The sequence below is a fragment of the Brachionichthys hirsutus genome, chromosome 10 (genome assembly GCF_040956055.1).
Source record: "Brachionichthys hirsutus isolate HB-005 chromosome 10, CSIRO-AGI_Bhir_v1, whole genome shotgun sequence".
NCBI classification, from domain to species: Eukaryota; Metazoa; Chordata; class Actinopteri; order Lophiiformes; family Brachionichthyidae; genus Brachionichthys; species Brachionichthys hirsutus.
In genome coordinates, this window is record NC_090906.1 from 2,779,073 (window position 1) to 2,908,003 (window position 128,931).

General features: G+C 44.4%; 9 protein-coding genes across 10 annotated transcripts; 3 read left to right on the plus strand and 6 right to left on the minus strand.

Annotated features, from left to right (window-relative positions):
• Positions 1-1,085: 1,085 nt before the first annotated feature.
• kcnj15 (potassium inwardly rectifying channel subfamily J member 15) lies at positions 1,086-2,215 on the minus strand. The gene has a single exon (XM_068744303.1). It carries the CDS (start codon positions 2,213-2,215, stop codon positions 1,196-1,198), a length of 1,020 nt encoding a protein of 339 aa, XP_068600404.1. The 3' UTR covers positions 1,086-1,195.
• Positions 2,216-4,892: 2,677 nt separating this feature from the next.
• On the minus strand, positions 4,893-11,119 carry smg8 (SMG8 nonsense mediated mRNA decay factor). The gene is made up of 5 exons (XM_068744872.1): positions 10,493-11,119; positions 8,895-9,801; positions 7,749-7,894; positions 6,138-7,007; positions 4,893-5,909 (listed from the first exon to the last, which is right to left on the minus strand). The coding sequence occupies exons 1-5, from the start codon at positions 11,117-11,119 to the stop codon at positions 5,700-5,702; spliced, it is 2,760 nt and encodes a 919-aa protein (XP_068600973.1). The 3' UTR covers positions 4,893-5,699.
• A 2,497-nt stretch (positions 11,120-13,616) lies between these two features.
• On the plus strand, positions 13,617-34,033 carry ppm1e (protein phosphatase, Mg2+/Mn2+ dependent, 1E). Its single transcript, XM_068744257.1, has 7 exons — positions 13,617-13,798; positions 28,327-28,448; positions 30,608-30,807; positions 31,330-31,518; positions 31,616-31,759; positions 32,851-32,944; positions 33,111-34,033. The coding sequence occupies exons 1-7, from the start codon at positions 13,617-13,619 to the stop codon at positions 34,031-34,033; spliced, it is 1,854 nt and encodes a 617-aa protein (XP_068600358.1).
• Positions 34,034-44,047: 10,014 nt separating this feature from the next.
• Positions 44,048-62,608, minus strand: trim37 (tripartite motif containing 37). Its single transcript, XM_068744311.1, has 24 exons — positions 62,588-62,608; positions 62,132-62,233; positions 61,586-61,626; positions 61,160-61,276; positions 60,312-60,399; positions 60,029-60,151; positions 59,452-59,575; positions 57,891-57,958; positions 56,978-57,102; positions 56,356-56,406; positions 54,120-54,201; positions 53,237-53,313; positions 52,429-52,608; positions 51,486-51,600; positions 51,130-51,333; positions 49,977-50,113; positions 49,785-49,867; positions 48,593-48,805; positions 47,649-47,960; positions 46,768-46,911; positions 45,810-45,990; positions 45,586-45,677; positions 44,822-44,932; positions 44,048-44,211 (listed from the first exon to the last, which is right to left on the minus strand). Exons 1-24 carry the CDS (start codon positions 62,606-62,608, stop codon positions 44,165-44,167), a joined length of 2,838 nt encoding a protein of 945 aa, XP_068600412.1. The 3' UTR covers positions 44,048-44,164.
• Positions 62,609-65,559: 2,951 nt separating this feature from the next.
• Positions 65,560-83,611, plus strand: pou2f3 (POU class 2 homeobox 3). The gene is made up of 13 exons (XM_068744642.1): positions 65,560-65,686; positions 66,003-66,059; positions 72,021-72,049; positions 74,006-74,098; positions 75,765-75,870; positions 76,230-76,318; positions 76,411-76,587; positions 78,411-78,552; positions 79,040-79,173; positions 80,203-80,367; positions 81,433-81,475; positions 81,688-81,802; positions 82,863-83,611. Exons 2-13 carry the CDS (start codon positions 66,011-66,013, stop codon positions 82,903-82,905), a joined length of 1,185 nt encoding a protein of 394 aa, XP_068600743.1. The 5' UTR covers positions 65,560-65,686; positions 66,003-66,010; the 3' UTR covers positions 82,906-83,611.
• A 1,107-nt stretch (positions 83,612-84,718) lies between these two features.
• On the minus strand, positions 84,719-98,324 carry slc37a2 (solute carrier family 37 member 2). Of its 2 annotated transcripts, none has more exons than XM_068744161.1 (18): positions 98,234-98,324; positions 97,246-97,327; positions 96,648-96,738; positions 94,583-94,661; positions 94,372-94,507; positions 93,809-93,885; positions 92,942-93,108; positions 91,854-91,891; positions 91,620-91,733; positions 89,347-89,437; positions 89,166-89,228; positions 88,926-89,011; positions 88,716-88,764; positions 87,921-87,994; positions 87,759-87,837; positions 86,893-86,990; positions 86,690-86,754; positions 84,719-85,947 (listed from the first exon to the last, which is right to left on the minus strand). In XM_068744161.1, exons 1-18 carry the CDS (start codon positions 98,290-98,292, stop codon positions 85,932-85,934), a joined length of 1,464 nt encoding a protein of 487 aa, XP_068600262.1. In that variant the 5' UTR covers positions 98,293-98,324; the 3' UTR covers positions 84,719-85,931. The 2 variants fall into 2 exon arrangements, with proteins under 2 accessions (XP_068600262.1, XP_068600261.1); XM_068744160.1 differs by having other exon boundaries at positions 91,620-91,772.
• A 1,035-nt stretch (positions 98,325-99,359) lies between these two features.
• Positions 99,360-104,975, minus strand: ccdc15 (coiled-coil domain containing 15). Its single transcript, XM_068744974.1, has 8 exons — positions 104,900-104,975; positions 104,344-104,460; positions 104,128-104,220; positions 102,093-102,212; positions 101,909-102,012; positions 101,647-101,820; positions 100,363-100,511; positions 99,360-99,573 (listed from the first exon to the last, which is right to left on the minus strand). The coding sequence occupies exons 2-8, from the start codon at positions 104,446-104,448 to the stop codon at positions 99,524-99,526; spliced, it is 795 nt and encodes a 264-aa protein (XP_068601075.1). The 5' UTR covers positions 104,449-104,460; positions 104,900-104,975; the 3' UTR covers positions 99,360-99,523.
• A 2,120-nt stretch (positions 104,976-107,095) lies between these two features.
• On the minus strand, positions 107,096-112,064 carry psmg1 (proteasome (prosome, macropain) assembly chaperone 1). The gene is made up of 7 exons (XM_068744783.1): positions 111,877-112,064; positions 111,056-111,159; positions 109,875-110,020; positions 109,477-109,539; positions 108,964-109,162; positions 107,859-107,989; positions 107,096-107,250 (listed from the first exon to the last, which is right to left on the minus strand). The coding sequence occupies exons 1-7, from the start codon at positions 111,993-111,995 to the stop codon at positions 107,173-107,175; spliced, it is 840 nt and encodes a 279-aa protein (XP_068600884.1). The 5' UTR covers positions 111,996-112,064; the 3' UTR covers positions 107,096-107,172.
• Positions 112,065-123,022: 10,958 nt separating this feature from the next.
• On the plus strand, positions 123,023-123,415 carry LOC137900195 (uncharacterized protein C11orf87 homolog). The gene has a single exon (XM_068744258.1). It carries the CDS (start codon positions 123,023-123,025, stop codon positions 123,413-123,415), a length of 393 nt encoding a protein of 130 aa, XP_068600359.1.
• Positions 123,416-128,931: the final 5,516 nt, after the last annotated feature.

A 128,931-nucleotide genomic window follows, 5' to 3' on the forward strand; every position in this document is an offset into this window, starting at 1 on the left:
CTAACAAGCACACGCCGGTGGAAAATTATGTTCTTCACCCTTATAAACCAGTTTTATTTCGAATGCTCGAATATCATTGTTGTTATGTTTGTGATTTTGCTTTTTTTTTTTTTTTTTACCAAGGCTGTATCTCATAATGTTTACAGAAATAAGACATATCCAGATTCTTCTTCTTCTGCAACTAAGTACCCAGAAATGTAACGGACTGATCCATGATCCACCCGATCATGCAGCCTGGCAGTCAAGGATCAGACACGTTGGCCTGAAAGGTCAACGCTTGGAGCTGCTCGGCTGCTAGGCGGTGTTGCCGCAACAAAAGCCGGAGACCAACGACAGGGGAGCCGCTGGACGAACCTGTTTTCTCCTTCCAACGGCTTCCCCGTTCATCCTTTCATCCATTCTGTATGAGCACTGGAGCCTACCCTAGCAAGCGTTCTACATTGTATTAAGAACCAAAGCCTCCATATTTAATTAAAGGCTTCCACACAGAATCAGTGAACGGGTGTTTTATTGATCAGGGCTGGTGCTAATGAACACCTTCTGACTCTAAAGGGTGGAGCGTAAATTACCTCACTAGAAATAAGAGTGCAGAAATATTCAAAGGTTTCTGGAAATCAAACATTCACTTTCATCTTTTTCCTCAAAACATATTAGGTTAGCTTAGCTTCATGTTTGCTTAGCTGATAGCACAAATGGAATAATGTTTTTTTTTCTCTAGCTCATAACATCCAGTTTATTCCTTTTATATGAACAAAGTGAGACAAACATAGGAAGATAAGTTAGTTGAGCTTTTTACCCATTTTTAGTGGCAGTGCTATATGCTAAGCTAACAGCAGCTTTATATATACTGCATTGTGCAGACATGAAAGTGGTAAGGATCTAAAATAGCTGAAATAACTGGTGAAACTAAAACCTTGTACTGTGTTTACATTACCAGTAATAAAGAGCATTTAAGCATACTAAATAAAACTTTCACAATTGTGCTTTTTAAACTGGAATGGATGATATTGAACAATTGATTGATACTGATCTTCTAGTCTGCTGGAAACTTTTAGGACCTCTTAAAGAAAACAGGATTAAAATGACTTAACACAATAAAGGTTTGGAGTCGTGGATGATGCGTGAGTCTCGACTGGTACCAACTCACTAGCAGCGGTCCAGCCTGACCCGAAGCAGCAACGATGTGTGTCCTCTTTTACTTCTTATACTCCTCCTCCATCTTTACCTTCTCTCTTTTGTTGCTGAGGAAAGCTGCATCGTTGCTCGCTTGCACCTTGTCAAAATAGTTGAAATCTGCCACGTAGCGCCCCCCGGTGGTGCTGAACAGCACCGGCTTGAACTCGTAACCCCAGAGGATCTCCTGAGGAACGTACGAGGTGCGACTCTGGCACGTGGCGGCGGTCGACTCCATGGTGGCGTTGAGCGTGACCAGCAGCTCGAAGTCACGCGTGAGGAGGTTTTCGGCATTGAGTCCCGCCAATGGGCTGCGATTGTCCAGGATGTGGTAGAAGGTGAGCGGGAGGATGAGAAACGGGCATTCGCCGCTGGAGTCCATGTAGAAGTCCACGGAGCTCTGGTGGACTTGAGTCTTCTCGCCCTCCTCTGTCACATTGGAGTGCAGCAGCTTCCCCGAGAGCTGGCACTGGATCAGGAGACTCTTCCTCATGTTGGCCACTCTCACCATCAGCACCAGTTGGCCCTGGCGCCTGCAGATCACCGCCGACTGGCTGAATTTGATGGTCTCCGCTCGCTTCTTGGGCCGAGCCAGTTTGGCCAGGAACGCGCCGGTGACAAAGATCTCAGCCAGGCCGGTGATGACGAGCTGAGCCACGAGGGTGAAGATAGCCAGAGGACACTCCTCGGAGATGTAGCGAAAGCCGTAGCCAATGGTGGTCTGAGACTCCAGAGAGAACAGGAAGGCTCCGGTGAGGGTCTCCACATTGATTACGCAGCGTGTGTGGTTGGAACTCAGGCCAGACTCAAAATCCCCGTTGCCCATGCCGATGAAGTAAAAGATGACCCCAAAGATGAACCACGTCATGATGAAGGTGGAGGCAAACAGAGTGAGCTTGTAGCGCCACTTCATGTCCACCACGGTGGTCCAGATGTCATGCAGGTACAGCTTGACCATGCCCTCCACGTTGTCGATCCGCACGTTGTTGTGGCCATCCTTGGACACAATCCTCCGCTCGACCTCTGGCTTCCTGGTGACCATGATGCTCCGAGCCGGTTAAGTCGGATGCTTCAGGACAGCGCTGCCAAAAACAGACAAGATCAATACGTCGTCGTTATGTATTCTTAAAGTTTACAGTTCAATCCAGATGACAACACAAGTGTCCTCTAGGTCCCCCGCTGGATCCGGCCATGCAGAAAGCTCTGATTGTACGTGTCCAACTTTTAGATCTGGCTGTCTCCAGGAGATATAAACATCCTATCAACCGCTTTATTGATTAGGTTTCATTTCTGTGTTGCAGTGCTGCAATTTAAACCCAATTTATGAAGAAAAAAACTCGGACACCCTCCAATAAGCCTGCAAGTGTGTCATGTCGCATTTTAAAGATCACCGATCATGAGCAAGAGCCTCAAAAGTTGTTTTTAGACCATAAAAACTGAAACTCACCTTTAAAAGTTGGCTTCAATGGCTGTATCTGAAATAGTGATAAATAAAGTGTTTAAACATTTCTCAAATAGAATGTTGAAACTTCAATAAAGTACTAGTACATAGTACAGAATCTGTGCTAGAGATGCTGCTCATGTACTTCTATTTATACCCATTATGTGAACTTATAAAAAAAAATTGATCTATGATTAGGACAAAAACAGAGGATTCACCGCAATAAGATGCCTCACAATAATCTAAAATAAATAATAAAGAAAAATAATAACATAATATGTATAAAATAAATATCAGAATATTGACTGTCCCACAGACATACAATGTCCATATAATCTGTCTAATCACAGACGTCCTCTTACACAAGGACCAAGCTGAAGGTGAACCTGGCAGTAAACTGCTGACCGACTCCTTTAATTAATCATTGATTCCTGATCAATCTCGGCGTCGTACTCACACCTCGCTTCTCTGCCCGGTCGTCTCAGGAGTGGAATAGTCTCAGGTGTGGAATAGTCTCAGGTGTTGACCTTCACTTTCTCAGGGTCAGTCAACCGGTAAGACAAAGCTTCCAGAGGACGTCCAGCTCAGTGTCTTCTTTCTCCCTTTGTTCCGATTGTGAGCTTTGAACTTTTGGCAGTCGCACCGAGGGCTGAGGAGAAATGAAAGACGAAGCCGAGTCGTATAAACAGCAACGCACCTGTGGGTGGGTTGGCTTTTATGCCTCCACCTCCCCTACCTGCCCACTAGTGGGAACAGCAACACCCAGCCCAGCCCCCCCTCGCTCCTTCTGTGGGTGTTGTTGCTTTACACATGAACCCAGGCGGCCCGCTTCCAGCCCCGGGTCGGCTCCGCTACTGTAACTGGAGATTTATACTGGGAACTGCTCAGTTTCCTGTTTCGACGTACAACAACAACGTGTGCTGTCCTGCGCTGAACATCCTCTGTGACGGCAATATCTGAAGGAGAGGTCAAAGGCTGTGGTAGTAAAAAAAAAAATAAAGGAGAGAGAGAATGAAGAGAAGATGACATTTATTCATGAGAATAAAAGAGAGATGGCGACATGTTTTAGAAAAGGGAAGTTGTCAATATTTGAAAAAATGTGGGGGGGGCCATTTAATGTAAACTTAACAGAAGACAGGGAAGATGACTAAGTTACATATTTTGCTGTAAACCTTTATAATTATAGGAGTTCTTTTTTATTTTCTTAACTGTTTGACAAATTTTAATTCAAGGAATTGCATCTTTGTAGAGGTTAACCTTTTATTTTATTTTGTTTGTTAATATTTTGTGTAGTTGTATTGTTTGTGTTTCCGTGTGTACAGTGTATATGTATTCGTTCTCCGGTATGTGAATTGTAATGCTGGCATACAGTTGCATTAGGTTAATGTATAAAATCAATAAACACATTGCCATAAATAAAAAAAAAGAGAGATGGCAGGATGAAGGTGAAGAGGTTCCAACACTGGCAGGCCTTGAAGTGACGTCCTGTTCAGGCTATCTTCATGCCAGATACACCGATAATAACAAAAGTCGAGGCTTATAATTAACGTGGAACCAGTGAAAGGACGAGGGGATGAGGGGACGAGGGGATGAAGTGGACGTGAGGCGTTCAAATACAGCCGAACGGAAGGGTTGGTGCGTTCAGGCTCTGAGGGAGGCTGAAGGCTTTTATAATGGGCTGAGTGTTTCTCCAAGTCCTGATCGTGAGCTTTGTCATTAACTTGACTGCTGTTGCCGACATTCCTGAGGGTTGCGTGTTCGGAGCTGTGACGTCACTGACACGTTGTCTTCTGTTCATTAGAAATAGAAGCTCGTACTTTCTGGATACATTTGTTTCCAGATATAAAGTTTTCAGCCTGTTTTGTCCATCTTAGCTAAACCAGTGAAGGCTGAAGGTTTGATTTGAGTTATTTTTATGCTCCGAAGTTTCACCCTCCTCCATCTGCCCAAATATTACACATTGATATGGGGTGTGGTCTATCGTCAATATATCACGTGAAGGTTGCAACCCATAATGACTTTAATTATTATTTATTTAAAGTCTTGTGGGTTGGTAAAGAATTTGCTCAACGTTTCAAAATAGAAGATAGAAATAGTATCAATAGAAAGGACATAAAAAGATGTGATCTGAAGTCATGTGACTGAAGTTGGTGTGAAGTGAAGACAAACTTCAAGGGTTGAAAACAGCTTCCTGGAGTCTCATGTAGAAAGGTCCGCAGACAAAAGGGAATCTTTCCTGGTGGCTTGTTTTTATTTCTGACACGACCATCGTGATCATTTTAAAAAGGTTGGTGTTAGCAGCCCTCCACTTCTGGTTTGGATTCACTTTAATTTGCTCGAGACGTAAACCAGCTCAATCATTTTTGTTTTAAATTCGGTTGATTTAGAGATGACACACCAACCCCCTCTAGTGGACGAACAGCATAATGGCTGTCGCTTTAAAAGCTATCCAGAGCGCTTCCCTCTCTCAGGCTGCCTGATCATGAGAAATGATCCATAACACTGAATAAAACCCAATGTGATCAATGCTGGACCTGTGATCAATGCTGAGCCTGTGATCAATGCTGAACCTGTGATCAATGCTGAACCTGTGATACAGAGAGACAACGCGTGACAGAAAAGCATTTCTCCGCTGCATTCAGTGTATTAGGAAACGTGTTCTGATGACATACCGGTACATTTAAAGTCGTCACGTGTCACATTCCTGATGTAATTACAGGTTTATAACACTATTTAAAGTCCTTTTTTTGCCACTTAAAGACATTTTATGTTATTACAGCTGTATTTTCAACTCAATGTAAATTATTACCCAAGTCTGAGAAAATCCCCACTAATGGAAACACATAGGAGTTAAAGTACAGCCGAACACATCTCTAATATAGCGTGCGCAAAAGAATATGCATTAATAAACATCATTCATTTGTCAACCAAAAACGTTAAATCGACGTTAGAATCCAAACGAGGGAATATCCAAAAGGGACATTTCATGAAGATCAATCCTGCAAACATCCGGGACGAGGACAGGTGAAGCTTTGTCCCACAGACCAGACCCTCTCCAGCGCGGTCCAGGAAGGTGACGGATGCGCTACTGCGGCGGGTTAGCAGTGGTGGCCTTCAAGATGCCCCGCAGCACTTTGTAGTTGTTGAGTGGTTGGTTCTCTTTGGGGGGGTAACAGGGCCCACGATCTGTCGAGTAGGAGTAAGGGAAGCGCAGCACCCAGAGACCGTCAGGTGGCAACACTAGATCCGTCTGCTCTGGATGGAAAACTGGGCAGGGAGGGGGGCCAGGCTGCACCTGAACACACCAGACACAGCGTGAAGATTACCGAGAGGTTTACGCTAAATATACTCTCATTACCGCAACTCTTTAAGTACTGCTTCTTAATTCGGATTTGATTTCATCGCTTGCATTTTCGTTCGGAACATGATGTGTGACCTTAAGGGTCCTTAAAATATGTTTTCAAAAAGGCTCCTGAACAGTAAGTCTAGAATGACCAGTGCTGAAAGGCTTTGAAGCGGTTACCTGTGGATTGAGCGTGACCTCCAGCGGGGCGTCGGGCACCGCGATATAGAGGCGAGCCAGCTGGGCATAATGCGGCTTGACGCTGCGGTTCTGGGAGGGGGAGGGGATGTAGAGCGGCATATCGGTGTTCAGCACCCTGGTGGCGGGGTCCTTGGCCCCACCTGGCCCCAGAACCTTCACTATTTTGTCCGGCCCACTGCTAATGAAGCGTCTTCCTCTGCTGTCTTCGTACTCAAAGCCCACAAAGACACGAGCCATGTCGTCCCTCCTTCGACCCCGACCGAGCCCGCCAGCGCTGCCCCGTTTGCCCACCAGGGTCTTGTTGGGGGCCGGCCACGAGGAGTTTGCGTCCAAAGGCTCCGACGCTCCTGCGTCCTCCTCCGACCGGGAGCGAACGACCAAATCCCACGGCAGTAAGAAGGAGGAGCCGGGAAAGAAGCCCGGCGGCTCCAGACCCGTGTGGCAGTTGTAGGACTTGGCTGGGCCCAGTTTGACCAGCGACCAGCTGGAGAACTTGGGAAGCAGCCCCTTGGGGCAGCCAGAGTGCATCATGCCCGGGAGGTACTCCACCGTGGACGGCTGGCGGTCCACGAGGCTCGGCCTCTTCTGCTGCACTTGGGCCTCGGGCCCGTCTCCCTCTCCGTAGGCGCCCAGGCTGTCGGTGGACTGGCCCAGACTCAGAGCCAGGCTGAGGCTGGTGTCTCCGGGGGTGTGGCTCTGGGCGGCGCTTTGCTCCTTCACCCTCTCTTCACCAGAACCCGAGGCCTCGCGCTGAGCTCGGTTGCAGGCCGGCGCCGGGTCAGGCGTGCTGGGCTGGAACACCGGGAACTCGATCCTGTCCAGCTTCCCGCAGCATTTCTCCTCCAGCATCTGTCGGGGAATAAAACGGCCGTGAACCAGAAGAACTGTCACCTTTAAGCAGGACGTTAGTTCTGAGTGTGACTCTTCTAGAATGCAAACAAATAGAAAACCGACTCGGTGATTTTGTAAATATAATCACTTTGATTGATTTAAAAGAAATAAATATCTTCTTTCCCAATCGATAGAGTTTTTTTTCTCTTTTATTCATAAAACTCGGTCAGAAGGATTATTCGCTTCCCCTCCCTTGTTCGTGGGACAAACTCGTGAGGGAATCCTGAAAGACAAGAGACGAAGGTAAGTGTCCCCGTGTGGCCCTCAGAGGAGTTCGGGGACACGCGGTGCCAGTAGGCGTATCCCATTAAATTGGGGATTTGGTCCCGTGTATTTTTGTTGTTTTTTTGTCCCGGAGACAAGACCGATGTCTCACATTGAGACTGGCCGTCCTGATCTCCACAGACGCTCCAGTGGCTCGACTACTAAGGACGAGACTTCCTAATCTCCTGAATATCACAGAGACACAATAGAGAGCTGTCAAACTACAGGAATGTCCCGTATGCTGGGCCGTCCCCCCCCTCCCCTACCCCTCCGCCCAGGTCGATCAGGTTTAAGGGGCACTTGCAGAACCACACTGGTTCTTTGCTGCCACACCTCCTACCAGGTGTCCCAGACATGAGGACGCCTCCTCGTGGGACGCGACCCCAGCTTGAAGAATCCCAAAAGGAGCTCTCTCTTTCTGAAGGACATGCTGACCTGGTAGAAGTCGTGATTGGCGGCCTGAATGTCAAACGGATCTTCCCGCGGCGCCTGCTTCCTGCCACAGTTACAGGAGCTGGTGGAGCGCCCCCTGCTGTTGTGGGTCAGGATGGGTGGGTTCCGGTCCATGTCGGGTTTCTCCCCTGGGAAGATTCAACGTGACATTTCATGCGTCCGTTAGCCGCTTGTATCCCGACTCTTATCGCGTGACTGTGCCGAGTGGCGCCGATGCAGAGCGCCGACCCGCAGCGCGCCGACCCGCAGAGCGCCGACCCGCAGCGCGCCGACCCGCAGAGCGCCGACCCGCAGCGCGCCGACCCGCAGAGCGCCGACCCGCAGAGCGCCGACCCGCAGCGCGCCGACCCGCAGAGCGCCGACCCGCAGCGCGCCGACCCGCAGCGCGCCGACCCGCAGAGCGCCGACCCGCAGCGCGCCGACCCGCAGCGCGCCGACCCGCAGCGCGCCGACCCGCAGAGCGCCGACCCGCAGCGCGCCGACCCGCAGAGCGCCGACCCGCAGCGCGCCGACCCGCAGCGCGCCGACCCGCAGAGCGCCGACCCGCAGCGCGCCGACCCGCAGAGCGCCGACCCGCAGCGCGCCGACCCGCAGCGCGCCGACCCGCAGAGCGCCGACCCGCAGCGCGCCGACCCGCACAGTGCCGACCCGCGGAGCGCCGACCCGCAGAGCGCCGACCCGCAGCGCGCCGACCCGCAGAGCGCCGACCCGCAGCGCGCCGACCCGCAGAGCGCCGACCCGCAGCGCGCCGACCCGCAGAGCGCCGACCCGCAGAGCGCCGACCCGCAGAGCGCCGACCCGCAGAGCGCCGACCCGCAGCGCGCCGACCCGCAGAGCGCCGACCCGCAGAGCGCCGACCCGCAGCGCGCCGACCCGCAGCGCGCCGACCCGCAGAGCGCCGACCCGCAGAGCGCCGACCCGCAGAGCGCCGACCCGCAGCGCGCCGACCCGCAGCGCGCCGACCCGCAGCGCGCCGACCCGCAGAGCGCCGACCCGCAGAGCGCCGACCCGCAGAGCGCCGACCCGCAGCGCGCCGACCCGCAGCGCGCCGACCCGCAGCGCGCCGACCCGCAGCGCGCCGACCCGCAGCGCGCCGACCCGCAGCGCGCCGACCCGCAGCGCGCTCACCTGGCTGGGGCAGCAGATGGAACTTGTGAACACAGTGTTGGTCAGACAGACTTCGCTCCTCACAGAGTTGGTGGCCGTTGCTCCAGAACTTGTAGCAGTCCTCGTGAAGCTGCAGAGCATAGCGCTGGAAGGCCACGCCCCTGGCGTGCTGGCTGTACACCCGCAGGGCCTGGGCGAGCTGGTTTTTGTGTACGGTGGTGGTGTAGTTGTGGGGAAGGTTGGACTGGTACGCGTTGTGGGCCACCGGCAGGGCTTTTTGGCATCTGTTCTCGGAGAACTTTGCGTCAGCGTCGAGGAAACCTTCTAAAACCTTCAGCTGACTTTGCACTTTGTCGGCCAGCTCGGCCATTTCTTCATCTGCGCTGCCGTCCAGAAACTGGTGGAGTCTGGATGCAACCTGGAGCCATTTGGAATAGTTGGGCAGCTCAAAGTGCGAGGGCTGTGGGTTGCGGCCGACGCTGTCGTCGAAGCCTTTCTTGGTCAGGACCAGCTCGATGTGCTGCCAGAGGAACTCCTTCAAGGTGCAGTCCGTCAGCTGCCCGCCGCCCGCCGGCATGCTGCCCGAGTCGCCGTCGAAGCCGGACTGCCGAGCCGCACGTCTGATCTGCTGATATCGCCTCGGCCCCGATACGGGGGGGGTGGAGTCGGGCTCTTTCAAGGCGCACTCGGACCGCAGCTGGCCGAGCAAGGCGCCCACGGGGTCCTCCTCTACCGCCGGCACCATGTACACAAAGGCTTGGTTGGCGGGCACGGTGAACAGACAGTTGCTGCTCTGGTTGGTCAGAACCCTGCTCTTACGGAAGATGCGATAGATTTGGTCCTCCAGGGCGTGTTGCAGCCGCCTCCTGGGAGAGTGCTTCTTGGGCTTGTCGGGGATTCCGCCAGACTCGGAAGTGTTCCCCGGCACCTTCGGAAAAACAAAGACGGCCATTTACAGCTTATAAAACAAGCATAGACAACGATATCTTCAACCAGGTCACGAATACAATTTAACAATTTAGAAAAATATGCTTGATCAGGTCGTTTTTAACTCATTGAGTGCCAGCCATTTTCAGCTCAGCTGTATGCCGAGTGCCCCAGTTTTAGCGTGTTTTTCCGGATTTTCAAATCCCCACAGAATCTACCAAATGAAAGATGAAAGTCTCTTCTTTCATTAGAAAAAGCCGTTGAAGGCAGATTTCAATGTCAGGGTTGGCAGTGAATGTTTGGGTTTCCAATGGCACTCACAGCGTGAAACATTTTTTATTTTTCTTTAACTTTGATGATGAGTTTTTATTTTGGTTGTCAGATCAAGACAAAAAAATACAACTTAAACAAAACCAAATACATATTACAACCAAAAAAAGAAATAGGCAGAAGAATTGCTCTCTAATCTCTAATATTTTAATTTTCACAATGTCAATTAATTTTAAGGTTTTATTTTGTATAAATAAATTGGTTGGTTCAAGATATCCTACATTATTGATTATTCTAATAGCCTTTTTTTTTTTTTGTAATTTTCCTAATGAACCCATAGATGTTTCCTTTCACACCAAGGACAGAAAAGAAAACAGGAAAACAAAAGCCAGATGTATTCCCTCCGGCAGGAAATACTAGACCTTGAGCGAGCCGTTCATCTGGAAGACGAAGAGCAGGCGCGGCGGGCACGGCCGACAGTTCGCCTTCCATTCCTTGGACACCGGGCAGTCTTTGATGGCGGCGCGGAACAGCGGCAGCACCTTCTGTCGCAGCGCGTCCAGGGCTCTGAAGAGCCGGTCGTAGGACACGTCAAACGTCTGGTTCGGGTGGACGAGCAGAAGGACGTGGCACACGGAGAACATGTAGAGCAGGTGGAGGCAGTGCTGTTTGTCGAGGCCTTTCCAGAAGTCGTGGGCGTCGGCGTGGCCGGTACCGGCGCTCAGAGACTGGCATGCGCGGAGCATCTGCCGGCCGTCGCAGACGGAAGACAGCACCAAGTAGAGCACCTGCGTCTCCCGGTGGTAGAACGCCTGGATGCGGCTGTCCTCCGTGTCCTCCGCGTCCTGCGCTCCGCCGAACAGCGAGAAGACGTTCTTATCCGCCACGTCGTTGAGGAGAGACTCCTTCGGGCGTCCGGGCTGCATGTTGCTTTTACCGAAAACACCGACGACACACAAACCGTCGTCCCGGTGAGCGTCCTCCTCCTGGACGTCTGCCTGGAGCAAGTCTGCTATGCTCACAGGGACGGACATCTTTGTTTCCTTCATGTTGAAGTTGGCGGTAGAAAAATAGCGACGCACCTACTTCCGGAGGAGTTTCCGGTTCTGTAAACTAAAATGTCCGACTAGGTACAACGTTTGCGTTACGTTCCCAGTTTGACGTCCCGCACGTAGTCAGTTAATAAGGACTAATATGTGTGCTAATTTTACTATTTTACTACTATGTACTATTTACTAGTGGACATGCTGTAAATTTAAAAATAAGAATACATTTCAAAAAAGCCTAAATTGTAAGATTTATTTTAGCCCTAAATCGGTAAGAAATTACACACAAAAAAGGAAATTGAAGACACTTTTTCCCTTGGTTCTCAGGAGGATATATTATCTGAAAGTATTTATTTTTTTCACAAAATGTTTCATGTTTTGACGCATCTTATGTTTTGCCCTTAACGTCTTGATTTGTAAAGAAACTAATAGCTATATAGTAAATAGGTTCGGATTAACAGATTGGAGGAACAATTCGATTAATTACAAATAAATGCTTGGAAGGAAAGAACAACGCCTGATTCACCAGCATGTCATGAAAACGGTTTCTGTGCCAAGTCTTGATTTGTAATAGAGACTCAAACTTTCAAAACATTGCGGTAGACCCTGTGTCAAGCTGATTAACTGCCTGCACACCACGTTCAAAATTATGTGAATAAATTGTGAGTTAAATGTGAAAATGTAGGAATGGACTGTGTTTACCACTAGAACTACCAAGGCAGTCATTTTGACTGCTTTCAAAATTTGCAATGTCATAACTTGGTTTAAGAAATATTGTTAATAATTATCATTAAGGTCAAATGATAACACCAACCTGTTTTGAATGTTCATAATAGTTAATATTTATCATTGTTAAGGTCAAATGATGACACCAACCGGTTTTGAAAGCAGGATACATTAGTTTTGTTTTTCACAGAGATAATTGTGCAGTTCGAGTTGGCCTTTTGCCATTGCAGAGACGTTATGTTGTGTCTATTGAATAAATAAAACACTCAAACATTATAGTTTTCATTTAGTATCCTGATGGTTTTTTTTTTTTTTTACCTATTCCACCAATTTATTCTTATATTCTATACAAATAATGTCCGAGCAGTCAAAATGATGCAGATTTCTGGTAGACCGAGTGTTAAATACAAACATGCCAAGTTAGACTCTTCAACCCTCACAATCAGTCGCCGTGCTGATAGATTTAATACAGCTTCAAACTCTAAAAGATCATTACGAGTTCACAGCAGTGTTTTCCTTTGTGCCTGAAGAACAGATATATTCTAAACTTTATGATGTGCACTTGATCAGAACATTTCCTTTATGTTCCTCACAAGAAAAATACACCCCATAAAAAAATAAGGAACCAGTCACATTCACACCAATGGGAAATCCAATCCCCGATTCGGTACAGTATTATATTATACGTTTTTGACGTGCAGCTGGAAGGAAACCTCCACACAAAGAGGAACAAGAAGGAGGATTGTGTGTAAGATGCAAAAAAGAAAAACACAGAGTAACTAAGGTTGTCAGAAATATATAAAGATAAACATACAGACACAACAGGTTATAGATTTAAAAAAAAAGACAACAGGCATCAAGAGATTTAAAAACAATTCATTGTGTTTACTTTCGAATTTGCCTGAGTAGTTTATGCTCTATAAAAAGTTATTCTGTTTTAATATAGTCATTATAGCTCAATCTAATCACAGAATAAAAAGATAAACATGCAAAATATAAGCAGAATCATAAACAACATACATTTCACAGAAGGACACAACAATCAGCGCTGATTGCAGCAGAAATCCTTGATGACATCAAAGTGTGGAATCTCACAGACTCAGCTGACCACAAGTGTTTAAGTCCTTATTTATTTACTCCCCTTAATGCGCATTCCTGGTCATGTTGCTCCGGTTATGACATTTCCGCAGGATGCCCTTATCTTCTCAGGGGGGGGGGTTAGATTAGACCAGATCCCAGTATGCGGACAATCTGCCCCATTACCGCCCACAGACAAGCCATTTCCGGAAACATGAGCCCAAAAAGTTATTTTTTTGTGCATTTTTATTTGTGACGCTGTTCCTTTGTTCTGCGCTGCGGACGTCATAAAGCGGGCTCCGCGTCATCGAGCTCTCCAAAAGGACTCAGACGCAGACGTCGCTTTTGCGTGCGCGCTCACGACCTATGGGCCAATGTACAAATCGCTCTCTGACGTCACGGCTCTGACGATCCAAAATCCCTGATAACGCGACGCGCGTTCCCGCTCAGCTCTGAGTGGGGGGGGGGGGGGCTCAGTCCAGCTGTACAGTCGGTGCCGCTCATCCGCTCCGGTCCGCTCATCCGCTGCGCTCCGCTCATCCGCTGCGCTCCGCTCCAAGCCGCTGAGGTGGACTCGCAGCTCTGACGGCCCATCAAGTCCGGTTAGTGCAGCCTCCCGACTCTTCCCTCCCCAGCCCGGCAAACTTCGCTCCTCTGACGGCCGGCGCTGTCTCTGTCTGTCCAGGAATGAGAAATGATGGCCGGCTCTACAGCAGAGGAGAAAACCTTCCGCCGGTTCCTGGAGCTCTTCCTCCGGGAGATGAGGATGCCTCTGCAGGAGAGCGACCCGGTGCCGATGCGCCCTTTGTCGGACCTGCTGACGGAGGACGAGGTGGAGGGGGAAAGCCTCGACCTGTGCCTCCAGCATCTCTACAAATAGTTAAGTTTACACTTTTTTTTAGGGGGGGGGGGTCATTGTCACGCAGTATATTTCTGGGGTCGTATATGAAACGTGTCCGCTTGGAGCGCGCAGACGACCTTCGGTTGTTTACGCGTCAGTGAACTGAGTGAAGCCATGTGGAGGTGCTGCCGGTGACCCCCGCACGGCTGGGGGGCGGGGGGGGGGGTCCAGCACCAACTTTAGACAGCTGTCTCCGGTCAAACATTGTGAAGCCCGAACATGCACGCGGATGCCGCGTCCATGCCGCGTCCCGTTGCGTTCGCGCGTCTCCTGCTTCGTGCCGCGCAGTCTCGGCAGCGGGGGCGGCGCTGGAGGTCCACGGAAGGTGAACCCCTGGATTTGCGTAACAGCGCCGCGTCATCGTGGCGTGGGCGGGGCGTCTTCGTGCAGGCTAAAAATAGCCCCACCGGTTCCGTTATTAGTCTCAACCGTTGGTCGGTGCGCGTTAAAACCCAGGACGGGCTGGAGCGCAGCAGAAGCAGATAATGGAGTCACTCAAACCCGCTGATGACGTCACGCCTTTCCTCCGCATGAAAGCAAGACACCCTGATTCCACGCGTCTCCGTGGAATCTCGCCCTCAAACCTGGATCCTTATTATTAGATTGCTGTTCGAGGAAAACGAGATTTCACTGACGGTGTTTATCTTCTGGATCCAGATCAAGAACAAACAAACACCAGACACCAAACTGAATCAGGGTTCAAACTAGAAAAGCACTCAGAGCGCAGACCTCCCCCAAACAGCTCATTCCCCTCCTAATTGGATTTACACCGTCCACATGTTGATCTGGATCAGCACCAAAAGGTTCTAAATTGTTCTTGGTGTCTTTATACACCAACCATGAAAAGTAAAAGTGAATCAGAGTTGATTTTTTAAACTGATTTTTGAATCCATATTCAATAAATGGGTTTTCAATGTTAAAATGTAATATTTCTTCCTGACCTCACTCTGGATCAGATCCAGCTGAAGTTTGGTAGCTAGATAGAAACCCCACCCCACATGACTGCGTCAAATTCTGTAAACATCGGTCAATAATCAACCGAGACATTGAGGAACAAATTTGGAAGCTCCATTGACTGCAATGTTACCGAAAGTTTCAAACGGATCCATAATCCAGGGATCTCTTCTGGATCCCCAGATCCAGATCATGACTGGATCAGATCAGACTCTGATGGTGCTGTCACCAGATAATCACATCAGTGTCTCATGATAAAAATCTTCATGGCTTTCCCGGTAATCCTGCCGACAGACCAACAACAGCAAGAAGACGGGTCGTTTGGAAGAGAGAGCTCTGCTGCCTGCCCTGGTTTCAAATCCAAAATGGGAGCAGACGCTGTGATGAGGAACACGGTGGACGGACTCATCTAGGGCAAGAGAGACGGTGTGTTCAGGACTGTCACTGCCAGACACTGCACTTTACATAAGGGGGGGGGCATACGTTTGTGACAGGATGGATCACATGTACGTCTGTTCACACGTGTAAACCTGTGGCGCAGAAGCACCATCCAGACTGACTTTGTCACGAAGCCCAGGCTCGATAGGTCGGCGACTACAAGGTCACTGAGCCTTCGGCGCGCACCATCTTGTGCAGTTTACCCTCCCACCCCCCCTCTAATGTGTGCTGGCGGGACTCTGCACGCTCCGGTCCCGTTGGCTGGTGCTGAGGATGGGAACAGATTTAGTTTGATACGTTCATTGTTACGGTTTATATTTCTTTATCCAACATGACTGCTGCACCGCCTGTGGTCAAGCCTCATGGAAGCCATTGCGCTGGCTGGCCCACCAGACAAAAGAAGACAAGCGGGTCCTTTTAAATATTTATTTATTTATTTTTGTTCAAACAGGCAGACCCGTGTGGTACAGACGGCCCAATCTATTTGAATCGTGATCCGTTTCTGCTCTAAAAAGAACCCAAAAAGGCTGCTGTGATTTAAAAATACTCTCCATGAAAGATTTCATCCATTTTTTCCCTCCATTGAACTAGAATCTCCACGAACGATCCCAATTCACTCGGTTTAACCGCAGCATCATGTTAAAGAAACATTTGAGAGATGTCTCCTGATCGTCACAGATGCATCCCTACTGGAGTTGGGTCTGTCAAATGTATGGTACAGCAGGAAATCAGCAACTCTCTGAACAAAGCGCCGAGTTAACAAGATGATGCATCTGACCAGACGTCCAATGAAGAGCTTGTCTGGGATGCCTTTTAATTTGGCACCGATACAGCTAGAGGCTGCTGGTTGAATCTCAGTCTGGTGCATGCTGGGAAGAAAACCTCTCGTGGCCTCAGGGGGTTCACAAAGGAGAACTTCCCACCACAGCTCTCGAAGCAGACCGACGTCTAAGCGTGTGCACGTATTTGTGTGGTGCGCAGCGTCTTACATGGGGGTCGACTTGTAGTTGAGGCACGAGTGTAATGATAGTTGGAGGCAACAGTGATGGTGATTCATCTCAACGTGCCATTAGTTTGTCTCTGGGTTGAACAGCTAATAATAGACTTCTGCAAGAAGAGAGATCCCCTCTGTGTGAGAGAGTGTGTTAAGGGGGGGGGGGGTGCCTGAAGGCGTTTCAGTGTGTGTGTGTGTGTGTGTGTGTGCGTGTGTGTTTAAGATAATGCCAGTTTAATCCATTTTCCTCCAGGCAGCTGGGAGGGACATCTCAGAAAAAGAGGATGGAGTCAACCCCCCCCCGAGCATCGTGAGGCCCATGGGGGGGGGGATTTACCTCCTGGCTTAAATAGAGCTGCTGTGTGAAGAATATAAATATAGATATGTAGTCACAAATCTCAGCTTTAAGTATTTAAAGTATTTCCAAATCTCTCTCGTGTCAAGCAGGAGACGCGGGTGGATGGAGTATTGTAGCAGATCACATGTGATCACTCGTCTGTCAGAAAGTCTCTGTTGCTTTGACTCATCAGGCAGATGGAGACTTGGGGGGGGGGGGGGGGGGGGCAGTGAGATTACACCCCACGGAGCCCAGACACTGCTGCTGGTGGTGGTGGTGGTGGTGGCAGATGATTCTGCTGAGCAGGCTGATGATGTGCTGATGATGGGACGGTGATGGGAGGTGGAGGATGTGCGTAGCAGGTGCATGAAAGAACTGGAAAAAGATAACATGATAGCATGATATGCTAACAGTGAAGGTGTTCATGGAGAGCTGTCATCAGCTGATAAACAGCGTATATCTCAAAGGACATTACAATATTGTCATGACGATTAAAATAATTACGAGCATAAACTGGTCCTCCTGACATGTCGCATGCTAAAGGTCTTGTATTGTTCAAGGTCGACTGTCTTCCTGCTACATGAATGTGTGTGCAGCGGGGCAGTCGTTTGACCCGAGCTTTAAATGTCTCATCAAACCCAAAAGTTCACATGAACAGTGCTGAGAAAGTCCTAATCATCAATCAAGGATAGCCGGTCAGCCGGATCGTCAATATCAGTGAAATCGATGCCTGATTGAAAGCAAGACGAAGAATTTATGTAAATAGTTTAGAAGGTACTGCACAACCTAAAGGTGGTCAAAGAGGAAGGAGGTAATGGTTTAACCGTTTATGGACTCTCAGCAGAGAAGGGAAACTTATTTTTGTTTGTTTAGAACTCCGTAGGGTATAATTATGTTGGTTCTACACCAGGCGGTCTACTGATGAAGACGTGAAGACGTTCACTGTGTAATTACAATGCACCACAACTGGGGATCTGAACAGCACGCCCCCCCCCCCCCCCCCCCCTTCTCTCCCTCTCTTTCTGTCTTTGCCCAAGAATTGAAAACAAAGAGGATTATAGGGACCCCATGACATGACAGAATAGAAACGCTCAACATGGACACAGAGTCCGGTGTGCTGGAGCCTTTCGGCCAGAACCACAACTTTTGGAACAGGCAGAAGGGAAGATGTGTTGACATGAAGTATCAAAGTTTATTATCAGACCACTGAAATGAAATACTGTACTCTATATAAACTATTTATTCAAAAGAAAATGATTTCTGGGGAGTCTGAGATCACTGCCTGCTAGTGACCGACCATACACACACACACACACACACACACACACACACACACACAACCTCTCTAGATATCATTAACAAGGGATGCCTCCTGCAGCTGTAACGATGTAGGGGGGCAGATCCGGCTTCCTGTGTACAGTACACACACACACACACACACACACACACACACAATTGAAGTAAATTGTTGGATTTATTCGGCATCAGACTCCAGACTGTAAACTTGCACCATTGATGACAATGTTAAAGAATCCTCAGATCCAGATCCTAATCTGCATCATCATCATCATCATCAAAATGCAATCAGCCCTGACAAAGCTGGGAACCATTTATGGTGAAAATGTCAGGAGAACCCATCCATTAGTTTTTATGTAATCCTAACAAACCCAAACGAACTAAACCAACCAATCACATCCGCCGTGATTTAATGTCAAATCAGCAACTGGTGCAGTTCATTTTACCTCATTTTATGACCACTGTTATTTAATGTTTTACTCGTTTTCAGACTGTTAATCATTTTCACATTTATATTTCAGTTTAAAAATGTCAAACAAAGTGTTGTTTTAAGGATGCATTGATTTTCCCATCATTCCTCCTACATGTTGAATTCCAGTTTGTTCTGGTCATGAATGGGTGAAACGTTGCTGTGCTGGACTGGTTTGACTGGAATATTGATTCTAATTATAATGCATTGCAGGGCATAAGTAAGCACAGTACTTACTGTCAGTTGGGTGGTTGGTTAGTTTCTCGGCTGGATCCGGATCCGGATGAAGGGGGAGATTTGCTGTCTGCTGAGTGCCGTTCCTTTTCCAATCGTAGCTGTGCAGCTGCACCTTGGTTCAGTTGTAGTGTATAGAACGCTCTTGATTTGTAACCCATGCACATTATGCATGATGTGCGTATAATGTGCATGGCTTTCGGACCATTATTAGCCGTGTCCTCCAGTTCAAGGTCAAGCTGGCTTTGTTTGGAACAGAGCAAACCCCTGGAGGCTTTAATAATGAGGACGTCCCTCGGGTCCCAGAAGTAGGATGTTTCTCAGGAGAGACAAAATGCTGCCCATCAGTAGCATGGACCAACATTAAAGTCCACCTGCCCACACACTCCTGTCACGCCCACACGCTGCTGTATCTTCAATTACTGACCATTTCATCAGCAGCACCACAGATTGGACCAGAGATACGCTTTAACATTAAACTATCATCAGAGCTGTTGAGTACCAAACACATACTGTAGCTGATCAATGATGAAATACAGATTAATAAATGGAAATGAACAAAAATAGAATCATACAGCAATTCATGAGCGATGTGGTTTTTAATATAGTATGGGTAATTAAAAGTATATACCATTAAATGATATAGCTTTATTTCCGTGGTAATAACATCCTTGACAACAAAAATGTGACGGTTTGGCTTGAAATACTTCAGCAGACACCCAACGGAAAGCCTCGGCGCTCCCGCCGGAGATGGAGGAATCAGTCTGTCGCTTTCCCAGCCTCACCTGAGCCTCTGGAACGAGCCACCTGAGCGCTGCTGACGACTTGCTGCACGGAACGCCACTGACAGTCTGATGTCACGACTTCAACATCAGACCGTTGTCATTGTGACGTTAAAATGCTTTTCATATTGGCGGTTTTACCGGTGTTGTCAATGAACACTATGATATTTAAATCTTCCCTCTGATCACAGGCCTAAATACCTGCTGTTTGTGTTTCAAATCACATTTTGAATAAATGTCTCTCATTATTCTGAATATTACTATTTATTAATAATATTAATTGGGCTTATTTGATTTATTATTGATAGTCCCAGGCAGGCTCACGCTGTCTGCTGCTGGCTGATGATCCCCGTCATGAGGGATGGGCTGACTTTCATAAAGCAGCAGTCCAGAGTCATCCTTTGTCTGCAGCGAGCAACTGTTGGAGGATTCTGTGACTCTACAGACGAATCGGTGCCTCCAGAGGTCCCACATGTCCCGTCTCAGAATGAAGTGACCTCCTTTCTGGGTTGAACTAGTTTCAAAGACAATAGATACAGCTCCCATCTCACCCGGTGTCTATTAGACAGCCATCTCTGTGATAGTTGCTGCTCCCTGTGAAGAAGCATTAGTAAGATTTCCATGCCGGAAACCGTAGTCGACTTAATGCACCGCTACAGAAAGTGCGTTTTCTTTTTTTAAGTCCAGGTTTTTCATGCTACCATCTTCCTGTCTGCTGGCTTTTCACTGTTTAATCAGAGCGACATGAAGCCAGGAGATTTGATTTACCCCAGAGATATGCATCCTCCGAGGCCTCTGGGAAGTAACCGCAGCGCTTTCTGGAGCAGCTGTTTGAGCCCGAGGTCGGCCTCAGCGTCTCCTCACAGGACTTTATCTTTTTACTTCCAGGCGCCTTATCAGAGGAAAATGTCTAATAGTGAGTTCAGAACAGGTTCTGACCGTGTCGTGAGATGGACCAGTGCTTCATTAGCACCTTGTTCTTTTCATTGATACCACGTCTTTCCTTCTGTGTGTCTGAGCTCTGGTCTGGGCTGTCCCAGCATGTGAAATTAGGTGCAGCAGTAATCCTTTAATTAGAGTGTCTCTCTGGGATTACTGCATAGTGCAGTCTGAGATACTGCCCTCCACCGCTGGAAGAACTCCATCCTGATGTGCTGGATTTACATGGATCCTATTTCGATGCTGCATACATAACACAGCTGAAGTTTGGGCGGGCCTGCTGGTTTTGTTTAGAGTTTATTTCATCTTTTAAATAGGCGGCTGAATACTTAGTTATCGAACACCGAGCAGTGATCGTTCTACATTGGCTTCTATACGTGGCTGTTAATATCAACCGTGAAACAAGTGGCTCCAAACTACTTCAGCTCGTACAAGCGGAACACACCTGAATATCTAAACAGCAGCTGAGGTGTATTGTGGGTAATTCAGCGCAAAATTTTGACAAAGAAAGCGGCGATATCTCTTTTATATATATAAATAAATGGAGGAGTGTAATGATCTACCACCTTAAAGCGTGGTGAAGGCATTTAGCCCCCAAAACCTAAAAACTATCATTTGCATTGTTTTGGACGCTTGTCAGATGTGCAGTGGTAAAGCGTTCCAAAGTTTGGGAGCAGCAACAGAAAACGCTCGACCCCCTCGGAGCTTTCGCCTCGATTTTGGCACCTCCAGCAGCAGCTGATCAGCTGACCTGAGGTGGCGAGCGGGAGCATAGGGATGAAGAAGCTCAGAGAGGTAGGCGGGGGCAAGACCAGTTAAAGATTGAAACACAAGAAACATAATCTTAAAATGAATTCTAAAGTGCACAGGTAGCCAGTGAAGTGAGGCCAGAATAGGAGTTATGTGGTCCCTCTTACCAGCTCCGGTCAAAAGAAGAGCAGCAGCAGTGTGTATTAACTGGAGGCGTGCGAAGGAGGACCGGCTGACTCCAAAATAAAGTGCATTACAGTAATCCAGCCTAGATGTGGTGAAGGCATGGATTACCAACCCAAAGTGCTCCTGTGGCTAAGGCTTCACCTTAGCCAAATACCTTAAAAGAAAAAAGATGGACTTTACCACTGCACTAATTTGACGATCTAGATTAAAATCACTGTCCATTTTAAAACCCAAATTTGACACTGTTGGCTTCACATATTGTGCCAAGGGGCCCAAATCAATAAGGGGGGGACCAAAAGCCACTGGGACCAAACATCAGCACTTCCGTTTTCCTTTCATTGAAACTTAAGTTTAGAGTCATCCAGTCATCCAATCCGGACAGACCAGGAACTGTTTAATGGAAAAGCATTTTTTTTAAATGGTGCATATAAAAGGAAATGCCATGTTTTCTTAAAATGGCAGTAGATACAAAATAAAGAGTAGAGGTCCTAAAATTGAGTCCTGTGGAACCCCATGAGACAACGGTGCAGTGGAGGATCCATAACCATCAAGGCTAACACACATAGTTCTATCTGCCAGATGTGATTTAAACCATGCCAGAGCATTTCCTCAAAGATCCACTAGTTTCTGCAGCCGAGACACTGAAATGTTGTGGTCCACTATGTCAAAGGTCGCGGTCAAATCCAACAGAACAACAATCATATATACGCCAGAGTCATTAGCAGGTAGAATATCATTAGCCTCACGGCTTGAGTCAGCAGTCTCGTCTTCGTCTCCTCAGTATTAGTTACTCACGGTTCCTGCCCAGCTTTGATCTTAATAGGTATTTTTCTTAACTGCAAAACCTTCATCACCCTTTAATTTGTCTTAAACGATATTGGGAAATGTTAAATGAGAGGAAGACAGGCTGATTTACGTTAAACCACTTCCATTCAATGATAGTCGGGCCAAAGAGTAAAGCTGTGATCAATGGAGCTTGGCTTTAGAATGTCTCCTGGTAAAGGCACATTGAATTGTTAATTTAGAAGGCAATGAGCAGGCCATGCTAACGCGGTAATATAACGGTTACGATAAATAATGAACCTTCCATCGGTCTTAAAGAACTGACAGCTATTGTAATGTACGGTACACAATAAGTTACACACTCCCATTGCGCTCAAGTCAAGGCATTCCCCGCATACACGCTGGGAGTGTGCTGGGAAACATACTTGAAAGTCCATTAGTAACGTTCAGATGGACTCCCATAAAATATTTTAAAGTCTCGAAGCCAAACTTGCAAATGTAGACATGCGTGAAAATTCGAACAGGACTAGGACGTGTAGTCTGGGTAAGCAGCATGCAGAAAATCTGGGAACAACTGCTACGTAAATTAATCAAAAAGGGAGTCGGTATTCTCTGCCTTGATGAACTGGAGACATGTTGCCGGAAGACGCTGGGAACGCCGGGATGGCGCTGCCTGAGACATTTGTAATATCAAACGGTGCCTGTTAAATCATTTGTACGACGTGCCCCGTGGCTCTGGAACAGAAATGTAAATGTCATCAGAGTTGTTTTATCTGTAGCCCAGGTTTGGAGCGGAGCATGCTGAAGCAGGCGAAGTTTTCCCATCTGTCTTTGAAGACTGAGGCGTTCCCGGGTCTATTTCTTCTCCCTGTGGACTGGCTCATGGGTTGGGCGACTATGACGTAAAGCATGGCGAAGCACCAGCATTTCCTGCAGCAGTTCACTCTCATGCCTCTAAAACAGGCGCCTTAATTCATGTCAGCTCTGGAGAGGCCCCATTTTTGGAAGTGCAGTGACCTTCAAAAGTGTTCAGTGTCCTCCTTCTCCTCCTCCAGCGTTATGGAGAATCACTTCAGCGGTCTGCCAGAGCTTTTCCAGGCTGACGCTACCGCCGCCGCCGCCGCCGACAGGCTGCGTTTTTCACACAAGGTGCCCATAATTCAAATGGTGAGTCATATGCTTGTGGCAGATGACGTGAGTGCAAAGCAGTTCAGCTCACATTATAGGCCACTATCCTGCAGTACCTGCCTGCCCTTCAAAGATGCACGTTTAGGTCACATGACCCCCCCCCAAGCTTTCATCCAGAGAGTAATTCATTTATGAGCATCTGGAAAAAGTGACACACACCTGTGTCCATCATTCCTTCATTCGTTAGCACCGACACGAACAACACCAAGGTCAAAAATTCTTGTGTTGCGTTCAGGATGATTTCAAGTTTACTTCATTCAAGTTCAATATATTTCCGGCTCCAGCATTTGTTAATGTAAATGGTAAGAAGTTCTAACTTTTGTTCCACATTGAAACGCGGACAGAGACGGTGGCTAGCTGGGGCATCACGGAGAAACGCCGATGTGTTCCATGCAAGTTTAGGGAATCCTCAGAGGCGCGTTGCTGAAGTCGCGGCGATCCGATCGCTAAAAGGGGTAGACGTAGAAAGCTGGTCTCTGTCGTGCATCTCACTCTTCTTTTAAACCGCAGAGACGACACGAGGACAAATTAAATTGCCATGGTGAGATTAAATTTACAGGATTATTATTATTAATGAGTATTCACGTTCAGGGACAGATTAAATTGGGTTGTTTAATCCGGTCAAGATGCAGCAACACGTCCCCCCGCGTGTCGTTGTTCACCCAGACAGCGCTACTGTGAGTTGAAGGAGGCTCTGGAGACGGTTCAGGTCAGGACAGGCTCCGGCGCCCCCACAGGCCCTCCACCAATCCACCAGTGGCCCAGCTGCTAGATTACATAACTCCGCCTCCAGCACTGGACCATGCTCGACAAACTCGGAGGGAAACACGAGCAAGTCGCTCGGTCTTCACCTGCGCGCCTGAGCTGGAAGCTGCAAACTGACTACCGTCGGCTCCAACGACACGCAACAGACACACGTTCATGTGAAATGCATGACACATGCAGAGCTCTACGCCTCGTCTCCTTCTGCGCGTCGCCTCTCCAGTCATGCTGCCCAAACAATAGTCCCGGCTGCGCTCCAGGTTAATGAAGCATGTTTGTCCGTAATCAATGCATTTTAAGAGCACAACACAAGTATTTCTTCTTTGAAGTTGGGATTGGTCTCAGAGGAAGTCCAAAAAGCATTTCATGTTATTCCTTGAATGTTTGAACCCTTGTGTTGACGATGATTTCTGTTCCTTTGCGTTGTACTTTCATCCTGCTAACCCTTTCGTGTTAAGTGCCATTTTGTTAATCCATAGAACCGCCAGGTTTGCTCTCGTACCAGCTTCTTGTTGAGCGAAGTGACGGCTCCAGTTTCTAATTTTATGTCCGATTAGACGTGCCTCTCCGCATGGCGTGTGGACCGAGGAGACAAATGAATCCGTCAAGCGTTTGAAAGCCATCCGAAGGGAGGAGCGGCAGGAAAAGTGGTTTGATTTAAGGGCTGCTGCTGCTCGGTGTGTTATGTAATCTTGCTGAGTTTACATAACAGCAGCATTTAGAAGCACACACATTCACATGATCTTTTGTCCCAGATTTGGTAAAATGCATGAAAATGCATCGTTGGAAATGGGCAGAGGATTTTTCTGCATCTCATTAGAAGCGTGGAAGCTCTCACCTCTGCTAACCTCGGAATCTTCTCCACAGTAAAGTGGATGCTTGCTCTTTCGCTTTGGCAACAGGACGACTGACACCGCTCACTGTCAGTCACTTGCTTCAGTGTTGCTATGGAAACAACCTTGTTGCACCACTCCGGGGCTAATTCTGTAGAAAAGAAGGAGCTTGTAGAACGCAGTGGGGGGAAAGACAAACAAAAATATAGCTGCATGCATGAGTCATCTGCTAACACATACACTCAGAGCTCGGCAATTTTATCAGTGCGAGCAGCCTGGCAGAGCTCCTGAACGCAGCACAGGACAAAGGCAAGCCGACTGACCAACAGTAATCACCTCTGACTCAGACTGTCGCTATATCTAGTCCAAATGTTATCAGCCGTGGAGGCGGTGGCAGCCAGAGGAATCTAAATCTGGGCATGGGTGGGGGATTACGTGCTGCGAGTTAGAGGCAAAACAGAAACAATCGACTGAAGTCTGTATTCACGCAAATAAACCAACGGGTCCGATTCTCCAGTGGGATGCTGCAGGTCTCTGCTTCTTTTACTGGGAAGTGAATACTTTAGGTTTTAGGCCAGTTTGTCGCTGAGAAAGGGAGCTAGTTAAAGTGACATTAAATGGTGATAATGGCTGCTGCAGTCCTGAGCAGCAGCTTCCTTCGTGTCTTTACAGCAACAGCATGGCCACAGTCAATAGTGTGATGAACGTGGAATCATGACTTCAAACTTAACACTATTTATATTACACAAGGGATCAGGAAGCGTCTGGAGCACCACAGATTGGTTTAAGCATTTAGCTTTGTGATTTCATACCAATAAAGTCTCAGTTAAAATTCCAGTATCAAGTCAGCCTTTTAGTGATTTTCTTTCAGATGACAAATCCCATTTGAACGAGCCTTTAGGGTGCTTTGCAGAGCTTTCAGAGGCTCCTTAAGTCTTTTTTTTTTTGTGGAATTTAAAGAGGAATCGTAACAGAAAGTGCAGTGCCAGTTCAAATGCTGCTTTACTTGGACCTCTGAAGTCTCCTTTGATTTCTTTATTGGACCAAATCAAATCTGTGCAATCTGACCAGGATGCTCGGTATGAACAAAAGTTAACCAAGGTTAAACAGTCATGGGACACGCCTACATGAACACCTGTATGCCAGCCCAAACTAAAGCAGCAGCATCGGGATGATAGATTTGTGTTGAGAGCTGATCCTCTGAACTACGGCAGACTCGTTTTGTGTGAAGGTGTGCTTGTGTCCTCATTATATATAAAAAAAAAACAGAACCAGAAATTTGGTAAAGTTGGACTGTGGATTTCTGACCTGAAGATCGTCGGACTGCAGCAACACTTTCTGAACTATCATCTCGTCGTGTTGTCGCCGCTTGATGTTGTGACCGGGATTAAGCTCCCCTTTAATCCTCCTCCGCTGCACACGACCTCACTGTGTCCTCGCACTCAGTGATTGGTGCACTGCACGTTCTCCTGCATAACCTGCAGCCAATCAGAGCTCATGAGCTCAGCATCCTCCCCCCACAGTGGTGGAAGGAGTGAATGAGGAAAATGTTTCTGTCAGTGGAGGATGAAGGAGGACACAAACCCAAACACTGACAGCCCCCCCCCCCCCCCCAACCCATTACCTCTTGATCGCCATCTACTCCTTTCTCTTCCTTCACTTCCTCTCTTATCTGTCGCACACTCTCCCTTTTCATCCATCTATATTACAGCACTGGGTGTATTGCAGTAAATCAAGGCAATGCATCTGCACATAGCAGAGATGCTGCAGCCATAAATTCTGATTCTGATAAGATGATATATTAAATATAACACTGGTTCTCATTTCACCTCATCAAATGTTCCTGAGGAGAGATTTTCAAATCCCGCTCCAGTGTCAGTGGCCCGCCACGTAATGACCCGTCGACCCGCCCACGGAACTTTAAATCTGTTGCCCAGCATCAGTGGGGATAGGCTCCAGCCCCTTCCAGAACCTGCAACAGATCAATGGTTGCAAAAATAGACGATAACCCAATATAAAGGCACTCAGTGGATCTTTCCACTTTTAAACTACACCACACATCAAAGACAGAAAAGCGAGGCAGTAGTCTGGTTTTAGCTTTCATACAGATATAAGACCCGGAAAAAAACCCAGCTTGTGCTGACGTTCATTCATCAGGAATGTCAGCCTTGTTAATCAAACCCAGAGTTCTGGAAGCAGCTGACTCACGCCATGATTGTCATCTGTGAATGAAGTTGGCACATATAAGAAATCAGTCATTTCTGCATCATGGGATGGGATGTTTCTTCATTAAAAAAAAAAAACACTTCTCAAACTAAGCATTGAAGTTTTTGTCTTGCAACAAGGAAAAACAATTCGGAGTTTGGGATTGCATTTTCCACATTGATCTGATTCTGTGTCAGGAAAGAAATGAGTGCTTGTCTTTTTAACACGTCTCAGTATTTGTACAATGAGCATATATGCAATTTACTTGCATGAAGGAACCCTGCTGTGTAATGCAATAGCATGTATAGGAGCAGAGTGAACCAAATGATATCTACAGAGATAACACCTGAATTATTGGTTGTCGCTTTTGATCAGAGCAGCAAACGCAAAGACGGTGCTGGATATTTGATTGCAGGACAAGAACAGCTGACAGAAAAGCAAAGGCTATCATCATCTTTCTCTTCACCTCGTCACCCTTCTTCTTTTGAATGAGTCCTGGGTTTGCTGTTGGACAAATTTCGGAAGGTTGGACAATTCTGGGATGGTTCACTTTTGTACCAACAACTCAGGGGGCTGATGGGCTCAGCGGTGATGACAAAACGGGGGATCTGAGCCGATGCTGGCTCTCTGAGTCATACCCACTCGATTATATGGTACCTTTTTTCTTTGCCGTTGATTAAGAACTATTGTCACTTAAGTTCTATTTTTGAACTTAGAATTTGAGTGCGAGGAGCGGATGCAAAATGTTACCATGGTTACTGGCAAATGGAAAGAGCATAATTTCCATTCGCCTTCCCGGTCTGACCCGATGGCAGCTAATCCTGTACTTCAGCGGAATGTCTCGGTATCAACTCGTGCTTTGCCATCTCCTGGGGATTTCGGTGATCTCTCATCACTGAGCTTTTCTTGACTGAAAATATTTCTTGAGTATTTGTCAGAGATATTTATGGATTAAAAACTTGCCAGCTGTGTAAGTCCTTTCAGAATCAGCTCCATTTGTGTTATTGATTAACATGAAATTTGTACATGATAAAAGTCATCAGACAGCACGGACTCTGTGTGCATGTTAGCATTCCGATTGCAGCAACTGCCATAAGCTGTCGTCAGCTGATTATATCTCTCATATCAGTGCCTCAGTCTGTTCAATACTGGGAAAGGAAACTACATCCGTTAGGCTCCAAAAACAGAAACACTATTAGCTAGCTGCTCCAGCCACCGTGCTGATGTTGTGGATTTACTGTATACATATGTACCTCCTCATTTTACTACCGGTAATAGTTGGCGTTAAATGACTGGTATCTCTGATCTGTAACGTTGATCCTGACCCGTCTGGGACTTTGGCGTCTGTCCCTGCAGTAACTGTCCCTGCTCTCTGGCTGCAGCTCTGGCCAGAGCTACAACAGACAGCATCCTGCAGACGGACCTATCCATCCACCACCTGTACAAGACCGTAGAGGACGGAGCTGACCCCTTACCACGTGAGTCCCCATGTCTGTCTGTCTGCCCATCCATCCAGCCAGCCAGAGTAAGTCTCTCACTCACCTCATAGCAGGGCTTTGTCCCACTTCTCCAGTGTAAATCTGTAGGTGGTGTTTGACCACTGGGGGCGCCACTACTAGATTCTCCATACAGCTATGAGGTGGGATTGATGGCAGCCACAATATTATCGTTCAAATGATCGTTTAGTTCAATTCATATAGATGTAAAAAAAAAAAAGGTCATTAAAGAAACTACAAACTATATTCAGCAATCTTTCAAAACTGCAGTTATTATATTAAATATTGATCATAATGTTTTCTGGTGCCTTTGCATTGGCAGACCGGGGTGGTGTCTTCAGACTATAGGGCGATCACACTCTCAGCTTCCCCGGTAAAGTCTATTCAGGGGTACTGGAGAGGAGGGTCTGCCAGATAGTCGAACCTCGGATTCAGGAGGAGCAATGTGGTTTTCTTTCTGGCCGTGGAACTGTGGACCAGCTCTACACCCTCGGGGTCTTGTTCACGAGTGAGGGATGGATGGAGCGGGAGATCGACAGACGGATCGGTGCAGCGTCTGAAGTAATCTCTGCACAGATCCGTCACGGTGAAGAGGGAGCTGAGCTGAAAGGCGAAGCTCTCCATTTACCGGTTGGTCTTCGTTCCGGCCCTCACCTGTGGTCACGAGCTTTGGGTAGTGACCGAAAGAACAAGATGGCGGGTACAAGCGGCTGAAATGAGCTTCCTCCGTAGGGTGGCTGGCCGCCCCCTTAGAGATAGGTTGAGAAGCTCCGTCATCCGGGAGGAGCTCGGAGTCGAGCCGCTGCTCCTCCGCGTTGAGATGAAATAAATATCATCTAAATCTATCATCCTAAATTTAGGATGCGTACCTGGTGAGGTGTTCAGGGCACATCCCACCGGTAGGAGACCACCCCCCCCCCCCTCCCCCCAAAAGAGCTCAAAGAAGTGGCCGGGGAGAGGGAAGTCTGGGCTTCCACTGTGGACAGTAATCACCAATCACTGTTGGAGGAGGGCAGGGTAGAAACTACAGTTTTCCAGAGGTTTTCTGATCAATGCTGATAATTTTGTTCTAGGATTTAGTATTTGTGATTGGTTATCAGTAACATCTCAGTAGGAACCAGTGGCCTGAGGATTTTCTCGACTCTGGGCTCTCAAACCGCGTGTTGCATAACGGTCGATCACAACCTGTCTGCTGTTGCTTCGCTGCACTTTGTTCATGTGCTCGTATTTTTCAGGGTATTATGGGTAGTCTTTGATGCAGAGTGGAAGGAGCTGAGCAGTCAGCCCACTAAGTGAAGCCTTTATACTGGAGCACTTTCTGATGTGCACGTAGGTGAGGGTGAAGGGAGGAAATGGGACTGGTCTCTCTTGCTCTGTCTCTCTCTGTGATGCGTCTGTCTCTTCTGAGAGAGGATGTTGGCAAAGGCAGCATGGATTATTATACCTGAAGCCAGATTTCTAGGTCAAGCGCATGCACACACTGGGTTAGTACATAGAGCTGAAGCCATAACGCTACTCCCAGGCTAACCTTTGTTCCAATCGTGTCTGTCACTCAGTGGAGGCTCTAAACATCGAAACAATTACAGACAAAACAGATCCCTGGGGGTCAAAGTTTCACTGAAGATTTGGGACTTCTCAAGAGTAACACAGCCGAAGACTCTTAGCCTAATTTAATTTCAAAATGTCTCGAAACAGCGTCATCTAGCTGCCCAGTTGACAAATACTTCATTGGAGTCGAGAGGACACAATGAAAAGGATGACACATTTATTGAAGTCACCTTAAGTTATTTGGTGTGCTCATAAGAGTCAAACTTTCAAATCAGCAGTGATTAGTTTCTTCCAAGGGTTTCTCCTTTGGGGCAGAGAGCAGAAGGGAAAGAAATAGAATAAGATTTAAAGCAGAAACTATATTCTCTTACTCTGTTACAGGGAAACTCTATTCTCTTAGTCTGTTACAATGAAACTCTATTCTCTTAGTCTGTTACAGGTAGAACTCTGTATTCCCACACAGGAAGGCCCCGGGTCTGTGCTTAATGACAGAACCTTGTTTCTGTGAGAGACAGCACTCACCACTGGAACGCCATGTCTTCCTCCAACACCTTTCTGTTGGCACTAATAGTTTATGTTTGTGTGTCTGTTAGAGATGGAGTCTGTAAAGCTGGCCCGGCTGGTGTTTAATAGCCTGTTTGAGATGTGCTGCCTCTGGCTGAAGGAGCTTCCCTTCTGCCGTCGCCCTCAGCCGTACTACGAAACCTCCATCCACGCCATTAAGAACATGAGGCGCAAGATGGAGGACAAGCACGTCATCATCCCCGACTTCAACACGCTGTTCAACATTCAGGTAGGTGCAACCTCCACACCACATGCATAGGCAGGTCAGAGGACCATTATCTGGGCTAGCAAATACGACAAAACTTTATCTATTGTTACTAAAAATCCTCCAAAACTGTAAAAGCTACACCAAAAATATACATATTTCAAATGTTTAGGATTTCTGTGGCAAAAAACAACAACATGCTTAGCTTGTATAACGTCACTTTAAATCACAATCCAATTAAAGTTAAAGAGTGTTCATATTGAAGTAATATAATATGAGGATATAAATCCTTTAGAAGAACATTGTAGCTCATCAATGCATGCCCTAATTAGGCAGGAAAGTGCTTATTCTCATCGATAATTAAAGACCCTCCTGTTTGTTGTGAATTCGTACCTGGGTATTCATGCATGAAAGCCAATGAACTAGAATGCTATTTAAAAAATTCCTTTGTATGATTTGTTATTCAGCATCCTTGGAGTTATTCAGAAACTTCATGACTCGTCATGATATTTGCATGATTAAAGGGGCCATGTGACTGTTTCTCAGGATCAGGAGGAGCAGGCTTACTTTGCTGTGTTTGATGGTCACGGTGGAGTCGACGCCGCCATTTACGCTTCCAACCACCTGCATGTCAACTTAGTTCATCAGGAATCCTTCAGCCAGGACCCAAGCGAGGCGCTCTGCAGAGCTTTCAAAGTCACTGATGAAGGCTTTGTGAAGAAGGCCTCACGGGAGGTAAAGATATCTGCAAACACCTTCACGAATATATCGCCCAACTTTGTTAAGTGCTCGCCTGTATGTTAAATAAAGTGGGCTTGCATGTGTTTGGCAGCACTTACGTTGCGGTACAACAGGTGTGGTGACGTTCCTGCGCGGTCGGACGTTGTACGTAGCTTGGCTGGGAGATTCCCAGGTCATTCTCGTCAGGAAGGGGCAGGTGGTGGAGCTGATGAAGCCACATAAACCAGACCGAGAGGTAAATCCCCTGCACCCACACCCCTGTCCTAACATCACCGGTCAGAAGTCTGTCCCCTCCACTGTGTACATGCTTTGACAGAGATGTGTTTAGGCCTTCTGTTTGGGTTCACAGCGGCGTGCTGGCATTGTCAAACATCATGATCAGCATTCTTTACTACTTTATTCATACTTTATCTTCCTATGAGCGGTTGCCAGGCAACCAGTAGTTCAACCAGGAATAGTTGATGTACTGGTCAAATGGCAAATTGACTTTAGTGTGTGTAAACGAGTGTTAATTGGTGACGTTCAGGTGCTGATAGACACAGAAGGGGGGGGGGGGGGGGTGTCTCTCTTAGTCTGTAGGATTTCTACTTAGCTCAGAAGGAGGAATTTATATTTGTACATATAACTTTGCAGTGCAACATGGATCAATTATATAATGACACCGCTGAAAGTAACTTTATATTACTTATATTACTACCAAGGATGTTTTCAATTTCTTTGTTGTTTGATTGGTAGGTTTGTCAGTAGAATTACACAAAAACACAGATTTCCATGAGCTTGAAGCAGGAGGACAGATCTGGATAAATGAGAACATCAATGATTTCTTTTTCAATTTCAAGATAAGGTGATATTTTCCGCCTCTTATTTTACATCTTGTATATTAAAATTTTATTTGTTCACTCGGAACCATGCATGGATAATGATGCAATCAAATCATCTCACCTTTAGCCACTTATCCGCTGTAGCCTATCCCAGTTGACTATGGCGAGGGGCGGGGCACATCCCGAAGGAGCCCCCAGCTCATCACAGGGCTGCACACAAAGACAAACAACCGCTCATGCACACACTCACACACCACACTCACTTATGTTTCAGTTCCTTAAAAAAAAAGTTCTCGTCAAACACCTGTGTGATGTATTATTTTTCAAACCGCTGCAAGAAGGAACTAAATGACAGCTCATCCATCATTGTGTGTTTTTCAAAGAATGCATAGTTCTGTCAGTCATGCTGTGTCTATAAAGATGGATTGTGTGAATGCCACCTCAGGGAATCGCTGCAGGTGTCGTGTGACACTCCAAAGCTAATGCGCTTCTTGATTGTCTGCAGGACGAGAAGCAGAGGATCGAGGCTCTCGGAGGCTGCGTCATCTGGTTTGGCACATGGAGGGTTAACGGCAGTCTGTCCGTATCCAGAGCAATAGGTAGCTGTCAGCTGATGCTAATTACAATCATTATAAATATACTCAATACATTGGATTGCATTGTGCTCGATTGCTTTGACACAAATGTACTTGGGGTAGAAATTGAAGAGAACTTTTGCTGAAATGAGCCGATCTTAAAAGAACATCCTGTTACCTGTGTCGACAGGTGACTCGGCGCATAAGCCCTACATCTGTGGCGATGCAGACCACCATATCTTGCCATTTGACGGTTCAGAAGACTACCTGGTCCTGGCCTGTGATGGCTTCTGGGATACAGTGAGTCCAGATGAGGCGGTGCGAGTGGTCAGCGACCACCTGCTGGAGAACAGTGGAGACACAACCATGGTAGCCCACAAGCTGGTGGCCTCAGCCCGCGATGCGGGGTCGAGTGATAATATTACTGTTATTGTGGTCTTTCTGCGGGACCCACGCTCCCCACCACCAAATAGCACAGAGGACGACGAGGAGGGTGTGGCGGAAGGAGAAGTTGAGGGGGAAGGGGTGGCGGAGGAAGAACAGGAAGAGGAGGAGGCAGAAGATGAGACAGTCAGGGTAGAGCGTGATGGCGGCGAAGGGGGTAGCACGGTGGACATCGGCGGTAAGCGTCGCGGAGGGTGGCCCCTGCAGCAGTGCTCAGCTCCCGCCGACATCGGCTACGAAGACCGAACGGACTCCTTCACGGACAGAACTAGCCTTAGCCTGCTGGGGCCCTCGCTGGAGGGCCGCCTCTCTCTGACCCGGAGCCTGTGGCAGCCCCGCTCCAACTTTAGCCCCGACCTCTTTGAGGCCACCCGCTTTTATCAAAAAGAACGCCGCCTGAGGCGTCGGCCCTCTGTCCCTGTTCAGGAGCCCAGCATCTCTCGCTTCACGGACCCACTGTGGCTGCAGACGGCCGCGCTGTTAGGCCAGGTGGGGAGACCAAGCCACAGGCTAGGCTGCGGCGGGCGCCGGTGCAGAAGGCGGCCAGGCACATCCAAGCAGCGGCTAGGCTTGTTGCCCTCCGGCCCTTTGCTGCCCCACGTGGAGCGCTACACCAGTCAGGGGCCTGGAGTCGCAGTGCCTCATCTGCCCCACGATGCGACCATCTGAAGAGGAGACCCGAACCTAAACCTGTCCTTCATTATTCTGCTCCTTGTCCTCCAGCCCGCCCCCACCTCGGCCTTCAATAGCACATCTTTCTCTGATAGTCGGTATCGTGGCTCCAGCAGTTGTTCCGTGATTGTTGAGGAGTGGCCATCTCATCTTAGACTGAGCCGTCTCAAATAGAACGCGTGCCCCCCCGACCACCCCCATCAGTTAGCATTAAACTCATGTGTTCAGACTGAACGTCAAATGAAGATGGTTCCTGGTTGTTAAGGTAAATGTAAGATGGATCTTATGAAGCGAGCTGTATTATGGTATGCTTTGATGAGCCGCTGTTGCTTGACTTGTGTGCCTGGTCCGCTCCACACTCTCAGCAGCATCTGTGGAGAGAAATGCATTTTACTCTGAAAACAACAGCGTTGTAACGTTTAGCTTCGTACGGAGTTAGAAACATCAAGAGTGAGGTGGGTACTTGAACTTCCCACCTTGTGTACCGGCCGTATTTGCATATCGAGTGGTTTTAGCAGCTTTTTGATGATTGTCCAAATTAGTTTTGGGTCTTGCTTACATTGATTAGCTTCCTTCCGGATTCAGCATCATTAGGTTGACAAATGACTTAATTACATGTTGTATTCTATGCTTGTAAGATTATATGAGCTGAATTTACCGGCCATGCTAGTTCAATTGGATGTCCTCTAGTAAGTTAATGGATCCTTCCCCAAACTTTGGACACAAGGCTCTTTCTGACGCTCATCATTTGTAGCTGTGCAGTAGCATCAGGGTTCCCCTTCATTGGAACTAATTTAACTAGGCCACATATTTAGAAAGGTTCCTACGGCCATGCCCTCGCACTGCTGGGTATCTCAGAAAACGGAGATATTTTTCTATGGTTTGGCCCATCATCCACACGAAACCGCAGATTTCTATCATGAAAACGACGGTTTCTAAAAACTCCGGCCAAAGTGAATACTTTTGAAAACTCTGTGTGTGTGTGTGTGTGTGGACCCCTGCAACCGGGACGTTACTGCCTGTGACCTCAACTGCTCCGACGTCACACGTGTGGCCTGCGTTTCCATTCAGAAACAGCATGGAGGCCTTCAAAACGGTTGTTGTTAACAACTGTCCAGCCGCTTATTGCTCATCTGTTTGACTTTATATTCCAAAACTACATTTAGGAGCAATTCTGCCTCCTTGTCGGTCCACACGAGGTCATGTGGATTAAAAAAAAAACTAAGCGGTGGGGGAGGAATATTCGGTTTAAAAACAACACAAACAGCTACTGGCCTAAGTTAATATATATATTTCAAAGTATGTATCTACTCACGCTGTTTGTTTCGTACAAGAACAGCTGAAGAGAACAATCCAACAGTGTTTTCCACCCAAATACGAAAGAGTGTTCCTCTGCAGCCTCTCATGGTCCAACCATTAATGGCCAGCATTTCCAGTTCTTCCTAGAGTCCCTTTAACTTGTAACCTGATGCAGACATCAGCTTCTAGCAGCATTCCTGGGGAATCTTAGCCCATTCCTCACAGACAAAGGCCTCCAGCTCTGGAACTTTTTACATCCTGCCGCCATCTGCTTCAGAGCCCACCGTAGTGGGGTTAAGTTCAGCAAGAAAAAAGGGATGCTTGTCAATAAGGGCAGGAACACATTCTGCAGAGGGTGTTAATAAAGGTAAAACTTTTATTTAATTTAAGTAGGATTTATTTTGTTTTTTTATCTGTAGCATTGAGTAAACCTAATATACAATATGGCGATTGAACAATTATGTGTATCTTCTAAGGAGAAAACACGTAGCAGTCAGATGAGTCGGCTTCATCCTTTGTCCTTCCTTTACCAGATTTTCTGTCTGGTGTGGTTGCAGTTTGAGATGACGCGTCACTTTTACCTTGCTGTCGAGATCGTTGAGCGACCCAGCATTAATTTAAGGTCCGACAGCCCAGTGTGCCTCGGCATAAGCCTTTCCCCTCAATCCTGCTCGAAGAACCTCATTCATAGAGAACCAGATGTCTCTGGATCTCTGCCGTTGGTCTTTTTCCTACGACTAAGCCATTATCCAGTGACAATTAATCTACAGATAAAAGCACTTAATGCAGGATTATCAAAGATTAGCAGTCCGTACCTGAATGAATGCAACAAGCAGTCCAGAATTCCAGATGGGGATGCACCCACTGGATATTATCTTTTGGGTTTGTTTGTTTGTTTTTTTTAATGGTGGGAGGTTGTATTTAAAAGTATTTTAGACATAGTTGTTGCAAGTATTCTTGAAGATGTGTTTATATTATTTTAATAAAAATGATTGCTACTTGCACACCAATTAAAAATGGGCCCAGACAGTTGAAAGCTGCAGAGCACATGCCTTCGTTATCTCACAAAGACCTACTTCCTTCTCACACATATCCTCTATTTACTAAATCCACCTTATCATCATCATCATCATCACAATGAGTCTGACTCGTACTTCCTGTCATACATGACTCTGTGCCACTTAAAGACTCCAACATTTTGGGAAGTCTGATGAATTGCTTTCTAACCAAGAGGTAGATGAGATAGGATTAGACTCATTAGCTTAGCTTAGCATTAAGTTGGACACAGGGCAGGAGGCTAGCCTGACTCCGTCTAAAGGTTAAACACCTAGAAAAGCACTCCGAGCACAGACCTCCGCCAAGCGGCTCATTCCCCTCATAACTGGATTTACACCGTCCAGATGTTGATCTGGATCATCATCAAAAGGTTCTAAATTGTTATTGGTGTATTTATACACCAACCATGAAAAGTGAATCAGAGTTGATGTGTATTTTAAACTGATTTTTGAATGCGTAAATGAGGTTTTAAAGGTTGCCGACCACAACGGACGTGTAAAGTGAGAAGTTTGTCTGCTAACTGCGAATAGATTCAATAACATTTCCTTTCGCGGCTTCGTTTATCATTTTGCCCCAGTATTTTCAGAATCCCTGCTTTATTAGACATTTTCCCTTATTTAAATATTTCCCCGTACTAATTTCCACAGTACGCCGTACTGGTCAAAAATCCTATTTTCCTGTACGAAAATATGGGGAAACCGTATTAGTTGACAGGTATGGGTTCCCACCTATAAACATCGGTCAATAATCAAACGGGATATTGTGAAACACATTTTAAAGCAGTTCGCTAAGATAACTAGCTGGTGGTTGTAAGGCAGCTTCAAATTTAGAATACAGACGTGATAGTTGTATCAAACTTTAAATGAAGCGTGTGAATGAGCATCGCTCCTGAAGCCCCCTTCCAGGTTCACACAGACAATCTGTGTGTGTGTGTGTGTGTGTGCTTCACAGCAAACATCCCATCATCCCAGTCCAGCTGCGAGTCTCATCCACACGCTGATCATTGGACGTCCGATCAATGGACTGTCCCTCTCTTCCGCGTAAATGCTGATGGTAATCTTTCCCCTGGCAAACAATAGATATATTCAATCTGAGTCTTTACGCCACCGTCCGTAAGACTGCACTCACGCCTATCGTCTGAAGACAGGCATCAAAGCTAGACTACCATTTGCATTCATTGGTTTCATATATCAGACAACAAATATGGTAATCCGCTGTGTTCCTATTTACTCTATTCATATTAACCAACTAACGAGCACCTATATGTATACACATCAAATAACAATCCTATTACTGATGTAATATATGTAATGGCAGCCATACCCAGCTAAACTCATGGGACCGATCTGCAGAAAATACTGCTTTAAATAATAAGTGACTTTGTTTTTAAATATGCACAATATAGCATTATCATTATGTAACCACGCACAATGACTACTATCCAATTATACTGCTCACTTACTGTGAAACGATGACATCATAGGTAAACCCCGTCCCGTGTACCCAAGGGTTATGATGTTTAACCAACAGTGTCCCCGTTCCTTTTAGCAAACTTAAACTTCAAGAAGCTACATTTTTATTTATTTATGATAACTAACTCTTTTATAAGCGCGCCGCTGCCGTGCCGTCCATCGTGCACACATGGAGTGTGAGATGTTGGACATTGAAGAGACGCAGCTTGCTGATTCCATTTAGGGCAGAGATGACAACTGTCGCTAGCACATTTTATTGTGGGTTGCTGGGTAATCAGCGTTAGCTTTAGGAGTCAGAGATGATTTATGAACATCAGTCCTGAGGAAATAGTGCAAAAAGACAGAAGTTCCAAGCGAAAAGTTACTGACTGGAAAACGATGCAAATGTTTGTAGGTCACGCTTACCCAAACAAACAATCACTGATTAATCAGCAATGTCATTGATTCTTCTGAACTCCATCTTGTGCTTTTGGGGTCTGGAAAAGTAAAGCAAACACTACTAATAAACTACAGCCTCATGGACACAGTCAGAAAATTATTCCGTTTTACTACTACTGCTGTACTTTCGGCTTGTCCATCAAAGTCTGGTCTCTCTGACCTTGTCTCCAAAACGTCTCACCTTCACTGTCCCTCTTATTGTCTCGTTTCTAATCCGACCCAACCTGGTCACTCCCAAGGAGAACCTCAGCATCTTCATCTCCTCCACTTCTAGCTCCGCCTCCTGTCTCTAAGCCGTCCACCACTGTCTTGTAGACCTTTGCCCTCACCCTCGCCGACTCTCTTATCACATCAATTATTCTCTTCTATTCCCACAATATTTTAGCATTTGTAATCCTATTTGTAGTTTATGCAGTCCAGATGTCAGGATGTTAGTAATGACCAGGCTCTGCTAACCCCCCCCCCAGAGAGGTGGATAATAGCCACTGGTTGTGTCCTTGACAGAGACGCCATCATGTCACCCTTGCTTGAGTCACCCTTGCTCTTGAATGGGGCTCGTTTGGGTGACTCTATTGAAAGCATCCTGCGGACCCACCAGTCGGTATAACGCATCGCGCCATCCGTGGAGCAGAATGTACCTCAGAGACGGTGATGCGCTGTTCTTATCTGGGAGAATGCTCCTTCCAGGGGGTCTATCTACGAGGAATGTACTGTCCACAAAACAAAGCCACTGGATCCCTGTGGGGAAGCATCACCAGAAGCGCCGCTTGAGATCCCAATAGGATGGGACACATTAGAAAATATTAGATTTCACACTCGTTTTAAGCATTCACTTAGACATGGATGCATATATATATATATTTATTTATTTTTGGAGTACTGATTATGTGCTGCGCAAGTGTTGGAGGAGTGTACATAAAATACTGTGTTGTAAAACGGTGGTTTGAATCCATGCTCCTCAAAGCCAGACTGTTGGGTCCCGTATTGATTAAACATAGTCAAGTCTTTGGAACTTTGGATGTTATGAACCCCGTTTCTGCTCAAGTGCATAAAGGAACAGCAAATCACAAATCATTAAAGCTTTCCTGGGGGGGGGGGGGGGGGTTAATCTGGGGCAAATGCATTAAGAAATCTTAACTATCAGCTTAAAATACATCAGTTTAATGTTTTATCTGGACTTCATGTTTTGCCAATCAGAGTCTGATTGGGTTGTCAGTCTGACTTTGCAGGCGTCGGATGATTCCCGTGGTGGGATTCGAGCTGAGGAACACGGGAGAGAACGGAGCGGCTCTGTGGACGGAGTCTTTAGATGAGATCCGTCAGGACAGGAAACAGAAGTGAAGCAGAGCTTTCACACCGAGGTGGTTTTTCAGTCTTGTTATAATGACAGTTGTTTTTATGCATTCATGTGGAATCTGTCGCGCTATAAATTGTGAAAGCGATGCAAACACTCTTTATAGAGGGCATGCATTCATGTCAGTGTCGTTCTTTCTGAAGCATCCTGTGACGTGGCTACGAAACTCAGAGATAAACTATTATTTCATTCAATTAAAGGTGGTTGGTGGAGACGCAAGAGGCACGGACAGCATGTTTGACAGTTCCCCTCGATCACATTGGAGGACAGGGAAGTTTTTTTGGTTTTTTTTAATTGACGACACTCTAGACCCCTTTGGTCACACAGATCCAGCTTCTAATTTCTATCCTACACCATTAAAACAGGTTTATTACTCTGAGCCCCTCGATAAATGTCATCAAGGAGGATTTGCTGATCACAAAATGCTCGGCCACAGCGCCATATCTTGCTGCAAGCATTTGCACATTAAATTGCACAGCAGTGTTCTGGGTTTCCTTGGCATTTGGCATGGGCCAGTGATGCTGCCAACTCAGTAGGTGTAACCACGGTGACGTCAGCGTACCCTCTGCTCCAAAAGTTACTTGCCAGCATGTTCCATCCACACAGCGCTGACTGTGGGTCAACTCTACCACAAAAGATAGCGCTGAGGCTAATTGAAAAGAAAAATAACATACGCTGTGGAAGAATCCCAGAATCTGGTGCCGGAATGAGCAGAAAAAACTATCATTCATCCTAAGAGGAATCAGAATTTTCTTCTGCAAATTTCACGTCTACCTATCCAATCGTGTTCAATAAATGTGGGGCCGGTGGATCAAATCGAATTCATTCATGTTTTCAGCGACATGCTAATGTGCTGCTGCTTCTTGTGCTCTGTCATTATAACAAGACTTCTGACAGCAAAGATGCATCCTCGTTATAACGGTTTAATAAATTTGTTGTTGTATTTTTGTGAATGCGGCGCCTCTGGACCGGAGCGCCTGTGCAGTGCAGTAGTAGTCCCCCCCCCCCCACCGTGAATCACTGTCGACTTGTTCAACTCACCCAAGTCGTTTCACGGCAGGCCTTCGTCGTCGGTGAGGATGGAGAGGCCGGCCGTTAGAGCTCAGAATGGTCGCTTTCACCAAAACGTTATAAAAGACTTTGTGTTATTTATCATATTTCAGTTTGGTAGAAGTCGTCACAGTATGAGCAATAAAACGTTTCATTAGTTCTTTTGTGACCCCCCCATCACTGTTTGCACTACAGGTGCGTTGAGTGGGATGTTTTCCATCCCAGCTCCTGTAATCACCGGCTATAGCCCCCCCCCATGAATCTGCACCGTGTCTCTGTACACACGAAGCTTTTTTCTTTTTCTCCGTAAGCAATAATGCCGTCGTATTGAAAGCCTCTTCGAGGGTTTGTCTTCTGCTGAAGGACGCAACCTCATAGCAGTTCTGTCAGCCATACTTGAAGGGTCCAGAGCATGCATCAGTTTAACGTTCCCTTGTCCACCACATCCGACCTCCCTCGGTTCAGATTCTGAAGCCAGGCTGGTCCTTTGTGGGGAAGTGAATGTGAGGCTTTCTTCTTTAAAAAGGGTTTTGAGATAAAGGAGGCAGGACATTTCAGTTGCAGCGGCATCCTTCAGCAGTTTGTGTACATTTGAAAGGGGCTGAGCTCCACCTGGGTCCTATTTAAATTTAGGCTCAGGTGCATGGGGGGGGGTTCACCAAGGGCTGTGATTGGTCCTAATCAGCAGCACTGTCCGTCCTTCTTGTCCACAGCTTAGAAGACAAACCCTATGATTGACTCTTTAACAAGCAGGTTAGGTTCAAAAAGAAAAAAAACAAAACTGTAAACACACATTGTACCTGTATTATCTGTGTTCTGGTAGTATATAAATAAGTGTATTGTAACTGGTGACTAATTATCATGTATATAAAGATTCTATGAAGTCCGCTGACGTGTCCGCTCCTCTTTACAACTGATTTATAACCAGGATTCCACCTCGACACACGCTCCAGAGTGAGGCTTTCCGTTGGGACGGGCTGCTGTTACATAAACAGCTTTACAGACGTGAACAGTCCTCCACATTCGGTCTATAAAAAGACCCGACAGCTCACTCGTAATCTGGCTGGATTCTCTCCATTCCGGCAGTTTGGGCTTCAACAAAAAAAAAAACGGCGATGAAATCCTGGAGTCAGGAGGAACACGGCGATCCCGCCTCAAACTTTCATCCAATGGATCTACAGGCGCCACCGGCCAAGAATGGTCTCTAAATACAAAACCTCTTAATCTAGAGACATCTAGATCTGGACACATGGATGGAGGAGAAAAGCAGCCTCCACCAGCACCTCCATTTGTGGATACCTGGAAGGAGACACTCCTTTAGACCCAGATCCCTGCCTCTCCCATCAAATGTCCCAGGAACCTGCGAGACCAACCAAAAAACAAGGGACCGGGTAATACTGACACGAACTCCCTCAACCAAGTACTGAGAGAAGTAATCGTGTGAATGAAGAATGAGCTAGAGGAAAGGTTTTCAGACCCCCCCCCCAGTAATTGGCTAAATGAACCTGTTTCTGCAGACAGTGGAATTTCCTCACAAACGAATAGTTTCATTGTGGGATGCTTTAGATCCATCTTTTTTTTTTTTTTTTTTTTAAACCTGCCTTCTGTGCATCCCTAAGAGTTGAATCAGCTCTGGAGAATGTTACTCCTAATACTCTACAGTAATCTAATTTTGTTTTATACTCAATAGAGAATCACCGAACAGCTAAATCCACTTAAGTCTGTTGTAGTGTGTGGCTGTATTTTAGTGTTATATATAAAGCATACATAAATGTAATTAATACTGATATAAGCTTTTCATGAACTCATTTAAATGTACACTTATTGAATCTTCCATCAAGCTGTACACAAATCTCTTCCTGCGACAGCAGGAACAGCTGTTAAAAGGAATATAAGAAATTAAGCAGCTCACTCGTGAGCTGAAGGTGTTGGGTGAAAGACATCAGACCGTGGTTATTCTAAGATTTATAGAACAATTTATTTATTATAGAAGAAAATGCACTCAATGCAGTTCACAGTTGCATCCTGGGAAATTAAAATAAAAGCTGCTCTGACGTGACGAGCACAAACGGGATAAACGGCCTCCATCACAGACAAGCCTTTAAACCCAGCCATGCACCACGGGACACGTACACAACATATACAGTATTTAGCATGTAAACCATCGACGTTCAGGCTGTACAATAAAGACCAGCCGGCAGTTAACAGAAGAGGAAACGCCGAGGTCGCTCGAAACGGCAGACGTTTCTCCTCAGCAGCTTGGACCCGAGCCCATGTGACGACTGTCAGCAACGTGCAGCGGTCTTGAACACAACGCGACTCAAGCAGTGATCCAACCTTACGTTACGCGCGTTTGAAATATTTGCCGTCATAAGAAAAACTTTCTCATGTAGGAAATTATCGTTTTTCTTTGTTCCTCAGCCGAATTTTTCTAACGGAATTCTTGGAGCTCAACAAGCTTGATTGGATTCATCAGCACTCATTATGATAAACATTTATTTTTTAATCCAGTTTCCCATATGTGAACATTTTTAGTCATTTACTGTGACATTTAAATGGGTAAGATATTCAATCAGCTGGGCGCAACAAATGAGAAATCTAAGAAGAAATGGCAAATTCACCCAAAATCTCAAGAGCATTGAGAGCAGCAGGCTGCTAATCGTTGTAATTTAGCGACACGTGACCTCTGCTGTCCAGACAGGAAATGTACGAAACTCAGCAGGAATCTACGCGTGGAATACAAGTTCACCTGAAATAAAAGGGCAGCCGTGATGTAACGAGGTGCCTTACTACCAAAAAGAAACATTTGAGACGTGAATAAAAGTTGTTTCTGGCACCGCTGCTGGGATCGGAGAGACGGGGTCAAACGAGTCGACTACGTGGATAGTAAAGCCCACGTAGGTTGAGTCAGACATAAACGCCGTTATGAAACACTAAACTCTTATAGACGGGCTACCGCGCATCAAAGTCTCTCCTCAGGCTCATGCAAACTTGTAGGAGATGTGTCAGTTTCACAAAAACATTTTACACACTGCGAAATAAATGTGTGCTGGAAGTCATGAAAACTAACAGCTGCGGCGGCCATGCTTTCCTCCGATGTGTCAATTTCAAGAAGAGGAATAGTGTAAGTTCCTCGCTGCTGCAGTCTCCATCAGCAAGAAAACAAGAAAGCCTCAAGCTGAACAGATCAGAAGGGACTGACGGGTCCATTAATGCTATGCTAATGTTTCCTTAAAGTGAACATCGCCACCCCCAATAACTGGATATCTTTATCAGAAGTCCTGTCATGGCCCACTTATATTCAGGATGACCTTGAGGAATCCAGATCAGCAGGTGAGCTTGGGTCTTCATTTCCCCCTCATGCGTAACGGGACGTTTCTTCTCGACAGATCTGTGCTAGCGGTCGCAGTCTCCAGGCATTGTTGCATCGGTGATGAAGCTTCCGGGTCTCAAAGGGAATCATCTGTCAGCAGGCAGACTCGTGTCATCAGACAGAAGCTGCTCGCCTGTAGGAAGAGCAGCAGCGGTTAACTCCTCCATTACCTTCCTGAGCTAGAAACCAAGCAGGCACACATCCCTTCAGGTGGGAGGAACACAAAAACACAATTCTTACATTCCCACCAAACACACCTCAGACACTGCCTTTTCAGCGCAAGGGTCAGATCAATATCTGAGAATTAAAAATTAGTGGCTGTCTCAGATGAAAACATTGAAATGCGATCAATGACTAACATCAAAGAGGAATATTTGTTTTTAAGTCTTAGGTAGCTAGCATTAGCTGGATGGCTAGGAAGGTAATATTTCTGTCACCTGACATAGGGAAGGAAAGTTCCTTACTAAGATGAATTCTATAAGTATAGCTGGGAACGAGCCAGCATGTTTTCTCCTCTTACTCTTGAATTACAGATTAAACATTCTAGATTTCAGTGAGCACAAAGATGGTTTGGTGAATTTTAGTAATTCTCTCTGATGTGTTTGTTCTGGATTTCTGCTGATGGGGTCCGGTTGCTTTGATGACAGCTGGTGTTTCAACATAGCAACAACAACATGTGATTCTGGCTCTCAGCAGGTGAAGGACCGTTCTGCTTCTGCAGTGGACGTCCTGCGTGTCGCTACCTGAGCAGGGAGGAGTCTGGTTGTCGTAGCCAGAGTTGCTGCTCTGCAGGGCCTCATCCTCGGTGTCGCTGTCGCTGCTTGTTGCTGCCACAAGCACAGAGGGCGACTGATCTATGAATGAATGAATGAATGAATGAATGAGTGCTTTTAGTCAGTTAAATACAAAACACACATAAAGGATATACGATTGACACAATTATTACAAGACCCTCACTTGGCATTTCAAGTTGGAGGATAAAATGGAATTAAGGACAATCTAAAAAAGAAATTAATTTTGTTTACAGTTAAATTAAAGTGATGAGACCCGATTCAGCTTTTTAAAAATATCCTGAGTGGACATTTTGTCTTAGGGAATAAAATATATGAAAGAAACGAGCTCCTGAGCAAGATCAGCATCCTTGACATTTCGTGTCGAAAGGTCACGAGGCCTGCCTAGAGACGAGTTCAGTCAGAAGGTCACCATGACAACCCACCAGCACCTCCAAAGCTTCATCTGGAGGAAAAACTAAGTAAAAGCAGAAGTTTTCTTTTATGAAGGATAGATTTTGTGCTGTAAATGGACCCGAAACTTTACTAGGAAACGGTGAATTGACACGTTTCCTTCGGTTTATGTTATGTGAAACCTTTACGCTGATTCAGCTCCCCCCCCCCCATATCATTCATTATGCTAAGCCTGTGATTTTTCTTTGTCATTGCTTCATCATTGCTGAATCAAACATTAAAACAGACTTCAACTCCCGGGCGGTGGCAGCAGAGGAACAGACCTTCATTAGACTGCAACTGTGCAGAGAATCCCTCCTGAAATGGCTGATGGGAGTTTCCTGAGGCCTCAGATTCACACTCCAACATGGCTACACTGTGGAAGAAAGAAAGGCGGAGGCACAGTGAGAGACAGGAAGAAGGACAAGAAGGGTGTGTGCTGCTGCTGCTTGAGCATCACAATGATCGGCTGCAGCTAACAGCGACACAATCAGACCTCAGCACGGACCCGAGGGTCCTACTGCCACAGTTCTTGCTAGCAGTCATGTAGCTGGGGCCTCCCAAGGTGAAGATATCATCGCTGCATCCCGGAGCTCCAGACGACGGCTGCTCGGAGGTGGAGACCTGCTCTGACGAGGAGCTGCTGAGAGACTCAAGGGTGCCCTGGGTTCCGTCTGTCTTCACCAGTCCTGAAGCAGAGACGGACAAGAGACAAGCGCAAAGTCAGGACAAGAACCTGTGGGTGTGGAAGTCCACTGGACTGATCAAACACATACCAACGTGGTATATCCACACACAGAGCTTCAGCAAGCGTGGTGGAGGACGCAACATTCACCATATTCTTTGTGGATATTTTACATACAGGATTTTGACCCCAGACAGACACGGGAGACAATGAACATAAAAGATTGGACAATGTTTAACAGACAAGAAGCAAGTACTCGACGAGGGAAATCAAACCAGAACAATTCTGTACATTCAGACAAAATTAGCCACGGATTAAGTCATCTTTACGTCAATGGAAACGTTAATACCAAATATTTGGATGAGCAAAATGACCTCAGACATAACTTGATAATGTCACCAAAAATAAAAAGCATATTTTGATTTTGTCAGAATCCAAGTGGATATTTCGTTAGAAAGTATTAATATTCAGGTCGAGCAGAAGATTTTATGAGAGCTTTTGTAGCTGCTCTGCTCGTACTAACAAGCTGTAGACAACCTGCCCATGAATAAGCAGCAGGCAGACAACAAGCTGAAGGTGTACACAGTGAAGCCACTGGCAGCTAAAGGTCTGACGTTACAGGAAATTATTGGACAAGTAACAACATGAACAATACCAGCTGGTAACAGGCAACCGAGGGTGGAATTATCTCTAAAATGCATTCGCAACTCTTCCTGCTGTTAATTAATGTACACTTTAGAATTAGATGATGACATAAAGGAAGCGATGTAAAGCTGCAGACCCTCTGCACCTCCGAGGCCCTCTTTGGGATGAAGGCTGAGCTCCGCGTCTGCTCCTCTCGGGTCCTTGTTCGTCTTGCCTGAACTCCTCCTGTTGACGGCCAGGGAGCCGCTGCTGTCCAGGACAGGAGACAGAGATTTCCTGACTGCACACAGAGAACAAAATATAAGCAAGTAATTCTCTTATCCTGTTTTTATTATTGTGGTATCTTAATTGTATCATTACACAAAACTGGAGCATTATGTGTTACCACCGGCTGCTATGAGAGACAAGCGAGAACTAAACCAGCCTGAGTCACGTGAACCGTCTCATCGCGGTTCGGGCTCCTGAGATAACTCTGGGTCAAGTCATGATGAAAGTAATAATCAGTAGAATTTTAAATCCAAGTAAAAAAAACAGACAAGGTGCTCTAGGTCAGTCTGCAAAGTCACCAAAGGATAATTTCAGCACATCCTCATAAAATGATAATACTGAAAATGGTTAAAAAAAGATTTTTACTAAGTGCTTTCTTCTATTCTAAATCATTATTGTAGGTTGGTTTGAGCCACAAAAGCAATAACATCATCATTCATTTGATGAGTGAATGAGGAATGAGGGGAAAAAAACACATTTATTTGGGAACTGCCCATTACCTCGTTTCAACAACGCTTTGGTGTTAAATTAGCCGTCCTGACAAATAGCTGAAGCTTCGACTCGACTGAAACAGAACTTGGTTCATGCGACGTCTTCTGAGATGTTCCACGAGCAACACTTGGTTGAACGCCTGTACAACTCTCCTTAAAGAAACCCATCAACTCCTCCGTCTTGGTCCTTTATCTTCTCTTAAACTGTTTGTGCTCAGACGGCAGCTTAGAACTCTTAGCGTTAGTGTCGTGGACTCACCGAGGCGGCAGGGCCTGGACCGGGCTGCAGCTGCTCTCCCCAGCAGGTCCAGCTCACCAGCAGGCTTACGGCAAGCTGACGACTCTGAATCAGCGTGGTGCGAGGGTACCTCCTCCACGCTGTAGACCCCCGACGGGCCAGGCCTGGTTTCTCCAGACACCCGTGCCTCCATCATTTGGCTCTTCACATCAGACATCTTGCTGCGGACCTCCGCCATCTGGGCCTTCAGGCGGATCAGAACCCCCGAGTCCGGAGCCGATCGTCGCACCGCTTGAGGCCGTCGCTCTCGCTCTTTTCTAGCGTGAGGATGAGCTGGAATTGGAGAGAGAGAGAAAATTAATAATTAAGAACCGGTGACTCAACATTAGCATGCACCGTTAACATCCACGCATGTTTGCTTTATGCTCTAGCGCCACCCGTTGATGAGTGGATGGGTACACAGCATTTAGTAAGGTTTGGTCAAAAACTCAAATAGCAGGGCACCTTTGATATTTCTTCTCATTTTGTTTCTCGGATGCGTCTGATTTTGGCTTCGTTGCTGCTGGACGCCTTTTTGTACCAGACTTTATACTAAAAGCAGCCCCGTCTGTCTCTGCGGCTGCTTTAGATTTAGCAACATTTAACATGAGAAAAAGCACACAAACAAATCTTGATGTTGTCACTCATTGGAGAAAAATAAAACTCCCAAATGTTTGTTGTTGATTGAAAAAACTAAAAGGTCAGCATACGGGATTAAAGGATAACCTGTCAGCTAGTGTCAACGTACACTGGCAGTCACAGTAACAATGCTGGCGTCGTGTTAACAACCGGTGGCCTTCTCACTATACACAAAGGCCATGGTTATAAACTGGGAACCAATGAAATCGATCCTTTAGTGACTGAATTTGACCTCAATAACGTTGCATATTCTGAGCGGCGTCGGTGTGTTTGAAGTTTGAACGGACCTTGGCTGTGCAGAAGTGACACGGGAGGCCGAGGCTGGAGCCCCCACAAAGACTCGACGCTGCTCCGCTCCTTCAGGTCGAGCAGCTGAATCAGGACGACCGGGTCGATCTCCAGGAGGCTGTTGTTGCCTGGACCGACGGCACCGGCAACGTTGACACTGCGACCAACCGTAGCGCTGCGCTGCGAGGAGCGTACACTGGAGCTCAACCCACCTGCGTATCAGACAGTTCAAGATTCCATGAGGCTCGTGGTGGAACCGATCGAAATTTCACGCATGCTTTCATTTTAAGTTTACTTGCCTTTACATTCTCAAAGTTATTTGAACTTGGGAGAGACAGAATTATTTTGTTCCTTGTTTAAGTCCAGTCAACATTTCCTTTCACATAAACCTGTCTAAACAGGACTGACTTCAATAAACACCACAAGCAATATATTCATTAGATCAGAGGGTACCCTGGGCAGAATACTGCTTTATCTGGCTTTAAAAGGCCAATTGATGTCCAAGTGGTGTTGACCTTCTAGATAAAAAATGTTTATCATATTATTTTGTGAAAAATGAGCGTGAAAAATGTCAGAAAACATTCAGGAGAATTCAGGAGGCATTCCTGAGAAATGGCATTTAGAATTATAAAATGGACAGGTAGAGACAACCTGGCAACATAAAGCCTAAAGCGGCACATAGGCATCAAAACACAAGAACAGCGGGAGCCAAAAATGTGCAGAGCTTGGCTCTAGCACGGAACCAAGTGAAGACACACAACCCACACACATCCAGAGTGTTAGCATGTACCAACAGTGACTCACCCTCTTCATGCCTTTCAACGCACCAGGAGCTGCTCTGAGACCCACTATGTACCCACTATAGTCTGCCGGGGTAGCTGAGGCCTCCTTACGGGCAAACGTAAAGAGCTGTTGCCTTTTTTTGGTCTGGATATCTTTGTGTCTGAAGTAACTCCTCAGCTTAGTGCAGAGAAATAAATGCATCAGCAGCTGCATTCCACACTAAGGGCAGGAGTTCTTGTCTTTACGCCTGTAGTGGCCCCACGGTGGCCCTCGTCATTGATATTCATTGGTGGCAGGTGTTACAAGACGTGCACATACTTCTAAAAGATGGAAGCAATGAAAGCTGCTTCCACTCGACTGGGATAACAATTACCAGCAGTCGGATTTACACCAGTATAGAGAGAATACCTGTGGCTCCAGCGAAGTCATCCGGAACCTCCCCCTCCTCCGTCTCGAGGTTCCCAATGAAGTCGACATCATTCTCTCCAGACCTGTGAAAAGGAACGCAAACGGTAAAGCAACAAACAACAGCCGAGAATCCGGAGCCTCCAAGTTCCATTCTTGATAAGTTCGGGTACTTTAAAATGAAACGCTGCTCACATAGTCTCCTCGTCGATGTCGTTCTCCTCCGTGTTGCTTGTGGCTGTGGAGCTACCCGAGGTGCTGCTGCCGTCCAGAGGGTTCACCTCCTCCTCCTCCGTCAGACAGTCCACCTCCAAGTCGCCATCTGACAGCTCCTGATCAACACAGCGGCGCCATAATCACACAAAGCCCGAGACACTGATTTAAGAAGTCACCGTCTGACTTGGAACATGTTTCCTTGATTAACTTGGAGGGAGAGGCTGCAGCATTGATGAGTCTTCAACACAGGCAGATCCAGCACAGGTGAAACTAAGAATTACAACTCAGACGAGCACGAGTTTCAAGTGCGAGCAATATTACGTCAATATTTTTTATAATTTGCTGTGGGCCAATTAAAAATGAACCCCCAGGCCAACTGCACTTAGAGGATCTGTTGCCGACTTGTTGGTGCCAGATAACACACAGTACACTTTCACGGATCTAAAACGCCAGGTCAACAGGTCAGGGCAGTTTCAGGTGGGAATTAAATCGTATTAGACGTTTTGAACCCTTCATTGCTCGTTAATGAAGCTAATCAGCTGGAGATAAACCCGTGTTTTAGACGTTTTGAACCCTTCATTGCTCGTTAATGAAGCTAATCAGCTGGAGATAAACCCGTGTTTTAAGTCTGACTCCTGGTTTGTCTGTTAAGTTTTTTTTCCCTTCCTCCTCAGTTGGACTTTCCCATTAGTGAACAAGCTCCCCAAAGTTTGTTTTTAATTTAATTTTCGCTAGTTTACAGCCATTTTTTGTAATTATCACAGGAGGCAAAAATTCTGTAGTTTTTCAAAATAAAACACCTCTTAGACGCTAATAATCGATACAATGGAAATTGTATACATTAGTTATTGTTTCTGTGCGGCCCGGTAACAAATGCCTCACGGACCGGTTGGGGACCGCGTTAAAAATTACGGGATGAATGATTCAGTCCGACGGTGGTACAGTGCGTGTGTGAGGCATTTGTCTTCAGTGCGTGTGTTCTCTTATCATGCACCGATTCGCTTTTAGATGAACAGGCAGTGACTTCCCACAACTCCAGGCTCGACGGTTGACTCAAAGGGCAGCTAGTGCCAACGGTACAAGACACACCGCAGAAACACCCTCAGTCTGAGGAGGTTTATTCCCGACTTACGTTAGAATCATCATGCTGGGTCCTCTCTTCGTCACCTTTTTTAGCGTTGCTCAGGGTGGTGTGGATGTCTTCGTCGCTCTTCACCGAGTGAGGGTCCCTCTCAGAGACTGTGGTGCCGGCAGACGGCGTCATGTCAGGGGGTGACGAGCTGGATAAAGTCTCTAACAGCGACGTTTGATGGCGAAACAGCTCGATGGCCAACCTCTGAAATCATCAGAATCGTTTGAGGGTAAAAGTAGAACACATGAACCGAACTGGTCCAGGCAGCATCCGACTTCATTAAGCGACATCCGACCCGTCAAATAGATTTGGACGAGTTTAGAAAGACGATAGCTCAAAAGCACACAAACATTTACCTCTTTGAGGTTGTTGATCTGCTGGATGTAGACGCTTTCGGCCGACTCCAGCTGGCTGATGTACCAATACTGATCTCTGCACTTCTGGAAAAACGTAGGCGAGCGAACCTGGTAGCTGCGCAACACAGACACGCACACAAACTATATTACCACTACCCAAATACAGCAGAAGTAGAAAAAAAATGAATCATAAGGCATCTTAGCCCATTCCTCATGGACAAAGGGCATAAAGCTGTGACGTCTACAACGGTTGGTAAACTGTTTTAACATCTGATTTGTAAATCCGTGACATGCTGGAGGTTAACATACATACACTCTGACTTCAAGCATTCACTCGCCTGCCTTCACACGGATATGAACTCAAGTGTGTATCCGTGTGAAGGCAGGCGAGTGAATGCTTGAAGTCACAGATTTACAAATCATCCCATCCTTAAACCACTTTAATGTGATGTCGGCTCACCTTTTGCAGTTATAACAGCCTGAGCTCTTCTAGGAAGGAGCATTAAGAGTTCCTTTCATGGAACTCGAAGCTGAGCTCACACACACACACACACCCACACCATAATTCCCCCCCCCCCCCCCCCCCCCCCCACCAAATTTAGCACAATCTAGTCAGAAAAGTTCCGTTCTCCTGGCAACCGCAAAACCCAGACTCATCCATCAGATTGCCAGACAGAGAAGGATGATTCAGAGAAGGATGATCCCGCCAAACAACACGCCCCTCCATTGGCGGCCTGTTTCACTGCGCTGCTCTGCATTCAACGCTTTGTTCTCTTGAGTCGAGGCAGTTCCTGTCTCTTTGGGTCTCGTACCCAATCACAGATCGTCCTGCTATCATACTCCATTATTCTCTAGTTGTAGTTGCTGATGTCGGAACGCAGCGCTAATAGCCTAAATATGTGTGTGTGTGTGTGTGTGTGTGTGTGTGTGTGTGTGAGCCTACCGGAGGACCAGCGTGTCCGTCTGCATGTTCAGGTAGCCCTCACTTGCCAGAAGGTCCAGCCTGAAGAAGCGGTTGTAGCCCCAGCATTCACCGACCTCAAAGTCAGAGGCAAACTCCCGAATGATATTCTTGGTCGGGTCACTGGAGGCCTGATGGACCATCTCCACCCGGTACTCATACCTACACAGAACAAGGACGCCATAAACCTCCAGTGAAACACGAAGAAATGAAAAGAGGGAAATATCCAGGAGTTTCTCGGCTTTTTCCATATCGTCACGTTTTCCAACTGAAGCCATCACAGATGTTGTGAAATACTCTGCCCTCCTGACTCTCCTCATACGTTTCTTCTTCTAAATGTCATCTTGGACAGAGGCCGACATGCCTCGTCTTCAATGAGGACGACAATGTTTTATTTTCCGCTAATTTCCTAAAAGTATCAAACATTTCCTCTCCAAAATCACTCAAATAATTTTACATTCATCTTTTAAATGCTCAATGTGCACAGCTGCCACTATATTTTGAACATACGTTAATCCAGCAGGGGTTACTAGTGAAACGGCTTTCGTGGGTTAGTTCACAGTCAGGGAAGTGTTTATTTTTAACAGGAATCAATGAAAGACTGACTTCAAGTACAGTACAGTACGTTGTTCTAGTAGCCATGGAATATCTACGGTGCTCATAATGTACACGATTGGAAAACGGAAGGACTGTAAACCCCACCATTAAAAGATATCAAAAACGGACAAATTAAGTTTATCACAGATTCAAACTAAAATAGCGCTTGCAGAAAAAGAAGGGAGATTCATACTTTGAAGTTTCTGGTAGTCCAGCAGACAGTTCCAAGAAGACAGACAGGTAGTTTCCACGGACCACTCCATTACCATCCTTAGAAAACACATTACAAGACCGATTAATACACGCGCAGCTTTTTGGAAGCTTATAAGACCGTGTGACACACTTTTCCAGAACTAATCAGGCGTCGCCATCGTCACCAGGGAATCCAACAGCCGTCACCAACAAACAGCAGTGGCCTAATAGCCTCTGCTTGCGGCGTGGCTGCACTTATGCATGTCTATAACCTGATTAGAATGTCAGCAAGGCCGTTTGCAGAGAATATTCCATGTCCTAGTTCTACAGTACTGCAAAACAAGGATAGAGAAAATAGTGGCTGAATATGTAGTATTCAAATATTTGTATAGTATTTATGCGTGTGCTCCACGACCCACTGAACAACAAGCTACGGTCTTTCAGCATAGCCACAAACAGTATTCATACCATCACCAGAAAATGCAATGGTTTGCAAGTTCATTATTTCTAGGACTTTTCAGATTATACAGCAAACCGTTTGGGGTTTTAGAATTTGATATGTTAATACATTTGACCTTCTTTAGGACATGCAGAATGATACATGGGTATTTGCACCGTAATGCCTTTCAAACATCCCACGTCAGCAAAATCCTTGTTGTCCTTGCTTTGCCAGCAATGGGGGCCTTCCAGTCCCGCTGACACAATGTGCAACGTCAGACATTTTTTAACTTGAACATCAAAGTCACGTGTTAGACAAGAGACTATCAACGCTGGAATGGGACAAGTGAAGTACGACCAAAAGATGCACCCTACTGCGTAGGCTCGAGCTCATGCGAACAATGCAGCAAGGCCATAAAGGAGAACATCAATGGAAGGGAGCTCACTGGGTAGACTTTCAGCCTCCAGCAGAGTCCCAGTGTCTGCAGAGGGGGGCTGTAGACTGGGTCAGCACGCTGCCTCAGGGTACTGTGGACACACAAAAACACACTCGCGTCAAAGCTTGAGGACAACCCCAGGCTGCTTTATCGGGATGTGTCTTTATGCTTTTCACTTTCAACTAAATGGTGGCAACAATAGATACGGCCATCAAACGCTCCTCCTTTGATGCGTTACCGTTTGGGGCACTGCTGGGACCCGCCAGGTTAAGTTACATTTAATAAACAAACATCCCTTAACTGTATTTAGAGGGTCATAGAATTCATTCCAACAAATTAAAATCCAAAGTTTAGTTTTTAAATTAGAATTTCTCTTAATGATCTTGTTTGATCTGCTAAAAGACAGAGTTTAAACCTGATCCCTACAATGGGAGCCTATCAGCTTGTGCTGAACAAGCCCAAACGCAATGACATCCAATCAATGGCCACTTCAGGGTGTCACTGACTATTCCATCCCCGGCAACTCGGGCACAAAAAGCCCAACGCATAAAAGGATTTTATAAGAAGGAAATACAGAAGCAGTTAAATTAGAGATTAAAAATTAGATTAACACAATTAAAAAACACATGCGCTAAATAGGATTGTAATTAATTAATCGCAATTAATGCCATAATTTGACACCCCTAGAAAAAATACCGTATTTTTCATAGAGCCTTCCATTGAACCTACATTCACAATCAGTCAATATAAAAGTGATCGTTGAGATTCTGAACAATATTAAGGTTTCCCTCTCTTAATGAAATACCAAGTAGTCATAAAATGTTTTAATGTGAATAACTGGATGTTAGAAAAAAAACATATGTTTGTAGTTTCTCGTGTATTCATTCATTATATATGCTCATTCATCATTTTAATATCAAGAACCGTGTTGATTTTAATGAATCTTCTTGCAATTAATTAACTTATAGAACAGAAGTTGCAGAGAAAAACAGGAAAGGACAGGTGCAAAGCTGAACGGATGAAGGGTATTACTCAGTTCAAGGCCATTGGGCTGGAATTCCTCCAAAGCTGGCCGGGGATGGTTCCGAGACAACCACAGCCTCGGTGGGGGGGACGTCTCGTAGCGAGGGCAGGGCTTAGCAGCGTTTATTGCAGCCCAATCTAAGGACACACGCTCCATCGTCCCGTCTGCTCCCATAAAGAGGAATCATTTTGCCTTAAGGCCTGGAATAAAACGAACTTAGAGCCACGTTTAGCGATTGGGATTTAACATGACCACATGTTCATGGGCATGAGGGTTTTTTTTAGACTTCAAAATTAGAATGACGCCGTTTTTAAGTCAATTTTAAATGTAATTGTCTTCCTTATATTGGAATACTGAACTTATTAAAACAAAAGTCAGACGCAAGAAGACAACGCTTTGCACCGAGAAGCAAGCTCCAGTCCACGAACACACAAATTACTTAGTAAATTAAACTATTTCTATTTTAGTGGAATACAGCTGACTTTCTCTCCTCTCTTGCGAGAGGACAACGGGCTTGCCAGCATAGTCCATGAGGCCACGAATGCTACATGCTGCAGATGAATGTCACCTGCTGCAACGGCTGAAACGGCTTGTGCTGCGATGGCAGCCCAAGTAAATGCGGCTGCTTTTGACTCCCCTGTAGGACTAACTAAAGGCATTTAGATGAGCACTGCAATACGAAGAAGACAGCCAGATGTCAGCTGCACCGCTCATTGCCCAAGTGAAGCCTATAATTAATCACTGTAAATAAATCAGGATTTTTGCTGATAATGGTTTTAGTTTAGTTGTTATACGCCTCCAACTGGGACCTGAGTGTAATTTTCATTCTTTTCATACGAGTGTTTGAGTGACAATAAAGTGTCTTGATTCTTGTATCCGCTAGCACTTAGCTGTTGTGCAAGGTGCACCAGGTTCTTAGATATGTTCTTTACTTTTCCTCTCCTCCTCCCAGGAACATCACCCACTCTATCCAAGACCTCCTAATTCACAAATCAAGCCCACCTCTTCACGGTCATTATAATAACAAGCAGATAACCATATAATTGGGGGGGGGGGGGGGGGGTGATTGACACCAAATAAAACAGACAAATGCAAAGTCAACACAAACTTACAAAAAAAAAAAAAAGTGTCCACTTAATTAAAATCAATTAAATGTAACAATGTGTACCAGGAAACAATACGGAGGTCATTTTGGACTAAACGTAACCAAAAAGGATTTACCTGAAGTTGACCAGAACAAACGTGCTGGAGTCGTAGGCAGGAACCAGCTCACTGACGGCAGAGGAAGGATTATCAGATCTCGTCTCCATCATCAGTAGACAAACACGCAAGCGTGAACGCTCAAAGCGACATTTGTTCCATTGCCCCGTAGATAAATGTAAAGGGATGCAGGAAGGACACTCCTTAATGAAATGAATTAATCTATTTATGTTCTAGTTAGTATGTTAAAATTAATATATACATCCTAATTCATCCCATTTTGGGGTGTAAACATTCAACTGACAACAACACAGATGATGTAAATATGCTACTCGCTCACACTATATTTTTACAAGCTCCAGAATCCAAAGACTCATCAGAAAGGTTTTTGCAGTTTAAAATCTTGTGTTTGAATAATCAGTCAATGGATCAATGAATGAAGCAACATCCAGATATTTATTCCCTGTTCCTCTTCTGTTCAGAATACCAGTACTTTATTAATCGCAAAGGGAAATCTTATTTATCTTTGGCCTTGGGCACAATCAACACAAACTATTTTCAGATTTTCCAAGGAAGAATTTACTAATACAGTGAATATAATCGATGAAATGCGGGCCCGATCAAACCCGACTGAGTAGATTACCTGGTAAAGTCTGGAGGGACCGGCGTGGTGACGAAGGATTGCATCGGTTTCCGGTGGACCTGCTGGAACATGAGCAGGATCTCGGGGCTCTTGGAGATCAGTTCGCTCTTACTGCATGAATGAAGCTGGTCAACAGACAAACGCATTCAATAGTAGCAGGCTGGGGCTACCAACGCAGTTTTGGTCAGGAATACTCATGTGGCTCTCATTCACTGAAGAAGATTTGCACCAATAAACTATTCAGGACAAAGTAACTTCTATTTTGTAGTGGTTTAAAATATCCCAGTGGACAGATCAATACTTCCACATTTCATGGAAGAAAGGAAATACAGCTGTGTTTGGGAAAACAGTCAAATCTCCTCCTATCAAAGACACCGGCATCTGTGGCGTTAGGCAGGGTGGGGTTAGATTCAGTGGCCCCCCACCCACAGAGAGCGTGTGTGTGTGTGTGGGGGGGGGGGGGGGGTTGTCTGTTTTACAACTGGACTCCAGAAAAATGCCAATTTTAGAACGAAAATTAGCTCTCAGATCCGGATTGTGATCCGGATCAATGCCATTCTCGGGGAGGACCGAGCCACGGACAGAACCTTGCTTGTGTAAAGATTTCAAGTCAATTGGGTTACTAGTTTTTGAGTTATGCGCGCATACAGACAAACAAACAGACCCAATGGCAATACCTTCACCTCCCCTTCGGCGAGGGTAACAAGCCAACTCCCCAGACGCGTCAGAAGTTAACAGGAGAGCGTTTTAGGACACAAACTCATGTTGCAATTACTACTAAAATACAATAACTTTGTATACCTTCCAATTAATTGCAATCCAACAAAACAGCATACCATAAAACACAAATCAAAGCGTTTCTACGTCATTAACACAGCGCAGCTAAAGGAATGGAGGATTTGGGCCGACCAACCTGATGCTCTACTTCCTGAATGAGAGACTCCAGCAACTCGGTTTCCTGGGTCAAGGACGTCTTCTGGCCTGGTGGGGGGGAACACATTTCTATTTTAAGCGTGCTTGTGCTGAATGTCAGCCCAGACGGATGGTGCTGTGTGACTGGTTGGGTGTGTGTGTGTGTGTGTGTGTGTTGTGTGTAGGCGCTTAAAACCTCCATCCACTCAGTGTGAATGAATATTTAATATGCATCTAACCACAGCTATAAAAAGATGCCTAGTCTCACTGGGGTCTGCGTATGTTGCTAGGCTGGGGATTCCGTGCCAGTTGTCCAGTCTGATGGTTCTGGATAGTCCAAGAACCGGAGGTGACCGACGCTTCCAAATTTATGGAACGCCTTAACCCAGGGGTGGGCAAACTTTTTGACTCGCGGGCCACAATAGGTTCTAAAATTTGACAGAGGGGCCGGACCAAGAACAGATGGATGGAGTATTTGTGTGAACTAATATAAATGACACATGAAAGCTATCGCATTAAAGGATTTGGCCTTTTACAAGCAGCATTACAGGGAAAAGGTCAAATAAATGAGGTTTAATTATAATACAATTTTATTTAATGATATAATTTGGATAAGGTTGGCGGGCCGCATTAAAAAGACCAACGGGCCGCATATGGCCCCCGGGCCTGGGTTTGCCCATGTCTGCCTTAACCTTTGCAGTTAAAAAATACTCAAGACAGTTGAAGTCTCAACTGAAGTCCCACCTTTCTTCACTGGCTCGGGTTCATCACACACACGATGCATCCACATTTTGTTTTGCCCATATGCTCTGTATTCATGGTTCCCTCATCACTTTGACCAATTGAATGAGAGTAAAGCTGCATCAAAAGAAGCCTTTTCACGCACGGAATACAACCGATGCCAACCTCGCCATTCAGACAGAGGTGACTTTTACACTGATGCCCATTTGGCTATTGATGAAAACAGACAAGGCAAGCGTTGTAATTTTTCTTAAATTGCTCTTAATAGTTTAACGAATGAGGATTTATTCTTTAATCATACTGTCAACTTAGCGAATCAAAGAGTAGGAATACAAGAAACCTCAAATTCCGTATGTGAAGTAATTCAAGTGCAGTCCTGAGGGTCTACAGTTCATTTTAAAGGAAATGAGGCTGCAATTTTGGTTGTGGTTTATCATTTTAATTTTCAAGCATAACCTTCCCGTAGTTGAAAGTGTTACTGAATTAGGTCTAACCACAGTTCAAATTGCCTGAGACCAACATGTAAAACATGCACCGTATCTCTGCAATGACTGAAGCTACAGATTCAAAGCAAGAGTATGCTTTTCATTGTTCAGACAAAAACATAATTCTGTATGCTGAAACAAGATTTGTTGAAAGCGTATATGAGAACATTTAGACTGCAGATAAATACAGGCGACCAGCGTACAAACCTCCAACCGTGGCAGAACCTGACGCCTGAACGAACCCAGCACTGCATGGAGCGTGCTCTTGAACTTTTTGGAAATGTCTTTTGAAACAACTGCAGTTGTAAAAGGGGGTGTCGTTCAGGGGGGTCTTACCCATGAGAGTGATGAGTTTGTTCTTCAGCTGGTTGTCCAGGCGGGCGATCATCATTTCCACAGCGTTTCGGATCTCTCTCACCCTCTCGTCCTTCGCTCCCCTGACAGCCTCCACATTCCTTCCCTGACCCACGGACATGACATGAACAGCAAGGCCCATTTCAAAACGCCACCTGGCAGATTTTAGTTAGACTGAAACGCCAGCAGTTGGTTCCATCTAGTGGAGGTCAGCAGGACTCTGTATTCTTGATATTTCTATGCTGAAGTCAGGCGGTGGACAAATGACTGCTTAACTCCCGCACTAAAACCAGTTTGTTGTTCTTTATATGTGACCATTATAGTCATGAAGCTTTGGAGATGACGATCCTGGAGGTTTCATATCAGTTTTACATTTCCTTTTGTGTGTGTGTGTGTGTGTGTGTGTAGAATACAAGGGTAAAGATGAAAATGATAATTCCGGTGTCACTCCAGTAAAAAGGTTTCTGCCTCTGGAAAAAGGTCAGCACACCTAAAAAGCATCCTGGCTGTGTTTAGTAGGTCTCGGCATTTCTTTAGGAAAGCAAAACACAGTTCTCACCACTTCCTGGACCAGACTGATAAGCTCCATGAGGCGGCGGCGAAGCTTAGCAACCTCCTCCCTCACTTTGGTCACATGCTGCTCGAAGATCTCTACCAGAGGCTTGAAGGTGTGACCGCCATGCTGGAAGCAACAATAACACCCATCACTCACGTGTTTCACGTATCACCATTTTTTTTTTTTACATGAGTCATTTGAGGCAAAAGTAAAAGAGCAGCTGCAGCTTAGTTTTATTCACTGTTTTACATGCCAACTGTAATCTGAGGAGAATATGAAACATTACCATTCCACCCCACAGGGCGCACTGGTGACAGATGCATTTCTTACAGGTCCAACAGAACACACTCAGCTTCTCGTGATGGGTTTCACATCTAAAAAAGGATCATCCAATGATAGAACACCAACAGGTCATCCAGAAACACACAGGAAAATTTGCTTCCAGTCACACAAATAGCACCGCTACTAGTAAACTCAAACCGTTAATGGGGATCGACCATAAAGTTGATCATAACTGTGGGCAAACTTCTTTAAACTGTGACGTGCACACCTGCAGGGCAGGGCTCCTAAAGAGCGTGAATTATGTCATGAGGTCTGTGAGGCGGTACGATAGCTCAAACCCAGGTGAGCACGGTTCGATGGATGAACGCCAGCCCAAAGGGTGGAAACCTCTATAAACGCCATCATTCAATATGCTGGATCTTTATACTGTTCCCACACGGTGACTGTAAATTCATCGGTTTCACGACGACATGAAAGAACACGGTGAACAACAGAAGGACATGGAGGCGAAGCAGGTCTGGACCTGATCGCATGAAGTCTGTTGAATCTCCAGTACATTGTGGCCTAAAGCTGTTTCCATCAACCTACTCAAACCAAGGAATTATACCGTGTTGAGGCGCTGGTGAACTGGAGAAGACACAGCCCGGTGTAACTGTCATTAGCGCAGGTATTCAGACTTCAATGATAAAACCGGTAACGCTAAGGCACAAGTTTGAATACGGTTAGTGGCAGCTTAAATGTGAGTCACACAGCCCCGGGATACAACAGTTTGAAATGTCAGGAAATCTCCTCATTAATGAAAACACAGGTGGGGAACAAGAGGACGGCAGGGGAGGAGCAGGAGGTCCTCACCTGTCTTTCTCATTTTCATCGTGCTTGGTCAGGCTGCAGAGCTGCAGGCTGTCCAGCTGCTGGGTGACCTCCTCCGCCCAGCGACAGTTGACCAGCTCCCTCAGCTGGAGTGCTGCTCTGTGAGTTACCAATAAACACAGCTACAGGTCACACACATATTAATCCCACATGTCACACACTAAAACATAGTAAACATTTCCCTGAAGCCAAACAGGAAGGAGTTATTTAATTTGCCTCTGCTGCATTTGTAAAAAAACATAATAAAGGTCTTCAAAAAAAGATTAAATAAATAAATGTTAAAAATTGGCAAAAATATCAACGATCGCTTCTCCAATATATTCTCTGAGCGCACAAAAAGTTTTGTGAAATCTAAAATGGTTTTATTTCTTGTAAACCTCAATGAAGGAAAATGTTTTGAGCACTTACCGACAGTGTGGACACTGAGCCCGCTGCTCCGTCAGCCACCGCTGTCAAACAACAGACTCCAGTTACTACAGATAAACTACAGATAAAGCACCAGGCAAAAATCAATGGCACCGAACTAGACTTGAATATGCGTCCTTGGATTATTTAACTAGCAAGCTGCACAATAGAGACGAAGTATTTCACAGAATTTGGGACCCCTTCATGACATACATTGGTCTGGACATTTCCACCAGCTTTCTTAGAGGCATGATCTAAATTCAAGACAGTCCCATACGGACTTGCGTGTTTCCCATTGGTCGTTATAAGAAGCCGAAATGTTCTGTTCTGTTCTGTTTTTTGTTGTTTTTCCTTCTTTTTTATTTTTATTTTCTATACTGAGAAAATGGCAATAAACATAATTTTGAAAAAAAAAAAAAGTGACAACTTCAAACACTGCTTTGATTTATCTTTGGCTCCTACCTCACATTATAAAAACAGACTATCCAAACACATAATGAGGCAGATTGGGTTCATCTTCTGGCCCATGCCTGTTGGAAGCAGACTTACTCGTATGCAGCTAAAGCAGCAGAGTTTGGAGCAGTGTGGGCAGAGACGAGCATCCCTCAGTTTCTCCATGCAGATGAAGCAGCGGAACACCTCGGCTATGCTCTGCAGGACAGGATAAAGACGACTCGGATCAGTCGGACTCACACGAAAGCCACAGAAATCACTTCGATGAAAGCCGCTAGCAAAAGCGAAACCCACAGACATCACAGAGTTTATTTCAAAGCTGCTTATCTGTATTACATATAATAAAGATCCAATTGAGTGCCGACCTGCAAAATATGTTTATGATATCAAGATAATGTGTCTCAAGCCAATTTTATGACGGAATGGAACTAAACCTAACTAATCTAGTTACCGGTATACTGTTCAGGTCCTCAGTGACTCCTCCTGGCCACCATACGGTCAGCTTGAACTACTACCGTCAGGAAGTCGACGCAGACGGCGTGTGATACATACCTCAACACTTTGTTCATCCATTTCAGCCAGTTTCAGTTCTTCGTTTCAGGAAGAAATCAAAGAAGTTGTAGCCAGTCGTCTTAAATGAAAAGAAACAGTTTGTTAAAAAAAACAACCCTGTATATATATATATATTGTGAAGGAAGAGAGATCCAAAACAATACAAATACGGATGGCCGCTTACAGGCTGAACTAAGTTTTGGGGTTTTCTTTTTTAACTGGTGCTTTTCTTGAGGGGGCAGGAGTTCAGTCCATCGGACTTGGCTTGGGGATTGGAGGGTGCCAGTTCAAGGACAACAGACTGGAGTATGGACTGGTAGAGGTGCCAGTCCACTTCCTGGACACTGCCAAGGTTCCCTTGAAGCAAGGCACTGAACCCCTAAGCTGCTCCAAGACAGAACAATGACTTTTGCTGCATTGTCATGTGATCAAGTTCACATCATGTAGCCATATTCACATTCACTGAGGGAAATGACTGCCTAGCTATCTAAATATATTATATATGTTTTACACCAATTCTAAAATATGTGAGCACCTGTTCTTTAATTTTAAATAACTTCCTCCTGCTGTGATTCTTAAGTATGCTCCACATAAATAACTGTTTGGCTGCCAAACATTTGAGTTAGCAAGGTGCTGGACAAATCAAGCTATTGGTTACATTAAAAACAAAAAAAATTAAGATGCTTAGAGATATGGTCGACAACTCATAGTCTGGCCTAAAAGAGCTAAAGCACAGCTTTAACTCCTTCGTGAGAAAACCAGCATTAAAACTTCAAAATGCGGGTTTTCGTCTCAAAAGCTTCCGTCGTCGCAGTTTAATGACATTTGAATCAGCATTGTCAGGCTCGTCAACAAGCTAGCGAGCTAGCCTCGCAGGTTGGCTAACGTACCTTCACAGAGGCTCAGCCTCGCCTGTCACTCCTGATAACACGACGACTAGGAAAACGACCCCCTCCATCGGCTCTCTCAGCGGCCAGCGGGCGATCTTTGGCCGGTTTTCAGCTACCAGCACACCGAGGCGTCGCCGTGCGAAGACAGAAGGTTTCTCTCAGCTTCCGAAAGGATGATGAAGGCTTCCTTTGAAGATGTAGCGGTAGCGCCCGCTCTGTAGCTGTCTGTCCCCTAGCAATCACCAATCAGATGCTTTCATTTCTTCTTTTCTTGATTTTATTGTTTCGCGTTAGTCAAGCAGCTTAATGTTGAATACCACCACCTACTGGACGGTCCGTGAACTCACTGATGACCTACTGCAAGCACAACGGGACAAACTAAACGAATAGAACAGATAATCGGATAAAATAATTTAATGATAGATTAAAAAAGAAAATTGTCACCCACAACTGTTTACCAAACGTTTATTCCAAATATCCTTTAGAAAGGCCAAGGGGACTTGATGGTGGAATGAGGAAGTGCAGGAGGTATAGGCAAAGGAGAAATGGTATATATTCTGAGAGATGTGGAAAGGTTGGAGTGCAAGCAAGCATGTCACAATGTGGCAAAGGCAGATGATGAGTTCTACAAAAGGTCAGACATTAAGGAATAAGAAAAGGACTCCGTTGGCTGGGAAGGATGTACAGTACCGTAATATCCGGACTACAAGACACTACTTTTTTCACATGCTTTGAATCCAGCAGTTTATAGATAGGCGCGGCCTATATAAAGGTTTTCTTTTTTTTATTTAGTGGGTGAAGTTTATAATGAGGTGTGCTTAATAGTGCGGAAATCACGGTAGATTAGGGTGTTGAAAAATATAGATGGGAATGATTAGTGAGGAGAGTGTGTTGAGAAGGAGAAAGGAACAATAGGAACAGACGCACAAGGGGGGAGAGAGAGAGAGAGAGAGAGAGGAGCAGAGGCAGTGGAAGTTGTGGATCTGGAAGTGAGCCTGTTAGTAAGGATGAAGTTAAAAAAGCATTGAAGAAGATGAAGAAGGCTGTTGGTCCATATACGACTTACCTGTGGAAGTACATTTCTAATAGATTTTCAAAATGGGAATCAAAATGTACAACCAGGGAAAATGAAACTTTTGATGCCACAATCAAGTCAGGCATTTCTCTTGACATTTTGTCAAGCCAAGTCATGCCAGTATATAAAATAGCAGATAAAAGATTATAATAATACTCATGTCAGGTCAAGTATTCAAGAGGAAACATTACAATATTGACAGTTCAAAAGGTAAGATAACCCTGACCCGAATTTAGCCAAAATGATGAAGTCTGAGGAAAAGACAGGAGGCGGAGCTAGAAGTGGCGATGAAGATGCTGAGGTTCTCCTTGGGAGTGATCAGGTTGGATAGGATTAGAAATAAGACAATAAGAGGGACAGTGAAGGTTAGACGTTTTGGAGACAAGGTCAGAGAGGACAGACTTTGATGGTTTGGACATGTCCAGAGGAGAGACAGGGACTATATCGGTAGAAGGATGCTGAGGATGGAACTGCCAGGGAACAGGGCTAGAGGACGACCCAGGAGAAGATACATGGACGTAGTGAGGGAGGACATGAGAGTGGCTGGTGTTGGGGAGGACGATGCAAAGGACAGGGTGAAGTGGAGAACATTTGATTTGCTGTAGCGACCCCTCATGGGACAAGATGAAAGAAACAGAAGATGACGTATTACTAGTCCAGATTCTGGCATTGAAATTTACATTTTAATTTGAATTCATAATTTGAATTCATAATTTGAATTCAAATCAGCAAGAAAATTGTTGACAAAATGCTCCTCCTGGCATTCACCAGCATGCACTGTGCCATCCCAGGTAACAATCTAAAGCACTCCATGGATGATTCCTTTCAGCCATTTTAAAAGAGCACGCACACACACACACACACACACTCACACACGCACGCACACGCTCACACGCTTTAATTTGCAGCAACCCCATTGTTGTTTTATGCAAACAGTCTGAACCTGGATAGGACACACTGAGGCATATGCAAATAAGCCCATCAGGCAGTGCAGGGTGTGCTGCAGCGGGGAACGTTTCTCCACTTAGGAAAATGCTGATGAGCAGAAGTGGATTTCAAAAACTTTTAATTGCAATACAAGCTTAGTTTTGAGTAATCAAAGGGACAGACAGGAGCTTGGAGCGGCACTGTTTGGTGAGTCGCTCTTCATACAGGATAACAGATGACTTTTGTTTTTGTTCATATAAAAAAACAGCTGTTATTAGGAGTTTGCATGTTGTGCGCTTGCTTCATTTGGAGACGATGACAGCCCTTTATGGGAGTATCTACCTTGCTTATGAATATCATAACCAGGGATCATACAGGGGAGCGCAGTTTTGCGTGGTGGTGTGTGAATGGGAGGGCACATTAGAATAAACTCAAGATAATTTTCCTGGGTGGCCTGAGCGCTTCATTGTCCTGGTTAAAGTTACAATCCTGTAGGAAAATCAGCTGTAACTTATCATTCCAGGTATTAAGATGAGCGCAGACACAGTGGAGCAGTCAGACGCCCGAGATGAACAGGCAGGTAAGGATAATCCACCTTCCGTGCATGTAAACACCGCTCATTCATGTCAACGAGAAGCGTGACTTGGGGGGTGGGGGGGAAGCGCCCTGCCGTTCTGCTCGGGTCGGTCACTGCTCAATGGATCATTTCGTTTTCTCTCTCAAGTTATATTCGAATTCTTAATTTTCCACAAGGCGCATATTGTGTTTTCGTAAAATATGTAAAATATTTGCAGGAAGTCATTGGGTTATAGAACTGCCTGGATTTCAGTCAGAGGATTTGTGTTGAGCGCAAAACATTTTTAATCCTGTCTTGTGTTAACTTTAGAACCCACTGAATTTTTGGTTCTAGATTTTACCGTTTTCAGTCATTTACTTTCTCACATTGGATTTATTTGTTTGTTTGTTTTACTGTGTTTATGTACAACTGTCCCGCAGCAGCTCCATCCAACCCAAGGTCTTAAATGACCGGTTAATCAACAAAGCAAAATGTTCCTCATTGGATGCCTGATGCTACGAATAAAAGCTAAACAAGCAGCATTTTGACCTGCTCCTATTTTGTGGGTAGCTGCGTGCGTGTGTGTGTCTGTGTGTGTGTGTGTGTGTGTGTGTGTTGTGGCAGTTGGCTGCTATACCAGGATGCACCTGGGGCTGTTTGCTGAATAATGCTGGCTGCCCGGGGCCTGAGAACGCCAGCCAGTCACCAAACAAAACCAGGAAGCAGCAACAGAAAATGTGGAACTTTTCTTTAGACAATAGTTAATAGCTGTTGGAGAGAAGTGAATTACTCTCTTCACGGATGAGCTGAATGTCTTTCTGTCAGACTAGGATCGGTGTTCATTCTGTATGTGATGCAGATGTGCGGCCGTCCCTGTGCGGTCAGGCTGAATTAAAGCCTTATGTCGGTCTTGTCAGGTTTATGTATGCAGATTAGTTCACTGTTTATTCAAGTTTTAAGAGATCTGTCTGTCATTTCTACCTCCTTTCCGATACAAGGCAGTTTAGTCTGCGGGGCTCTCAGCAATATTTCTTTGAAATAATTTGCTTGAGTTTAATTGTTATTTTGGACAGACCACATCCGCTTCTAGATTGACATGCATTTGATTGTTCATGATAACTGACACTTTCTCTGAAAATAAACTTTACCGCTGATCTTTTTTTCCATTTTAATTTTTCCTTGCTTAACTAAAAAAATAAAAGCCCCCATGCAGGCATACATCTCAGAGTCTGATGTAAACAAATAAAAACAAGTCTATCTGCATGATGAGAAACCACTGGAGCTAAGTGCTACATATTGCTAAGGGTTTGAAATCAAATAGAAGAATAACCTGCAGCATTTCTTCAGGATTATCTGCGCCTGCTCAGTTGGTGCAGCTCTATTCTTCATGCTCTGAGGTTAATTACAAGCATATTTTATAATATATGATTTATTGGGTCTGTGGGGGCTGGGGTCAATGGCAGCAGGGCTTGGTGGTGGCTGGGGTTGACGGGCCGCAGGCTCGTTAGAGGCTTGACTTACATTTACATTGTACCATCCTGAACAAGAGGACGTGTGTAGTATTTTAGCTGTTTTAATATTTTAGAGGAAACTTTGCGTATTCATTCATTAAAGACATACAGTAAATTGAATGATTAGTTACCTAGTGAGTAAAAAGACTGTGTTGCTTTGCGGAGTGTCAGTCAGTCACACATATGACAAATGCTCATTGATGCAGTTCTTTGTAAAAACGTTTTTGAGAATGAACTTCTTCTTTTTTTTTTAAATCTAGTGTAGCTTTGAGCTGGCCTTGTTAGCTTGTGAATCTGAAGACAACGCAGTCAAACCGCCGAAGATCAGCATCTCACTTCAATTTAGTCCTGCACCAAAAGGTTCTAAATTGTTCTTGGTGTCTTTATACACCAACCATGAAAAGTAAAAGTGAATCAGAGTAGATGTGTGTTTGGAACATATTTTTGAATCCGTAAATGGGGTTGTCGATGTGTTTTTTTTTTGTAATTAAAGTTTTTTTTTATCAAACATATGGCACAGTTTAGCAGTGGAAGATCAGATTACAAAGTCACAGATTGGTTTGGAATTCCTGGTTCCAAAATAAATAAGTACATAAATAAATGAATAAAACTATGAATGGAAAGAAAAATGCAAAGTAGCAGACACATCAAGCAGCAATCATTATACTTACTATACATAGGCCCTTCAATAAAAGTTTTATAATCGACCTACTAGTGAGAGGTCAGGTGGGCTATGAAGCGATCCCAACATCCCAGAACCGCGAGTCACATGCCCCCTATTCTTATCAACATAATCTCATATGATGCTGTTTCACCCATAGAAGCTTTCAACTCATTAAGCGTCGGGATAGAGCAGGGGTCAGGAACCTATGGCTCGGGAGCCAGATGTGGCTCTTTTGATGGCTGCATCTGGCTCGCAGACAAATCTTTAATTATAAAAAAAATGTTTTTGTTACACTCATTTGCGCAAAAATGGCGACTAGAAAGCCGGTTCGCTATGAGGCAGCGATCAGAAGAAGTCCGATCATACATATTGTATGGCTCTCACGGAGTTACATTTAAAAATATGTGGTGTTCATGAGATGTACAAATGTGCCCACCTCTTTCTTGCATTTCCGACACTCATTCGTCCTCTGAGAAGACGACAGGGTGTAGAATTTCATATTGAATGAACTTAACTCTACTGTCTTAATATATTCACCATTATCAATTATAATTTGTGTCCATGTGTCTTTGTCTATCTGACAGTCAAGGTCTCTCTGCCAAATTATCCTCAAATTATTACAAGAGCTGCTGGTTAAATATGCTGAATTAGTATAGAATGCTGAGGCTTTGTGTTTGAGTGAGCATTGAAGATAGTCAACTATTGGATTATTTGTTCCGATGGTCTGAAACTTCATTAAGCAGTGTCTAATCTGCAGATATTCCCTTTCACATTGTATTCCTGGGATAATTCAGTAAATCACTTTATTGTTCCATCTTTATAGAGATTGCTTATTGTGTGTATACCATTGTCAAACTATCTTTTCCAAAATATAGTCCCCCCCCCCCATATTTTTCCCTCTGGGTTTAACCAAAGTGAGGCATATTTCTGTATGCGATGAGAGATCTTGTCAATCTTATGAACCTGTGCCTGTCTCCTTGAGTGTTTAATAATTGGGTTAATATCTCCATGGTTATCATTTGACCGCTTGGGTTCACATCCGTAGGATGGAATGGCATGACGATAGGGGGTGGGGGGGTTAGAATCGCAGTTGAAAAGAGGCGGAAATGCTTCTGCTAATGTGTTGCCGACCACAACAAAAGTGTAAAGTGAGAAGTTTATCTGCTAACTGCAAATAGATTCGATAACATTTCCTTTCGCGGCTTTGTTTATCATTTATTTACCTGCCTTGTTTTTTATTTTCACATATTTCCCCGTACTAATTTCCACAGTACACCGTTCATCTTAAAAATCTGATTTTTCCCATATTAGTTGACAGGTATGCTGAGTGGTAGCATCATGAATAGTTTTGGTTTTTCAATGTTAAAATTAAATATTTTTAATGACTCCATTCTGGATCCGATCAAGATGAGATTCGGTGGTGAGATAGAAGCCCCCACCCTACATGATCGTGTCAAATTCCATTAATATTGGGCAATAATCAACCGACATATTAAGGAAGCTCCATTGACTGCAATGTTACCAAAAGTTTCAAACTGAATCAGAATCCAGAATCTCTTCTGGATTGTCACCAAAATGTAATCATCTGTTCATGGTAACATTCCCAACATTTCAAGAAATTTTTATCAAGATCCGTCCAGAACCTTTTGAGTTATCTTGCTAACGGACGGTCGGACGGACAGACAAATGCTGGCGATTACATAGCCTCCGTCTCGGTGGTTCAAACCAGAAAAATGGGAACATTACGGAAAGTAACTAGTGGTTGAGGTGCAAAATAAAAGCTGCTCTCAAATGAACATTGCAAACATTTATCTTGATGAGAAATGTCTTACTGCTTGTTGCTTTGTGTTTTTAAAGTTTAAATGTATAGTTATCCGAGGACCTAATCCAGTCTAAGAGCTCCTCTGTGGAATAGCGCTGCATTTCTGAAGCTTTTGCATGTCAGCCTTTGATGGAATTTAATCATCAATAAGAAAACATGGCCTGGAACCGCAAACATCCCGTTTCTGAATTCAGCTCATGCTAATGTTGTATCATTTCCCGTTGGCAGAAAAATCTAAAAGTGTAAGAAGATGCAACGTCATAAAGAGTTGAGCCTGACCACGGGCGTGGAAACGGCTTCTGTGGATGATTTCAGGACAACTCAAGTTGTTCCCAGACCCATTACAATGATTGGCCCTGTCCTGCATCGTGTGGGTTTGCGTGTGCAGAACCCGGGCTTCTTGCGCTCAGAGCTGATTTGCATGATTTGGTCATTTTCATACTGGAAGTTTGGTCGTGAAGCTGGTTGTGCTGGGGGGCAGTGGGTAGGGGTGGTGTATAATTGTGTGTGTGTGTGTGTGTGTGTGTGTGTTGGGGGGGGGGTTATAAGTGTATTTGCATGCATTGTGTGTTTCCAGCAGCTCATCGCTTCTCTAGCTCACACACAAAGTCCCAAAGGCCCCATTTGACATTCAAATGATGGGAGCTTATCCAGCACACCTATCGCCACGTCCCCTATGCTCTCTTTAACACGCATGTGTTAGCTTCAGAATATTCTCTGTCACATAGTAATAATCTATGCCTTTATATTAATTTACGAAAACAGGACACCTTTTCAGAGTGGAGATCATTTACAGGGAAATGTTGCAGGTTATTCATAATTTATGCAGTAATTTGCAATTTGGGTTCATAAGTAAACTTATTCAATCATGTTTTTAGCACTTCTGAGACCTTGCTGTACCAAGAACTATTTTAAATGTTAAAGAAGCAGACATCTTACTCACGCTCCTCGTTCCTCACGCCCTGATTATTGCAGCAGACAGGACACCTCAGAGTGGAAAGAACTCATGTGTAATTATAATACACCTCTTTTACCTATTTTAAATCTTTTATTCTTTACTCGTTGAACTTTTCCCTTACGATGAAATGTCTTTTTTCCTGATCAAAGTCACGGCTCCTGAAGACCTGGATGATATTTATACTTCTGACTGTTTTAAACCATGCTTGAACTTCAGTGCAGTTTTTCTGTCTGTTCTTTTAAATAATTTAAAACATAGTATTGTAGCGAGCGAAGAACCACACCGGAATCAAGCTTGTGTCAACAAGTGCCTTTATTGCGACACAGGACAACTTGACTGCACGTGGATGTCGCGCTGGGGTCTTTTTAACGCAACACCCCTCTCACTCATGGTGCTAACAGCACAACCCAGTCACTCCCATGGTGCATTGCGCCTCACGTGATCTCGCGCGATCGCTACAGTATTATCAGAATATTGTATTTTTTGTGCTGTGTTTTTCCTATTCTATGTACTTAATTGATTTATTTGGAAAATTTATTTCTCGTCATTTAATTAAAATAGTTCAATAACAGTAATAATTTAGTGATTTTACTATTGTTGTTGCTGTTATTTTGTTTATCTATCCACTCATCTGTTTCTGCTTTTTTTATGTTTCTTTGTAGCGATTTACATTTTTTCAGGTTATCTCAGAAACAAGTGATCTTACATACATGTTAGATACCTTCACTTGGAGTACTGTGTCTTATTCAGAAAAACATTAAGTAAAAACAACAAAAACAAAAAAATATATATAATTTTATTTTACAGTCACATGAAATTTACTGTTCTGAATTGGTCTACTGGGCATTAAATGGAGAACAGATATCATATAAGAAAAACACAATGATAAAATTACATTACATTCGGTACATTGGTAGCTGACACTGAATGCTAATCTTTATTGAGTTTTAAATTTGACATTGTTGAATGTCATCATGAGACATTTTACAACATTTTAATAATCAATCTCTTTCTCTTCTCCAACAAATAGAGCATAACGGGATCCACTTCATTCGACAGGTAAAAAAAAATGCTGTCTATTCTATTCTATTCTATTCTATTCTATTCTATTCTATTCTGATGTTCTATGAATTATTTTATTTTACTTCCTGTGGGTTTTATGAATTAGCATTGCGGTTGGTTTTTTTTAGAATGATGTAAACATTGCCAAAAATTCTAAGACACAGTTGATGAAACATCTTTTTAGGCCAAACGATCGAACTCACTTCTCAATGTAATTTGCATAAATTATTTTATGATCCACATTGATTTGCCATCCTTCTTGATCAGACGTGTGTTGAACCCATCTGGCTTATCAGTACAAGGATGTCAAAGAATAGCGGTCTCACCAATAATCCTTAAAGGCAAAACACTGTGTCCCCTTGATCTATTTCTGACCTGCTGTCCTGCGACTCTCACCATTGATGAAATAAACCGACTATCACAACGAGAGTTAATTAAGTGAAGCCCTAAATCCAAACTATTAATCTAACCGTTCAAGATAAAAATTTTAGGGAGCAATATATATATATATTTTTAAAGTTCAACCCCCTCCCTCGCTCTCCTCACTTTGTGACCGACCTTTTCACCAAGTTTCATAAAAATTCTGGAGGCTGTATAATATACAGCCTCCAGAATTTTTCAACATAAATTTATGTGGAATCCTATAGAAAGACGGAACAAACCAGCACCAGCTAAAACCTGACCTTATTAGACAGTGGTAAACATTTATTTTGCTCTGTATTTTTGCGTAAACAGCTTGTCACCGTTATTCTCACCAAATGTCACTCAGACAGGACGAAGTAAAAAATAATTGTTGATGGAAAATCTTAACAGGATAAAGATTTGCTCGCCTTTGGCTTGAGACCCCTGTGAAGACTTTGGCCAGAGAGTCGAGCACCTTCTTTGGTTTTGGTGCATTTGAGCAGTTTGACCTTTTACTGAGGTGAGCATGTCTGACTCACCCTTGTGCACAATTTGAACTGAGTCAACAGTTATTATATAATTAAGGTGAATGCCAAAACACCTTGAAATCTAGAAAAGATTGTTAAAAAAAAGATTGGATCTATCCATTTAAATGGATCCGGATCAAAGTTGGGTTTGTTTTCCCCCGACTCGTGCCCCATCCTTCCGTCATGGAACTCCTTGTTCTGTCATGTATAAAACAACAGATGAATCAACACTGGTGAGGTGGAGGGAATGAGGGTTGGAGAGCTCAGTAGCTCTGTGAACGTGTCACAGCACAGTATACGTGGGACTGATGGCTGAAAACCACTGTGGTCACGATCATCACCAACGACACGTGTCGGTTCAACAATATGGCTCATTATTCATTTTTAATACCGATAATTAACAGTGCAGCTCCATGAAACAGAAGAATATGAAATATCTGGCTTTGGTTACGAAAACAATAATTATTCACGTCATTTATTTTTTTTCGGGTTGGCTTTCTTTCGTCTTCATGCAACCGGTGATGAGAAGGATTTGAATATCACAAGACTCTCTATGTCTTTTGTCACAATAACGAAACCCATTTAGAGCATGGAATATAAATATCCTGGAGCCATGTGAATGGTACTGAACCTTTACAAGGGACACAAGTTTCAACTGAATTTTAGATGACTAACATCCTCGGGGATAAACTACCTGCTCTCCTCACAGATGTCAACAAAGAGTGCCATGTCTTCAGAATTTCCTCAAATAGTTTCCAGTTATTTGGATACTTCTCCAAACATTGTTTTTGGCAAGGGAGGACTCGTTTTCTCAGCGCTCGCGTTTTCAGGAAGCTGCATTTCTTTCAAGGGCTGGGAGGTGGTGTGTGAGGGTATTTGAATACCGGCTTGCCCAAGGGGAAGGAGATAGTCTGTCACTCTGTGCGTCACTTCTACTGACCAAAGTCGAGAACCTGATCCTTTTTATTATTCAATACATTCATGAAAAATAACGAGTTCATACAGTCTGCTCGTACTCTCTCAGATAAAGACAGAGGATATCAACAACTCAGTCTCCACACTGAGGACATGTCACCTGACACAGAGCTCTCAGATGCCGGGAGGTCAGCTGACTGGGGTAAGACACGCTCTTCATCACTATTGTATTTAAACATGCTGTCTGAGTGGGCCCATCGCATGGCCTCCTTTAAGATTATACCATTACTCTATATGCAATATATCTATATATGTTCTCTTATTATTTCATTTTTAAGAACGTAACACAAGTGCGTTCTTACTACATTTATTGATTTTAGAAAATAATCCGAATTCAACTAAAGAACAGGGCCAGACTGCGCTGTAAAACCTTCCATGGTTTTTAAAACATTTGTTTTGAGTGCACGTTTTGCTTGTTGCTGATCATTCCATGTTTTCTTAATGTCATTTTCAAACATAAATCCTGCTGACCATGGATGTATTTTTTTTGTATAATTTTATTTTTTTTAATCACAGGGCAACATCGTGCCACATTTTGAGCACTGATGCTAACATTCAGTATGTAACTAGGCTATTTTAGGCTTAGGGCATTATTGCTGCTTTAGTTACTGTTGTCTTTACACTTTACCTCAGAAATTAATTAATATTATATTAAATAGCTGTAGCCTGAAGGTTCTTCTGGTAAAACTAGGAAAAACGCTCAGAAAACAAACAAGCAAACAAAAACAACAGCAAACAAACCTCCAAGCAGCTCATTCCCCTCAAAACTGGATTTACATCGTCCACATGGTGATCTGGATCATCATCAAAAGGTGATAAATAGTTCTTGGTATCTTAAGTCAAAGTGAATTGGAGTTGATGTGCAGACCTCCAAATGTGTACCAAAGGACAGAGTATGAATACATCTATTTAGTTACATTTACGCCACTGAGAAAAACTAAAAAAAAAAAAAGAAAATGCATTTAGCAGCCAGTCAAAAATAAAGTGGCTCAGTATGTAGAAAGTTCTAAACCATACATTTAGAGCTGAAGCAGTCAATGATTATATAAAAGAATAATTGATTTATTGACTGAGAAACTTGTTCTATTTTATTTTTTTACTTTAATCAATTGTCAAAGTTAAAGTAAATAAGCAATTAACTTTTCACATTGTGAACCTTAACTGTATAGAGAAGCTCAGTGGTTTGTTCAGCAGCTTTATGTTGTTTGTCTGCACCTGTTCTCTCTCTCTCTATCACTCTCTCCCCCTCTCTCTATTTCGGTCTCTCCTCCTGTCTGTCATTGTCTCTCTGTCACTCCCTCTTTCTCAACCAACCGGTCAAGTCAGATGGCCGTCCACTATGAGTCTTGGGTTCTGTTCAAGGTTTCTGCCTGGTAAAGGGACATTTCTCCTTGCCTCTGTCTCCAAAGTGCTTGCTTTTGTGGGTCAAGTTGGGTTCTGTCTTTCCCTGCAGGTCTTTCCTGCTTTACACCTGTAAAGTGCCTTGAGATAACTTTCCGTTATGATGAATAAAAAGGAATTGAATTGAAATTGATTTAACTGTTCTCTAAAGCTTTGGGATGTTTAATGTATGACCATTCACTTAAAAAAATCTATATCAACTGATTGCAATTAAATACGGAGGAATTTACTAACAATAATAATTATTGCAGAAATATAAACATCAACAGCATTAAAAAAATATCATATAAAGTACAGGAAGCTCATTATTTGTCCTGATGCTGGGTTTTCATTTACATCAACGTTACATTTAGGTCAAGACAAAATTGTGTTTGTTTTGTTTGTTTGTTTGTTTGTTTGTTCTCCAGGAGCTCACTTCTCTTCACACCATGCAGCAGCTGGTTCTGATGCCTCCTTCTCACCTGTCCTCTCCATCCCCCTTCCTGCTCTCCCAGAGCCCCACAAGCCAACAAGGTCAGAGGACTTTCATATCGTCAGCGGTTAACGACTCCAGCTAAGCCTTTCTGCAGTGCAGAGTTCGTAGCTTTCTTTGAGAGAACAGTCTGACATGTTGGAAAAATGCTAAATCAGATGATTTCTTGCAGCCAGTTAAATGAAATATATATATAAGAAAAGGAATTGAAAAACTCTTACCAAGAAGAATGTAGTGTTGTGCAGTGAAATCATTGTTGTTCTACGGGTGCTTTCATTATCCACTCTTGGTGACATAGGGATGCCTTATGTCACCGAGGTGACATTTGACATCTGCTCCTTGACAAACAGTCGTGCCAGCAGCTTGTCACAAAAAGAACACTTGCTGTTTTCCTCTGCAGCCATTCTGCAGCAGAACCTGCTCTCGCTCCCTAGCCAGAGTCAAACCAGTCTCCTCCAGCACCAGCCTGGATTGGCTCTGACTCCGCAGGTAGACCGCCACCTCGCGTCCATATATAAATGTCACCAGAATGGAGCATGCACCAAAGATGTCATTTTGCTTTCATGTCTAACTTGGTTCAGGCGATGAGTCGCTCTGGTCTGGCAGGACCTTCTATGGAGACCCACATGGACATGTCCCACCTGCAGATGCCCAAACACATGTCGGTACCGCCACAAGAAGAACCCAGTGATCTGGAAGACCTGGAGCAGTTTGCAAAAGCATTCAAACAAAGACGCATCAAACTCGGCTTTACACAGGTCATTTACTCTGCGTGTTTTTTTTTGCTGCTGTCGGTCGGTTTGTCTGTTTGATAACAGGTTTACTCAGAATGTTCAGAATGGATTTTGATGACATCTGGTGACATTTTGGTGAGGTGAGTTGTGACTCAAGGCAGAATTCATTAGATTTTGATTGTGATCACCGCGTGAATACACAATCTTTTTAAATGGTTCTCTTAGGGATAAGGGTACCGGTAATTAATTATCATATAATTATTTCTAATTTCATGGATAATGAGCAAAATGGCACACATCAAAGTGCACATCAAAGTCTAACTTGGTTCAAAGTAATGATCAGAATCTAGTGATCAAGAAGGTTTAAATTTGTAGGGCTCATAAAAACAGATCCTAATGATCCAGACTGACCTGAGATCAGATCAGGGCTGAAACTGATTTAGTCAGGAGTTAATTTAACTTCTAAAGTTCTTGGTTCTGGATTCTGAAGAAAACCTTCATCAGTGAAATCTAGATTTTCTAGAATAGCTATCAGAATAATAATGAGACCAAGGATCCAGATTCTCGAGGCAGGTTTTCAAGGAATCACATGATGGGGGGTGTCAGCGCTATCAGGGACTGTGGGGGCTTGAGTGACTGTCTGCTAGATGAAAGTTATAACTCCTCTGTTTTCCTTTAAAGATATAAAACGAGTCAATTGCTTTCATTAGGTTTTATCTAAATAAATAAAAAAATAAAGCATTTCATATAATCTGACTGAATATTTGGCACATTTTCAATCTGTCTGATTGTATTAAGTAAGATACAGTAATTGAATAATGAAACTGGATTTTAATTTAATAATAAAACATGATAGTATTTTTAAACTAGAAAAGCACTCAGACCTCCGCCAAGTAGCTCATTCTCCTCATGATTAGATTTACACCGTCCACATGGTGATCTGGATCATCATCAAAAGGTTCTGAATTGTTCTTGGTAATTTTATACACCAACCATGAAACATAAAAGTGAATCGGAGTTGATGTGTTTTTACCCTCGCCGAAGAGGAGGCGAGGGTATTGCAATTGGGTGCGTTTGTTTGTCTGTTTGTCTGTCTGTCTGTCTGTCTGTTTGTTTGCTTGATTGTCTGTCCGAGCGCATAACTCAAAAACTATTAACCCAATCGACTTGAGATCTTTACACAAGCAAGGTTCTGTCCGTGGCTCGGTCATCCCCGAGAATGGCGTTGATCCGGATCTGGATCCAGATTCTAGAATTATTTTTACATCTGGAATTGTGCCTGTGCTGTAAACTGCCACTTTAAGAGGGAGGGACACGAATGGCATGATGGGAAAAAGAGTCCAGAAGGTGTCTTATAGTACGTTCCGGAGCAGCAAGCTAGAGCAGGTTTGGCCCCTCTGATCCGGAAGCCTTGTTTACTGTCTCACAAGATCCAATAGTCTCTTGGAGGCGAGGGTCTGCAATCTCTGATTGTCGTTTTCTAGTTTCATTCTGAAGATCTCTTCATAGTTTCCATTTAATTCTCAGACTAAAATAGTGTTAATACCTCATGAAATGTAAGTGTGAAATAGGGCTGCATGAAACTGGAAAAAAAATTGACATTACTTTTGTATCAGGTAGTAAAAGGTTTTAGTAGGACACGAGAGTTAATTTACCTCAGGCTCACTTGACCTTGCATGTCCTGCAAAACTAAACTAAAAATAACAAACTTAATCATGGTCTACCTCGGGCAAATTTGATCAACTGAGACCTGGGACAGGTTATTCTTTTTGAATTTATAATTGTACTTTTGCATGAGAGGTTGTCAGAGTTCATGTTTTCGTGTGTCTTTGTGTGTTGCATCACAGGGTGACGTGGGCCTCGCAATGGGAAAACTGTACGGGAATGATTTCAGCCAGACAACAATCTCCCGCTTTGAGGCCCTTAACCTCAGCTTCAAAAATATGTGCAAGCTCAAACCTCTGCTGGAGAAATGGCTGAGTGACGCAGGTGGGCTACACCTCATACCGAGCTCCTTAAAGAGCATCAAGAACTTCATCTGGTTCCTTGTACTCATCATCCACAATTACTGTAGGTGTAGCATCTCATCCTCTGTTAAGGTGTTGAAGATGCATGAACATGACTCATATGATGCCCCTATCAGGCAAAAGGAGTGTAACGCCTCATAATAGTGCTTTTAACCTTTCACTATTCAAACTGAAGACTCTGGGAAGCAGCGGAGTCTCTGAAGGAGGATTAAAACATTTGATGTTTTTATTATTATTATTTTTACCTTTACTTAACCAGGTAGGTCAGTTGAGAACCAGTTCTCATTTACAACGACGTCCTGGCTGAACATCAGCCATAGAGACTAATAAATTGATATGCTATGGTCAGTTATTCCCCTCAGAATGAAATTGCTAATGGAACTCGTGTGTGTTTAAATGTGATAATGAATAATATGAGGATATCCATGTTCTGTCTATTAATACTTTAGAGAACTCACCCTCTGACTCCATGACCAATCCTGCCTCTCTGCCGCCGTTGATTGAGGGCTACGGACGCAAAAGAAAAAAGAGGACAAGCATCGAAACAAACATCAAGTTGACCCTGGAGAAGCGATTCCTTGATGTGAGTGTAAAACTGAGTTATAATTAATAATTTGTAAAAAATGCTGTACCTTTATTATACATTTTTAAATTGGCAATATTATTCAAAATCTTCACGCTCAGAGAAAAGTTAGATCCAACTCATAATCCAGATCTGTAAAATTAGAATGCAGTCATCATTTAAAATCAGTAACTAGTGCCACTATGCGTAGAAAGGATTATGAAATTATGAAAATATTAAATTTTCCAAATTGTATTTATTTATTAGAAACATCAATGTTTTTCAACCTTTGTACTTTTTACTTTTCTTTTTGTACCTATGTATATCTTTACATGGGATTCTCTGACAAAAAATATTTGGTAAAACTTTTATTTAGTTATTACTTTCAACTATAACCTGGTTTATGTCCAATGCCAAGAAGTAAATGTTAGCATTATAGACTAATATAATGAGTTAGGTAAATATTACCTTCTGACAGCGTCATGTTTTTATTAGCATCTTGTTCATGTTAGCATAACAAGATTAGCAGCAATACCTCAAAATACCCCAGGGCCAAGACTAGAGGGCCACATTGCCGAACAAAATAAGTCACAATACATTCATTCATTTTCCGCTGAATTGTGTGATTAGTGCGAATTTTAAAAAAAGCTACCATTTTAATATAGTATTCAGAAGTATTAGTATTTAATATCAAACGCTGTTTCTCTTCCATGTATTCGTTTTCAAGCCATTTGTAGGGCAACCTCTTTGTGGATGATTTCTAAATGGGTTTTATGTTAACCATTGTTAAAAATGAATCGCATTTTCCTGTTTGTTTGAATATTCTTTGACTATAATGTCGTACAGCTGGTTGTATAATGAGCTACATTCCAAAGACGCAGTTGTTATACGAATTCGTGTTAAAAACAAAACCCCCATTGACCAACAACTTGGCCGACAATTTACGTGGTCAAATTTCTTTTTATATTTGCATACGTATAGGCCATTTATACTGTATGTATTCACTCAACTCAGCTGAGGAGGAAATCCTAAACAGATGTTCTTTTTCAGAACCCCAAGCCTAACTCTGAGGAGATAACGATGATCTCAGAGCAGCTGTCCATGGAGAAAGAGGTCGTCCGAGTTTGGTTCTGTAATCGGCGACAAAAGGAGAAAAGGATCTACTGCCCGGTGGCGAGTTTATCGGTCAAATCTCACTCCTTCAATTCCAGATTGGTCAGCTATTAAATATATCATATGTGTCTCTTTTAGCCATGAAGAATAGCGTTCTTCTTTTGAATTGTGACTTCCAAACCTGGTGTCAGCATGTCATCAGCATAGCTCGCCATACAAACATGAAGAATGGGTAACCAGTCAACAAACCACCACCGCGAAATCGCTCGGATTTTAACTCGTGTTTCTGTCTGGGAAGCATATTTTCTGACATCAGAAGCTTCCAGCTGGTTTTAGTTTCATTCTTGAGATAGCCATCGTTCACCAGAAACAGTTATGGTCAATGGAAACTGTTGTGTGTACAATAAACAAGAGATGACAGTTTTTTTACTTTCAAGGTATTTGTAGGTGTAGTTTTGAACAGTGGACAAAGACAAGACAAGCTAATCAACAAGCTAATTTGTTGGGGGGGGGGGGGGGGGGGGGTGCAAAAGTTATATAATTCAATTTCTAAGCTGTGGTGGCTTGGATATTACGTTTTATCATGTCAAGACGGACAGAAAAAAGGCCACAATTCAATGTATTTATTTATTAACCCCAGGGGCCCCTATTTGACAGATCTGATACACTATCTGATCTTGCATATTTAAAAAAAACTATGACTAAAATAGCCATGCATTGTGGAATCATCGTGAATGTGTGTTTCTATCATGTGAAATTGAACAAGAACAATGTGTTCCTCTTTCTCAGTGAACTCGCTTGCAGCTCGGTGAACAGCAGCTTCACCCCAGCGCTAGCCTAATGCTAACCACCTGACTCCAGATTTACACTTAGCACACAGACCTGTGGATTCAGAGGGAGCTGTTCCTTTAAGATAGCCTTTAGGAGAAAATTAAAAATCCAGCTTAAGCAGTTCTTCAAAGTGACATTCAGGGAGTCGTGCTCTCACATGAACAGACCTTCAGCGCTCGATAAATTGAGGTTGATCTTTGCTGACACTGGCACACCTTTTCCCCTGGAGCAACAGTTGTTTGAGCTGCATCACCGTTCTCAAAAGTGTTGTGATACTGTCACATATGGAGATGAGCCGCTTTGTCTTTATCTTCGCCCATTGTCACACCGTTTCAGGCCTCAGCATCCAGACCATACAGCCCTCTGGCTTCAGGCGGAGGCAAGTACTGTTCGCTGCATTCATAAATCAGCAACGATGTGCTCTGTGTCATGTGATCAATATTACTCTGATAGACAAATACATCTATGTAATAATGCATTAGTATTAGTTGTAGTGTTGTATGCATGGTTCCAGTTGCATGTCGGTGAGGGCTTTGTCGGTCTCTGCTTGTGTGAGTATATTCAATCAGTGTTTTGACCTTTACCTTCCAGTTTCGTCAAATTCGTCTCCAAACAGCATGAGCCGTGAAGCTTCCCCCAACGGTTTGTCAGCTGCCCCCGCCTCTTTAACGTCTCAGATCAACCCAGCTTCCTATAACACAGCGGGGTAAGGAGCAGCACACTGTTTCAACATCATAGACACCAGATCAGAGTAATGCGGAAACTTCATCTCATGTGCTACATATGGATTTTTATTGTGTTTTCTGCATATATTATTTACCATACTTATAAAAAAATAATTCAGTAGTTACATTATTTAGTTAAATGTGCTGATGTCCTTCTTAGGCCTGTCTAGTATTACCAGAGTGTATGTGGGAGAACTGAGGGCCGTGAGAACAGGCCCTCTGTAGCCCAGACCAATGGCAGCATGAGTTATTGCACATTAAATGCCGACACAGCAGCATTGTCATCTCGTGACATTTCAAGCAACCGTCCAACATATGCATTAATCCCTTACCTTCCCCGTCACAGGGCCGATCTTCTTTCCTCCTGCTGTTTGCCCAGTTTGAAGACAGCTTTTGTTGTCCTCTTTGGGTTAACTGCTATCTGACTTGTTTTTTTTTTTTTAAATGACCTAGTTTTGGATAGCAAGAAACAATAAAATAAACCAAAACCCGCCCCCTTCACCCTTCGGCTAATTTATTTTGCACATGATGAAATAAAATAGTTTAATGTTCAGAACATTATTGTTGGCTCGGGTTAAACCCGGGGTCAGCGCGTTAGAAGCTCCCAGTTCCGGACAAGAAACAGTTCGACATCCCGACAACAAACTGCCACTTTTACAGTTTGCTTTTCGTTGACTCATCAAAATAGATTTAGAATGGCTGATAGGAAGGCTATTTTGGCATGTGACGGGACAAGGCGAGGTCGTTAAGATAATAACCAGGAAATATGCATGTTGTGTTTGTTATTTGTCGAGAGTTAGATGACAATTTGCCACGTTCATGTCTGCAGGTTAAAAACAAGCTGCAAACTGAAAAGCTTAGCTTAGCATAAAGCAGAGGGAAACGGCTCACTAAATCGACCTCTGAAGCCAAATCACTATTTTTTAAAACATTTTTGGAACCTGTCCTGTTTCGCTCCGTTGAATGAAATGGACTTTTCTGTTGCATGCCTTTTCCTTTGCCTCAGTGGGTAACACCTTTATCCTCTCCATGACCTTTCAGGTCCTGGTACCGCACATGGAATCATGCCGCATATCATCACTAGGAACCATGAACTGTGTCACTCAATGCTTTCGATTTCTTTGGACGACGGATGCATATTGAAGACGTGAAAGCAGGAACACGACGGCCCTGTTGTGAACGGGCGTTAAAAAACTTCAAGCAAAATGGACCCACAAGACAAAACAACGGCAGTAGAAGAGGCGAACAAAACACCGCAGCGCTGTTAACAACGCCGTGTCAACAGCCTCCAGCTGTTCTGTTCTCTGTTCATGTGACTCTTTAGTCTGCAAAGGAGAAGAACACAGGAAAAACTGATGCAATGTTCACGCTGATATTTATGCTTATGTCCAGGATTTATAACTGAAAAAAACTCAAATAGTCTATCTGAATGTTGAAGGATTCAGGTCCTGATTCACTAAGCCAAGCTGTCCCTACTTTATACTGTGATGTTTTTATTCTATGCTTCGTTGTTCATAGTTAGCGTTGCGTTAGGAGGGTGACGCTACATTGTCTCAATGCAGACGCAGTCGAAGCGAAAGGATTCAATCGAATCTTTTCATTTTCCTCCTCTGAGATACGTTTCATTCACCCGAGGGTTTGTTTGCCATCTGCCTGAACATCAGCTCGTGTTTCTTTACCAGTTTGACTTCTTTCCTTTGAATGTTCCCTGATTAAAGTTGCTAGCATTGATAGGAATGATTGCAAAAAATATATAAAAATAAAAAAAATACTAAAATATGATGTAATAAAATGGAATCATGATGCACATTGAAGGCCCTGTCAGAACATTTTGTTTCCAAACTGTATCGGTTATTTTACTCAAGAGAACTCTAGATTTGTGGTTCTGTGCTGGACTGAAGTGGATTATAGACAGGCCGTCCAGTCGGGTTCACTGTTGTTGATTTAGTCCTTCATTTACGAGACTGCTTATTCCGTTTCCGGGACTTCGAGCCTATCCTGGAAGTCAACGGGCGAGAGGCGGGGCACACCCTGGACAAGCTGCCAGTTCATCGCAGGATCATTCACATGCACACACACACCCACACAGTGATGTTTAGCATAACCAATTCCCCTAATTTGCTTGGGAGGAAGTCAGAGAACCCGGAGAGAACCCACGCAGACACGGCGAGAACATGCAAACTCCTCACAGAAAGGCCGCAAGTCGGATTCGAACCTGTGACCTTCTTGCTGTGAAGTAAACGCTGTACCACCGTGAATTAGTGTTATACCAAGAGAGAGAAAAGGTTGGCTGTGGCTCAGTTGGTAGAGTGGGTCGTCAGTAAATCGGTGGTTCGAATCCCAGGTCTGACTGTCAAAGTGTCCTTGGGCAGGTCACTGAACTGAAATTGCTGCCAGATTGCTGCACACTCACCTTGCATGGGTGAGTGTGCATGTAAAGCGTTTTGAGCCACCGTGAAGGTGGAAAAAGCGCTATGCAAGTGCAGTCCATTTACCATTTCCCCCAAATCACACATATAGACACGGGTAGTGGCAAAAAGGAAACTGGTGTGTTTTAATGTCCAGATAAATCACGTAAAAGCTCCTAAAACCAACTGGATAAGATTTATAGAGATGACTCTAAATATGCATGAAAAATACTAAAATAATAACTACATTTTTTGCATGCCAGTAGAATCGGATATTAATGGTCTCTTGCTTCTGAGAAGGAGTAGGTGGGAACAGAGCGCCACCTGCTGGTGTGTCTTTTAACTGACGTCATCAAGCAGTGGGCGGGTTCTGGCCTCCTGCTGGGCTTGTCAGCTGAGAGGCAATCAGATTCTCTTCTGAAGACTTGCTGCTGCTGGGCCATTTTGGTTTCTGCTGTAATTTGTTTAGTTCAGTAGGACCTCTCATTTCGTAAACCCTTTGAAGAAATGCATTTCGCTTTGAACTTTTGTTGCAGGTTTTATTTTACAGCACTATATTGCAGCGGTACCAACGTTACTTATCCATCAATTCAAACAATTCACAACAGCAACGAGATACAAAACTCCTCAGAGGAAGTGGAACCTGTGCTATACAACCCGAAAAGACAGGGAACGACGGCGTCTACATGCATTGCATCTTATTTACCACCCTGAAGCAGAGCGTGGATGTAATGCCTGTCACAGGTTTTCATTTAGTCATATTGATTCCATGGAAATGCAATGCAGGGGGAAATACAAAGAAAGCAAAGGCCTGCTTTAAAAACACTTTGTTTCTCCTCCTTTTCTGGCACTCAAATGGTCTCCACAAAAAACAAGCATTAATACATAACTTTTCTTAAGGCTTTAATCAGACACGAAAGCACCATTTATTAAAAGATATGTCACCCTGTGCATGTTTAATGTGTAATTATTTTTAGGATTTTTAGTTTTAAGAAAATATAAGAACATTTACATCCATCCATCCTCTCGTAGACAATCTCAAATGTTTTGTCTACTAGAAAATGGATACAAGTATGGATGTATATGTATATATATATATATATATATATATATTGTGTTGTTTCTAGTCTTACTATATACATTAGATATTTACATAATAACCTTTCTTTGATATTGATCCATGACAAGCGTACAGCTTTGATTTTCATTTCTGATTTAAGTCAAAGAGAGGGACTTTTACTCCCTCTGTCCGGAAGACGCAACGACAAAAAGTGAAGCAGGACAGTAAAGATCCCCCATCATAGATCCACACTCTTCCAACAATTAAACACCACTGGAAATATCACACTGGTAGCTGCAGTACCAGAGAAATCATTTCCCTGAAGGATGCCATAACCATGGTAACAGAGACAGAGAGAATTAAGTAAATACGCAGCATGTACGTCTTTAATGATAAAAGAATAGAAAGGATATTAAAACAGGCATGCTAAGATTCATAGAATAGTCATAGAAATGTGTCTATGAAGGTATATTTCTCTGTTAATCAAGAAAAAGAAGGCTTTAATCATCATGTTAGTGCCTAAAATCCTCCAGCGACGGCTTCCTCCCTGTTCAGCATGTACGGTACGAGGTCGTCCGGTCTGCGGTGAGGCCCAGTTGTTTCTCCTCTTTCATGTGTGTGATTCCCAAGTTCACGCTTGCTTCAGAATTCTGTAAAGCTGGTATAAAAATAATGAATAAAAGGTTACAGTTGGTTTGAGGATAAAACTAATTAGACAGAGATGATACAATTCTTGTTCACTGTCTTTGTTTATTTCTTCTTTAGCGTTAAATGTTAGCGTACTGTAGACCAAGGTTTCCCAAAGTAGGGGTCACGACCACAACAGTGATTTCCAGAAAACAGATAATGGTTCAAATTAAGGTAATAAATAAATAAATAATGCTTGTAATAAAAGTGTATTGACTTTTCTATGTTTAAGACGTATTAAATAAAAATACGGTTGATAAGCTGTTGTGTTTCTCAGTGTTGTTGTTTGGATGTGTTTAGATAAACCCATTAGTGTGTGCGCGTGTGTGTCTGATGTTTGTGTTCGACCCCCTCTGGAGTATTTTGGGAGCCATATAAACAATATATGCTGTAACAGCCCTGACTAGAGGAAAGCAAGTCTTTACCCGCTCATCCTGAATGATTCAGCCGCACAAGCACACAACACTCGTTTCTATTTCAAGGCAAATGATTTCTGGTTGAATCATGAGTTGAAAATCAAATGGAAACAAAATGAAACCAAAGAGACATAACATCACTTCATGAACTTGAGACGAGCAGACAGAAGGCCAGCTGCTTCTAGTATGCTGAGCTAAGCTAAGCTAAACCTCCTGTTATCAGCTCCGTATGAAAATAGAAGAGCGATACTCATGTGATCACATGAAACCCAGAGGTTAACGGTCGATGACACTCACCCGCTACTTCGCTGGGCGAGGCCACACCAACCCTGAGCTTCTTTATAAACAAGCCTGGACAAAAACTGAAAGGCAAAAAACAAAAAAAAAACAAAAAGGGTTGTTACAAGATCATCAGTCAGGATAAGATAATCAGCCGACACACACCTGCACTGAGCAACACAACAAAAGACAGCGTGAAAACTTAAGACGGAGTGTGTTACCAGGCAGGCCAAGATATCAGCGGAGATGAGCATGTAGAAGACGTTGTCCCATCCGGTGGGGGAGATCAGCCCGGCCAGCAGGGGGCCCAACGCGGCACCTACAGGAACAGCGTCAGGACACACACGGCGTCAGGACACACACAGCGTCAGGTCACACACAGCGTCAGGACACACACGGCGTCAGGTCACACACGGCATCAGGACACACACGGCGTCAGGACACACACGGCGTCAGGACACACACGGTGTCAGGACACACACGGCATCAGGACACACACGGCATCAGGTCACACACGGCATCAGGACACACACGGTATCAGGACACACACGGCGTCAGGACACACACGGCGTCAGGACACACACGGCGTCAGGACACACACGGCATCAGGTCACACACGGCGTCAGGACACACACGGCGTCAGGACACACACGGCATCAGGACACACACGGCATCAGGACACACACACGGTATCAGGACACACACAGCATCAGGACACACACGGTATCAGGACACACACAGCATCAGGTCACACAAAGCGTCAGGAGACACACACGGCGTCGGGACACACACATTCTTTCTTGATGAGAAAGATGGGTCTTGGTCTAATTTAGATGTAATAATTTGATCAATTCTATTTATATTATATATATAAATATTATATTATATCACCATCAGACCTGCGCTATACCAGGTACCGGTACTTCTAACATCACGCTTGTTGCAGTTCTGTTTGAAGCTACATGTTAGAATGAGGGTACGCAAAACGAGATGCTAAAATGTTAACGCCCAACATCAGGGTTGGTTCGAGTGTTGTAGTATCAGAAATATAAAAACATCATGGCGATGATGAGGCTCCATTACAAACCTATTGAACCTGTGCCATCGATGATCGCTGTCACCGTCGACAACGCCCTGGAGTTCCCTCTGAGGCTCTCGTGCGTTCCCTGTCGGAAGCAGAGAGGGCGTGTTTTAACAGACGGGACAGGCGCCGCACACAGCGGGCCTCCCATGATGCTTCGGTCCTCACCAGGTCAGCAGACACAGCCGTGGTGATGAGGGCGTACGGGCCGTTGACCAGGCCTCCACACAGCAGCAGCATCCCTGCATGAACACAAACGCAGACGGATTATCTCCGACGACCGACCCGTTGTGACCGGATATATTTCACGCGGAACTGATGTCATTTATTTATTTATACACAAAGTTTTGAGACTTCGTTTCCAGTAACTGTCCCGACTCCCGACTCACAGAGTGTCTTTACTTTCGCAGCCTCTTCCGGTGAAGTGAAATATGGGTATGTGCATGGTGAAGGGCTTCACTCTCGACCCGCTGAACTATTACAGCCAGGGCTTCTTTTCTCCAGTGTGCTAAAATGACTGACCGTGTACTTTGACTTCAAGTCAGCTGCCTGCGAATGTGGCGTTTGTGCTCGTGTCAACCGAGCTGCTTTGCATGCAGCTCCGTCACGGTCATTGAACTCCACATATTCAGTAGAGCCCGACTCTGAAGGCAGCACGCAGACATTAAACCACAGCCAAAGTAAAGCAAGTACTTTCCAGACTATAAGTCGCACTTCTTTTTCATAGCTTGGCTGGTCCTGAGATTTACACTCATGTACGACTTATTTATGGGTTTTGTTCTTCTTTGTAACGCATTCATTGACTAATGCGACTTATACTCCAGAGCGACATATACAGTAGTCCGAAAAATACGGTAAACACGAAGATAATGATCCAACTCCAAACGTGGGTTCAGGTTCAGCCAGAATTAAGTAAAGCAAAAAAAAATTCAGGACAACAAGGAATGCAGAAAGCAGTCTTACCAATTGTCGTACCGATGCTCCGCTGTCCGATGTAGTTATAGAGGAACAACTAGAAAGTAAATAAAGGAAACAATCACCAGGCGTCTCTCCCTATTTCATCCAGACCATAGATATCTACGCTTCATCCTACTGGTTCCCAGTGAACTCCCGTAGGAGTCGACTCTTCACGACTGTTGTATTGAACTAAGGAGATTTATGCGGGACCCTCACCATTGGAGCAGCAACCAGCAACATGGCGCAGCAAGTCGTGGCCCTCCCACCGGTGTAGTCAGACACCAGGCCCGCCGTGATGCCTCCTGTGGACACAAAGCAGCTTCAGCCTCATCTTCAGTGATTAAAAGCAAACGAGATCCGGGGCTCAAACTGGCTCTGCAATGCTGCTGTTAGCCATTCAGCTAAATGGTGATTAAAAACAGGCTGCTTGCATTCTGATCACGGCTCAAGGCTTACCTACGATTCCTCCGACATCAAACAGCGTTGACATGTCTCCTGCCTCTTTCGCCTCAAAATGTGCTGCCAATTGAGGAATAAAAAGGTTTAGTGAAATAAGTGAGGTTTTTGATCTTTAGATTATTAATATTAGATTCAAAGGATGTGCAGAGATGAGCTCCACTTGTGCGTTGGGACTGACCGACGTTGGAGATGTAGAGAGGAAGCCAGTACAGGAAGGTGTAGCTAACTAGCTTGGCAAACAGCAGACAGAGCGAGAACTCCATGACTCCCTGTGAGACACAAACAGCATGAACACAACCAGAAGAAGGTATCTCGTCAACACACAGCCAGGAAACCCGGACAGATCAAACCATTCGGATTTAAAATCGTCCTTGGTGGAAGCGTGAGGACCGAAAACAATCCCTTCATAATGTCCGACCTCAGCCGTCTTGTTTACAGCCGCTTTATTATATGGGTCATGAGTGTTGCTGGAGCCTATCCCACCTGACTATGGGTGAGAGGCGCAGTACACCCTACAAGAGGCGCCAGCCTGTCACGAGGCCACACAAAAGACAAAAACGGCCAGTTGTGGAGTGATCAGTTCCATGTTTTAGGAGGTAGAAGCCGGAGACGACGCACGCACACACGGGCAGAACGTACAAGCGCCACATAGAAAGAAATCAAACCAAGAACCTTTTTGCTGTGAGGCAACTGCGCTACGCACTGTGCCACCCCCTTTAAAACAGTCTTATATAATGTGAATAGATGTTGTTTGATCATTTAAGCAATGGGCCTGACTAGCAATGATTGCTATTCTAAAATAAAATTACTAAATTCCACGGTCAGATTTGATTGTTGATTGCAATGCGTATTTTCAGGAATAAAATAATCTGAAGTGCAGATATCGTTAACTGCATCATTGTGGCCACAGTGTCATCATAGCCATGACATTCATATTATTTTGGGACATGTTTTCCTAATTGCCCAATTATTTCGGATAATCTGAAATTAAATTACGACTTGTTATAAAAGAAACTGCCGATATCCTAATGGTTACGAGTCTGAATACAGTTTTTTTGTTCTCATGAGAATTAATGTCTGAAATGCAATTCAAAATAGCTGAAATGACACTTTCACTAGTAACAGTTACACAGCAACACGTCAATTATTATTTCACTTTGTCAGAATTTAATTTCAAGTATCTACATTTAAATTTATGATATCTGTAAAAATGGATTCATTGTTGACATCAACCATCAACCTGACGAGAATGGAGTTCGTGTCATGTAACATGTCAGAATTGAATTACAGATAAGTGCAACTGAGTCTACCATTGAATAACGATCAATGGTAGACCTGATTTACAGACACCATTCCAGCATATCTTGAACTAAAATTGCACAGGGAAGCAATTGTCTCTGTTAACCGGCCAGCTGTGTGTTACAGCTATGATAAACAGAGGAATATGGTCACGTAGAAGGATTGTTTATTGTGTGTTTACTATACTATGATATTATTATTATATAGATCTATTATCTCACTCTAGAAATGTGTGGTCTCTCCCATAGAATGCATTATATATTTGCTGTCTTACTCTGATTAACTTCACCTAGGAGGTTCTGTTTTTGACAGTGTTTGTCTGTCAACAGGATTAGGAAAAAACTGCCAGATGGATCTTGATGAAAAAAAAATCTGAATATGGGTCTTGGTCTAACTTAGATCGTATTAAATTTTGAGAGCGAGCCGGATGCCCGTCTGGATACAAAAATGAATCATAAAGGGGTCCGACATGCACTATCATGCAAAATGTCTTCTGGACCTGATCCAGAATGAGGTCAGGAAAAAATATATTACATTTTAACATTAAAAATTCAATTTATGTATTCAGGAATCAGTTAAAAATACACATAAACTCTGATTCACTTTTACGTTTGATGGTTGGTGTATAAAAGATACCAACAATCGAGAACCTTCTGATGATCTAGATCACCATGTGGATGGTGTAAATCTATTAGGAAGGGAATGAGCTGCTTGGCGGAGGTCTGTGCTCCCTGTGCTTTTCTAGGCATTAGTAGTTCAATAGTTTATTTTTATCTGATAACATTACATTTCAAAATGTTTTTGTTTTGAAGAAAAATTACAATAATCATTCAATAACGTGTTATTCATGGTGCCAACACCAGAGGGGGCCAACAGCATTTCCAAATTCTAGACACGGGCAGTCATTTTTTTTTACGCTCAGATCCATCCGTCTTCTATAAGTGCTCATCTTTTCAAGGGTCGATCCTAGCTGATCAGCTATTGGTTGAGAGGCAGTGGACCCTCTGAGAAAGTTCGGAAGCTATTGTGGCAAATTAGAATATATTAAAAAAAAATATCCGAGGGTAAAACTTTAAAAATTAAATACTGTCCCAATAATTCACCTGCTAAATTTCAACAAAAAGAAAAAAGTATTTGACGAATTCTGCTTACGGGTATACAGAGAGCTCCACAGAAGCTGATGGCCTTGGTGTTCTCCTCCGCGACCGCCACCGTCTCATGGATGACGTCGCCGTTCATCAGCGATGAGTCGACGTTGGTCGAGTTCTGCAAAAGAGGCTCCCTCTCACCTTTTTCCTGACCATGCTAACAAGAATAACCCGCATTACTCTGAGCTGTCGCGATACAGAGAACCTCGGGAGATGAATGTTTCTGTTTGGAACTCACGTGATGCTGAGGGGGGGTGCAGTTCACGTCTTCAGGTTCTGGAGAAGAGAGAGAGAAGAGGCGGAACTAAGACTATGAACAGCCACTGAGGATGGAAAAGCATCGTTCAGGGTCAAAAAGGAACATGATACGAGAGATAAGAGCTAATACACAGCAGGGGTCGGCACTGTGAAGGTGTGGCGTGTAGGACATCGGGTGTGCGGCGGCATATTGACCATACTGAGCTGCCCGTTTCAGCACCGAGTAATACAAATGTCAGAAAACGTTTCTGTCCGTGACGCCAGCCTGTCCTCCGCCCACTTTCAGGTTATCTTTGTGTTCTCTAGTTGTGACTGTGTAATTTTATTTTTTTTGTAACTCCAGCATGCCGACCTCGTTTTCCCTTTTTGTGGCTGTGAATTTTAGTTTTATTGCCGACGACTTATTAAATGAACTGCAGACGGATTCTCTTACCTCCGTCTGTGCATTTCGGGGTTCACACCTTTTGAGTTGGTCACTGTCACGTTGGGCTTGAGTGCATTATAAAGTGGCACCCGTAGTTTAAAAGGTTGCCGGCCCCTGATCTACAGCATGTAAACATGACTCGCTTTCCATATGGTCTTTGTGTTAAACGTGTCTCAAAGCCAACTCTGGACTGAAATCATTCATTCATCTTCTCGTAGACGAACTCAGTCGTCACGGGTTACGGGTGTTGCTGGAGCTCACCACCACACGATAGACAAACACACACGCACACACACACACACACACACACACGCTCACACTCACACCTGAGGACAATTTGCTTTGACCAGTTCAGCCTCTCTCGTGTAAATGCAATTAATTATGTGGGAGTTTTAAACTGAATAAATTACTGACATAAGTAAATAATCAAATAAGACTTTCATCTTTGCGAGGGTTAAAGTTCCACGCTCCGCGTTTTGTTTACCAGTGTTGTTTCAGCACGTGAACCGTCCGACCCTTAGAAGGGGAACTGCTCGGGTTCATGGATTATGTAGGTCAGGTAGGCTCAGACATCGTGTTGCTGTGAAAGGCATCCAGATTCTGAGCTCAGGGAATTGGAGCGTCCCTGATAAGGAATAACTCACTTTCAACAAGGAAGAAGAAGCACAGAATCCCGGTGGAGGCGATGATGACTCCGGGGACGATGAAGGACAATCCCCAGGCTGAGGAGACGAAGACTCCGGCGATGAGGGAGCCCAGGATGTTTCCAACTGAGGTGTGCGAGTTCCACACGCCCATGATGAAGCCACGCCTGATGAATGAAACACGAGGATGTGAGTGATATGCCGGTGGCTTCCTGCTAACACCAGCCCCAGCTTCAGGAACCAGCTTCAGGAACCAGCTTCAGGAACCAGCTTCAGTCCTTTCTGACGACGAGATTTAAATTCAAATTCAATCTCATGCCTGCGTGCGCAATATGGAGCCTATAGCTTAGCATAAACACAGCAGGAGCTTCAGCTCAAATACGCAAATGTATGATGATTGCATTTCTGTCACGTGATGAAGCGTGATGAAGAGTGATGAAGAGTGATGAAGAGTGAGAGGTGTTGGTGGAAATGAAATGGATGGAGGCAGCTTAGCTGTTCCTCCTGCAGGAATAAGGCATGTCCCGAATGTTGAACTATTTCTCTACAGATCGACAAATGACATAAAAAAAAAAAAACAATAATACAAATGTATGTCAGAACTAAAGCATTTTGCCTTTATATCGATCGGCTCCAGGTAAACAGACTGTAATAACCCGGTTATTACAGCGTGCATAAACGTGTGCAGCCTGATCTATCGGCCCACAGTCTGTGTGATGCGTTTGCTGTTCTCTTTAACAGGTTCTTTCTGCCCGACTTGTCGGGACAGATAGATTCAGGATGTGGCTGAGCTGTCTATGGCGCAAACACATGAGTCAGCTGGTCACGTTATTCCGCACAGTCAGCAAGGAAGCACGCTCCACTCACTTCCCCTTCCCAAACCAGTTTCCAACGCAAGCCACCACTGATGGCCAACCGGTGGTCTGCACCAGCCCATTCATGACCTGCAGGAAGAAGCAGAGAGAGAGAGAGAGGGAGAACCCGATCTGTGTTAGTTTACTGCAGAGACAGCTTTTATACTGTACGGTGGGCATTTGGCAGGAATGTTAACCCTGCTGTCACTCCTGTTAGGGAAATAAGATCTGTATACAAATGCTTTCTCAGGGGAGCTGTGTGTTTGATGTCTGGTCCATCCACCCTTCACCGCTGTTACATGTCTGGACCGGAGAAGGCAAGCGGAAAGATGACGACAGGAGTAGAGAACACGATAACTCCACACTGAACCGCAGCAGCCCTGCTGTTAGGATTCCTCCAGGTTCTGCACCAATAAACGACAGTTCTGTCTGTGTGTGTGCGCAGCGACAGGCCTGGAGGTGCTGCAGGTGCCGCTTTACACTCTGAATCGTCTCCTGCCTCTCTTACACCTTAGAATAATCCTTTTACGTGTGCTATAATACTGTGTTACGGTACATGATGTCGTGTTCCTTTACCTGGATGAAGGCGTAGTACCCCAATGAATGGATGTTCCAGTAGAAGCCCAGGCCGAAAAGACACGTGAACATTCCACTCATCAACATCCCAACGCTCAGGTAGTAGCGCAGAGGCAAGCGCTCGCCAAAGATCCCGCTGTGAACACAAGAGGCGATGATGCAACCAGCTATAAAACGAAGGCCAGGCAACGACTGTTAGCAGCGCGCGGACCTGATATACATGCCGATGGCATAGGCAACCAGGAAGGAGTTGTCCAAGGCTCCAAACAGCGAGTGGTAGTTGTCCTGGTCTAGACAGACAACACAGGGTTAGTATGTGACGTATGAGGAGGGTAAACACACAGGCAATAAATAGTATTTATAAAGTAAGAGACACCAAAATTGAAGCATCAAGTTATTTTACATAGGATATTTACAGTTCCCTTGTGACACTCAGCTATTGATTAATAATGAGCTACAAATATATCAATATTTGAAATCTCTGAATGTACCAAAAGTAACAAAGGAACAGAATCAGGCTCCGACAGCAGATGTAACGGCTGTGGGAATAAACAAAGCGATTTTAAGTTTAAAGGCAGGCAATTGGCTGGGGGCCAATTGGCACGGTTCAAATTTCGACTTGTGGACTACGATTGAGGTCGTCGATGTGCATGTGTGTATGTAGGAATGTGTGTGTGTGCGTAGATTTTAAAATAAAAGTGCATCTTTTACAACTGAAGATGGACAAGAGACAGAAAAATAAAAATAGAAATAAAAAAAAACACCTTAAGAAGTCGTCTCTTCCTGTAGTTTGTTAAAGAGGATACGAAACGGCGAACTCATACCTGAACGTTTTCTTTAGAAACATGCATTATCAAAAAGCAGTAAAGTTATCAGCTCAAACATTAACTGACTTTGTACTCACTTAGTTTAGTTGCATTTGGGAAAAATCTATTTTTATTCAAATCTAATAACATACACGATATGCTGGCCGACCCTTTAAGGGCGGAGGTGTAGCATGAGACCGAAGCAGGGGGGAGGATGACAGCAGCATGCAGCTCGTTCAGAAGATCCAATGGAATCGACTCTGGATTATCCTAACAGGAGTCTAACGACAGGTTGCGTTTAAACATTTAACTCAGCTCCTCGTACAAAATGTCAAAGTCTGATAGCGACACCCAGGAAAGTTGAGTGGGTTTATGTAAATGAAATCCTTCTCTCTGTGATCTGCGTGTGTAAAGAAAAGTGAGTTATACAATCAACAAAGGATAATGATGCAAATGGTGGCTCTAATAATTTCTTAGAGCTCCAAGCTGTTGATGTCCTCTGGCTACTGGATGAAAAGACTCAGAGTCCAGACCTCCTCCAAGCAGCTCATTCCCCTCCTAATTAGATCTACACCGTCCACACGGTGATCTGGATCATCATCAAAAGGTTCTAAATTGTTCTCTTCATGAAAAATAAAAGTGAATCGGAGTTGATGTGTATTTGTAACTGTTTTTTTTTTTTTTTACTTTTAATAACACAAAACATTCCTTGACATATCAGCAGTATTTTCTGCAAAAGCTTATCATTCAAGAGGATATTCTGAAAAAGAGGACGAAAATGATGACCCTAAAAAATACAGGAGCCCGTCTCTTTATGTCCTTGTCCTTATTTAGCCGTAGAACTGCGGCGATCTCTTCCATGCAGTTTACGGATTTCAGTCTTTGGATCCACTGTTCCCATAAATGAGGTTTTCAATGTTAAAATGTTAAAAAGATTTCTTAATGTCATTCTGGATCTGATCCGGATGACATTTTGACACTCCAAAACCTTCTAACCAAATGGTCCTGCGGATCGGATCTGATCAGCCGATCCAGTCCAGGGTCCAAAAGACCTTTGCTTCCAGAGGCTTCAGTTCAAACAGGGATCGGCGATTTAAACTCGCTAACACAACCCGCAGGCGTCATAAGGCCACACCTGGAGCTGAATCAAAAGCACTATTATGGGATGTCACAGTCATTGTAGGCATAAGCGGTTTGTCTGTTTGTCTGATGGGGGCAAGCGAGTCTTCAGGTTCACTCGACTCAAGGTGTGAACGGTGGCGAAACCTTCCAGGGAGACTTGTTAAAGACTTGGGAGCACATTGTAAATCGTTCATGTGCTTGGATTTATGATATTTCTTTATTTATTTGTAGATTTTTTCGTTTGATTTACTTGCTTCATTAAAATGCCGATGACCAAAGGGGTCCCTGGTTGGCGCTCCTGTAACCATAGGCCAGCCATCACGCCAGGGGGAAGAGCGGAGGGCTTACCGAAGGGAGCCCAGTCGCACCAGGTGGCGTTGTCGGTTACGTTGAGGCCTGCAGGCTGGATGACGGTGGAGCAGTTCCTGTGCAGCCGATTCTAATGGCCAGGGAAGAGTGCAAAGAGATGCAGGTGAAGCCACGACGTTAACAGTCAGTGCAGCTCGACTCAGCGGTTATAAAGCCCACGTAACCGTGTTATTGTGCAGGGCTTGCGTGAACTTCATGGAATGAGGGTTTTGAGCTAGAATAGAACAAGATAATAAAATGGGGATTCATAGATAAGGAGCTCAGTGCAAACATTCTGCAGAGCCTGATGAACCTGCTCGAGTGTCGCGTTATGCCTCCGGGACAGTCTAATGTTTTTCATTTGAGAAATATCCACAAATAATAAAAGAAAAAGCGACATTGGCGTCTCATTTCTTCCATGTCGTCCTCTGTGGACTCTAGAAGACACGCTTTATCGCGCGTTTATCACTCTGTAGTCTGTCCTTGCAGGCTAATTCGATAACAGCAACGCGAACTCCAATGACCGTTCTGGTTAGGGCTCCTGTCAGACCTGTGCAAACTGGAAAAAGCTAAAAAAGGAGATAAGTGCTGCCGTCACCTTGACGATGCTGATAGGCTTCCGCGACAGATGGTAGGCCGTGTAGAACAAGAAGGTCAGCAAAAGAGTGAAACTGCGATACCTGCAAAATACAGAGGAAAGACAACAGGGATGAGACGCGGGGAAGATCTGTTGGCTTTGTGCGAGGTGAACCCCCGGGATTGATGCAGAACTCGTCAGAATACAGACACAAACTATTATGTGATCTGTGCCCTGATTTGTAAAATGTATTATTTATGCTGCATGGATGACACAGACGCCAGCATGAAGACAAGACTTTTTTATTTTATTTCATTTTTTTTTAAATCTACTATCTCTAATAAATGGAAATGTAAACGCTTCAACTAGTTCAGGTAGGTAGATTAGATTTAATGCAGGCAGTGTAACTAGTAAAACACATTAGTATTCGTGTTTTCACACTAAACGACTGAGGATAACACGCTCATAATAAAGCTTTGGTTCTTTTAGATTAAATTACCGCAATCAATGGTGATAACTAACTAATCAATTAATCATTCAGGTGATCAGATGGACAGAAGCAAATGTAAGAATGTAAGGGGAAAACCGAGGTGGTAACGTAGTTATAACAGAGTGTTATAACAAAGATGAGTTACTCATAACCAACCCACGGTGTTATAACAAAGATGAGTTACTCATAACCAACCCACTGTGTTATAACAAAGATGAGTTACTCATAACCAACCCACTGTGTTATAACAAAGATGAGTTACTCATAACCAACCCACGGTGTTATAACAAAGATGAGTTACTCATAACCAACCCACTGTGTTCACAATATTAAAGTCAAGATAGTGCGCGGCGATCGAGTCAATGATTCACGGCAGGGAGATAAGCCCGACACACACGCACGCACACACACGCGCACACACACACACACACACACCAGTTCTGTCCTAGTCACGAGTCACTCCCGGGCCGGACGGGAGGAAACCCGAAGTGGAAACTCCCCACAGTGGGTAAAACTTACCAACCGTCCCGAGAAAAAGCCCTGATCAGCCGAATCCCGGGCGCCAGGCTCGGCTTCATTGTGCGTGAGAGTCCGTCGAGCCCCACGGAGAACGGTCAGATCTCGCTTCCAGACATGTCCTCGCAGTGTGAACGGCGGATCGTTATTATTAAGTTATTACACTTGAACAAGCGGAGCAGCGAGCGAGAGGGGGAGGGGGGGGGGGACGCAGGCAAACCGGGTTTCCTGGTGTAAACAAACCGTCAGCCGAGACTCTGGGTGCTAAAAGAAGGGAACGACAGCCACGCAGTGTCCTGCTGGGGGGTCCGAGCCGTGGGAGTCCTGCAGCTCTCCATGCCGTCCTGTCCGGGTGCGTTTATAAGGTCCCTGGGAGAGGAGGAGGAAAGGCGGCCTGCCTCCAACCAGAACAACACGGCGGAATTATTATTAGCGCCGGAGGATATTCCACATAAACTTCCACGCGGAGCGTCCGGGCAACCACGTGACAGACGCCGCCGACGTCACGGCGGCGGACGGAAACAGCCGAGGCCGGATTATCCGACAGTTCCTGAACGCCTCGCACGAACAGGGACCCCCTGCGACGTGGGGGCGACGTTACAGCCACAACCGGACACACACACACACACACACACACACACACACACGATTTAATAACATCAACAATAAGCTTCAATTTAAATTAAAGCCTCTGACGTCATCTTTAGAGAGGAGACGTGGAAGCCCACTGAGCGGTGTGAAACACTCCCAGAGATAATCTCCCATTATTCCAGATGGAAACATCACGCCTGCCAGAGATTACTCCTCGGAACTTCAATCCTCTCTCGCTCTCTCTCTCTAACTGGATGTTGGACATCCGATTGATCATCACACAGGCAGCCCTACTTTAGACATGCTACATGTCTTACTTATCCTGTAAAAGGAGGCTGGACCCAATTTGAACTCTATTTAATGCACAAATTGGACATTTCTCAACAGTTTTCTAGCGTTTATTCAGTTAGCTGCCACTTTGCTTAGGCAAAAGCAGTAAAAATAAATACAAATAAAAAATAGCAAATGTCAATAAAGCTTTTAAATGATGCACGCAACCCCCCCCCCCCCCCCCCACCTCTCTTGAACGAATGAGATGACTCTGATAGCAATCATCTCATCTGATACCTCACTTTATTTTTCTAAACCGCTGGGCCCTTCCTCTCAAGGCAAGCGGCATGTCCACCCCAGACGATGTCCACCCCAGACGATGTCCACTCTGTCCACTCTGTCCACCCCGGACGATGTCCGGTTCATCCTCCTTTACTGCAAACCCAAACTCATCACAGTTGAACGCAGGGCTTTGGCGTATTCTGTGGGAGAGAGATTCGTCTGTCAGCGTCGTTTTGAACGCTTCTTTGCAGGTCCATGAGGGCCGCATCCCATCCAGGCTCTGAAGACATGTTACCCCCCCCCTCTGGGCTTCTACAGTTCAAACGAGTTCAGGTATTTTAAAAGTCTCTTGAACTTGTTAACACAACTGTGGGTGCAACGGTCACACCTTGACAGACGAGTCAAAATAAATATTATCTGATGTTTCAGTTGTTTTGTACCACGGGGCATCGTGTGGTCACTAGCATCATCAGCACGCATCATCACGCTGGACTCGGGTGTGAACGCTGGTGCCACGGACACCGAGCCTGCGGTGAATGTGGGGTCACCGGGTCCAGCTGGGGGTGGAGCTACACAAACACGTTACCGCGTCTCGTTCTTCTAAAGCTCAGGGGGGGCAGAAACGGAGACAGTCATCACAACTCTCTCCAGGTCAACCCCCCCCCCCCCTTCTTTTTTTTTCTCCACCATTGTACATATTATGTGTATTTAATTTGTTATTTTGCATCTGTGGAGTAATTTATTTTTATTTTATTGTTATTGTTAAACGTCGATGATTTATGTACGAAGGACTTTCAACGGAAACAAGACCGCAAGAGCTTTTTTGAAATGCTCCTCTTAGACAGGATGTTTGACTGTACTTGTACTGTAATACATGCTACTGTTTGACTGTACTTGTACTGCTCTAACATTCCATCTAATAAATGTATTCATCGGCGGCGGTGGCGTGATCGGTGCTGAAGCGGATGACAGGCGCGTGTCATGATCACCTCTGGGGTTGTTGTGGAACACGCAGTTGTTGGCACAGGTGTCGGGGTGGGAGTCCCAGAAAGAGGAGGCGCAGTAGCAGAGAGGAGGGGGCTCCAGCTTCTCCTGCGACAGCCGCTCCTTCATCTGTGCTCTCAGCGCCTCCACGAACCTGCAGGGATACAGTCGGGCTGTTTTGCTTTTGAGGGAGCGTCATTGACTCATCATAAATATCAGCAGTTCTCCTGAGATGAGCGGACTGACCGGTAAAACCGCTTCACACACGGACACGGATTACAACCCGGCGGGGGCGTTACCGTCAGCGGGATTATGGAAAAACTGCTGGATGGATGTTGGTGAATAAAATCCGAAGAGGATTGGACCCCATTAAATGTTGACAGTGATCCGGTTGCCCGTCTGGATACAAGAATCAGTCATAAAGGGGTCCGATATGAACCATCATGCAAAATGTCCTCTGGATCTGATCCAGAATGAGGTCAGGAACAAATATGACATTTGAACTCTGATTCACTTTTACTTTTAATGGCTGGTGTGTAAAGATAGCAAGAACAATATAGAACCTTTTGGATGATGATCCAGATTCACCATGTGGACGGTGTAAATCCAATTATGAGGGGAACGAGCTGCTTGACAATGTGCGGTACAATGACTGCACGGCTTCTCGCACTCGATGAGACTCAGAGTTTCACTCTCGCAGTCTCAAGACTGGAAACATTGATGGCCTTATTTTATAAATCTTTTATCGAGTCCATTTTAACCTTCTGTTTTTGATTCATGTTCCATGTCGTCCTGTACTTTGCGATTGTGCTACCGTTGTTGTTGACCTCTGCTGCAAACTACATTTACCCCTGAGGGACAATAAAGCTCTGAACTGAATTGAACTGATTCGAAAAAAAACACATTCTACGAAAAGCACTTCCAACCAAAAGGCAAGAAAAAAGTTCACGCACGGTCTGAAGTACTTATTGGTACATCTAAAAAGACACCTATTCCATGTACCGGTACACTCACACAAACCGGCTGCTACCGTTCCGTTCGTTTCGGTACACGCAGCGACGGAACAGATGCCACTCGGGCCGTTTACGGCAGCGTGTACCGAAACGAATGGAAACTGTCCTTTTCTGATTGGTCGAGATAATTCCCGCAGAGCTGGCGACACACATCATTTTTTTGATTAGGGCTGTACATTTCAGAACAACTAGCTTTGGCCTCATGCGAGGCTCATGTGAAGCCGCTGGATAAATCGCCCTTGTGGTTGCGCTTTGGCGAATGAACCCATGAGTTACCTCACTCCTACTTTCCCTTTCTCCTCGCTTTTCTTCCTCTGCAGCTCTGCGACCATCTCCTCCCCCTCCAGCTGCAGTCGCTCCAGAATCAGCATCTCCCTCTCCGCCAGCTGATGGACTCGCTCAAGCCGTCTCTCGTCCTGCAGACGAATCTGCTCCTTCTCCGCTTTGATTCTCCAGTGAAGACATTCGAGAGGAGAAGCTCACTTGCCAGCATTAGTACAAAGAGTTAAGCTGAGGCGTCATTTTCTACTGCAGTTACCGAGACGACCGCTGCAGGTGTTTCCTGCGCTGGTTGTTCTCCTTCACCCGCTCCCTCTCTACGTTCATGCACCGACGCCGGTGCATCAGGAACTGAGCCTGATGCTGCAGAGAGTTATCCGAACGTTAGGTCTGGCAGGTGTTTGAACAGTGAAGTCAAGCGTTTGGGGACGCATCCGGTCTACCTGTCTTTTCGCTTCGCCTGGGTCGGTCAGAGGCCACAGGACCCGCGGGACGCCGAGGTTCGACTGGGGACCGGGTTCAGGAAGGGATTTGTCAGACTCCCGTAGCATCGGTCCGCTAAACTGAAAGAGTCAGAGACAGTGTTCCGGTTACAATCACGGATGTGACTCAGCGGCTTCTCGCCGATCACGTTTTAGAAAGAACTATAGAACTGATCTCAAACGCATTCACTTCCTTGAACAATGACGAGTGTAAATAATACACCGATTTACAATGCATGAAACCAGGCACCGGCTGCAGGTTATGATTGTTCCCTTCCAGCTAAAGCGGACAGACGTAGCGAATCACAAGGTGTCATGAACCTCGCTCTGTTCCATCTTGTCATCAGACATGCGGTAAATGAATCATCAACGCTTCTTTTAACGCTGATAACAGCTCGACGGCATGCGAGCCGTTTAAAGGTCGGAGGACTGCTGGGTTTATCGGGTCTACGCCCTCCGCTCGACGCGGCTCTAAATGTTTTTCAGATTTTGCCCCGTGTCCCTCCTCTCTCTCGACTACCATCAACGTCTGGGTCTATCCGGGCTTCTATGATCTGATGAAGGGTCCTTGGGCCATAAACACGTGTTTCAAATCAACAACAAATCCCCATCATAGAGCATCTGTCTGACGTGGAACAGATTCCTCATCTACTGGAAGTTTGGAAGTAGTATTCATGGAACCAGGTAGCGACTTTTTACTACCTAGAAGGCACCAGACGAGCTTCAGCCTACGTGACAAATCATAAAACCTGTCAAAGTTAGAGAAATCTGCATCTCGGGGTCTCGTATCTCACATCGCTTTACGCAAATGTGCTTCGGCCATGTCCCGTTAGCAACTAGCAGTTTCCTTTCTTTTAACCGAGGATGAGCACAATTACACACCAGTTGTGTGTATCGGAGGTCGACTGTGTCATTACTCCGCAGATATCGATGTCGTTTGTCGACTTGGGTGGATTCCTAGTTGGTTGGGTTTCTAGCAAACTAGAAAGACCAAGATGCAAAGCAGCATTTGTTAGGCCTAAAGCGCTAGCAGCATGAATACGAATCACGCTGCAACACTCGAGTACAAAGCAGCTTTGCTTTGCTACTACAATACACAATTAGCACACACACCCGACTCTTCCGTTTCCGTTTGAAAGTCTTCATTGACACGGATTTAACTCTGAAACCGCTGCTGGAATGCCTCCTGTAAAACGTATTGACTTGCAAAAACACATTTGAAGTCTACCTACGCTCCCATTTACTGGCTCAGAGGCAGCATTTGCCGAGTCGAGCGCGACACCCAGCGGAAGCCGTTTGGTGCCGGTTCCACTCGGACTGAAACAAGAGTTGGGAAAGTTTGACTGTGGGCCAAAACAAAGTGTCTCCATTTATTCAGGACACATCTGCCATTAACATCCAAGTAATCTCTTCTCATGTACTGCATTACATTCCCGCTTGATGCACCACGCAACGAGAATACAATTATTCTCTGTAGCAACGCTGCCTGACATGGGACAAACAATAATAAAACTAGAAAGACAATCAGAGATTGCAGACCCTCGCCTCCAAAAGACTATTGGATCTTGTGAGACAGTAAACAGGGCTTCCGGATCAGAGGGGCCAAACCTGCTCTAGCTTGCTGCTCAGGAACGTACTACAAGACACCTTCTGGACTCTTTTTCCCATCATGCCATTCGTGTCCCTCCCTCTTAAAGTGACACTCCCACGTTACAGCATAGGCACAATTCCAGATGTAATAAAAATAATTCTAGAATTTGGATCCAGATCAACGCCATTCTCGGGGAGGACCGAGCCACGGACAGAACCTTGCTTGTGTAAAAATTATTATGTTATACGCACGGACAGACAGACAAACAAACCGACAAACGAACCAAATTGCAATACCCTCGCCTCCCCTTCGGCGAGGGTAACAAATGTCTGCCTGGATCCAAAGAAAAAAGCAGCTACAACATAACAAAGGCGCTGCACTGCTGCATTGTGGGTATTCATCAACCTTCTGCTGAACAAGGGGGCATCCGTGCTGACTGCTTAAATGGTGATCATCTTCCTCTTCTGGCTCCGTCCTCAGCATGTGAGATCCAGAATTCTGGTGATGCAGAGGAATTGTTGTTTTTAATTATTATTATCACACCCCCCGTGAGCAAGAACATACAATTATAGAAGCCGGGGCTTTGAGAAAGAGGAACTGATGTGAAACGCCGACACTCACGTGTCTGGCCGGAGAGAAGTTCCAATTGCGTCCAGGAAGGTCGGCCTTCGTTCCGTCTGGTTGGATCATCTGACAGGCGGCCAGTCTGAGTCTGACCTGCCTCATCCCTTCCCTGGACTGGAAATACATGGAAATAAATCCTCTTCCAGATTCATCACAGTCATATTTTCATGCACTATTTTGTTACTAAATCGCTTGCATGTTGAGCAACTGGTGTCATTCTAAAGGCGAGTCCGTCTGGGTCAGTGTGCACTTTGAATCCCCCCAGCAAACACCAGATCAATACAAATACAGAATGTTTAATGCTGATACTGTGTGTGATTTAAAACATTAAAACAAATAAACCAAGAACAGAAAATAATGTCAGACACCTCTGAAGCCCGATACGTGCGGAGCTGGACATTTTGCAGATAGCGCCAAATAACGATGTGATATTTGACAAAATCAAATATCACAAACAATACTTTTCACAAATGTACACACAAGAAACTAAACAAAAGATATATCACATCAAATACACTTGACTAAAACTTCTGATTATTGATAACCTCCTGACCTCGGGAGAGGCTGCGTGCCGTGCAGCGCCTGAAGGGACCGGCTTCTCCCCGTCCCGCTCAGGGTTGGGCCTCGCCTGATGCGGCTGGAGTGGAATCCTGCCGTGAGGTTTCACCTGTACAGAAACACACATCAGTCCGGCAGGGGACAACAGCAGAAAGGTCACCTAGCGGCACGTCAAACAATCGGTCACTTCATTGAATAGAGGGTGAAAACTAACCCTAACCCTAACCTCAGTGAAAACATACATTTTAAAAATGCTTCACCGTTGGGTGCCGTCTCCTCTTGCTGGTTTGAGCTTGGTGTGCCACACGATGGCGGACATCATCGTGAAAACGCTGAAGGTTCTCTTCATCCTCCCTCCTCTTCACTGCTTGGATTTCCTCAGTCAATGAGGCGAGAGTCTAAATGAAGACAAGGGAAGGCTGGTTAAAGCACGTTAGAGCCAATCAGGTCTCCATATTCACTGGACAGTGCCGGATAATATAGAACAGATTTGTATTTGTACCATACAGAATGTAACATTTTAACGTATACACACACATACACATGTATTTGTATATACATGTATATACAATATATACATATATACACATAGGCTATCGGCAAAATTAATTTCAAGTCATAAATATGTCATATAATTTGCTATATTAGCGATGCGTCCTTGTTAGTCGCCTACGTTTGGTTATTGCATTGTGAGTGAAACAAAAATGTATATTTTGTGTGTATGACTTTTATATATGTGATTGTGAGGGATTAAACAAAGAGGACAAAAACTTCCTCAACACCAATGACGGTCTCCAAGGAGCCCGTCAAGTCACGCTGCTTCCGTAGCTAGGAGGAGTTAGCTAAGCTTAGCTGCCAAACTCACACACGGGTGCTCCGAGAAATCTTCACCGCCCTCCACCCAAATTCCCACCGCCGCCACAGCCTGGTTCCTCCCGGCCAACACGTTGCTAGCTCTGCAGGGCATGTGCTTCTGACTCCGGCTGCCTGAAGCAGTGTGCCGGTCCTTTGACAACATTACAAGCCAGCTAGCAGGCCCGGCCTTTGGCTAATTCAGGATGATGCTAACTCACAGGCCGAGTTCTCGCCATGGTACTCAGTTACTGGGTTAAAATTACAACGGTTTTGTCCCAAGGTGCTTCTTACGTTGATATACAGTTTCACGACAAAAATAAATAGATTAAAAACAACAACAAAACAATGAAAACGAAAAGTCTGTACTCCGAAAGGGATTCGGTAACTTTGGCGATTTGAGTTTCGCTCAATCTCGACCTTCGTCTTCTTTGGGTTTATTATCCTCGGCGTATTGCTGCCCCCTCGTGGACAGGAGGAGAAGTTGAGAAACTTCATGTCAGAAACGCAGGAATGTATTAAATCAGCTGACCTATTTATTCATTCATTCATTCATCCATTCCCTCCGCCAAGGCGTAGGATATGTAATCGAAATGTATCTGTCTGTCTGTCTGTTATTGATAACCCAAAAAGGTCTGGACGGATCTTGATTAAATCAAATCTGAAAATGGCTCTTGCTATAACTTGGATCGCACTAAATTTTGAGAGCGATTTGGATACCCGCTAGATAAAAAAAACTAAAATAAATTAATCTGGATTTTCTCATTTAAAGATAAACCATCTCTCATGGTTGCTTTATTTAAAAAAATCCTATCTTGTCAATATGTATTCAATTCACTCACCAAAAATCACAGTTATGAAGGGGTCCAATATACACTATCATGCAAAATATCTTTTGGATCTGATCCAGAATGAAGTCAGAAAAAAATATTACATTTTAACATTGAAAACTCATTTATGGATTCAAAAATCAGTTAAAAATCAACTCCAATTCACTTTTACTTTTCATGGTTGGTGTATAAAGATACCAAGAACAATCTAGAACCTCTTGAGAATTTGGAATTTGCACACAGTCCAGACCCAGGGTCTCACAGAGCACAGCCAATATTTTGATTTAATTTATTTATCGCATATTTAAATACATTTCTGTCATCTTTGTTAATTTTAAACTCAATGCTGCACTAAAGAAGTGACTGACAACTATATAATTGTGTGCCTGCCAGTCGAGATGCAAACTTACAACATGAACTATGAAGAATTAAAACAGTGGTCATAGCCTCCGGTCAGACTGGGGAGAGTGCGTGTCTGTTCAGCTCGCCAAATAATTAAAACAAAGCTATTTCAATGTAATGTCTTTATTAAAATCACATTTTACCACAGGAAAAAAAGGATTAATTTGCAGTGCAGAGAAACATTTCAGATATAAAGATTGCTCTGAATGTTGGCGGTTCTGACAAATTTGTGGAGGACGTCTGCGCTCGGAGAAGGGTCCAACTGTGGAGAGAAAAAGGGAAACGCTTGAGATGCAGTGAACAAAGGGTCCTTCTCACTTTCTTTTGCCAACACATGAACCTATGAGCACGGGAACAGACTCTATTATGACCGACCTGCCTTCATCTTATAAATCTATAGGATCAATAAGTTATCCTGGAACAGCAACACAGAATGAGGGGAAACTCTCAATGGGGTGCAATTAAAGGTCTAACTTCGTACCATCCAACCCCCCCCCCCCCCCCAGCACACTGCTCGCCGCTGTTAGCGCTGCCGTCTGTCGAAGTTAATCTCATAATAAAACCACATTTTAGATTACAGTAATACTGTATATAATTTATTATATCATTATGTGTGTGTCTGTATAGCAACTAAAAACGCTTTGTTCCATTGCTACTAGCTTTGATTCGAGTGTTTTTAGACGGTCGGAACGGATTAAATTGTGTTCAGTTATTCTATATGGGGAAAAATAGATTTGAGTGATTTGAGTTACGAGCTCGGTCCAGGAACGACTCGCACTCGTATGTCAAAGTATTACTGCATAACTGAACACTCGCTCTCATCCAATCAGATGGTCAATAGTCCCCTGAGATATAAACAGAAGCGCTTACCAGTACAGCGACTCCAAGCCTGGTTAGTGCAGGCTTGTAGGTCGCTATGGTGACAGAGTCTGGGCCAATGACATCACTGTAACACTGGTAAACAATGGCGGGGATACGGTGGATTTCACAGTGGCTCATTACTGGTAACACAGAGAGGAAGAATGCACGGTTCATCAGATTGAATGAAGACAGAGTGGCATGCAACGGGACGCCCTGACAGTCCGTCGTGCTTCTCTGGATTCTCAGCACCTTCAAACACACACTGGCACTAAAACGACCCAATCACGATGCGAGACGGCGTTTCTCAGTGCGTGGAGGGGAGCTTAATGGAGCTGAGCTGGCAGACGCTTCGGTTTCATCCTGCTTAAATGCATCGACGTTCAGTGTTCAAGGACACAGCAGGACAAGAAGAGAATCTATCATGGGGGCCCTTTTAAATGTTTGCATCCAGGTAAAAATCATTTCTCTTTGTCTCGTTACTGAAGGAGAAACTGTTGCCATCCAGCTGCAGCAATCACAAAGACAAGGAAATCTTCAGTCTGTGTTCTGTTGAAAAACTAGAGAGGCTCGTCTGAAGATGCTTCATGCCGTCGTCTCTGCCTGCATCAGAAACGTGAAGGAGGAAACTCGTGCAGCCCGTCGCTCTTCAGTGAATTGTATCTGGAACTTTTGGCAGGAAAGGTCCAATGCCAGCCTGGAATTCTAGCGATTTATCTATTGTTTAGTGGATAAAACACATTTGTTGAAGATCTGGTATCAGTAATTGTGTCTGACCTTCATGTACATGTTTTTTTTTTTCTTTCATTAAAACAATTCCAAGTTGTTTTTTAATCCAGAGTTTGTGGTCTCCATTTGTCAAATCATTTCTATTGGCTTCATTGCCTGGTTTTCTAGCTTGTCACCACACATAGTGCAGAGCGGACTTGGTGCACGAGTCACCTGTAGATTAACCCACATTTTAAAGTACGACTCCTTGTTTGTTAAAAGACAAAATAAAACTCCCCTCAGACCCTAATAATCAATACAATGGAAATGACATTATTTACTGTATTTATTCTTTCTGGTAACAAATGCCTGACGTTACGGGCACCTCTGAGCCGCACCAGAGTCGTACCTGCAGCCGGAAGTCCAGTAACTATGTTGGGCTGCTCCAGCGAGCAGCAGACGGGCTGACCGCTGTAATCTCTGCTGTGGAGGCATCGCAGGAAGGGGGCGGGGCTACAGCTCAGCGAGTCGGCCGTCTTGTACTCGGCCACTGAGCTGTCCGACAGCACCGTAACATTGAGCCCTCTGTGCTGCAGACAGTCGAAGACCTGCAGGAGGCAGAGAAACACAGTGAAGCCAAAGCACCGTCACCTTTAACCTAAATCTTTGTTTTCGCTGCTGAAAGACAATTACGCAAGAAGAGGAAGAAGTGGTTGAAGTTTTACACTCCACTGAACAAACAACTAGACTTCCAGAGTCGGATCTAAATTGTTTTATCATCATTACAAAAGGATTTTGAGCTGCTTTATGTCCGAACACAGCCCAATGGACGGTCGTCTGCGGAAGCTCTCCGTTTTCTCTGCATTGAATTAAAATAATTTCTAATCCCGCTGGTATTGTGCTTTTTTTTTTTAAAAAGTACCTTTTCCGTCCACTGGAAAAGTTGGTCCTCTGAAATGTGGCAGGTCACCTGGCATATCAGGACCTTTAGTGAAAGGAACACAGGAGAGTTGAAGCCGACATCACGAAACTAAACGGTTGCCCGGTTCCTCGCCGGTCGAAGCTGTTGGAAAAAAGCTCAGAGGAAATCTGGTAGGAAGGTGGGAGACTACAAGGTCAAATGGAAGGACATGCTTTGGTCTTATGAGACAGTAGAAGTTATGTTTGGAGAACACCAAACACTGCACTTCACCACATACACCTCGACGTCTGGGAATGGATCAGTTGACCACTAGATGTCACTAGAGCTTACACACAGAATCTCTCATTCACATTGCTTAAATGGACCGTGCGAGAACGTGGACGCAAGCTGCCACTCACTGACGGGTTGTCCTCCTGCCTGTAAAGAACGCAGGCGGACTCGTCGCCGGTTCTCCCACTTGGAGCTCGGCTCCTCTCGTTCCACACCGACGCACGGCCCACTGCCTCCCAGGCGGCATAGCTGAGGACGTACACGGAGAGAAACCCTGTGGAGACGGAACCACAGCTCACACGGAGCAGGAGATCTTATCTTCAAGCTTCATTTAATTACGTTCAGCAATGGGACCAGAGAGGGTCCCACCAGAGATGGTCCCCCCCCTCGGACAAGATGCCAGTTCGCCTCTACTTAATGTTTCGGGCGGTGGGAGGAAGTTTGACCACCTGGAGGGAACTCACGCAGACGCCGCTGGAGAAATGGATTTGAACCAGGGAACCTCCCGAGCTGCGAGTCGGCGCTGTGACCCGCTACGTCATCATGCTAACCCAGAACTAACGCCTTATTATCAATGAATGCGTTAACGGAGGAGATCTGCCAACAAGGCATGAGCATCAGCGCCGACACTGCGTATCACCACAGGGAAGAAAATTCACGTGAGAAATCCTAACTCTTAAGGGAATGATTCCTCTCTGCAAGAAAAGTATTTCATAATTACTAAAAACTAGAAATCCTTTACCAGAAAGAAGAATACACTCGCGCTATTCCCGTCAGAGGAAAAGTACTTTCAAGAGTAATACTGGCAAATACATTTAGTCTTTTGTAGGACAGAAATCTCCTTCCTCTCTGTAGTTCAGTGTCTGTGCTGCAAACCGATTATATTAACATATTACCAAACATTCATCTGGCATGTACGGACGGGGTTCCTCCCACCTCCAGAAATATCCAGCAGGACTAACTGGACTGCGAGCGAGGACGCTGACGACTTGTCCAGGGTGTCCACTTCCCAGTCACAGTCAGATGGGGAGGCCCGTGCCCCTTCAATAAATATGTTTCTCCCTTAATTCCATCGCCGCCAGGGATCAGACATTTCGGACAGCGGTTCAGATATCAGGAAGACGCGACGGATGTGGGCGTGATGCAAGCGCAACGTCCGGGTCTCACGTCTGCACAAACCGAATTCCACACGGCCGAGGCCAAAACGTCCAACGAGACGGGATCGGAGAAGCTCCGGTGAAGACAATCTAGGGAGTCGGTGCTCCCGCCGCCAGCAGGACACACACGCAAGCCAATGGCAGCCACTCACTGGAAGCATTGGGTCCCACCGCCAGGATGAAGTCTGAACACTCCAACTTGTTTCCAGACTTCAGCGTCTCAGAGACTTCAGGGCTCCAGTGCAGATGAACCTCCCTGACGGACAGCGGTGAGGGCGAGAGAATAATGAGCAGACGGAAACAGGCCAGAAGAACACGCTTGAGGTTTGTGTGGATTTCAACACGCAGGGATGCAGGCGTCGCTAGTGGAGCTATTTTTATATTTTTATTAGATTGGATCTTTCGGTCTGACTTTTATTACCGACTCAACCTTTGTCTAATAATATTTAATCAATGTGGCCAAAAAGACAGAACATCCTCCATTGGATTGCCAATGTACATTTATAAGAGTAATGTATTTAGGATCACCTTTAGTGTATTCAATGTACTTTAATTCTGTACTCCAATGAAGCTAATTTAAGGATGGATAATAATCATTAGTAGTGCAGGTCACACCTCCAGTGCCCCCATTCACCCAGACTCACTGCATTGTAACTGGTGCATTGGAATTCCACTGGGTTTTTACCATTTAAAATCTGTAACATGGAATGAGCAACATGAATGACTGTGGTGGCATGTTTAGGTTTAAACCTAATCCTGTGGCATTATTCTGCGAAGTGTTGAGGCCCCCTGATTGATAAATGGGTTTGGTAAATAAAATGATTCGAAATTGAGAGGAACATTCTCACATACAATGTCAAGTGTGTAGAATAATTTCGTCACTGCAGTCGACGTTTTAATCGACTATAATCTTTCCACGCGTTCTGACACTCCGCTCGCCTTCATGCTAGGCTAGCTGACTAATGCTATTTACCGCTTTTCCTCGAGTTCCCTGCGGATTTGTTCATCTTCTTCGTTTTCGCTTAAGTCCTCGTCCTCTTCCTCCACCGCCCGGGAAAACACCGACAGAACTTCACCGAAAAACGTCGCCATCACTGACGGAAACGCAGATTAACACGAAAGTTCAGTTTGGGTTTTATCTGCGCGGCCATGACAGACCGACGTCACTTCCGCCGACATCAGCCCTTCATAATAAAACTCCCAGACGAGTTGGGCTTGAGTCGGGAAGTGTAGGGTCACTTGTTCAAGTCCCGTCCCAGACAAAATGTAGAGTATGGGCTGGTGGCTGGAGAGCACTGCCGAGGTTCCCATCATTTCTGACCCCATCTTTTACACTGGTATCACATTAGGTATTATATGAGCAGGGACAAAGTTCACAGCAGTGGATGACAACGTACTTTATCATGCATATGGACCTGACATGAACCTATGAGCACATTCACCCTGATACTATAGAAACTCCTTCATCTGAGCCATTCAAATGCACAGAGAAGTGCAACATTATAGTGTCCCTGTCAGAAGCCGATGGACTTCTGCCTGAGCTGCTAACTTAAATCAATGAAGGATGTAAGGCTCCCCACTGGATTCACATGCGGTGTGGTTACACTTGACTGATGATCAACATAAGATTGACAAGATAGAAGATCAATTGCACACACACTATTTGCACATTTGGTCGGTTGCACCTACATTTTCAAGATTCAAGATTCAAGATACTTTATTATCATTATGCGAACATAATAAAATTGTGTGAAGGCCCACGGCTTTGCACATACACCTGTCCATACACATTCTAGTTAGTCTACGTTTTATCCACTTGTATTTTATTTTGCACATTTTATTTTCCTGTACTATTATTATTATTATTATTTATTTGTATTTATTTGTACTTTTATTTTTCTTCTATTATCCAATCCTGGCATTCCTCGTGGGCAGCAAAGTAAGAATTTCATTTTACATGGAACTCATTTTTACTTCTGTGCATATGACATTAAACACTTTGAATCCTTGAAGATTGTTGACATGCTATTTTTGGCTGGGAGCCAGTCAGAGGTAAACTTGACACACACTTCCACCCTCCTATAAGACGAACATGGGTAAATCATCTTTTTACAATACTGCCACCCAAGGGTGGAGCTGTTTGACTCCTGCCCTCAAAACATGCACCTCTTTGGCCTCATTCAAAACGGCCCTAAAAATACATCTTTCAGGGGGGCAGAAACGGAGATAGTCATCACAACTCTCTCCGGATCAATCCCCCCCCCCCCCCTTTTTTTTTAGTCCACCTACGTTGCACTTATTAAGTGTCTTTGTAATGTATTGTTATTTTGCATCAAGTTAGTAATTTAATATTAGTCTTATTTGTATTGTTAAATGTCGATGATTTATGTACTAAGGACTTTCAACAGAAACAACACCGCAAGGGCTTTATTGAAATGCTCCTCTTAGACAGGATGTTTGACTGTACTTGTACTGTAATACATGCTACTGTTTGACTGTACTTGTATTCTAACATTCTATCTAATAAATATATTCATCATCTTCATCAGCTTTTCATGCATAATTAACAGGAGTGGAAGAAAGCATACAATCGTTTAAGGAGGCTGGCATTTCATCTCTTGTTTGGACTGCTAGCCGGAAATATGAGCCAAGTCGCGTTGAGGCAAATTGGCTTCAAGTTGACTACAGAATATCCATCCAGCCTATTGTGTTGTATAATGCATTTCCCTGCAAGCTGTGCCGCAGGAGATGAGGGACAAACAGAAATGTGATGACATAGCACGGCCGTAAAAATATTTCATTGTCACCGGAAAATATCTCATGTTGGAACGACAAATTGGAGAGCGGTGGAAAGCCTGGAGTGGAATAGAGATTACCAGTGCAATGCAATAACGAAGCAGGAGCCCATAAAATAACAGCAGAAGGGGTTCCTGTCACAAAAGGGAGCAACATGCTAGGAGGACGCTTCAGGCTGCCGTTAATATAATTGATGGTAGGAGGAGAAATGAGAGTGTGTTCAGCAACAGGACCAACCTATTCCTGACCATTAAAACACAGGACAGGACAGTATGAGGGCATCCAGAATGAGCCTGTCAGTGTCTTGGCCCAGCAGCAGCTGAGCATGGTGATAATCACTCGCTCCATCGTTCTGTCCGTCCTACACCTGGGTCAAGAGCAACAGATCGCTCCTGCCGGCCAGATTGCCATTCTGGTTCGTAGAGACATTTTAATGGACTGTGGCGCCATTACAAAAAAAAAAGGCAGCCTCCCTTTCGTCCACCTCCTCTTCTCATTTTCACCCCAACAAATGTACAGTGTATATTATTTCTTTTCAAGATACGCAAAGGTAAGCATTTTTATATACAGTATTCTTTGGAATTGCACAACAGGGGCTAAAAGTAATCCTGCAAGTCACAACACAACTTAACACAGCTAGCAGCATCACACTAAGCATCGGCATGGAGGTGCATGTAGTCCATAGCGGTTAAAAAATGTTTCTGTACACTCTTCCAGCCACTCGGTCCTTCCTCTCCGTGCGTGCTCATACTGAAAGATGCCGTTATCAAAATATGTGGCTGATCCTGCACGCTTTAAACCCTGAGACAGAGGCCGGTCCCCCCCCCCCCTCAGGACACCCAGGCATAAGCTGAGTGATGTCATTTATGCGGCTCACTGCAGCGAGGACAGTCCAGACAAAACAACCACTCTATAACTGATGGCACCTCAAGACAAGCCCGTCTTCACAAGGACAAGGGCCATTCGTTCAGAGACGTGGCGTCTTTGCCGAGGGTTAGGGCTTTAGAGAGGGGTTAAAGAAGCCGTCTGCTTCAAACTGGAGCAGACATCCCCCCAACAGAGGAGGACGCCTTCGCCATCAGCTGTCTTCCACATGCAACAGAGATTTGGATTCCCTCCAAAGGAAGCTGAAACCTCGTCTACATGACCGTTGGGTGTAAACCACACAGCCATCATCCAAACGACTGCCAGGTGACCAACCTCCCAGGCCTGGGAGACTACGGCCCATAGGTGAAACGTATATGGCTCTAATATTGACCTATTGACCCTAACCCCTCCCACTAGGTTAAACATCATGGACCTTCCCAAAACCCGGTGAGAACTGAAGAACGTCTTCAAGCTTTTCCTATAAGTTCAGTTGACTTCATTCAACACGTCTGCGGTGACCTGGATGACAGAGACGTTTAAAATATACAGTAGAAAAGATTTCAGTTCTGAGGTCCAGATGAGGACTGATTCAAAACTTGTCTTTCTAAGCCTTTGTAAACGTGAAATATCAATATATGATTAGATTTACCGGTACTCAGCAAAACTCTCGCCCTTCTGGAACTCATCTTTACTATGATGGGGTGCCATACAGCAAACATATGTTGTTGTTGTTGTTGTTTTTATCTCATATGGTGTAATGAAGTCCGACTACCATATTTGTCTACGAGATAAGAGTCAGAAATTCTTTACATTCTATATGCAGACGCACAAAAAAAAAAACTGTAGTTACATGAGACCTTTCAATGTTCAACAAAACCCGTTTCAAGAGGGAGCCTCTCGAGAATTCTTACACAATGCAGCTTATTCGTCAGACCACCTACTCAAAGTCACTCCAAGGGGCAATTTATATCGTTCATTCCAGCTGAGCTGCACTGCTGTGGATTGTGGGAGGAAAGTGGAGCGCCTGGAGGAAAGCCTTTACGTAGACACACAGGGAACATGCCAACCCCCACAAGGAGAAGATCAGTTGCTTAGGAACAGAATTGTTCACCAACTGTGGGTGTGATCACTTCTGAGAGTGGTGTGGGATTAATCATATGAACTTGTAAATGCTGGCAGGGCCCTGACGGTGCTGTCAAAGAGCCTGGAGGCAGGTGGAAAGGTGAATTACTGATGATGTGCCACCAGATGACTGACAAAAAGTTTCGTTTCTGATGTTGTCTATGAAAAGGTGAGTTTTTCCATAGAATATACATAACAGGCACGAATGTGGGTGTTTTCCAGTTGGGAATAGCGTGGTGTTTTTGGTGGCGCACACACACTGAGCCGTCATTTAAACTACGTTTTAATCAACTGGAGCTGAATAAACCAACCCAGCACGTCTGTTTGGCCACAAACGATCGCTATGTACTCGCCGCTTTTTAGAACCAGACATTTTCATGTGGCCTCGCGCCAAGAAATTAGATAAATGTCTCTTGGCTCATGTCCTCTTTCAGGTGAAGTTTTCACTAAACAATTTTCTGAATTTATGGCTTTGGGCTCACTAAACAGATTGGAGTGAATTTGATATAGAATTGCTTTTGGTTTTTATATATCTTTAAAAAAATGGTAATCAATGTTTAAAACATTGCATGTATAAATATCTCATTATCACCATGTGCTTGGCAATAAAAAAGATTGGAACCAAAACTGTATTTTATTTTATATTAGTTGACAAAAAAATTATATACATTATAATCTCCAAATATCTGTTGTTTTATCGTAAACTCCTTTATCTCATATACAGCAGGAATGTACACAAGTTCGTGCACGAGCATAAATGCTTTGAAGACAGGCATCATAATTTAAGTAAAACATGACGATTATGTATTACACACAACTCCTATGATATCTGGTATGCTGTGATTTCTTGTATAAATTACATGCTGTGTGTAAATGTACACAGGAAGACACAGTATATCTGTAGTGCTTTTTGTAAATGGATAAAAGAATGGAAGAATGATTGTTATAAACGTGTGTTTGCATGAAATTCAGTGTTGAATTTCATGCAAAACAAAAAGCTGGCGGACAGGTGTGTGTAGAGAGGTGTGTGTGTGTGTGTGTGTGTGTGTGTGTGTGTGTGTGTGTGTGTGTGTGAAAGGAATTAGCCAGAGTGATGCCTGACATCAAGAGCTGTGTAATCAACACCTCCCATGCAGGCTTGGTTAACCCTTCTTCCTAGTGCTGGGACTGTTGGTTGAAATCTTTATTAGTAACTCTAATTATTTCTCCTGCTCAGGCTGAATTTGAAGAGATTTTCTTGGAGACCTGAATGGAAGAGGTGGGAGTGTGAAAAGGTAATTTTATCTAATGTTGAAGACTAAGAATGTTCCATCTCTACAGGCGGCTGGCCCGATTACAGGACTCCGTGGCTAACGATAGCCCCTCTCGTCCCTGCTGCTGCAGCCATTGAATGAAGAACAAACACAAGCTGAGTGACTGACTGCATTTAGAATGCAAAAAGACAAAAATCCTTACGTGATAAATGTACATACCTTTCCACGAACTAGTACTTGGTGACAGGGTTATCATTGAGAAGGAGAAAGAAATCAATTTGTGGAAGACATTTCCTCTCCTCGTGCAACTCATTTATTGTTTACTGTCAGGCTCAAAGGCAAAGGTGGACTGCATCTCTTTGTGTATGTGTTTGAGCGTGCGCACACTGTGTGTGTGTGTGCGCGCATGGTGCATGCATGAGTGGATATAAGCAGCTTTCGTCCAATTGATTAGAAATTGTGCTGACAGAGACTTGCAGTGAAAGCAATGGTGTGTGCGTGAAAGGAATATCAAGAGGAATTCTCCTGCCTGGAGATGGCCTGCAGCTTTAAAGATATCAGCTTCTCCATATGGGGATGCACAATGTCTTTCTCTCTCTCACACACACACACACACACAGTGGACAGTGGTGTGTACATCAGTTTGTGTTTCGCATTCAGATTCACAAACCATTGTCATTACAGTTAATGGGAGCACTGGGAGAAAAATAGTGTGGTTTCATAGTAATCAGACACACAATGGACGGAAGTCATTATGGAAGAGAACACTATAATGTCAGGACAGTGGTGAGGAAGTAACGAAGTATATTTAGTCAAGCATTGTAGATAGGCAGTTTTTAGTTATTTCTAGTAATCTCACTTGTGTATAATCCCCTCCGCAACCGTTCAGACACAAATATTTTACTTTTCACTCAGACTTATTTGACATCTTTTAAATGTTTACAGTAACAATTACAAATGCATTAATTATGTTGTATTATTTAGGTGAATGTATGACGGCTGATCCTGGGGGGTAAGCAGTAAAGTTACCTTCATCTTTACCAGCTGTAAAATTACAAGAATTTACACAGGAATGCATCATTAGTATAATAAACATATAGCAAAATACTCATTCATCTGAAATGGTCCTTTCTTCATAAGAAGTACTTTTAGTCCATTTTGATGTTCAGACTTCAAGTATGACCGCCCGCAATGCATTGTGGGAGATTTAGGAAAGGGCAAACCCCTCTATGTCATAATGTTGAAGAAACTAGAGGAATTCCTGGATCCACGCTCTTCATCCAGATTGTCTCGATTCTTCTTGTCACATTCACAAACCTCCCAGTTGCATCCTGCTGAGTCGCTTCTCAGTCGTGCAGGTCACGGTAAATCACAAAGAGCACAAAACCAAGAATCAAGTGGACTTGTTCGAGTTTCCGTTTGTCTTCCCTCTCCCATTGACAAATAGCCATTTCGGATAGCCACACGTCTTCAGAGTGTTCCGGATGCGTTTCTGCTCTTTGGCCTTTCCTTTAGTTCTGGTGGGGACGTTTTTGGCCCGGTGGTTCAGGGTTCTGAGGACCCCCCCCTAACTTGTGCTGCAGTGGGTGGTGGATTAAAAAATAAGACCTAATAAACCCATCCCTCCATAGAATATTATCAAAATGCTTCAAGCTTTTTGTAGAAATCTTACATATACCGGTAATCACAAACATATCTGAACATTTGCACCAGTATTGATTCAGCGGGTAAAAACGGCAAAAATATTTTTGAAGAGTTAGAGAAAGGACTGAGATGCAGCAGAGCCTTTTTAACACTTCTGCTTTCAGACCGCACTTGACAACTTTTCTAATCTTTTACAATCTACTCCAATTTTTCATTTCTTTTTTACACAGCTGCAATGCAAAAATTCACCCAAAATGCAGTGTCCTCTTTTGGCCTTTTTAAAAATCATTTAATGCGTTCATATTGAACCCCATGGCCTCAAAAAGACTTTAGTTCTTTGCACAAAATGATTCCAGTTAATTGAAAGCCATGAAGATGAAAGACAGCGGCTCCTCTGTGGTGGGAGTTTGCTTCCCAGGCAAATGTGGGTCAGGCTGACCAGGGGAGCCGAGTGGACCTGCTATGGATATTAAAATAAGAGCAATCATCACTCTCCATTTAACATTCCTCAGGAATGTGCCGTGCTTAAACTGTGCATGAACAGCTGCATAAATCTTTCAGCATGCACTCATCTACAGTGAGTTCATCAGAGGGACCTGTACTCCCTCCAAGGCCATTCATATTTCATGCAGGTCTGCCGATGATGGAGTCCGTCCTCAAGGACGTCTGAAATCTTAGAGCCCTTTAGCTGATTAAACCTTACCCTTTTGTTTTCATATATCACCACCATGCACCAAAAAGATACAGTGTGTTTTACACTATATCACGGACCGTGAAAACAGAGCTAGTGGACCCCCCAGGAATGCAGAGACGGAGACAAGATAAAAGCTCAAACAGTTTACCTGCAATATGCTCAGGAATATATAGACTGACAGGCGCCAAAACAATACGACCAAAAAAGAAATCAGTGTCACCAAAAACAAGGTAAAGCTTGGACATGTTGAGGTCCTAGAATAATGATAAATGAAAAATACAGCCACACTGCAAAAAACAAGGAAACACAGGATCAGAAGAGCAAACAGCAACTGAGCGTATTCCACCAGCGATATAATGCAAGTCACTGTCTACTCACTGATAATCCAGTTTGGTTAAGCTGCTGAATATGGTGGAGAGTTCAGCGACTGAAGATATATTTCCCTCGGGAATTGGTGGAGGGGAGAGGGTAAAGAATCGGGATATTTCCCAGGTGTCCAGAGAGATTATATATTATACAGTACACACATCTACTCTCCCCGTTGCCATTGAAAAGTCATGTGAATAGTTTTTTCCACTAAACATTTCTTAAGCTTCGCAACTAGACATTGATGGAACAGATTTATTTATTTTTAATGCTGGGGATGTTTTTTTTTTTTTAAAGAAACAAAATCTAAATGACTCCACACAGCTGAGTAATCCTTAGTCTCCTGAAGGTTCTGCATCTCAAGGTGATTTGTCAAGACAATGTTTACATCATTTTGTAAGATGGAACAAGCTTTTGTCACGTCCCCTTCTACTTCCGTTATTTAGAAGAATGCTACAACAGGATGGAGATCCAGAAATATGTTTTTGGACCAAAGCGCTCAGCTGACTGTTGCCATGGGGATTAGTTATGACTGAACTTCTGGGTGAGCTATTCTTTTTGAAATCCCCCATCCTTCCCATCCTCAGACACACATGAGTTTCACAAGCGGGTGTCAGAGAAGCACAATTTTAAAATATATTGATCCTGCACATGTAGGAAATGTGTTCATGTTATTCAGGGTCTTGCAGAATTGATCAGAATCGACGTCCTTGCTTGATGGCAGTCAGTGCTTAGTTCTCATGGTGCTATGTGTTGCAACTGCAGACCGAAAGCAGCTGATGGCAAAGAATCAGGACTATTGAATGCCAGGACAGCCGAGTGTGTCCTGCGAGCAGCTTGATTCTCTGGTTGGAGGTGCCAGACAGGACAGATGACATGGACAGTGCCTCCCACTCGTGATTGATTGCTATGAAATCCAGTACAACGCTCACTGTCCCCAGAGGATGATATACTGCTGATTGTCCACTTCGTGGGTGCACAAAAGCCTGAGGGGTGGTGTTGCCTTCAGCTGCCTGTAGGAGGATGTGGTCCTGATAGTTCAGTTTGAGTAACAGGCCTGATTATATACATTGTGTTTTATAATATCTGTGGAAACAAACAAACAGTGGAGACAATTAGCCCCGCTCCAAAGATCTGATTGTAAAAATACTTGTTCAAGTTCAGCTTTTTTAATATTTAGAATCTCTGACACCTTTCAGCATCATAAATTACCATATTGACATGTCACATATTGATGACGGGATCCAGATCCAGATCCAGATCCATTAGCACATATGTCTGGACTCTGGAAAATGATGAGTTACCTGCCTGGTTTATTTTCAGTTTAATTGTTTTTTAAATGAAATATTTAACAAAAAGGCTGCATCTCAGCATGTAAGAAAAATAAATGAAAGAAAAGTCTGGAATTCACGTCCACACACGGAGCCTTCTCAACATCTGTTCAACTTCTTGAGATATTTTTCAGAAAAACAAACCAGAATGATTCCCTCCTCCAATAACAGTAGTTATCGTCAGCTAAATGATCATAATTCCACTTCAGGAAAGAGGGTTGTGTGTTTTTACATTGATTCTTTCAGACAGTTCGTAGTTTCAAACATGCAACATTTGTAAAGAATTCGGCCTTGGGACTGTCTACACTCTACAGGATGCAGATCATCTACTCTGACAAACCCTGGTAGTCAGAATTACTTGGGTTCCCTCATTGCATTCTCCCTCACAGTCACGTGGCCCGAAGCGATCCCCTTGTCAGGGAGGAGCTGAGATCCATGTGGGGGGGGGGGGGTTACAAACTTATTTTAAGTTACATCTTTGTAAAGATTTAATGCCTTTGCCAAAGTAGAATTGGCAAAAATAAATTTTATTTAATGTGAAAACCACTGCTAATCAGGGACCAGAACCATGCTTACACAAAACTTCAAAGTGTCCTTAATTCCATATTTTGACTGTCCCAAATCTACGAGGTACTGTCCAAATGACAGGGTGTCTTTAAGTCCAAAGTGTGGGGGGACTGATGAGGAGGAAAACACACCCAACTTTTCCTACCACAAATTGGACTTTTCTGAATGGACTTCGGTAAAGGCCGGTATCATGTGAGGGACTGGTTGCTTTGAAACTGGAATTAAAATTGAAGACATAATTCATCATAAATGACAGTTTTCCTTTATGATGGACATATTTAGTCATTTTCATGTGTACATTTGTGATTTAAAAATAAAAAGACCAATCTACTCCCCAGTTCATAGACGTGATCAATAATGCTGACACCCACTCCCCTCAAACCCGAGGCAACTGATTATTATTATTATTAGATTTAGAATAAAGCCTTTATTTGCGGCGTTTGACTGACCACGCCCCCGACAGGATAATTAACTGATTTATTCACCACCGGATCCGCAACCTAATAAGAACTTATTGATTGGAGGAGGAACCGGCGCGCTCTGCTGTTTGGTGCTACATTTGGAGGAGAAAGCTGACTGGACCTTTAACGCGGCTGCAGCGCTTCATTCTGATGCGGAGCGGAGCAGCGGAGGACCGGAGGAGGACCGGAGGAGGGACGCTCCTCGAGGACCACCGGACCGCCCCTCCATTCGGATCGCATTAACAATCCGCTCCCGGTGCCTACACGCCGAGGAGCCTTCTTATCATTTGTATTGATTAGCCGTGAAGGTGCGGGAAGTAGACGGAGCCGATCGTTGTGATGAAATGCGTCACCGTGATCCGGTTCTCACATTTGTAATTACGGACCCTTCCCCGTACTGAGCGTTTCATCCGGTAAGGATTCCCTTTATTTCTTTATTTCATGCATGCAGGCTGGAGATTTCAACAAATTGAGAAATGTTGGAGGAGGGGGGGGGTCTGACGGCCCCGCCACAAAACGCAGCTGTGCGTGGAGTGCGGGGAAGGATGTCTTCCTGTGGGCTGAATCTTGGAGGCCTATATATGCACATTATAATCGATTATGTATTTTGCAGCCCAATGTCAATGAGGCCTACATTTTGGCAGGACTTTTTTTTTTTTTAATTGTCATCAATACTGAAATGCGTGATTTCCATACACGATTGGTTTTCTTAACGCGGCCTGCGCCAGATAACGAGTTTAATAGTATTGAGAGAAATGTGTTTCGTTTTATGCAAATATAATGATGTTGATAGATAACAATAGCCTTCTTTGTAAATATGTTTTTAAATTGCAAATCCATTACTTTTGGTTGCAAATATTTTTTTTGTTTGATTGCATAAAAAGAAACAAATGTCTCTCCATATAAGGGTACATGGATGAGCTCATCTCCCATCTCTTCCTCTCACGCAGGTAACCCACATGCGCGCGGCGGCGGCATCACCTGCACGTTGACACCTTAGGTCAAAGAGACGGGAGCGATGGACCCCGCGGCAGCCAGAACCCCTGAGCAAGCCTCGAGGCTGTCGGTTCCGCTGCGTCGCTGTCACCACCAGGCCAATAACGGCACCGCCTGCGCGGAGCACCTCAGTGTCTTCCCGCCTTTCTCCTCCACCCTCGCCCTCCTCGTGCTGGTGGCCGTGCTCACGGGGATCGTCTTCGTTTCCCTGGCAACGTTCCACCTCCACAAGAGGAAGCTTCGGAACAGGAAGATCCAGCGCGCGCAGGACGAGTACGAACGCGACAGTCGCAGCCCGGCGGCGGGGACGAGCGGGGAGCCCGTGAGACCGTCCGTCATCGTCCGACAGGTGAACCGCGAGGAGGAGGAGGAGGAGAAGAAGGTGTCGCGAGAGACGGAGACTCTGGACTGTTAACTTGGTCCAAACTTCAGGGAAGGAGACTGTGGAATAAAAGCAATAAGGCACAAAATGGTCTCGCACTCACCTCCGCTGCTTGTAGACGACTTAAAAACAAACAGGCAGGATGCTGAGCAGGATGGAAGGCGCCGCCGTGGCTCCTTAGGATGGCTCCGTGGACACATCTTCTTAATTACACTGGGTTTTTTTTAGCCACCTGGTTGGTTAGTCTTATGGAACTGCGTAAAGAAAATGCCTGCTTTGACTTGTGGACCTCTCCCTCTTTCCCCCCAGCCTAAATAAAAAAGAAGAAACGCTGTTTAAACTTCCAAGATGTTTAAAATTTAAATCCATTCTGGGAGGTGACACGCGGTTGTGTTGAATTATTAACCGATGGTGACACGACACGGACTCGTAATGGCTCGCTGATCTTCCCTTGGCATGTCCTCTCGACACACTACCAGTATGTAGTTAGTCTTTAATGGATGTTGTGGTGCTGTTAGGCAGCTCAAAGCTGCTATATAGGCTGTAGAAATGGCTTATTTGTTATATGCACAGTATTTCTTTTCCTTGAATTAAGTGACTTAAAATATTTGAATAAAGTACTGTCCTCCGATGTCTGCCAGACATTCATACGTAGCTCTAGTTAGCCTGACAGGATGTAAGACTATTTGCTGTAGTTATGCACATAAGACTATTTCCTTAACGTGTTAAATGGTCGATTTTAGCGCTATACAGGTACAGTACTTTAATTTCTGTGTATTTATAATGTATTCTCTGACATGTTATATAAAGTGAAAATTCTTCCAACAGAGGGTTTCAGTTCAGGTCCGTGTTTTTTTTGGGATCCTTAATATTGTATCATATAGTGACCCGAATATAAATGATGTGTCATTTATGATATTAATTCATTGTAAATGTATACCGTCGTGAGCGCTGGAATGATTTGCAGTAACTGTCATCCTTTCTGCAGTTCATATAAGCTGCCTTATCAAAGGAAAACATGTAATATTCAAAGTTTATAAATAAATACTTTATGTTAATCCTTTGCATGTGTGAGTCACCTTAAATGTAACCTATTGGCAATAACAAACCCAAACCCGATCCTGTGCAGATGGCGCTGCATGTATGGAAGTGGTTCAGATGGATTTACATTAGGCCCCTATAGCTCACCACGCCACCGTTCACACCGTTCCTAAGCTATATAGGACCAATCTGATCCGACAGAGCGAAGCACGTTGTAATGCAGAAACATCTTTCAGCGTGATTTATCGCCATGAAGTTTATCCTTAGAAGCACTATTCCTAATCCCAACATCTCCCCTAATGGCTCCACAAGCCTGTCTTATTGGAGGTCAGTGGAAGTGAATTAGCATCAGTGTGTTGGCCAGGTACCAGGACACCATGCTCCTAATTGTCCCCAGCGAGAAAGATGGGAATATGAAGCAGCCTGGCAAGACTCCAAGCCCGGAAAGATGCACCGACAGACTACCAGTCCATTTGACCTCATTGGCATAAGTGCAACAGAACGAAACCATTTATTGTTGTGGGGAAATTGGAAACGAGCCAATGAAAGACGACTAAAGCATTCTACATTCAGCATTATGTATGGAACGATATATCATTTAGCCTAAAATATGTTTATTATCTATATGTCGCAGGCATTCATTGTACAGTTTGTGATTTTGTTGGATTGTTCTGTAAGTGTAACATCTGTTGTTTGTCTGCCCCCCCCCCCCTCTTATTTACATTTGTAATAAATCACCGTACGGATTCCAGAGTCTGTACAGAAAGGATATCAGGCTCTACCAACAAAACGAACGTCACTCTACAAAAGGATCCAGAGCGGCCTTGCAGTTGGTTGCATGTGATGAATTCCTAAGCAACTGACTGAGGCCAAGAATAGTATGTGGTCACAATGGAATCTAATTACATGCCCCTTTACCTTCCAGCCGTTCTGTGGAAACACTTGTCTCCCCCATTTGAATACGCTGTGAAACACTTTCTATTCTCTTGGAGGTGGCATTCGCTTGTATTTTTTAACCTCCACCAAGGAGTTTATGTTCTTTACGGCATTTGTCTGTCTTTTTAGAAAATTAACTCAAAAGTTACAAATGAATTTTGATGAAATTTTCAGGAAGTATATGGGCATGTCACCAGGAACAGATGATTGCATTTTTGGTGATGATCCAGAAAAGATCCTGGATTCTGAATCACTTCAAAAGTTTGCAGTAAATAGAGTTTCAAAGTTTGTTCCTCAATATCTCTGTTGATTATTGACGAATGTTTATCGAATTTGACACCGTCGTGTAGCGTGGGGACCTCTATCTTACCACCGAAGTTTATCTGGATCAGATCTGAATAGCAGATATTATTGAGATTTTAAAAAGAAACAAACAAAAGCTCTGGATCTAGATCCAGAAGAATCCGCCATTACTGAAAGTGTGTTTTTTTTGTAAATAACTCCTAAACTAATAATGATATCAATGTGAATTCAATCGCTAAAGGTTTTGTTTTCATGGTTAAGGAATCTAAAAATATTGATAAAATAAATGTAGAACCATTATTTTTTGTGTTCACATTATAGGGAGAGTGAGGGGCTTGGCGGAGGCCTGCGCTCTCCGAACACTTTCCTTATTGGGGAGGTAAAACACCATTTGCCGTTAAGTTAGAACGAAGGATGAAGCTTGGTGACAGTTATTACTAAATGATCATGAGTGTCTGGGGCTGAATGGAGGTTGATGGCTGGATACTGGCATTTAGAGATGGATGAATGGGTGGACGTTAGTGACAAGGAATAGATGATGGGAGATGGGGATTGGGGTCAGTGGCACTTACTAGTGTCGAGGGAAAGATGGAGGTCAGTGGATAGATGTCTATGGAGGTCAATAGCTGGTGTTAAGTGGAAATCAGAACATCAATGACAGCAACTTGTTATAGATTAAGGGTGGAGAATGTACCAATGGCTCTGCCTTTCAATCAAAGTAGGTCAAAGTTTATGGATTCAGGTCCGTAGCAGTCGACAAATAGGAACTACCGGTAATTGAAAGTCAGTGGCTAGAAATAGATGCAATTCAGTATTTTGGAAAGTCGGTAATGATGGATATGTAAAACGCAAGGATTGGATGAAAGTCAGTGGCTAGGTATTATGATAATATTAATAATGGATTGGATTGAGTTTTTAGGGACTCAAAGCGCTTGCACTGATCCATTATTCATTCCACTTCCTGGTGGTAAACTAGATCTGTTTCCACCGTGGCTGCTAATCCGAGCCAACATGCCCATCCGACCACCAACAAACACATTCATACACCAGTGTGAGTGAAGAGAAGGCAAAGTGTCTTGCCCAAGGACGCAAAGGCAGGGACAGGGTTAACCCCCCCCCTCCATTCGTTGGACGGGCTGCTCTACAATCAGTACGTCTTGAGCCACAGCCTCCATATGGATAAACGTCAATGGCTAGGTACTGATGAAGGTCGACGTACAGGAACGGATAGAGATCAATAGAAAGAATGGATGGCGGTCGATGGATGTGGGTCATTAGGAATGGGTGTAAAATGAGCTACTGTATAATTTGGAATGAATTAAGATGAGTTCCTATTGGTGGAAAGAAATCTGTAGTTATGAATGGATGGATTAGAGGCCTCCAATCTCTTGAGATAATTTGTCCTGCATCAGAAGTAGAAAGATTTTGCCTGTGGTACAGGAGAATCTTCTTTCTAGAAGAGCGAGGCAGTTTTGTGAGATTCGGGCTTGCTCTGGGAATAGCCTAGTTATTCTGTACAGCCTAATATAGAATTAATGAGGACAGTTTTCAGGGTTCTGTTGTCCTTGGGGATCTGCTCATCCGCACTGCAGATACACTCTGCGAGTGAATTAAGTCCTTTGAGGCCGGCAAATTGTAGAATGATGGTACTAGTTGTGTATAATGGATGCGCTGCTTCTGGCAACTGGTCCACAATTAGTACAATTTACAAGCACTTCAACAGGATCACATTATCTAATAATAGGAAGACAACTTTACGCTTTTTGTTCTTGAGTAATTAAAGCTGTTTAGTAAAGAGTTACTTAATTGCCTTTATACTTTTATTGATGAACGCTCTCGGCCCCCGCCTGCAGTCCCGCCCCCCCTCGAGTTGGAAATCCATCGTATTGATCATCCTTGTGAATCACACGCTAAACATGTTCTTCTTCCTTTCTCCTTTCTCTTACGTGCAGAATAAATGCAGCATGATTTTATAGGCAGAAAAGAAGATGAGTGAATATTGTGTATGGCCCCTTAAATCTTTTAGTGAAGGAACAGATTGAGATAGGAGTGTGGATGTGGGCTTCCTCAACGGGGTGTGAGCGTGGTAGAATTCAGCTTCTTACACAGCCTGGCAAGTTAACAGTTGTTTTTTTTGCTAATTAGTGGGTCTGAGATTGTAATAAATGAACACACGGCCAGCAGCTTGCCAAAAACGGCTACCGTGCAGCATAAGACGCCACAGGCCAAAAATAAAACAAGTGCAGAAACATTTTGAATATGGAACACTCCTAATTCCACTGCATCGTAGTCTGACAATATATATATATATATAGCATGTCCCATAGCATTGATCTATGAGAATGATCAATGTGAAGATGAAGGAAGGAATCACGCCTGCATTCATCACGTTTTCTCTCGACTTCACAGCTCACAGCTTATTATTCCACTGAGTCACATTAGCAGATTGCTTCCCTCTCTCCCATGACAAGTGACCGTTTACTGTTATCGGAAGAGAGGACTGATATTCTTCTCGCCCTTGCTGTCACGGTTCAAGGTAGATGATTTGTCACCACCACCATCCGTTTATTGGATTCGTTGCAGCAGGTACAGCATCCCCACATCATCTCACCTCACTGTGGTCCTATGGATGGTAATGTTGGTAATTGTGCTCTCTTTCGGAAGCACAACGGAAATATCTCAACAAATGTGGAGGGGGGGGTGGGGGTGGATTTTGATAATTTTGATTAAATTAAATAGAAAGTATAAGAATAAGAAATAAGAAACAGACTCAGCAACTGAATTAAATGTCACAAAGGGAATACTGACACTTTAGTTTAGTGGAACGTTAATGCACCTCATTGAAATATTGATGCTGCACATTAGGATGAAACTTTACCTGAAGTAAGGCAACATTGACATATTAATTGAGTATGAACCGATGCGACACACTAGGTTGAAATGATACTGCTGATATTGCCTGTTTGGATGCGTGCGATCTATTGGGCGGACTAGTGCTGGCTGTAGAGACAAGCTCCAGGAGGACGAAGCCCCGACCCTAACCTGGATGTAATAATATCAATGTGAATAATCACTAAAGTATGTTTTTATGGTTAAGGAATTTAAACAATATAGATAAAATAAATGCAGGATCATATTTTTTTTGGTGTAAATCACAACATAGGGGGACTGAGATGCTTGGCGGAGGTCTGTGCGCTCTCTGCGTTAGGATGTGACCGATAAACTAATACCCCTCCGGCTCCCTGTCAACCACATATCCTGGTTCTAAC

Excerpts from the sequence above, each read along its gene's own strand:
- ppm1e (XM_068744257.1), top strand. The coding sequence starts at position 13,617 with ATGGCCGGCTCTACAGCAGAGGAGAAAACCTTCCGCCGGTTCCTGGAG. Across the intron at positions 30,808-31,329 it reads ACACGCTGTTCAACATTCAG|GATCAGGAGGAGCAGGCTTA; the intron begins GTAGGTGCAACC and ends ACTGTTTCTCAG. Across the intron at positions 31,519-31,615 it reads TGAAGAAGGCCTCACGGGAG|CACTTACGTTGCGGTACAAC; the intron begins GTAAAGATATCT and ends TGTGTTTGGCAG.
- smg8 (XM_068744872.1), bottom strand. The coding sequence starts at position 11,119 with ATGAAGGAAACAAAGATGTCCGTCCCTGTGAGCATAGCAGACTTGCTC. Across the intron at positions 7,895-8,894 it reads CCATCTGCTGCCCCAGCCAG|GGGAGAAACCCGACATGGAC; the intron begins GTGAGCGCGCTG and ends GAATCTTCCCAG. Across the intron at positions 7,008-7,748 it reads CCAATCACGACTTCTACCAG|ATGCTGGAGGAGAAATGCTG; the intron begins GTCAGCATGTCC and ends ATTCCCCGACAG.
- kcnj15 (XM_068744303.1), bottom strand. The coding sequence starts at position 2,215 with ATGGTCACCAGGAAGCCAGAGGTCGAGCGGAGGATTGTGTCCAAGGAT.
- slc37a2 (XM_068744160.1), bottom strand. The coding sequence starts at position 98,292 with ATGAAGCCGAGCCTGGCGCCCGGGATTCGGCTGATCAGGGCTTTTTCT. Across the intron at positions 88,765-88,925 it reads TGCTGGTTGCTGCTCCAATG|TTGTTCCTCTATAACTACAT; the intron begins GTGAGGGTCCCG and ends TTTACTTTCTAG. Across the intron at positions 87,838-87,920 it reads CGGCTGTGTCTGCTGACCTG|GGAACGCACGAGAGCCTCAG; the intron begins GTGAGGACCGAA and ends TGCTTCCGACAG.
- LOC137900195 (XM_068744258.1), top strand. The coding sequence starts at position 123,023 with ATGGACCCCGCGGCAGCCAGAACCCCTGAGCAAGCCTCGAGGCTGTCG.
- ccdc15 (XM_068744974.1), bottom strand. The coding sequence starts at position 104,448 with ATGAGGCAGGTCAGACTCAGACTGGCCGCCTGTCAGATGATCCAACCA. Across the intron at positions 104,221-104,343 it reads ACTTCTCTCCGGCCAGACAC|AATTCTGGATCTCACATGCT; the intron begins GTGAGTGTCGGC and ends CTGCATCACCAG. Across the intron at positions 102,213-104,127 it reads GCCCCCTTGTTCAGCAGAAG|TTTAGCGGACCGATGCTACG; the intron begins GTTGATGAATAC and ends TGACTCTTTCAG.
- pou2f3 (XM_068744642.1), top strand. The coding sequence starts at position 66,011 with ATGAGCGCAGACACAGTGGAGCAGTCAGACGCCCGAGATGAACAGGCA. Across the intron at positions 75,871-76,229 it reads GAGCCCCACAAGCCAACAAG|CCATTCTGCAGCAGAACCTG; the intron begins GTCAGAGGACTT and ends TTTCCTCTGCAG. Across the intron at positions 76,319-76,410 it reads GATTGGCTCTGACTCCGCAG|GCGATGAGTCGCTCTGGTCT; the intron begins GTAGACCGCCAC and ends AACTTGGTTCAG.
- psmg1 (XM_068744783.1), bottom strand. The coding sequence starts at position 111,995 with ATGGCGACGTTTTTCGGTGAAGTTCTGTCGGTGTTTTCCCGGGCGGTG. Across the intron at positions 111,160-111,876 it reads AGGGAACTCGAGGAAAAGCG|GGAGGTTCATCTGCACTGGA; the intron begins GTAAATAGCATT and ends GCTGTCCGTCAG. Across the intron at positions 109,163-109,476 it reads TTTTCCAGTGGACGGAAAAG|GTCTTCGACTGTCTGCAGCA; the intron begins GTACTTTTTAAA and ends TGCCTCCTGCAG.
- trim37 (XM_068744311.1), bottom strand. The coding sequence starts at position 62,608 with ATGGATGAACAAAGTGTTGAG. Across the intron at positions 50,114-51,129 it reads CCCAGCATGATGATTCTAAC|GAGCTGTCAGATGGCGACTT; the intron begins GTAAGTCGGGAA and ends TGTGTTGATCAG. Across the intron at positions 45,678-45,809 it reads TGTGGCAGTAGGACCCTCGG|TGTAGCCATGTTGGAGTGTG; the intron begins GTCCGTGCTGAG and ends TTTCTTCCACAG.